This window comes from Sciurus vulgaris (genome assembly GCF_902686455.1).
Source record: "Sciurus vulgaris genome assembly, chromosome: X".
Classification (NCBI taxonomy): Eukaryota; Metazoa; Chordata; class Mammalia; order Rodentia; family Sciuridae; genus Sciurus; species Sciurus vulgaris.
The window spans coordinates 52,549,029-52,693,207 of record NC_136471.1 but is presented as its reverse complement, the minus strand read 5'-3'; positions in this window follow the sequence as shown (position 1 = coordinate 52,693,207).

The following is a 144,179-nucleotide window of genomic DNA, read 5'->3' as shown; positions in this document are numbered from 1 at the left end:
GGGACGCCTCCCCAATGGGAGAGACTCACCCGGCTGCTTTGAGTTGGTCCCAAGTCTCTCAATTTCTCCTCTTTTGAATCCTAGTCAGCTCTACTGAGCCCTCTCTCTACTTTTCAAAAAGTAAATGATAAGCAGGAATTCATGTTCATGTTTGATGGCTGTGCTAAGTTCTGAGTTTAATCCTTTGTTTTTGGAAACAAAAGCTCACACTGGATGCCCACAGAAAATAACAGACACACTCTTTTTCTGATGTACTGTTCTCCAGCTTAATAGTGGGCTGGAACATTTGTAACATGTGAGAAACTATAGATATACAATAGCCTTCTACAGCAAAATAGTCATTCAGGTGTTATAAATGAGCTTTTCAAAGATGTATTCTTAATACCCTGATTTTCCTTTTCAGACAACTGAATTTTTAATACATTAAAAATTTTCAAACTAAAATAAAAACTTCCAGCATATATTGGAAATCTTTTAACCACTTGATAAGTTATAGGACTGTGAATTGTAGTTATCCTGCATTTCTGTCTACTCACTACTTCCCATGTACTTTAATAGGAAAATAGCCATCAAGTAATAACTTGTGGTCCTAATTTCATGTGCAGGTTCCTGCTGTTGTTCTGATATTATAATTTTACAGATACATAAAGACTACATCTTCATATTTGTTCTCTAATTTCATTACAAGATATAGGAAAGTCATTAGTCATATGAAGATTTACAACTTGAAAATATAGTTTCCAGCTAAGGTAATTTATCACCCACAAGAATTCTAGGGAAGAATACAAACTATTTTCATCTGTGTTAATTACTGTGCTCTCGTACTTTCATTTCCATTTACGTGCTTGAAAGATTTGCTTGTCCACAATCTCATTCTATTTTCTGTACCTATAAATAATATATCTCAGGAATATCCAAGATCTACATTCCTCAAGTGAGAAACTCAAAGATAAAAAAAAAGTCCTTGGTTAAAAAGAAAATATCTAAAACATATTTTGGTGGTAGGGGAGATAGAATTAAATCATGGATCTTAGATTTAGAATACCCTAAATCTATCCTAAGTTATAAGCCAGATAAACTTTTAAACTTAAGTTTATTTTAAGGAGAGATGGAGAGAGAGAGAGAGAGAGTTAATTCAAGAGCAAGAGAGGTTTTTGTATAAGTGCTAAAACCATAGAAGTCTCTTGGAATTTTTTTCTAAAATAGATTGTGAGAGGAAATCATACTTACTTGAACCTACAGTCAGTAATTGTGTGTGTGTGTGTGTGTGAACATGAGTGCATGCACACATATAGGCATATATCAAATCTAGACCAACAGGGTATTTGAACCATTTCTCTCATTAGCGCTGTCAGTGCTGTCTGCAACACTCATACAGAGCTTTACAAATGAAAGAGAAAGAAATAATGTTCCTGTTTTTGAGAGAGTCAAAACCACCTTCCCAGTGCTACATTAACAAGCTTTTGTTTACAGTTCAAGGCATGGGAGTGGTGGCAGTGGTGACAGGGGAAAACAAGTTCCTGATCCCAGTAGCCACTACCAAAAGAAATAAAATTATTTTTAACAATTGTCCAGATACAGTGACAGCATCTTTTAAAATTTGTTCTTAATGCTCAGTTTCACACTGACTTGACGCCATTGTTAGAACTCCCTAAGATGTTTTCCCACTATTTGCTTTGTTCAGACATTAGCAGTAGAGACAGTTTTCTTGGGGTTCAGTGGGACTCTATCCTCCAACTGTGATATTGTTGGATTTGTGCTACTAGTCCCATGGACTGACCTCTCCTCCCAATACATACACTCCAGGAATCAGAGAAGGAAACTTCATATTTAAGGACAGCATAGTTTACTACCAAGCTTCTCTAACTTTATAGAAACAGTTACTGGGATTGGGGTTGTAGCTCAGTGGCAGAGCGCTTGACTAGCACATGTGAAGCACTGGGTTTAATCCTCAGCACCACATAAAATAAAGGTATAAAAAAATAGAAACAGTTACTTCGTAAGCAGCTGCTATATGATTTGAGTCCCAGAGATCTACCTGGAGGGCTACTTATTGGTTGCCTTCATACTAATTAAAAATTCTGCTAATTCTTAAGGGAACAGTTACAGAGACTTGACAAGAACTGTCACAACTCCATTAATACATTATTGATGGTTACCGAATCCCTAAACTCCATGTTTATGGGAGATGTCCCAAAAATATTAGTCACCCAGGAAGTCACCAATTATTGAATATTATCCTAATGCTCTAGTCTACACTCATCATGTTGGGCATAAGCTAAGTGCTATAGTGTGATTATGGTTTGTGTGTGTGTGTGTGTGTGTGTGTGTGTATTTGTGGTGCTGGGGATTGAACCCAAGGTCTTGCACATGCTAGACAAGTGCTCTACCACTGAGCTACATCCCCAACCTCACAAATATTTCTCTTTTTCCCCACCCATGCACACATAAAAGACTTAGGTCTTACTTGCATTGCAGGGTATAAGAGGAAACAGACATCTATTTGTTCCTTAGTTGAAAAGAATGAGTTCCTTTGCTTGAAGTCCAAAATATTTAGCTATGATGAAGTTTTACTTAATAAAATGTTGATTCATGCCACTTTAATGATTGTCTTCAGCTGAATAGCCTTCTGATATGTACCATTCATAGATTGGCTGGCATTTAAAATAGATGGAGAAGAACAATAAATAGACTTTAATATTATTTCTTCAAGGGTGTGGATAGAACTAAATATTTGGCAGGCATTTATGCACATGCAATTTAGTGGTTCTTATAGCATTATTAGCATATAAAGCTCTTGGTGCCTGTTCATGCTCTCAAATGTGTGCTACATTTCACCACAGGCACTGAAAAATCTGCTACATTTTATAGACCATGCAGACATTGAAACTAATAGCCGTAGATTTTTTTTTTTTTTTTTTTTTTTTTTTGCTATTTGGGTTCCACTATGTGTGTCACTCATCTATAATAAGAATTTACCCATTAATATCTGTTCCCATTGTCTAGAGATGTCTTTCTTGGTCTGTTCATCAAAGTGGTTAATGGTTTTTATACTGCAACAATGCTGGATTAAAAAAAAAAGCGTAACTTAGTGACTGAATGTGAAAAGAAAATTCACTCCTCACCCTCTCTTTTAAAGAGAATTCAACTCTTGATTTTAAGACATCTGAGTTATTCATTTTATATACTTTTCACCCAGACATCCCTTTCCTGGGAATTCATCCTGAGACAATAATCATGACTGTGTAATATATATATCCACAAAGTGTTCATGTCAGCATCATTTTTAATATCACAATATTCAAAATAACCTAATGCTCTACAAGGCATTGAGATTAAAGAAAGGATGTAAATGAATGGCAGAATGCTATTATGACAATAGTACAAATGAAACCAGATACATACATTTTCAGACCAGGAAAGAATCAGTACATATACCCCCCAACATATAAATGTGTGTGTATACATATTTACACACATACATGCAATTTATGTAAATTCACCATTGGCTTCCTCTGACAGATTCTGAATGATGAGTGATTTCTGTTTTCCTTTTACAAAAAACTATTAATTAGCTAAAAAATGGGTAGATTAACATTTTGGATGATGTTCAGTAGATGCTGCCGACCTTGGTCAGACTCAGTAGATTTTTGTAGTGGGTCTTGCTTGTGTCTGTGATTGGCTACTAGGATGGCTGGTGGTTGAATGGCTATTTGGTTCCTGGTTAGTTATATGATGGCTGATTAGCTGTCTGTTGAGATGTGGTCTGATATCCTCCGATAGACCAACCCCAGGCTCATTCATATCTTGTCAGCAAGCCAGGCCCAGCAAGTTAGTAAGCTCCAATGCATAAGTGCTTTTCAAGCCACTATTGCTGCTTCTAAATTCTTTAAACTTTTACTTGTGATTTAAAAATGCACAAAATAAAATTCACTCTCTTAACCATTTTTAAGTATGTGATTTAGTACTGTCAACTATATTCACATTGTTATGTAACAAATCTCTAGAACTTTTTCGTCTCCCCAAACTGAAACTCTATTCCAATGGAATGACATTTCTCCTTTCCCTCTCCCAAATCCCTGGCAACTACCTTCTATAAGTTTGACTAATTTAGATACTGTATAGAAGTGGAATTATACAGTATTTGTCCTTTTGTTTCTGGTTTATTTCACTTAGTTTAATGTCCTCAAAGTTCATCCATGTTGTGGCATGGGACAGGATTTCTTTTTTTGTAAGACCAAATGATATTCCATTTCATGTATATACTACATTTTCTTCTTTCCATTCATTCATTGATGGACATTCAGGTTGCTTTTACTTCTTGACTATTGTGAATAAGGTTGTAATGAACACAGGGGTACAATTATCTTTTAGAGATCCTGCTTTCAAGTTTTTGGATATACACCCTAAGACAGGATTACTTAATCATATGGTAATTCCACTTTTAAATTTTTGAGGAAGATTTGTACTGTTTTCCACATTGGCTGTGCCATTTTGCATTCCCTCCAACAGTGCCCAAGGGTTTTCTTTGCTCCACATCTCTGCCAATGCTTGTTATTTCCTGCATTTGTTTTTGTTTCCACAGTGCTGGGGATGGAACCCAGGGCCTTACACACGCTAGACGAGTGTTCCACAATTGACCTACATCCCCAGTCCCTATTTTCGGTTTTTCAGGTCAGAAATTTGTGATCCTTTAGTGGCCATCTAACAGGTATAAGGTAACATCTCTTTATAGTTTTGATTTGCATTGTCTCCCTTTCTCCTCCTCCTTCTACTCCCAGAATTACATTCTCAGACCACTTTCTTTCTTTCTTTTTTATTTTTAATTTGAGATAGGTCTAAGTCACTCAGGCTGGTCTGGAACTTGCAATCCTCCTACTAGGCTCCCAAGTAGCTGAAATTACAGGCATGAACCATGATGCCTGACTGGTTTGCATTTTTCTAATAATTAGTGATGTTGAGTATTTTTGGGGTGCTTCTTGGCCATTTTGTGTATTTTCTATGGAGAAATGTCTACTCAAGTCTTTGTCTTTATTGTCTTTTTTGTGTGTATTTCTTCTGCATAGTTTATATTATGCAATGAGCACTGACTACTTTTGTACTGAAGAAGTTATTAGGAATAATAGTAATTGCAAACCAATGCATCAACTACATTGTTACAATAGAAAAATAGGCCAATCTCGAGTGTCTAGTTGGGGTAATTTATGGGTGGGGCTACTGTCCTTATTTTGTATTAAAGAATTCAGGAATAATTAAAGCAACATATAAAGAGGGAACTTCATTCCAAAGCCAAGGTCTCTCTACCTTTGTGGATCAATTAGTGTGGGTGATGTAAAGCAGGGCAGGCAGAGGGTTAAGTAACTGAGGCAGGACTAGAGATGCAGCCATGAAGCAGTAGCATTCTGTGCCTTAAACCTATGTGGGATACTTGGTGATCTTGCACACAAAATCTTGGTCTGGATACTGCAAATGATTGTTCTCTTAGGGACTTTGATATTTAGAAGGAAACTTTATTACATAATTAAGCTTTATGGCTTTTATCTGGCCAATTCAGAAGAGGTAACTAGCTAAATAACCAATAATTTTGTGGTGTGGCTTTCAAGAAATGCTCTGTAAGCATTTTGGGTGCAACTTTGTGTAAAATAAAGATAAGCAAAGAAAAGCTCATAGCAAGGTTTTAACTTTAAAAAAAATCCTGTCAAAAAAATTTAAAAAGCTCCAGAGTTAAACGGTTGACGCCCATGAAGCAGGTTTTTCAAAGGTCTGGACTGACAAGAGCACAAACAAAGTTGCTGAGCAGAATCACTGCACTGAGGAAATAATGGGGAATAATGGCATTTGAACCTCTAACTGGGGATGCAGGCTCTGGGCTGGTGTCTACATTCATTCTACAGAGGTGAATGCAAACTGGACGTGAGGATAATCATGAGGAAGAGATACTGGGTTCAATGAGCAAAGCATATACCAATATTGTTCTGTTCCTGCTTTAGAACTCTTCCTTTATTGAAATCCTAGATAGCATGCATGTCAAAGTTCCAGTTTTGATCTTATTGTGCTACAAATCTCTTCCTGTAAGGTCCTGCCCCTTACCTTAGTAACATCTCATTTTCTATACCTCTTTCTTTTGTGTTATGTTCCCATTTCTCTCTTCCTTCATATTCCAATACTGGACCCAAACTGCATTCCGGATCATATTATGTTCTCACTGTTCACCTTCTTTGTATTTTACTGTTTCTTTCTTTCTTTATTCAACCCGAGAAGTTACACTTTATGACTAGCTTATTATCTTACTGCTGTAAATTTTCTCTCTCGTTTTCAATCATTCCCTGCAGTTTTGATTACATCAGGTCTCAGCTCCTGTGTTTTGGTTCGGTAACACTGGCTTGATATTATAGTGTCCATCTACCTACAACATTAATATTACCCACCTTTTCTTCCTCTTGATTTATTTCCTCTGGGACAAGTCCATCTAATTATCTGGTCTCATCTCTTGCTTTTGGTACCACAATGCTCTCTGCCTCCTAAGATCAGTGTCCTATTTCCTTTCTTGAAAGACTCACTATTTTTTTCACTACCCACAAAGCCTTGAATTACATTATTACATAGTTCATCCTCATCTTCACTCAGCCTCCCACTTCTAGTCCCTGGATATGGATCACAGTATTCTATTAGCTTCTGATGATTTTTTAACCTTTTCCTCTCCCCCCTACCCCTTCAGCTCATACAAAGCAATATACTCCTTAGGGATATTTTCCTTCTATTTTTCCAAAATAAGAATGACAAACATTAAACAATCTATCATTCTATGACCGTTCTCCACCCGCCACCAATTCAGGTCTCTCCTTTTTTTCTCTCAGAAGTTCAATCTGTCATGTGTTTACTTAGCACATTTCTACATTGGAACCATTTAAGAAGCTAATTAATCCTTGGAGTACCCTTCTGGGATGCACAGAGGCTATAGAGGCAGTTGACATTAAGGCTGGGAGCAAAGCCCAAGCATTTCTGTTTTCAAATCACTGTTCAGACATTTTCTTTCATTCTGTCTCTCCACAATTGAAATAGATACCATCATGAATAAATTACTTGGATTTAGTTTACAAGGAAACTGCCATAAAATGTGTGACCTTCCTAATACCCCAGATTTCTCTATTAGACCCACGCTAGTCCTTCGTGAGCGGCTCTGGGGAAGCTGGGAGTTAAACCACAGAATAAGAGTAATGCATATCATATGTTTTTCTTTCTCTTTTACTCAGAAAGACAGAATTATTTACCTAAATCTGTCATTGCAGCAAGTCATTTCTAAGACTATAGTAAGAAAATCACCAATGTTGGTCTGTGTATAAGTATGAAGATGAGGGGGAAAGGAACAGAGTTTTTTGTTGATCTGTAGGACTGCAGTATTACAAAGACACAGGAACCAGAGAAAGAGCTCTTATTCTCAATTCTAGCAAGATCCCTTTGTGTTTTTTTTCTTAAAAAAATATTGAAAATATGTTCTTTGCAGCCCTATGGCTTCTATGCTATATGAGGCCATTTGGGATTTATAGTTTGGCTATTAAGAAGGGAAACGAGTTATTGAGTGCCAAATCACTGTTTTATCTGGCTGTTATTATTATGTTACTGAGCAGTAAGGAAGGGCTTTTGTATAATGAGGAAAAATTACTAGCAATTAAATGACTTTCCTTCTTCTTTTTTCAGTTCAAATGCAATAGGTAATTGTTTAACTATTACATCCAAATTATGGAGGCTATTGGTGATCATTAATAAATAAAACTGCAAGTGCAACTGCACATTGAAAAAGCCAGCTCAGTCAACACTTTCTTGATCAAATAGAAATGATGAAAAAAGGCATTTAAACACATTGGACTCTTTTTAGTTCCTATCACCTTGCTTTGCTGTGAATATTGCTATTCAACCTTAGAATATAGTCATATATCAAAGGAAACTTTGAAACATTTCCTGTTCACAAACACTATTCATAGAAGACTAGACCATTTCCTTTTGAGAGGTAAAGGACTTATTGTGGTCTTTATTGAAAGATGCAGGAAATTTGCCACAAATCTTTTGGTACAATTGTTTTAAATTAACTTAAGTCAAGTGGTCATCTTAATATGTAAAAAAATATTGATTTTCCTTTCTGTTAGCAAACAAGTATTGCATTTAGCAAATATCCCAAATCTTATGCTATCATTTTGGGGACTTAACTTCACGTCATAAGAGCAACAATAATTGCAATCAACATTTATGTACTTAAATGCCAGGCATCACGCTATGTTATACTTGATGTGTGCTAATCTCATTTAGTGCTCATTTATGTCGGTTTTCAGATGAGGCAACTAAAGTTGAGGGATTATGTGGCTTGACAAAAAGTATATAGCTATGAAATGGCAGACTTGGAAAGTAAGTTTAAATAGCTTATTCTTGACTACTATGTTATATCACCTTATCCAAAGCTCAAGTATGGGATGAGGTCCAGAGTTGTGTTTTAAAGCCTTACTTGCATACAATTTAATAGTTTTCCTTTTAGAACAAATTTTAAAAGTTCCCAAATGAAACAAACACAAAACAACAGAAATATAACATACAGCACCACCCTTGAAGATCGCCATGAATCCTCATCTATCCATCTCTTTCACAAGGTTCAGATCTTCACACTTACCCGGCAATGATGATTGGAAAATATATGCAGTCAGAAATGCTGCTACATTAAGGTATGAATCAATTAGCAAAATGCTATTTGTAAACTCAAGATAATAATAGTTCACTATCTTCCTGGATGGAATGTATTCTTCAGACCTAAGCTATAGAAATCTCACCTTCTCTAACAATAGCATGCAAAACCCAAACTAATACAAATGAATGCACTGCAATGATAAAGACATAATGACAACTGTCATTGAATTCTGCACCCTTAGCGCATATTTACATGATTATTCTCTCATTTCCTTTACCTACTTTCTTTTCCCCAACACTGGAATTTCTTAATTTCTGATTTTGCTCAACAATGTTATTTGTGTATGTGTGTGTGTGTGTGTACTTAATGTATAAGTGAGTTGTCAAGAAAGTAAGAAGGAAGTAAAAACAAAATCCAAGCAGAAACCGAGAGAAGTAAACTAATTTTTGCCTTGAGGACATTTGCCAAATAATGAACTTGAACTTTCAGTTTTGTGTAGACCTTGTAAGTATGGGGAACAGATAAAGACTAGGGCCAACAAAATGGTAATCTACTATAAGACCCCCACTCTCATATAAAACTAGGACCCCAAAAATCTATGTCTTTAGGGCAAAGGTGAACTGGAAATAAAGACACTCCTCCTTCACACACTTAGGGTTTCTAAAGAAAATTGCCTATCTTGAAACATTATTGTGTGGAGAGGCAAAAATCTCCCCTGAAAATTAAATTTAAAGTAGTTGGAAGGACCCTACGTGGGTTTCAGTGAGTCAGTTGATTATCCATATAGGAAATAATAAATTTGAATCCCGTGGTCAGTTAAAAATGGCCTCAAATTCTTTGAAACGTGCCTTTTGAGAGGTATAATCTGTTTGTTTTACCATTGAAAGTGGGTGGGTTATGTGATTTTTCTGAACAATAGATATGGAAGAACAACAATTTCTGGCTTAGGCCTTTAAAACCCAACAGCTTCCACTTTTGATTTCTTGGAAAGTTTGCCCTGGGGTAAGGAAGCAATCATGTAAGTTTAACTACTATGAGACTACCATTCTGTGACTAAATCCAAGCCAGTTACATGGAAAGAGCATGTGGAAAGAGGGATGTGAGACTAGCCCTGGCATTAGATACATGAATGAAGGAGCCTTCAGATAACTCCAGACTCATTTATGATTTGATGGTAACTGTGAGGGACCCCAAATGAGAACATACCAGGTGAGTCTGTCAAGTCCCAAGCTCATGGGAGGTAATAAGTTTTTTGTTTTAATTCACTAAGTTTTGGGGTTGCTAATTAGCTTTCTATACTATCTCTTATGCTATCTATCTCTTATACTCAAAATTCTTCTCAGTGGACTGAGCACTTAAATGTAAAAGGGAAAAAAACTATTTTCAAAGGCACTTGTAGGAGAATATTTTTATTACTCCAGGGTAGGAAGATATAGCAAGCACAAACTATAGAGAAAAAAATTTGAAATTCAACTCCATTTGCTATGGTTTGAATGTGTTCCCCAAAGTTCACATATTGGAAACTTAATCCTCAATGCAACAATGTTGAAAGGTGGGGCCTTTAGAAGGTGAGTAGGTCAGGAGAGCAGCCTCATGAATGTATGAATACCATTATTATGGGAGTGTATTCATTATTGCAAAAATGGGGTCTTTATGAAGGATGGAGCTCAGTGGTCGAGTGCTTGCCTCGCACGGGCAAGGCCTGGATTCAATCCCCAGCATTGAACAAAAAATATAGGAGTATGTCTGAATGTGTCTGTTAAGAGATAGAACAATAAGCATTTAGAAAAAACACTTGTAAAAACAAAAGGTTTTGCAAATATTGGAATGCAGATTAAGGCAAAAATAAAGGATGAATTTTCCCTGCTCCCCTACCCATGTGATGCCTTCTTCCATGCTGTGAGGCACAAAGAAGGCCCTCACTGGATGCAGCTCTTTGTTCTGAGGTTATCCAGCTTCCAAAACTATAAGCCAAATAATTTTCTGCTAGGTATAAATTACCCTGTCTGTGATATTCTGTCACAGAAACATTAGATGAACTAGGAAGCCACTAAAATAAAGCAAAAACTTCTGTTCATCAAATTCACTATAAAGAAAGTAAAATGAAAAACTATAATTTGGGAGAAAATATTTATAACATATACGATGAACAAAGGATTTGTATCCAGATTTTATATGCACATATACTTATAAAAATGATAGCAAAATGGGTAAAGAAACACACACAGTTAGAGACATGGACAAGAATGTTTATAGTACTGCTATACTTATTACCCCCAAACTGGACTAAACCAAAGGCCCATCAACAGTGAAATGGAGCAACAAATTATTTTATGTCCTTAAAACTAGATTGCAATGAAAATTAGGAAAGTTTCACATAGCCACATAGATAATTCTTAGAATATTGCATGAAAGAGCATATATTCTCTATTTCTTAAAATTAAATTCAAAATCATAAAACTACATAAAATGTTAATATATATAAATACATATGATAATCTATAAAGAAATGCAAGGGAATGATAAACACATGTTTCAAGGTAGTGATTACCTTTGAGGGAGACAAACAGAATTGGAGAAGAGCATTCAGGAAATGTTGAAGTTAATGGTAATGTTTTATATTTTAAATAGGGCAGTAGTAGAAGCACATGCTCATTGTATTGTTATTCTTTATAGTTTATTAATATTTTATAAATACTATGTCATTCCTCAATGTTTGATATGTACAACCATATGTACATACATGTATATACATATGTTTTTCACAAGATGTGGGAGTGACATTGGTTAAAGTAGGAAGACCCAACAAAAACTGAACCAAATTATTTTGAAAAGGAATTTGTGGTGCTGATCTACGCCCTCATTTGAGTGCTTCCTTATCCTGCAATGCAGTCATCCAGCCATAAATATTCAAGTGTGGTGAACACATTCCCCTCCATTGTATCTTTTACCCAATGGGAAAAGCAGAAAGCTGAGTTAGGATTAGTGTCCAAACCAGAGCCTTAGAAATGCATGCACAGATTGAAGAATAAAAATATATTCTGAAAGCCCAAATATTAAATTTGGTTCTACTCAGACTTAGGAGTTCCCATTGTGAGCCTTCTAATTACATTTCCAGACTGAATTAACAGCACGTATTCCATCACTTATTCTACCCCAACATTTTAGGCCCCACTATTTCATGAAGGTACCCTTTTATTTACCAGTAGTTCTCAACAAATTGATGGGGAATAGACATCAAACCAACAAACAGGAACCAATCTCAACAGTTAATGATAAATTGAGCAAGAAGGCATAAAAAAATCTAAAGAATAATTTCTGAATTGCAAATTTGCCATGAAACCTGAAAAAAATGATTGGCTTCCTCTGATACACTTGCTTTGCCAGAAATGATAAATGAAACACAGATTCCATTATTCATTACTTTAAGTAAATTTGTCTGTACTACTACTACTTAGCATTTCTTTAACCCCCTTTAAAAAGCACTAATTTAATAGCCTTCACAACACATTAGTAAAGAGGGAGATCACTGTTGTCTAACTCATAAGTGGAACAACTTAGACTTACTGATAGACTTCCTCATTATCACACTGTGGAAACATGATCTTGCTGGATGGGTGGGGACGTCTCTTTGTATCTATGCTTGTGCTTCACCATTTTCCTAAGACAAACTTTTATCTTCTTGTCCCCAACTTTCCTTATTCGAGTCGACATGATACAAGTTGTCAGGCAAACGTAAAATCATCCACACATCTCATAGTTATGTGGTCCATCACAGAAAAGAGGAATTAAAAAAGAAGAATGAATTTTTTAATACTCTGATTGCTAATTTTTAAAAAATCCCAAAAGTCACGGCCAGGTATATGGATTCCATATTTGAAGGAATCGGGGGTAGCAATGGAAGGGAGGGTGGGAAAGCAGACTGCAATGAGGAGCTTTTAGCAGGGCAAAACCTGGACAGCTGGTGCCTTGTAGTGCAGTTAGTGGTTCACAAATTTTCTTTTTCCATTTGCGGCATCGAAGATAGAGGATGTTGCTGTCTAGTCACACATCTTTTAGTATGCCTGGAGTTATGTGCAATACTGTTTCCTGTATGTAATTCTTTCTCTTTCTCTGTCACACAAGACAGCATTAATGTAATGCAGGTAAATGAAAGGGATGTCCTTAGAAGAATAACTTTTATTTCATTCTCTTTAACAATTGAATCCTACCCAAATATCAACACTTGACTATTTCCATCAAATCCCTTGTGACATCCCTAATAACATATAGATGTATACACTAGTTGAAGCAGCTTCTAGTTTTATTCTTTCTCGTTGGAAGAATTGTACTTGTTAATTTGTATGGATAGAGTCTAAGAACTGATCTCATTCTTTCAATTCTTCATATGTACCTTTATTTGATCCTATAGGTAATGCTATAATAAATATTTCTAAAAAGAGAGAGATTGGTGATAGTTGAGACAGTGTTCTCAGATTAAGATGCTTTGGAGGAATAAAAATACTCCTTTTTGAAAGGTTTTCCATTCTGTAAGAGACCAAAAAGAATGTGTTTTGTTGGTTGACTGTAGATGTAATTTTAGCCACTTTGTAATTTTGTTCTATAAAACAGTTGCTCTGTGTTTTTCTAGCCTTTCTTTGGGCAATTGTGATCTATGGGTATGTCTTTAAAACCATTGAAATGCCTTTAGCCTGGGAACTTCTTACGTGTGTACAATATGTCGTGGCATATGGAGAGTCTAGGTGGCAGGCAATTTGGATAGTGGCCACACTCACTAATCAGAGGACAGACTTCATATGTGCTTAGTTTGGAAGGTACTATTGATCCCACGGTGACCTTTTCATTTACACTCACACACAGTTCATGATGGGTTTTCAAGTAGTGTCAATGCATAAAAAGGTTAACTGAGGTTTAAATGCTATGCTGTGGCTAAAGGCCAATGACTGAGGAACCTCATTGGCTGAGCTTGCTGCAACTCACAACCTATAGGACTATGGGTCCTTTTGAAAGTTTAGTTTTATTCTCTTGCTGCTTAATTTCAGCAGACATTATCACTAATATTAATAACAGCTATAATGATGATAATATTTGCCAGCTACTTTGCTAAACACTTACTCTTTTTTATTCTTTTTTTGAGTACTGGGGATTGAATTTAGGGGCACTCAACCACAAAGCCACAACCCCAGCCCTATTTTGCATTTTATTTAGAGACAGGGTCTCACTGCGTTGTTTAGCACCTTGCTTTTGCTGAGGCTGGCTTTGAACTTGCGATCCTCTTGCCTCAGCCTCCTGAGCTGCTGGGATTATGGGCGTGTGCCACCAGGACCAGCTAAACCATTACTCTTTGAAGTAAGGAATGTATTCTCCATTTTAAAAGTGAGGAAACTGAATTAAGGAATGTTTACATTAAAAATGAAAAAACTGGGTTTGAACCATGTTGTCTTCTGCTCTTCACAAATACAGCTTTTCCAGGCCCAAATTAAAGATTTGGGGCTTCAATTACAAAGCAATCAACTGGGTCACATGATCCACTTTACCAAAAATACCACTAATACTAAATGTATTATAAATGCTATTTGGTTGCTTTTAGTTGTTTTAAACATAACCTAGTTATTTCGAGTTGCAACTGGGTTGATCAGATCTATAAAAACAAAGAAAAGCTTTCAGTGTGAATTTAATACTATTTTCTTTTCCAGTGCTGGGGCTTGAACCCAAGGCCACTGCACCACTGAGCTACATCCTTTTTATTTTATATTTTGTTACAGGGTCTTGCTGAGTTGATGAGTCTGCTCTTGAATTTGTGATCCTCCTGTTCGGCCTCCTGGGTAGCTGGGGTTATAGGTGTACGCCATTCCACCTGGTTTCATTTGAATACTTTTAAGATCATTGCCTATAACTTGAAATAACTGGAATAAAATCAAAGCTGAAATACCTGACCAGTGTCTTCACTGAGCTCATTCAGTGCTTGAAAATATTTCAGGTAGTTTTATATTATCCTGAATACCACTCGGCATGTGGACAGGACTAGTTAACTCATTTGCAGAATTAGTCACTACTCTGTAAATGGGTTAGTTTCAGTTTATGGATAGCTACATAGTACTCCACACTTACAGGGAAACCTCAGTGACACAGGTCAAATAAGGGCAAGCTTCTTAATTTGTGAAGGGTCTAAGTTTTATATTTTAAAAATTAGATATATTATTTGCAATAATACATAGTAACTAACTGGTAAGAAAATGCTTCCAAATGAAGTCCTGCTAGAAGATTTTTAATGACTAGATAAGACTTATTTGTAATGAACAGCCCTCATTTGCATTCAAATAATTAATGTGTCAAAGCCTTTAAAAAGAGATCGATCCCTCCTCAGTTAAACATGCTCCTTTGCAATCTTGTTTACACTATTACTTTGCTTAGCTAACCATTCATTCAGAGATAGTGCAATGGTAATTTGAACAGGAACTGGGCAGAAATTTAATCACAAATTCTGAATTACTGGGGCCCAAAATAATGAGGCTTTACTGTATAGTCATTTCTTGATTATCCACATCAATGAATGTGACACTGATAATTTTTAAATCATGTCTATTTTACCTTGTATATTATTTGGGGAAAGTTACCTTCTCAATTATATTTTGCTTGGGCTCCTGTTAAACTTAAATTTGCATTCCCTCAGCACACATAGATGGGCAGTCAAAGATACAGCCAAAAAGCATAAAATAGAGAGTTGTGCTAAGCCTGTCTGGGGTGAATCATTAAGCATAGCTAATCCACAAATTGAGAATCATCTTTATTGGAGATTTCTTCCCTTCTAAAGATGCGTTCAACAAACCTTAAACAGATGAGAATTCTCTGTTCCTAATAAAGAATTTCTAAAGAAAAGACTGTCTTTCATTCTAGGGCAATCCAGTGACTCCAGAACTGGGTGTTGGACCCTGAGCACATAGTTTAGGTATATGTTGAGGCTTCAAATTTCTATGAGACTCCTCATGGGCAACCAGGGCACCTGGAATAGAAATAGAATAGATAGGTAGGTAGGTGTGTGTCTTGTGGAGTATCCTAAATCACAAGTTATCTTTATTTAAAAACATTAGCAACTCAACTAGTATGCTTAAATGAAAGTTGCAACTTCATTGAAAAAAATTACATTCTTAGCTTACCAGATTAAAGATAAGACAGGGCCCATGCCCATAGTGTACCACATAAAATGAGCAAATGAAAACAAGTAGGCGGAAATCATTCAGGAGAGAAACACTGATGTTATATGTGGCCTTTCCCCTCCTCTTGAATCATTCTGGGTACATTTCCTTTTTGTTTAGGTTGTAAGAAACATTTTGGATAGATTGAAACACAGAGAAACAGAATTATCCATACATGATATGGGAGGAAAAATTAAAAAGCTTGACTTAGTGTATTAGTCAGGGTTCTCCAAAGGAACAGAATCAACAAGAAGTATGATTATAAAAAGGGGATTTATTAGATTGGCTTACATGACCAGAAGGTGGATAGTCCACAATGGTTGTCTGCAATTGGAGAGCTAGAAGAACCAGCAGCTGCGCAGTCCAAGATGCAGAAGCCCCAGAACAAAAAAGATCAACAGTGCTACCCCAGTCAGAGCAAGGCTTCTGGAAACTACCTGGAGAAGCACTGGCAGAGTCCGCTTTGGAAGAGTGAAGAAGCGAGGGTCTGATATCCTCAGACAATTGAAGCATCGATCAAGAACCTGTTCAAGAAGAGCAGTTCAAGAAGAGCCGAGCTTGCATCTGCATCTGCTCCCCTGTTCTTCCAGCTTTTATTCCATCCTATTGGGTGGTGCTGCCCATGCTTAGGGAGGGGCTCCACTTCTGTTCACTATCCCACGTTCCAATCATTCCTAGACACACCCTCATGGACACACCCAGAAGCCTCTTAATCATTAGCATCTCTTAATCCAATCAAGTTGACAATTCAAATTAACCATTATACTCAGTTATTTTTTCTTCATCTACAACACCATACTTAGGACAGGGATAGTCAGTTGACCCTCAGTGCCTATTCTCTTCATTTGTAATAGAATCTTGAGTTTTATCAAAACACATGCTCAACACTACATTTCCCAACCTCCCTTGGGCCTCAGTAGAGTCACTTGTCTAAGTCCCACCACTGTTGTGTAAGTGAAAGTTTCCCATATGACATCTGCAGTGTCCTTAAAGGAAAATGATGCCCAGAGCTGACGCAATCATCTTGACCCATAAGCATGAGACACATCCAAGGGATGATGGAGCCAATGACCCTGGCAAATATAAGAAACTGGATTGTCAACCTCTAGATTTCTCATGTAACAGGATTACACTTTATGAGTTTAAGCTACTGTTAATTTGGATTTTCTGTCATTCTCAGCTGTACCTAATCCTATCTAATATAGCATTTAATCATATTCTTCCTTATAGAGGGAATCTATCTACCACATGAGCAAAGAAAGCTTTTTTTTTTTTTTTTTTTTTTTTTTTTTGACTGGAGATTGAACTCAGAGCCTCACATATGCTAGGCAAGTGCTTTACCACTGAGCCACATCCCCAGCCCCACAAGGGAAGCTTTTTAAAGGGGGTTAATTTGTTGGTGATTTTGTTGCTACTAGGTCAAAGGGCTTTGGAAATAATGTAGCTTCTTTGTGTCAGTATCTTCACAGTGATAATATTTTGCCTTTGTGTGTACCTCTTGCTGGTTTCCAAGAACAGATACCACCATTAGTTCTTCTCTACCTGTATACTAACAGTCTGAATGCTAACTTAATACAAATGTGATTATTCTCCAACGACTGCAGTTAAGATGGGATGAGGAGGGAAGAGCGGATTCTTGGTGACACTGTCTATACCTATGCCAAAGATCCTATGATTGCCTATTTAGTAGCACACGTTGGAAATAGCTTGTAAGAGAAAGGTAGACCTACTTTGCTTGCAAATTGCTAAAAGTCCCTCCTCATGTTACCATTCTGGAAATGTCGAATTATATCCAAATCCAGACTGTACACTATGGGTTAATAGGGTTGACAATTGACTGTGCTTAAATGGTATTAAGGTAATGCATTTAAACATCAAAAGTTTACAACCCAAAATTGATCACCTTGGCCAATTTACACAAGAAGAATCAATATAATCAGCTCCCCCTCTTTAAATGTTAACAAATGCTTTAACACAACACACCTGACCATGGGATGCAGATTAAAATTAGATACGGAATTAAGTTCCTTCTACACAGTGAAAGAGTCAATTTGAAAATCCTGATAATCAGCCAGAGCTGCCCACAAGGCTTGGCTTTATAGCATTTAACAAGAAAGGAAGCTTGCTCCCCACAAACCTAATGATTTTTGTTTAATTCAGCAATGGGAAAGACAGGAACAATAATAGGGTTGGGGATTTTTCCAGTATTGGTCACCATTCTGTCTAGGGAAGGACAGTTCTGAGCTTTGTGTGGTGGATTCCTGCCACTACTCTTGATAAATGCCCACAAAGGAGAGTATCCAGCTTCCCACTCACAGTTGGGCTGCACTACTGTCAAGAGCCAGGTAGATCAGCTTTATCTAGGAAGGTCCCTTCTCTATCTGCACATACAGCAAAAATTACAATCATGCTTGATAGTGTGCCTGCCTGTGAGGCATGACTCAAAGTCATGTGCAACTTCTGATGAAATGAAACCATATACCCAAGAGCTTCAATCTGAGCCTATCTACTACTTATAGGTAAAACAGAATTGTGAGAAAATGTTAAAGTAATGTCCTCTCCTCCTCCTTTTTAAACCACTACCAGAGGCCAGGACTTCCATGATCCCATTGTGTTAGCTAGTTTTTTGTCACTGTGACCAAACACCTGACAAGAACAACTTAGAGGAAGAAAAAATTTATTTTGAGCTCACGGTTTCAGAGATATAGTCCATGACCAACTGACTCCATTTCTCTAGGTCCTTGGGGGTCCAGACAGGATATCATGGTGGAAGGGTGTGGCTGTAGGGAAGATGCACCCTTCCAGGGCACACCCCCAGTGATCCACCTCTTCCAGCCATGCCCCACCTACCTACAGTTACCACTTAGTCCATTCAAACTAGGATGGACTGATTAGGTTACAGCTCTTATAGTCTAATCATTCACCTCTGAATGTTCCTGCATTAATACAGGAGCTTTTGGGGGACACCTCATATTCAAACCATAATACCATCATTTTTCTCTATTCCAGTCATGCCTTTCATGAACTGTGATATTGGATAGCTGGTTACAAATGAGCTAATACTCATTAAGTTCACTTAATGTATTCTCTTTTCTAGAAATATTTTTATTTTAAAAAGGGCCAAAGCCCAAAACCAATGAATCTTTGATGGTGGTACTTCATTTCAGTGGTTCTCAAGTTTAGGCAGCTTTATGATCTCTAGGGAAGCTTGCTGTTATTGCAGATTCCTGGGCCTCATCAACAAAGACTCTGAGTCAACAGATCAAGAGGAAGCCCAGAAATCAATCAATCCTTCTTTTTCTTTCTTTCTTTCTCTCTCCTTCCTTCCTTCCTTCCTTCCTTCCTTCCTTCCTTCCTTCCTCTTTCTCTTTCTTTCTTTCTTTCTTTCTTTCTTTCTTTCTTTCTTTCTTTCTTTCTTTCTTTCTTTCTTTCTTTCTTTCTTTCTTTCTTTCTTTCTTTCTTTCTTTCTTTCTTTCTTTCTTTCTTTCTTTCTTTCTTTCTTTCTTTCTTTCTTTCTTTCTTTCTCTTGCTCTGTTGCCCAGGTTGGCCTTGAAATCCTGGGCTCAAGAGATGTTCCTCCCTCAGTTTCCTAACTAGCTAGAAAAACAAGTGTGCACTACTGTGCCAGGCTCAGATATCTACTTTTTAAATGGACCACTCTATAAGGTGATCCTAATGCAACTGATCCACAGACTACTTTGGTTTAAGTGGTTGCCTATGCCTTTGGTCCATTCTGAAAAAATATTAACTTTATTTTAAAGAAAATCCTCAAAGTGAATATTGATTTTAAGTTTGTTAAGCTTTCTTTGTTTAGAACAGTCCTGATCCATCTGATTAGTGTTCCTTTCTATAAATAGTTATGAGGTTGGCTATAATAACTGTGCTATCAGACAGGCTGCTATTGTCCAAAAGTTCACTTCTTAAAATGTTGGTTGCCAGCCTATGATTGTTTTACTCAGCTTTTCCACTGCTGTGACTAAAAGACTTGGAAAGAACAACTGTAGAGGAGGAAAGTTTTATTTGGGGGCTCACCATTTCAGAGGTCTCCATCCATAGAAGGCCGACTCCATTCCTCAGGGCTCAAGGTGAGGCTGGACATTATGGTGGAAAAGTGTGGCAGAGGGAAGCAGCTCACATGATGATCAGCAAGCAGAGAAAGCCTCCGCTTGCCAGATACAAATATATACCTCAAAGATATGCTCACAGGGACCTACCTCTTCCAGCCACACCCTACCTGCCTACCACTCAGTTAATCTCATCAGGGATTAATTCACTGATTGGATTAAGACTCTCACAACCCATAATTTCTCCTCTGAACCTTCTTGCATTGTCTCACACATAAACCTTTGGAGTCACCTCATATCCAAATCATAGCAGTGACTCTCTTGGGAGGTGGCAGAACCTTTAAGACTAGGGCCTACTGGGAAGAAGTTAAATCACTGGAGGTGTGCCCTTATATTGGGACCCTGGCTCCCTTTCTCTTTCTTTGTATTCTGGCCACTTCCAACCGATGGATAGATCAGATTTCCTAAAGAGGTTGTGGAGTCAAAGAGGGTATGACTGACAACTCTAAGCTAGGCAAGTAGCCAGAGCCCCAGAGTGGTGCTAGAAAAGATATGCCATATGCTAGAGGCTTCAAAGATGTAGGTCCACACACTTTTACTGTAAAGGGCCAGATGATAAATACTTTAGGTTTAGTAGACCAGATAGTCTGTGTAGGCAACAACTTAACTCTGTAGTACAAAAACAGCCAGACAATAAGTAAAAAAATGGGTGTGGTATTGTTCTGACACAACACAAAATTATCAAATCAGTACAAAAATATAAAAACAAACAGAAAGCTGGATTTGGCCTGAGGGTTGGAGTTTGCAGAACTGTGTTCTAGGACAAAGGTCTAATCAGGAAGTAAAGACACTCGTATATACTTCATCAACCTGGCTTCTTTTTCTCCAGATTGATGATATTATCTTGTTTTCACTGATTTCTTCTTCTTTTTAAATTAACAACAAATTGCAATACCTAGTTGGTATGATGTGGAACATCCTGATGAACAGGGAAAGCAAATAATTTACTACATTACAAAAAAGGAGCTTCAAGAACCAAGTTATACTTATTTGAGCAGAATAAATGAGAATGAGCAATTATTCTACATATTGCTAGGGTGGTATAATTATCCAAGCTTTAAAGGACCATTTCCATAGAAACAAATCATGTGCACCCCTTCCTACCTCCATACCAACAACACTCCACCAGTATCTTAAGTGGCACTGATTTTCATGGGGGTTATGTTTTCTCTCGCTTATTTCACAGGATAACTCCTTCTAAAGTCTCTTAATAGAGTATAAGAAATGAAATAAGGGGACAAAAAGGAATGGGGACTGGAACCAATGTGTGTCACCATTGACTGCACAGATGGTTTTTCAAGTAGAAAGGCAGAGAGTTTTAAATGTAGTTTATTTTAAAGAGTTGGTGTTTGTAGATGCAGCCCATGTGGCTGGGGCTAAGCTTGTAATAACTTCGCAAGTGCTGTGAAGAAGCCCCAATTTCTTTCTGAAAGTGGTTTTGTCATACTGTAATATAAAAGGATAAGGGAGTAATCTTACCGCGTGTTGCTGGGTGGATGCTGTTGCCTGCAGTTTATTATATTTAGGTAATGCTTAACTGCACACTTGATAGACATTACTTTTATGTTGTGGCTTCTAGACTGTTTTATGCTCTCTGGTCATTATGCTAAGGAATGAGGTTCTCATATCTTTCAGACTTGAAGTTCCCTGTTTTTACCCCATGTCCTAATAAAAGATTCTAAGCTCTCCTTTTCTCAATTAAGAAGAGAATGAGTCTACTCTGAAAGGCTTGGGGCCCTTAAAATGAATGGTTTTGCCAGTAAAATAGCAAGGTATCAACACATTAATTAAATGCTATTAGAGAGAGCTGTCCTCAAAGTATGGAGCAATTGCCCAGCCACTGGGAGGAGGAGAAGGTAATTAAGGTAACTGTGGTAACCACTAGTTTCTAATCATCTCCCTCTTCCAGGCCAAGGTTGAAGGATTGTACTGCCCCCTGTCATGCAGTTCCTTCCTTAGGTGACATTTTATGCTTCCCTGACATCTTCCTTCTCCCCCACCCCTTTGGTAATAAGCGATGCCATGGGTAACATTCTCAGAAAAGAGAGCTCATTAGGGAAAATGATAGAAACAGTCTTTTCAAATCACAGCCAAAACAGTCACTGCAATCTGAGTCTTATAAGTCAGGTGTTGCAAAATGACATTTCCTGCACTTGAAGAATAACACCTTTAGTAAATTGGTTTTAGGTTTCTTGCTCCTTTGTTTTTAAGAATTTCAAATGTATAAAAAAGTTGAAAGCACTGTGAAAATAATATTGTTCTCCTGGACCATTTAAAGGTAAGTTGAAGCCCTATTGCCCCATAACACTAGTGTAGTGCATATTTCCTACAAGCAAGGAGGCTGTCCTACATAGACACAGTACATCTGCCCAAATCAGAACATTTTTAGTATAATCCAATCCTAAAATTCCATCCAGGTTTTACCAGTTGTCCCTATAATAAAATAATCTACTTCAGAAAGAATCAGATGTTGACCTTAGTTGTCATGACTCTACCTTCCTGTAATCTCAGACGTTTTCTTAGTTTTACTTTTGAGTTTCTTGACTTTGACACTTGCAAATATTGTGGGCCAGTTATTTTGTAGATTGTCCCTCACTTTGGATTGTCTGGTGCTTCATCCAGACAGGTTCATGTAATAGACTTTGGGCAGGAATATTCCAGAAGAAATGCATCCTTTTCACTGTATCCTGTCACATGATATGTAATTTCTATTTACTCCATTATTGTTGATGTTCACTTTCACAATGTGATAAAGATAATGGCTGCCAGGTATCTCTGCCATGAATTTGATCCTTTCCCCTTTGTTATGTTTTGCAATTGCATAATTGTAAAATAATTTAGACTTACACTAAGTACATACTGCAGCAAGTCTTATGTAACCATCACCTACTTTTCCCTAATGCAAATATCTCTGATGACCATAATAATATTTTGGGGGCAGGAATGTTGCAGCCATAAAGAAGCCAGTTCTTCATTGCTTTGTCACTAGTTTTGCTTAAAAAAAATTATGTCACCATGGACTCATGCTTTTCTACTTTCTCCAGAGAATAATTATTCATTACTATCAATAACTATTTTTATTGAAGTAAAAGGCACATAGCTTAAAATTTACCATTTGAAAGCGAAACAATTCAGTTATTTTAATACAGTCCCTATTTCTATCTAGTACTGAAACATTTCTTTTGTCCCACACATTTTTATTATTTATTTATTTATTTATGTAAGTTTTTAAATTTGTTCTAATTGGTTATACATGACAGTAGAATGCATTTTGACACATTGTGCACAAATGGAGTATAAACTTCTCATTCCTCTGGCTGTACATGGTGCTGAGTCACACCGGTAGTGTAACCATACATGTATAGGGGTTAATAATTTCTGTTTCATTCCACCATCCTTCCCATCCCCACCACCCCACCCCTCCCCTCACTCCCCTCTGCATAATCCACATTTCCTTCATTCTTCCCGACCCTCCCTCATCCCCCCCCCCCACTATAGATCACATCCGCTTATCAGAGAAAACATTGAGCCTTTGGTTTTTTGGGATTGGTTTATTTCACCAAATATCATGTTCTCTAGTTCCATCCATTTACCTGCAAATGCCATAATTTCGTTCTTCTTTAAGGTTGAGTAATATTCCATAGTGTATATGTACCACATTTTCCTTATCTATTCATCTGTTGAAGGGCATCTAGGTTGGTTCCATAGTTTGGCTATTGTGAATTGAGCTGCTATAAACATAGATGTGACTGTGTCACTACAGTATACTGATTTTAAGTCTTTGGGTATAAACTGAGGAGTGGGATACCTGGGTCAAAGGGTGGTTCCATTCCAAGTTTCCTGAGAAATCTTCATACTGTTTTCCAGAGTGGTTACATCAATCTGCAGTCCCACCAACAATGTATGACTGTACCTTTTTGGGTACATCCTTGCAACACATATTATTGTTTGTATTCTTGATAATTGCCATTTTGACTGGAGTGAGATGAAATCTTAGAGTAGTTTTGATTCGCATTTCTCTAATTGCTAGAGATAATGAACATTTTTTCATGTTTGTTGATCCATTGTATTTCTTCTTCTGTGAAGTGTCTGTTTAGTTCCTTAGCCCATTTATTGATTGGGTTATTTGTTTTGGTTATTTGTTTTTTGTGCATATTAAGTTTTTTGAGTTCTTTATATATCCTGGAGATTAGTGCTCTATCTGAGGTGTGTGTGGTGAAGACTTTTTTTTCCCATTCTGTAGGCTCTCTCTTCACGTTATTGATTGTTCACTTTGCTGAGAAGAAACTTTTTAGTTTGAATCCATCCCATTTATTGATTCTTAATTTTACTTCTTGTGCTTTAGGAATCTTGTTAAGGAAGTCAGGTCCTAAGCCGACACGATGAAGATTTGGGCCTACTTTTTATTCTACTAGGCATAGGGTCTCTGTTCTAATGCCTAAGCCTTTGATCCACTTTGAGCTGATTTCCAGGATGAGAGAGAGAGGTTTAATTTCATTTTGTTACATGTGGATTTCCAGTTTTCCCAGTACCAGTTATTGAAAAGGCTATCTTTTCTCCATCGTATGTTTTTGGTACCTTTGTCTAGTATGAGATAACCATATTTATGTGGGTTTGTCTCTGTGTCCTCTATTCTGTGCCATTGCTCTACATGTCTATTTTTGTGCCAATAGCATGCTATTTTTGTTACTATTGCTCTGTAGTATAGCTTAAGGTTTGCTATTGTGATGCCTCCTGCTTCACTCTTCTTGCTAAGGATTGCTTTGGGTATTCTGGGTCTCTTATTTTTCCAAATGAATTTCATGATTGCTTTTTCTAATTCCATGAAGAATGTCATTGGTCTTTTAATAGGAATTGCATTGAATCTGTATAACACTTTTTTACCAAAACATTTCTATGACCTTGAATAAATCCCTGTACTTATTAAGCAGTTATTTTATATACCTCCTTTCCCAGCCCCTGACTACCACTAAGCTGAGTTCTGTCCCTATAAATTTATCTCTTTAGGATATTTCACATAAATGCAGTCATACATGTAATCTCCCGTGTCTGACTTCTTTCACTTAATGTAATGTCTTCAAGGTTCATTCATGTTGTTTCATGCATCTGTATTTAACTCCCTTTATGACTGAATAATATTCCAGTATATGGAATTGCTTATCCATTTATCAACTGATAGCCATTTAGATTGTTTCTATCTTTTGGCTATTGATAACAGCACTCCTATGAACATTTGTATGCATTTGTTGGAACACCTATTTTCAATTCTTTTGTTATGTACCTAAGAGTAGAATTGCTGGGCCATATAGTAGTTATACTTTTAAATTTTGGAGCTACAAATTGTTCTCCTCAGTAGATGCACCATTTTACAGCCCCACCAGAAAAGTATGAGAGTCTCAATTTTTCCACATCTTTATCAACACTTTTCATTTTCTATTTTTAAAAATTCTATTGAGTATGAAGTAGTATTTCATTGGGGTTTTGTATGTATTTCCCTAATGAGTAATGATGTTGAATATCTTTTCATGCATTTGCTAGTTATTTGGATAGTCTAGAAAAATGTTTTTTCAAATCCTTTGCCCATTTTTAAATTGGATTTTTGTGGTTTTTTTTTGGTGTTGAGTTTTTTAATATTTGTATATCTATACACACATTTCTTAAAGAGAACTCTAATATTTGTATATTGTGGGTAATGGAAAGATATATGATTTATAAATATTTTCTCCCTTTCTGTAGTTATATTTTCATCTTTTTCTCTCCAGTGCTGGGGATTAAATTCAGGGGAACTACCACCAAGCTATAGCCTTATCCCTTTTTAAACTTTTTGAGACAGGGTCTCATTAACTTGTCTAGGCTTGCCTCAGTCTTAAAATCTTTTGCCTCAGTCTTTCAAATCACTGGTGTTACAGGTGTGCACCACCATGCCTGTCTACCTTCTTGATAATATTCTTTGGTACACAAACATTTTTAATTTTGATGAAGTCTAATTTATCTATTTTTTCTTTTGTTTTTCGTGCTTTTGGTTTTATATATAAGAACCCACTATCAAAAACAAGATAATGACAACTTACCCCTGTGCACTCTCTTAAGATTTTATATGTTTAAGATTTTGGTTTTTATTTAAGTTGTTGATTCACTTGGATTAGTTTTGTATATGGTATGAGATAAGGATCCAACTGCATTCTTTTGTATATAGTTGTCCCATTGTCCCATCAACATTTATTGAAGAGATTATTCTTTCTCCATTGAATGATCTTAGCATCCTTGCTGAAAATCAATTGCCCATAGATTAAATGTATGGTTTCATTGCTATCAATTCTATTCTATTTTTATGTTTATCTATCTTTTAATGCCAGCACCAGTATTTTGATTATTGTAGGTCTATTGTAAGTTTTGAAATTAGAAGTCTTCCCACTTTGTTCCCATTTGAAAAATCTTTTTAGTTTTGTCCCCCTCTCCTGCCCCAATCTGGGGTCCTTTGCAATTCCATATGAATTTTAGGAAAAGTTTTCAACTTCTATTAAAAATGTATTTGGAAAATTGACAGGAAATGAACTAAACCTATAGGTTACTATTGCCATCTCAGAAGTATTCATTTTTTCAATCGATGAACATGGGATGTCTTTTCATTTATGTATGTCTTTAATTTCTTTCAACAATATGTAGTTTCTAGTGTGTAAGACTTGTGCCTCCTTGGTTAAAATCATTCTTGTGTATTTTATTCTTTTGGATAATATTAAAATGGAATTGTTTTTCTTAAATTCTTTGGTAGATTTTCATTGCTCTTATATAGAAACACAATTGTTTTTTGTGTTTTGATCTTATATACTGCAACATTTATGAATTATTTTACTAGCCCTAGTAGTTTTTCAGTGGACTTATTGGTATATTCTACAAATAAGATCATGTCATCTGAAAATTCAATATTTTTTGATACTTAAATTGTCCCAGGTTTGACTAGTGAGAGACCTATTTGAACTGCCCCCCTGTGTACTGTAGACATGCTTCAGCATTTTGAGCACCTCATTGCTTTCTATAAGATATTTCACGCTTACTTTGTATTTTCCCTGCCCTCCATGCAGAATCCTCAATTTCTTCAGATGACATGGGGTGTTTTTAAGTGGAGAAGTGTAATGAGGAACTAAAATCTGAGAGCCAAATATGTTCAATGCTATTAAAGGGTTACTGTTGCCATGTCCCATGAACAGAGCTAGGGAATATATGTACATATATACATAATATATGCTCACAAATGAACATCTGTATTTGTTTTTGTCTATCATGACTTCACATCCATAACTCTTATTCCATTCCAACTATACACAGTTCCTTCTATAATTTTCCTTTGTCATATTTTGACTTTTCTCAGATATTGAGAAATCTTGCTCCTATAAGTCTTAATGTATTTATTTGATAAATTTTCCTGTTTGTTCTAATTTCCCATTGTTGTTATAAACTCTTTCCCTGAACATACATCCATCTTGCTCCACTTGGACTATGAACTCCATGTCAGGTTGCTTTCTTTGTCCCCCCATAGAGATTCTTTCTAATCCTGCTATGTTCCCATGGACATTATCAACATTTCCCACTGTGTGACTTAGATTCTGGCACTTACTTCTTGCTGGGCTGCCCCTCCACAGATCACACTCTTTTCCCTATTTTTGCTCTGGTACCCCTCACAGGGCCATTTATATATGAGAATGCCCTCCTCCGCTGTTTTGATTTTAGAATTTTTCTTTAGAATAGCAAAGGAGCCACACTATATAAATTTTTAACAGGCAAATTTAACTATAAACAGATCAAAAAGGAGAAGAAAAGAGGGAGAAGAAAGAATGGACCAAAGAGGGATGAGAACAGGATAGGGATAAGAAGAACGAGAGAAGAAGGAGGAGGAAGAGGAGGAGTAAAGGGCTGGGGGCAGAAAGGATAGGCATAGGACCACAGGAAGTTAGAGAAATTACTACTGTAACAGCATAGTAATTTTACTCGCCTTTACGCTCAATGGATATATGTTGTGGACTGAACATTTAATTATACCTTTCCTATTAGGTAGTTAATATTTCTCCACTTTATATATAAGCAGATTGAAACTTAAGGAGTTTGAATGTTACACTAGGTCACATAGCTAGTGTGTGCTTATTTTCTAACTTTTCTGCCTAACTCAAGAGGTATGCATTTCTTCATCTAGGGATGTGAAATGCACTTCCTGCAGTGGCAGACCATCCCAGCCTTGGATTACCTTGACTGTTAGAATGTTTTATCCTTTACAGAATTGGAAATCTGTCTCCCTGAAGTTTTTCCACTCATTGGTCTTGGTTTCACCCCTTGGGGATGTATAAAACAATTCTAATTGCTCTTCCACATGACAGCCCTTAAAATATTGGTGGACAGCTATCATAGCCCCTGAGTTTTCTCTTCTTTAGGCTAGACATTTCTGGTTTCTAAAACCATTCCTCTTATGAATGGGAAAATGGCTTTCTCAGAGCTTGTTACAATGTACTAACCTTCTAAGGTAAGAAGTGTTCAGCTCATATCCCAAACATACTCCATTGTATCCAGTGCAAAAGGAGGGTTTAACATTTGGTTGAACTGAAATGGCAAGCATGGAAATCAATCTGTCTTCCACTGTGGATGTTTATATGTCTATGAAACATAAGTGCTACAGTCTCATTTTTACATAGGCCTTTCTGCACATAAGGACAAGTCATTGGTCTAGACTCCATTCTATTGAGTAAAGTCCAGAAGTTTCCAGGTAATATCACTATCACTTTGTCATTAAGAATATGTAATATTATAAATAACTTAATACTTTCAAAATTACCTGGAGTTCATATGTCTGATAAGAGTTTAATATCAAGGCTATATAAAGAACTCCTATAATTTGACAACAAAAAGACAAAAAGCTCATTAAGAAATGGACAAAGACCTTGAATAGACATTTTTAAAGCATATATAGAAATGGGAAATGAGCACATGAAAAAATTCTACACATCGCTAAACATTAAGAAAACACAAAATCAATAGCACAATGAAATACTACTTCACACCCATTAGGATGGTTAGAATTTAAAATATATATATATATATATATATATATATATATATATAAAAGGAGAAGTGCTGGTGAGGATGTGGAGAAATTATGTCATATTGTGTCACACATTGCTGGAGGAAATATAAAATGGTGCAGCTTGTGTGGAAAACAGTTCAACTGTTACTTTAAAGTAAGACATGGAATTACCATATGACCCAGAAATTCTATTCCTGGGTATAGACCCAAAAGAAGTAAAAACAAGTATTCAAACAAATACTTGTATAGAAATGCTCACAGAAGTACTGTTTATAATAATCAAGGGGTTGAAACAACACAAATTTCTATCATCAGAGGAATGAATAGACACATTATGGTGTATAAAAATGATGGAATATTATTTGGCCATAAAAAAGGAATAAGTACTATTAAATGTGGATGATGCTGACTTAGTGAAAGAAACCATACAAAACATTATACTAAGTGAAAGAAGCCAGGCAAAAAAGACCACACCTTGCATGGTTCCATTTACATGAAATATTCAGAATAGATAAACTTACAGAGACAGAAAGCAGATTATCCAAATTGCTGTGGGCTGGAGGGAGGGAGGAATGAAAAATAACTACTTAATGGATATGGGGTCTCTTTTGTGGGTGATGAAATTATTTTAAAACTAGATAGAAGTGATGGCTACATAGCGTTATACTAAGTGCAACTTAATTTTATGTTTTGAAATTTATGTTATGTACATTTTACCTCAATAAATACAATTACCTGAAGCTCTCTGGCAGGTAAGAGGCTAGCAAAGAGGGAAAACACAGTGGTTTTCCTTATTTCTGTTACTCAAGGCTGAGTTACTTGTTTTAAAAGATGTTCTAAAGAATGAAATGAAGTCGAAGTTGAGAAAAATCATGTTAATTTAGGAGTATGGTAACTGCATATTATTTGAGCCAAGGCACATGTTTTTTAGCCAGATTGTTCTGAAAATCATGCTAATTAAGTAAAATAATGGCAACTATAATGAAATGTCAACCAACATTAGGCTTCACAGATGAGTATATTTATCACTTAAATATATGGTCGTTAAATCAGGGCCTTTTCTCCATTATGTACTATTTTGGATGGAACCGATTCTTATTTTCTGGAAGAAATCAATTTTAACTAGAACCGTTGCATTTTAAATTTCCATGCAATGCAGGACTAACTTAGTATTCATTAATATTTGCCATATGTACTTTCACTCACAAGGTGTTTTCTTCCTGGATTCAACAGTCTATCAGAAAGCTGTGAAAAAGGATCATCAAATAGACAAAATTCCAGCTGCCTTCCGAACAGCCAAATTTTATTTCTGCTCCACGGCCCTTGAGTGAACCTCACATATCTTTCATTGTTAATGAGCCAAATTCTCCAAGGGCTTCCACCTCTTCCTGGGGGAAAGTTAGACACTTGGCGAAGCTGTATCAATGTACAGATCGGGAGTGTGCCATTGGGTAAATTACAGCTTACATGTTCTGGGACCCTACAGGAAATTTATACCAATTCCCCAGCTGTCAAAGTTGTTCTCATAGGTAGTTGGGAAAATTAATTAAAATACTGAGTAAAATTTGCATGCACTCTTTAGATATGCTGAGTCAAAAAGCTAAAACTAGATTGCCATCTTCAAAATTAGTGGGTGAAATAAATTCCTCTGAGTTTGGAAATAACGGTAGGTGACTGTGTTTTCATTTCTAAAGAATCAGTAAGAAATATTTTTGTTTTCCTGAAGTTGGAAGATTGCATGAAGATTCTTATTATATGTATTGCTCAAAATCACCCACAGCATAGACAGCTTTCATTCACAGATCCCATTGAGGATGTTTCTCCAGGCCACACCTTCCTCTGTTTGTTTATAGCACATCATACTGGTATCCTAGAAGGATGGATAGCAATTTACTGCATGGGTAATTTGCTATCTAAGTCAATCATTTTGTATGGGGCATATGAGTATCAGAAGAACTTACAGTAACTATTAAGTCAGTCAGTAAATTAGCAGGATAAGCCATTATATCTAAATTGATTTTTCTCTTCTTCCTTTTCCTTCCCTTCAATTGTCTCTAAGCATATTTTTTGTGATTATACATCACTACAGACTGACAATCATTGAGTAACCAAAACAATTTCACCACCAAATCCATCATCAGGCTCATTATCACCCACATTTCACAATATGGGAGCAATGGATAAACAAAGCACTAAATAAAATGGTGTTGATCTAAAGAATTTTTTTTTTTTAAGAAAAGCAAGGCTAGATTTACTTTTAAGAGAGAACATACAGCTAAGAATAAGAATGTGTTTTCTTAGCCTCTTTGTTTTGAAGTTTTGATCCTCAAATGTTTTTTTGTTTGCCTGTTCATTCCTCAATAACCCTGGTATTGCTTGTAGAATGGCACCGAGAAAAGTCTGCTACTGCAGATGTTGGGGTTATTTTTCCTATTCTAGTTACCATTGCTAAGGAACAAGTCATTCCAAAATGTAAAGGCTGAAAACAGCAGCAATCATTGTCTCACCTCTAAGGGTTTCTGTGGATTAGGAGGAGTTCTGGCTCAGAAGGCCCTTGTACGGTCAGCCAAAAAGTGCCCAAAACTGGACAGTGGTGGGCTGGATCCAAGTGGTTGGCCAGACTCTTTTATGTTCTTTTGGGATTTCTCCATGTGGTTTCTTTGCATAGGCTAGTTTGGAATTTTGCTGAGGAGGGCAGCTTTGGGGCTATCTGAAAACTTCAAGTGTGATCATTCCAGCAAACAGGGCAGAAGTGGTATCACTTTTTAAAACCTAGCCTCAGAAGTCCGTCTGCATTGTTTCTATCTCATTCTTGACTGCACGCGAGGCAAAAACCCAGCTACATCTAAGGGGAGTAGAGAAGAGGGACTCTGTTGTTCATCTTTTTTTCCCCATATTTTTACTGGTGCATTATAGTTCTACTTAATGGTGGGATTTGCTGTTACATATTCATACATGTGCACAATATTAAAATATAATTTGGACAATATCATTTTCAGTATTTCCCCATCCCTTCCCCTCCTCCCTTTTCCTGATCCATTTTGATGTGAGAGCGAAAACTTTATAGAGGTCATGTTGGTGGGAGATGTCATTACTGCCACCGTTGGAAAATATAATCTGCCCCACTTCCTTTGATCTCAACTTTTCTGCTACTTTGTTTCTCTCTAAATTCCTAGTCAATATAAGCTTTTTTTCTGGTAATCAAATGCAATAATGATAAAGGTTTTAGCATATTCTGTCATGTATATATGGCACTGTTCTAGACACTTTAGACTTGAAACAAAGAAATAGGGTTCTTTGCCTCTTAAAGATTATCTTCAAATGAAAAGAGTGTAAACAGATCAGTAATATTGGTTTTATTCTTCTCTTTCTGGTCAAATAAAGAAAGTGGGAAAAAGCAATAAAATAAACTTATTGCATTCTTTAAATCATACTCTAAAAGACCCTTCCTTTAGGAAGAGTCTATGTGTTTTATATTCTAAGATATGTCACTTAGGAATCCTTCATTTGAAAGTAATGGGATACTAACTGAATGTACCATAAGAAGTGGGGGCTTTATAAAACAAGGATAGAGGAACTTCTCAGAGAGCTCAAGGAAAGAAATATCACTGGGCGTCAAGAGCAAACTGGAATGAGAATTCAGATGTTGTCTGAGATTTCTTCATTGTTCAGCTTTTGCAAATTATTTTATATACATCGTAAAAAACCTGGCTAACTTCATGCTTAGGATTCCATACTCTTGTGCAGCCACACAGAGAGAAACTGGTTTCTTTGTCGTCTCTGTGTCCAAATTGGTTCACCTCACCCAGGATCAACAAGAAGTGTGGCGTGGAGTTGGAGTCAGTGTGTAACAATAACAGCTTCAGCTGTGATCATGTAGATCAGGGAGGGATCAAACCTTGGAAAAAGGTGTACAGAAAATTAATCGTATAGATGTTCACTAGTCCAATATTGGGAGATACATGAAGGCTTGATCCCATGCATAGGTAGAATAACTACATGACTATCTGGTACTATTTAAAAGCTACTAAAAGGCCCTTGTCAAGTCTGAGCATCTTACCCAATAATCTATCAAAATTTTACTCTCATGCTCCCAAATTTATTTTAGAAGACAAAAGGAAGTCATCTCAACAAATATTTGATCCTCAACAAACTGGTTGTCATATTGTTTGTTTCTTTAGAACATCTTTTGAAACAAGTAAGTCTCTGCCAGATAGTTTCAGGTAATTATATTTATTTATATTAAATAAAATATATTTATTGAGGTGAAATTCACATGACATAAATTGACTATTCCAAATCATAAAATTAATTTGCATTTAGTGTATTCATAATATTATGTAATACAAGATAGCGCTATAATATCTCCAACAATACTTCTTTGCCCTTAGATATACTTTCTTGGGTCGACTAGAATTATAGACTGTGAACAAGGAAATACACAAATCCTGGTATGTTATGGGAGCTGTGTCACATGTGAATATCATCAGGCACATGCATTGTAATGGAAATAAGACCAAAAACCCTTGTAATAAGAACTCTAAAGAATTTAGAGAAGTTGGGCGTGGGGATGCACACCTGTAATCCCAGCAACTTTATAGGCTGAGGCAGCAGGATCAGAAGTTTGGAAGCAGCTTGGACAACGTAGCGAGACCCTATCTCAAAATAAAAAACAAAAAAGAAAAAATGAAGTGTTGGGAATGTAACTCAATGGTAAATCAACCTCCAGTGCATAAAACAAAGCAAACAAACCAAAGTGTGAGGAAAGATATAAGACACATCAATTTCAATTTGATTATGGAACTTAGGGAAATGTGGTGTGAGAAGCCTTGGGTAGGGTCTAGGGGAAATGTGGGTGAGAAGCTACATCTGGGACAGAGAGGAGAGAAATAGAACATGACCCAGGAGGGAATGTTGCTGGAGGAGGTCTGAGGGAAAGGGAAAGAAGGCAAAGCCTAGAAGAGGAGCTTTACATATCTCAGAATTTTGCCCAAGAGGAGCCCTGAATGTGCAACTTCATTATCATATACTTAAAATGTTTTCATCAGGACAAATTTTTATTTATATAATGAGATTCTGCCTGTCTTGTTGACAAGTTTAATCAAACCATCCGTAAGCCATACGTATAAACCCAAAAAACAAATCTCCAATGCTTGGTAATCTCTACAGCACTTGAAAACAAAAATGGTTCAATTCGTGTGCCAAGGCCAAATTATCTTGAATTAGCTACCAAAAGATAAATGCAACTGTAAAATGGCAGAAACATATCATGATATTTTTATAGAGAGGTGGCATAATAAATGTCCAAAAATGAACTCTAAGTAGCTGGACAAGTATTGTGATATTTTCCGTCCTTTGTATTTTGACTTTGCATTTTTGACCTTTGGGGCAATACTCACAATGTAACAATGAAAAAGAAAAAATATTGCAAATTCTCAAATTAGGTATGCTGTCACCAGGTGGGTGTATGACACATTCATATAGTCCAAGCAATAAGGTACACACTATAAACATGGGTCTCATGGAAAATATTAGCACAGCATTCCCATCCTCTATTTAAAAAAATTATTACAACAAAAAACTTTGGCCAAATCTACAATAAGATACTTTGTTTGTAGTTTTTAAGATTTTATTTAGTAGTGTTGCAGTTTTGTCTTTTTAAAGAAAGAAATGTATGCTATGTACAATTTGGTATCAGTTTTACTCATCTTTAATTTTGTGATACCACTTTGAATTATAGCTTGTAGTCAAAAGCCATCCTATAGGTTTGGCCTTAACATCCTGGTGCTTATTATACTGGAGGTCAGAATGGCCAGGGTACTTATCTCTCAGCAAGGGCCTACTCTTTGTCTTTTTGCAGGGATTCAATTCACCTTGCTACTGTAAGATAAATTCTTTTAGACCCTCCAGTTTATAGAAGCCCTGATTCTTTCCTCTAAAGATAACCAAAAAATAAGTTGAGAAAAACACCTCACTATTTAGATCAATAGCTTGTGTTCTCCACAGTGTTATTTGCCATGTTTCCTTAATAACATTCATTGAAGGAAACATCACAGATTATTTCTTGAGCAACTAGTACTCACCAGACTCTGTGCTAGGTGTGTCTACTGTTATATGACAGTTCAACCAAGAACAGTGATTTAGACAGCTCTTTTACTGCTGTGGCTAAAAGATTTGACCAGAACAATTTTTTTTCTTTCCTGAAGCACTTTCTTCATTTTTTAAATTTGTTCTAATTGGTTATACATGATAGTAGAATGCATTTTGACACATTGTGCACAAATGGAGTATAAACTTCTCATTCCTCTGGCTGTACATGGTGCTGAGTCACACCGGTAGTGTAACCATACATGTATAGGGGTTAATAATTTCTGTTTCATTCCACCATCCTTCCCATCCCCACCACCCCACCCCTCCCCTCACTCCCCTCTGCATAATCCACATTTCCTTCATTCTTCCCGACCCTCCCTCATCCCCCCCCCCCCACTATAGATCACATCCGCTTATCAGAGAAAACATTGAGCCTTTGGTTTTTTGGGATTGGTTTATTTCACCAAATATCATGTTCTCTAGTTCCATCCATTTACCTGCAAATGCCATAATTTCGTTCTTCTTTAAGGTTGAGTAATATTCCATAGTGTATATGTACCACATTTTCCTTATCTATTCATCTGTTGAAGGGCATCTAGGTTGGTTCTATAGTTTAGCTATTGTGAATTGAGCTGCTATAAACATAGATGTGACTGTGTCACTACAGTATACTGATTTTAAGTCTTTGGGTATAAACTGAGGAGTGGGATACCTGGGTCAAAGGGTGGTTCTATTCCAAGTTTCCTGAGGAATCTTCATACTGCTTTCCAGAGTGGTTACATCAATCTGCAGTCCCACCAACAATGTATGACTGTACCTTTTTGGGTATATCCTTGCAACACATATTATTGTTTGTATTCTTGATAATTGCCATTTTGACTGGAGTGAGATGAAATCTTAGAGTAGTTTTGATTCGCATTTCTCTAATTGCTAGAGATAATGAACATTTTTTCATGTTTGTTGATCCATTGTATTTCTTCTGTGAAGTGTCTGTTCAGTTCCTTAGCCCATTTATTGACTGGGTTATCTTTTTTTTTTTTTTGCTGTTGTTTTTTGAGTTCTTTATATATCCTGGAGATTAGTGCTCTATCTGAGGTGTGTGTGGTGAAGACTTTTTTTTCCCATTCTGTAGGCTCTCTCTTCACGTTATTGATTGTTCACTTTGCTGAGAAGAAACTTTTTAGTTTGAATCCATCCCATTTATTGATTCTTAATTTTACTTCTTGTGCTTTAGGAATCTTGTTAAGGAAGTCAGGTCCTAAGCCGACATGATGAAGATTTGGACCTACTTTTTATTCTACTAGGTGCAGGGCCTCTGATCTAGTGTCTAAGCCTTTGATCCACTTTGAGCTGATTTGCAGGGTGAGAGATAGATGTTTAATTTCACTTTGTTATATGTGGATTTCCAGTTTTCCCAGCACTATTTGTTGAAGAGGCTATTTTTTCTCCAATGTATGTTTTTGGCACCTTTTTCTAGTATGAGATAACTATATTTATGTGGGTTTGTCTCTGTGTCTTCTATTCTGTACCATTGGTCTACCTGTCTGTTTTTGTGCCAATAGCATGCCATTTTTGTTATTATTGCTTGTAGTATAGCTTAAGGTCTGATATTGTGATGCCTCCTGCTTCACTCTTCTTGCTAAGGATTGCTTTGGGTATTCTGGGTCTCTTATTTTTCCAAATGAATTTCATGATTGCTTTTTCCAGTTCCATGAAGAATGTCATTGGTCTTTTAATAGGAATTGCATTAAATCTGTATAATGCTTTTGGTGTTATGGCCATTTTGGCAATATTAATTCTGTTTATCCAAGAGCATGGGAGATCTTTCCAGCTTCTAAGGTCTTCTTCAATTTCTTTCTTTAGTGTTACATAGTTTTCATTGTGGAGGTCTTTCACCTCTTTTGTTAGATGATTCCCAAGTATTTTTTTTTTTTTGAGGTTATTGTGAATGGGGTAGTTTTCCTAATTTCTCTTACAGTGGATTCATTGCTTATGTATAGAAATGCATTTGATTTATGGGTATTGATTTTACATCCTGCTTCTTTGCTGAATTCATTTATTAGCTCTAGAAGTTTTCTGGTGGAATTTTTTGGATCTTCTAAATATAGAGTCATGTAGTTGGCAAATACTGATAGTTTGAATTCTTTTTCTATTCATACCCCTTTAATTTCTTTCATCCGTCTGATTGCTCTGGCTAGAGTTTCAAGGACAATGTTGAATAGAGGCAGTAAAAGAGGGCATCACTGTCTTGTTCCAGTTTTTAGAGGGAATGCTTTCAATTTTTCTTCATTTAAAATCATGTTGGCCTTGCTATTAGCACAGATAACTTTTAAAATGTTGAGGTATGTTCCTACTATCCCTAGTTTTTCTAGTGTTTTGAACATGCAGAGGTGATGTATTTTGTGAAATGCTTTTTCTGCATCTATTGAGCTAAATCATATGATTCTTATCCTTAAGTCTATTGATGTGATGTAGTATGTTTATTAATTTCCATATGTTGAACCATACTTGCATCCCTAGGATGAACCCCACTTGATTGTGGTGCACTATATTTTTAGTATGTTTTTGTATGTGATTTGCCAGAATTTTATTGAGAATTTTTGCATCTATGTTCATTAGGGATATTGATCTGAAGTTTTCTTTCCTTGATGTGTCTTTGTCTGGTTTTGGTGTCAGGGTGATACTAGCCTCATAGAATGAGTTTGGAAGGGTCCCTCCTTTTCTATTTCATGGTGACTAGGACAATTTTAAAGGAAGAAAAGTATATGTGAGGGCTCACTGTTTCAGAGGTCTTAGTCCATAGAAGGCCAGCTCCATACCTTGGGGCTCAAGATGAAGCAGAACATCATGGCAGAAGAGTGTGGCAGAGAGAAGCAGCTCACATGGTGATCAGGAAGCAGAAACAGAGAGACTCCACTGGCTAGGTACAAATATATACTCCCAAGCCATGCCCCAATTCCCCAATTCCAGGCATACCCTACCACTTCAGTTACCACTCAGTTAATCCCTATCAGGGGATTAAGTCACTGATTGGGTTAAGACTCTTACAACTCAATCACTTCTTCTCTGAACCTTCTTGCATTGTCTTACATGTGAGTTTTTGGGAACACAACATCTAAACCATAACAGATAGCCTATCACTTATTGATAATTCCCTCTCAGGACCAACGTTTGTCATGCTGCAAACCACATGCTCTACAGTTTCCCAGAAGAGAATCGGAAGATTCATGGCTTTTCATGTAATATATAGTACACAATCAGGACTCCATATTTGGTCATGGGATGCAAATATTCCCATTTTGGTGAGAAGCAACTATTTCCGGAGCCTTGGTTTATCTGTACTCTTACCTTGCCATTTTATGAGTATAACAGAGAGGCAATTTATGTAAAGCCACCCACTTTCCTGATGTGTTATTTATGACAAAAGCCATCCTTCACTGTTCCATAGCAAAGTGATTAGTATGGTGGTGTGATGTTTCAGTATTGATCTGACCACCATGGACCCACCACAGTTTATCCCAAAGCAATGGCTTTTAACGATAGACATTTATCTGCTACTGAATGGTGGTTTTCCAAGTGATGATATTACGGAGTTTTTTTTTTTTTTTTTTTTTTAAGTATATCCATGAATTTCAAAGTGAATCATTTAGCAGGATGATGAGTGTTATCTGGAGCTTGTTACTGGAGATTTCTGTCTTTAAGGTTCTGATAGGCCAATGGAAAATATAACTGGTGAAGGCAAACTGCTGTGGAATTTCCTGCCTGAGCTACAATTTCTCAGTAATCAATTTTAGAAATGTTAGTCCTTTGTTTTTTAAATCAAAAGTCATTATTATGTTGTGTGTTATATTCAGTTTCAGAAAAATGATTTTTTTAAGTATCACACATAGAACATATTCCTATCTTCCCAATCTCATTAGTTGCAATCTGTGAAGGGAACTTAGGCTATTGCCACAAAGAAGGTAAAAAATAGAATTCAAAGGCATAGTCAGAATTCATCCCAGCAAATGCATCTCCACCCCATTCCCTACCACTACCAACCTCCTTCTTCCAAGTCTTGATGTAACTACCTACAGGTGGGTATAAAACTGACATATGTTTAAACTACTGAAAAATCTTTCCTACATATCAGTTCACTTACAGGAACCAATCACTTTCAGTAGATTCATGAACTTAATGCTCAAGTCACACCTATTGTTGACTCTAATATGGATACCTACATATAATAGCCAGTACGGTACCAAAGTGCATAATGAATTGTGTTGGAAATATTATTGTTTTGAATTTTCTGAGTATTATATAGAGTAGCATCTCTCTTGAAAGAGGTGTGGTAATATACCCCCTGGAGTTAGGATAGCATTCATGATTTCTTTCAAAACAGACCAGTATTGGGCTAAAGAATGAAACAGAGACTTCTCAAAAAATATACACAAAAGGCCAATGAATAGACGAAAAGTACTCATTAATATTAATCATCAGAAAAATGCAAATCCAAACCACAATGAGATGTCATCTCACCCCAGTTAGAATGGCTAGCCTCACAAATAAAATAAAATAACAAATACTAGTGAGATTGTGGAGAAGAAGAAACCTTTATACACTGCTGGTATAAATATAAATCAATGCAAACACTATGGAAAACAGTGTAGAGATTTCTCAGGAAAAAGAAAAACTATAGTATGATTTAGCAATTCCACCATTGGAGTATATACCCAAAAGAAAAGAAATATTTATACCACAAAAATACTTGTACTCTCAGCAGTATTCACACTAACAAAGATGTGTAACTCAACACAGATGCCCTTCAGTGGATGAATGGGTACATAAAATGTGTTATATTTATATAATGGAATACTATTCAGTCATGAAAAAAATGAAAGCCTGTCATGTGCAGTAATGTGGATGGAACTAGAGACCATTGTGTTGAGTGAAATAAAGTCATATACAGAAAGACAAATACCACATGCTCTCACTCATTTATGGAAGACTGTAAGTCAACCTTGTAGAAGTAGGGAATGAAATAGTGGTCACTGGATATGTAAAAGGTAGGGGAGGGTACAAAAAGAAATTCAGAGAGTCTTCTAGGTACTGATAAGGGTGTTGGGGGAGGAGTAAGAGGGGTATCAAGGGTGGAAGAAGGGTTGATGGACATGACGAATGCAAATTATATACATGTATGGAAATATCACAGAGAGTCCCACTCATTTGCATAATTAATATGTGTTAATAACTATAAGAAAACATGAAGTAGGCCATTTTTTAACCTCAGATGATTTTTAGATATTCAATGAAAAACAATTCAGTTCTCTCTGAGCTTAAAGCTTTATCTTGTTGGTCAGGTAGCATGTTGGACATCACTTGGTTTATTAATGGAGTTCTTGCTCAGTACCACTCTCCCAGAAAAATATAATGTGTATAATTTTAGATAATAGTGGTTGCATGTAAGAAGAAAGGGCTTGGGTTGGTGGTTAATTTTGTTCTTTACAAGTCTAATCAACCTAATGTCCACCATATCAAGGTACAGTGGCAAATAATAAATTTCCCTCTATAATCTACCTTGGAGATCTAGCAAGTAGAGTTGATGGGTAAACTCTAGAGAAAATGGAAATTATTTTGGTTATTGAAAAATATCAACACTAGAGAATATGAAAATTAAAATTCTATAATTCTAGGAACTAAAATGTTTGGAATCATAGATGATAAATGGAAGAAGATACAAAGATGTACTGGGTTCTTAACAGATATACTCATTCTACAATCTGAAGTAGGCAAGCAAAAGAAAAAATGATATCTACTTATATAATACCTAAATGCTAGTTCAATATTTGAGAGTTATGAAGGTGGAGATTATTGGTGATTTTTGAAAATTATTTAAGGTACAAATATATAAAAGAGCTTACTTCAAAAGAATGCAATTAGGGCAACTTTAGCCTTTGCCATTGCTTTCCCTAAAATGTTCTTTTCATATAGAGAAAAACTCAATGCAAAAAATAGAACCATTTAATTCCCTATAATATCATTTTTTATACAGATATACTAAGCTCCTTCCAAATCCTTTAGGAGACATCAGAGGCTAATATTACTCAGGAATTATATACTGACTATACACCATCACTATAAGGATGGGATGGTAGGTGTTGCCACTTCAGGTTGGGTTTCACAGAATATTTTCACAAAAGAGAAAAATGGGCTGGAAATTCAGAAAAGGATGGGTTTTATACACTATTTTCACTAGAAAAAACAATAATATTTCCCAAAGAATGACAATTAGGATTTCCAACTAAAGATGGTAGATTAAAGAAAAGTAGTAGCCTCTGATTTCTCCTAAAGTCCTAAAAAATTAAAGGGATATTTTTAAAAGCATAAGTCTATAATGAAAAGTACACATGAGAGGCAACCAGAGTAAAAAATTTGGAAACAGAAAAGCTTATCAGCAAATAATACCTGATTAAAAATCCCAAGAAAACCCAATCCTGAACTGGCAATGGGGAAAGAGAAACAACTAAATTTCTGTTGTCAAACTTTACCTTAAGAAACAATTAGATGTTAACAAATTCCCTTCTCCTCTCAGTGTATTAGAGAACCAGCCTTCCCACACATTGAATTGACTGAGAATGTATTCTCTGTACGGAGGAAAATAGAGGTTTCAGGCAGAAACACCAGTCACAGTTGAGAGTTGGGCACTATACTTAAAACAGAGGTATTATTTAAAAATTTAAACAGGCTAATGTAAAGAAAACAGGAGTATTAATTGAACATTAAGATTCCCAGCCTTCTTTCCTAACTCATCTCTCAGAACACCACCATCTAGGCAGAAATCCAAGAATTTTCATTAGTAAATCTAACTGTAAAAGGAAAGACCTAAAAATAATGAAATTAGAAGTTTCCCAAAGAAATGACTCAACCAAAATGCCCTACAATGAAACATACAAGCCCAGAGTTTATAAGTAGTTTTTCAGCTTCTTGCTCTTTAATAGGCATAGATAACCAAGAATGAGAAGACAATTACGGATAGTCTCTAATGTGAATGATGGAGCCTAAAACAACAAACAGGTACATAGGCAAAAATCAAGCAAAAGCAACTGGAGAGAGAAGCAACTGGACTCAGAGGGACATAAAAATGTTTAACTTGGAATATTAGGAGTTGGAAGGCAATGGGAAAAAACCTCCAAAATGTTAAGAAAAAATTATTTTCCACTTAGAATACTATTCTCAGCCAAACAAATAATTTTGAAGGTAGCCCTTGCAGACTTGAAAAATCCCAAAATATATCCTCCTCTCCCAAGCACCCTTTTCCAGAAAATAACTAGGGCACATCTTTCACCAAAATGGAGACGTATTCAAGAGAATCGCTCACAATAAATATTACATAGGATCCAGCAAAAAAGAGAGGTGAAGAAAAGTCCCAGAATGATGATAAAATAAACCCTTGACACATTCTACTTTAAAGATTTTGGAAGTTTTTTCTATTCTTTCTTTCTTTTTTTTTTTTTTTTTTTGTTGTTGCCAAGAAGATGGAATTTATAGAATACATGATATATTTGAGTGTATTAAGAGATTTTTACATGTGAAAGAATAACTACATACAAAGCTAAGGGGAAAAACAAACACAACTTTTAACTATGTTGGTTTAACCAAAATGATAACAGGGAAGGATGGGTAGATAGCAATAGAATATGTGTTTCTATCTGTGTAAGTTTGGGAACAGTAAAAGAAAGTTATGTCTTACTTTCAACACAGGATGTGGAGTGATTTTATCTAAAACTAAAAAAGTGACAATTCAATTATCTTTTTCAGAACTGCATCATACAATACAATAGTCGCTGCTACATGGAGCTATGGAGCAATTGAAATGTAGTGAGTGCAATTAAGAAACTGAAATTTTAAATTTATTTAATTTGAACCAATTAAAATGATAATCATCAAATTATGTCATTTTAATTTCATGCCTTATTCATGCTTATATACTATTGTTATAAATATTAACACATATTATACAAATTCATGGGTTTTACTGTGATATTTACACACATGCATATATTTCACATTGACCACGTCCATCTACCCTTCTGCTCTCTCTTCTCCTTGTCCCAGCCTCCTTCCCAGTTCCTAATAATTCCTCTCCTATTTTCAAATTGTTTGTTTCCACATATGAAAAAAAAAAAAAAAAAACAGGCAATACTTGTTTTTGTCTTTCTGGCTTATTTTACTTAATATGATATCCTCTAGTTTCATTGAATTTCCTTCAGATAACAGGTTTTTATCTTTTCTTTATGACTAATACTCTATTATGTAGGTATACCATATTTTTTTTACCCACTCATTTGTTGATTGGTACGTGAGCTGATTCTATATCTTGGATACTGTGAATTGTGCCACAAAAACCTAAGTCTGTAGTTATCACTATAGTATGCTGACTTCATTTCCTTTGTGTATATAACTGGGAGTGGGAGAACTGGGTCCTTTGGTAGTTCTATTTGTTGTTATCGTAGGAACCTCCATAATATTTTTCATAGTGTCTATATTAATTTATGTTCCTACCAACAGTGTATAGCATTTCTTTTTCTCCACATCCACACCAGCATTTCTTATTTTTTGTTTTTCCATGACAGCCATTCTAACTGGGATTAAGATGGAATCACACACTAGTTTTGATTTGCATTTCCCTGATGGTTAAAGATATTGAGCATTTTTAGTATATTTATTGGTCATTTATACTTCTGCTTTTGAGAAGTGTCAGTTCAGCTCATTCGTCCATTTGTTGATAGGATTACATAGGGTTTTGTTGTTGTTTGAGTTCTTTATATATTCTAGATATTAATCATCTGTTAGACACATAGCTGGGAAAAATTTCTCCTGATCTGTTGGTTGGCTCTTCACTCTATTGATTGTTTCCTTTGCTGTGCATAGTCTTTCAATTTGACATAATACCATTTGTTAATTGTTGGGTTTGTTTCCTATGCTTTTGGAGTCCTACCCAGGAAATTGTTGCTTGTACTAATATTTTGTTTCCTCTATGTTTTCCTCTAGTAATTTTAATTTTTCAGGTCTTACATTAAGATCTTTGATCCATTTTGAATTGATTTTGGTACAGGTTGGGAGATAGGGGTCTAATTTCAGTCTTCTACATGTGGGCATTCAGTTTTCCTAGTACCATTTCTTGATGAGGCTGTCCTTTTTCCAATGTATGCTTTGGACAATTTTGTTGAGAATCTGCTGACTGAAGATCCATGGATCTATTTCTGGGTCCCTTATTTTGTTCCATTGGTCTACGTGTCTGTTTTTATATTAATGCCAGGCTGTTTTTATTACAATGGCTCTATTGTATATCTTGACATTAAGTATCATGATGCCCCCAGTTTTGCTCTATTTGCTTAGGATTGCTTTGGCTATTCAGTCTTTTGTGCTTCCATATGCATTTTAGGGTTTTTTTTTCTCATTCTGTGAAAAATTTTGGGGGGATTTTGATGAGGATTGCATTGAATCTGCAGTTTGCCTTTGGAAGTATGGACATTTTAACAATACCAGTGATTCCAATCTATGAATATGAGAGATATTTCCACCTTCTAACTTATTCAATTTCTTTCTTCAGTGTTTTGTAATTTTCATTGTAGCTTTCTTTCACATCCTTAGTTAGGTTTATTCCTGGGTATTTTATTTTTCTGTAGCTATTGTAAATGGGATAACTTTCCTCATTTATCAGCAAGTTCATTATTGGGGTATAGAAAAGTTACAGATTTTTGTATGTTGATTTTGTATCTTGCAACTTCACTGAACTCATTTATTGGTTCTAATAGTCTTTTGGTGGAATCTTTTAGGATTTTATAGAATCATATCTGCAAACAGGACAATTTGACTTCCTCCTTTCTTTTTGGTATGCCTTTTATTTCTTTCTCTAGCCTAATATCTCTAGCTAAAATTTTTTTATTTTTATTTTTACAGAGTGCATTTTGATTCATTGTACACAAATGGGGCACAACTTTTCATTTCTCTGGTTGTACACAATGTAGAGTCACACCATTCGTGTAATCATACATGTACATAGGGTAATGACGTCTGTCTCATTCCACCATTTTTCATACCCCTGCCCCCTCCCCTCTCCTCATTTCCTTCTACACAATCCAACATTCCTCCATTCTTCCCTTATCCCTCAACTCCCCTTATGTATCAGCATCCACTTATCAGAGAAAACATTCAGTCTTTGTTTGTTTGGGATGGCTTATTTCACTTGGCATGATATTCTTCAGCTTCCATTCATTTTCCGGCTAAAATTCTGAGTACTACATTAAGTGGTGAGAGTGAATACTTTTGTCTTGTTCTTAACCTCGGAGGAAATACTTTCAGTTTTTCCTCATTCAGTATAATGTTGACTATGGGTTTGTCATATATAATCTTTATTATGTTGAGGTAAGATACTTTAATCCGTAGTTCCTTTAGGCATTTTGTCAAGAAGGGGTGCTTAATTTTGTTGAAGGTTTTTTATCCATCTATTAAGATGGTCATGTGATTTTTATCCTTCAGTCTATTTATGTGTTGTATTATATTTCCTGGTTTGCACATGTTGAAGCACCCTTGCATCCCTGGAATAAAACTGCCTTGATCATGGTGTATGATTTTTTTTTTTTTTTTTTTTGTGGTGCTGGGGATCGAGGTGTATGATCTTTTTAATGTGCTGTTGAATTTGATTTACAAGTGATTTGTTGAAGACTTTTGCATCTATGTTCATCAGGAATATGGGTCTATAGTATTCTCTTTTTGTTGGATCCTCGTCAAGTTTTGGTAGCAGGGTATTGTTGGTTTTGTAGAATTAATTTGGAAGGGTTCCTTCACTTTCTATTTTAAAGAATGGTTTCAGGAGCAGTGGTGTTAGTTCCTCTTTAAAAGTTTGGTAAAGTTGGACATAGTGGCACATGTTTGTAATCCCAGAGCCTTTGGAGGTTGAGTCAGGAAGACGGAAAATTTTAAACCAGCCTTAGCAATTTAGACTCTCAGGAACTTAACAACACTGTCTCAGAATTAAAAAAAAAAAAGGATGGAGATGTAGCTCAGTGGTACAGTGCCCCTGGGCTTACTTTCCAGTATGTCCCCCAGCTACCCCTCCAAAAAAATTCTTGCTGAACTTCATTAGTGGAGCCATCTGGACCTGAACTTTTTACTTTGTTTGGAAACATTTTATTACTGATTCAATATCATTAGTTATTACTGGTCTATATAACTTTTTAATATCTTCTTGGTTCAATTTTAGTAGGTCAGATGTGTCTAGAAATTTGTCCATTCCTTCTGTATTTTCCAATTATAGGCATATATTGTTCCAAAGTATTCCACAATGATACTTTGAGTTTCTTTGGTATCAGTTGTAATGTCTCCTTTATCATCTCTAATTTTATTTGGGTTTCCTCTTTCTTTTAGTTAGTTTACCTAAAGGTGTGTCAATTTCATTTATCTTTTCAGAGAACCAACTCTTCATATCACCATCCTTTTTACTATTCTTTGAGAACAGTTTTATTTATTTATACTTTCATCTTTATTATTTCTTCTGCCAATTTTGGATTTGCTTTGTTCTTTTTTTTTTTTAAGACCCTGAGATGGATACATCATTATGTCATTTGAGTTCTCTCTCTTTCTCTCTCTCTCTCTCTCTCTCTCTCTCTCTCTCTCTCTCAGCTGATTTAGTCAACTTTTTCATTGTTGTGACCAAAAGGCCCTGACAAGAACAATTTTAAGGAGGAAAGGTTTATTTGAGAGCTCAAGGTTTCAGAGGTCTTAGTCCACAGATAACCAACTCCATTGTTCAGGGCCTGAGATGAGGTAGAACATCATGGTGGAAATGTGTGGTGGAAGACAGTGACTTAGGACATGATGACCAGGAAGCAGAGAGAGAGAGAGACACTCCACTCACTATGGACAAAATATATACCCCAAAGGCACACTCCCAGGGACCCACCTCCTCCAGTCATACAGTACCTGCCACAGTTACAATCCAGTTAATCCCTATCAGGGATTAATGCACTGATTAAGTTAAGGGTCTCATAGCCCAATCATTGCACCTCTGAACCTTCTTGCATCGTCTCACACATGAGCTTTTGGGGGACACCTCACATCTAAACCACAGCATAGGCACACATTTCTATAAACTTTCTTATTAAACTTTCTTCTTATACTGCTTTTGCTGTAATTCACAGGTTTTGTTTGACTTGAGGAATTGTTAAATTTCTCTTCTGACTTCAGAGGTCTTTTTGTTCAAAAGAGTGTTATTCAGTCTCCATGTGTTCATATAATTTCTCTTGCTGTTGATATCTAGTTTCATTCCATTGTGGTTAGAGAGGTTGCAGGACATTATTTCATTTAAAAATGTGTTAAGACTTACTTTCTGGCCTAATATATCATCTGATTAAAATTTGAAGATCTTTTGCTCAATTCAGTTATTGGGAAGCTTTTAAGCGCATTTGGAAAAAATGGGGTATGTGAATTTCCTTTTTCAAATTTAGGCAATCTAAACAGATCAAACATTTCTATTGAAAACACGACATTCAAATTGAGATGCTCTGTAGGTGCGAACTACATACCAGATTTTTAAAAAACTTAATATGAAAAAAGAATGCAAAATATCTCATTAAATTTTTACATTGAGTACATCTTGAAATGATAATATTTTGACAAATTGGGTTAAATAAAATTTGTTTCCCTTTTTCTTTTTTTTTTCTTTTTTTTTTTGAGAGGGTATGTGGAGGATTGAACCCAGAGGTGCTTAACCACTGAGCTATATGCCTATCCCTTTCTAATATTTTATTTAGAGACAGGGTCTCACTAAATTGTTTGGGGCCTTGCTGAGTTGCTGAGGCTGGCTTTGAACTCGTGATCCTCCTGCCTCAGCCTCCCAAACTGCTGGGATTACAGGTGTGCACCACTGTGTCCAGTTTTTTTTTCCAATGTTGTTACTAGAATATTTATAATTCACATATACACTTCTCATATTTCTACTATACAATGCTGAATTAGACTAGTGGCATAACATGAATTAACAAAAGAACCACTAAAATTGATGGAAGTTACTTCCAGGAACAAGTTACATGGTATAGAAGATGTCAAGGGACCAGTGTTTTAAACATTATTATGGAATCATTTTGTATTATACAGTAGAATTTTTATTATAAAACTATGTTGTATTATTTAACTCTAATCTCAATTAATTTGTATAATTTAACAAAGAAACAAGAGTGGAAAAGCAATTTCTTAATATTTTTGCAGCTTCAGAGAACTTTTTACTTGATGTTCCTTTTTGGAGAAAGAATAACATCAGAAGTAATGTTTTTGGAAGAACTAAGATGCCTAGAATCTACCCAGTACCGATAAACCATATGTCCACTCTGCCATCTCAGTGTGTGCATTTGCTAGAAAATTGTGCTTTGTGCAATATTTTTTTTCCCATAGGAAGGGGTTGAGGTTTACGAACTAGAGGTATAAAACACTAAAATTTTAATTTTCTAAAACATTCAAGCTGTGTAAATAAAGCAAACCCCATAATGGGTTAGCATTAAGGTATGTAACTTCCTTTATTATCTCCTCCAATTCTACAATCCTGTTCAGAGAAACCATAACATATTTTTTAAAATCAACTATTGCTGCTAATCAAGAAAGCAGATAGAAACTCTGAGACTCTGCCACTCCAGTGATTAGAAGGGTTGGATTTGTGAAGTTTCTGGTCAGCTTCTGTACTGTAGTAATTAGAAATGATTTTCTTGATTTTTCTTCAGTCTTTCTAGGCAGGAATACTCTCTCTCTCGAGAGAGAGGTGACAATTTGTAGTTCAGCTAACAGGCACGACAATGCATTTAAAATAGCAGTCTCCTAGAGGATTGTAAGCCATTGACTGTAAAGGGAGCTGAAAAAATTTATGTGGGAAAATGGAGAAAAACATTTAAAAACAAAACAAACCAGGATTCTACTCTCCTCTTCACTTTCCCCTTCTTGCCAAATCTAGTTTTCCATTCAAAAGTGCTATTATGATAAAGAGAGAAAACTCATCCTTATCATTTTTGTGTGTATTTGCATTTGAAATAGATTTTATCTAAATCTCATTTACATTTTTGTAATCATTTTAATATTTGACCTCTATACTTTCAGAGTAATTTTAATATGAGGAAAACTTAGAGGTCCCAAAGGAGGAACAGAGAGATGACTAAAAAGTCAAAATAGCAAAGCCTATTCAGTCTAGTTACAAAGATGACAGAGGGCAAGTGAACACTGACCTTCAAAGAAACCTTCAACTTGGGAATAGTATAAATGAGGGGCAGAGCATCTATCAAAGGGAGATTTCTGATCAGAGGAAGTCATTAGTGCTTGGAATACTTTACTACAGAGGTTGTGAAATTTCCTTCTTTGATAACCTTCAGCAACAGGATAAATGTGTATTTCGTAGAGAATTTAATATGAATTTGAAAAAGAGAGAAATTAATCATATGACCTTTCCTAAGGCCTTTTTTAGCCATAGAAATCCTTGGTTGTTTACCCATTTGAAATTACTTATTTAATACTTACTATAGATCGAACAGTATACTAGACTCTGAAGAGACAAGAGTGAATAAGGATGACCATCTCATACCCCTGAATCTTATTAAATGGTTCCTCGAGCATTTAATATCAAATTTAAAGCACAGCTTTATAAATGTGTTGGACTAAGTAATCTCTAATAATCTTTTGGTTTGAAAATTCAAGATATATTGGCAAGGGCATTTTTCATCAAAGATAAAGGGAGAAGCGTAACCCAGAAAAAGCCAGTTCTGAGGTTAATCAACAGACTAAATTTTATTAATTGTAATTTTTTAATTTCTTATCTTCTTTGTCCAAAAAAGTCAAAGCTTAGATATGTGGCCATTTTAAAATCTGTTCAGGTGTGACATTTAGAAATCCATAAAGACCTTATTCTTTCAAAATACTTAATAATAATTGTGATTTTCATCCCACAAACCTGGAACTATGTGGCCTTTGAAGTTTCTGACACATTTTTCTGAAAACCACCTGGTCAGTGCTGAAACACCTGCCTAAAGCAGACTTCTTATGGTTAAAACATATGCAAATTTCATGATAGGTTCCACTTTGCTCTTGAACCTCTTGCTTCTATTTTGAAAAAGAAGAGAAAAATTCTGCTTAAAACAGTTCTTCAGGAAGGATAAAGACAGCCCTAGTTGGTAACAATTAACTCAAGTAACTCTGAACAAGCAAGGCAGATGTGACCTACTGAGAAGTCAGATGTCCAGGATATCAGTCCAAAGCAGTTTTCTGAGGTTCAGATAGCCTTTATCCTCTGCTCTGATAAAATTGGTCCTCACCTTTATCCTTCGTCCTCACTGAGAACAGGAAGTGAGAACAGTATCAAATGTACCTACCAACTGGGAAGTCTTTAGGGGACAGGCATTGAGGACCTGAGAGAAGCCAAAGTTTCCTGGGGTTTTATTCTTCATAGAATTTGTTGCATCCCAGATGAAGGAATTATGATATAAGAAAGATGGGGCAATTCCTCAGGGATATCCTCTTCTGGGAATGCTCACTCAATATAAACTGTTCTTTGGCTAAACAAATGGTATCCTGACCTCATCCTTGTATTCAAAACAATAAGATCCAGTTCATAATAACTTCCATAGGTCTGTCTCTATCCCACATTAAATGGGAAACTGTGCAGAGAAATCAGTCTACTAAGAGGCTTTCAATGATGGATGGGGAATTCCCACCTTCCCATCATAAAATTTACCTAGTGTAGTGGGTGAAAGTATGCTAGCTCAGGAGTCAAATTTCTTGGCTTCAAATCTCAGCTCTGCTATTACTAGTACCCAGGGAAAGATACCTCATATGCATATGAATCAGTTTCCTCATTTCTAAAGCCAACGTCACAATAATATGTTATATGCTGAATTGTGTTCACCCAAAATTCATATGTTGAAGTCTCAATTCCTTGTACCTCAGAATGTAAACTTATTTAGTGATAAAGTCTTTAAGGAGGAGATTAGGTTAAAAAGGAGGCCTTTAAGGTAGGGCCCTAATCCAATATGCCTGATAAGAAGAGGAAGACAAACCGGGCTGTGAGTACACAGTGGAAAAGACAAATGAAGAGGTGGAAAGAAGGCAGCTATCTATAAACCAAGGAGAGCGGCCCCAGAGGAAACCAACCCTGCTGGCCCCTTGGACTTTCAGTCTCCAGAACTGAGAAAATACACTTCTGTGTTTAAGCCATCCAGCCTGTGGTATTTTGTAATGGCAGCCCAAGCAACTACTAGAGTAAGATTGGCTATAAGAATTGAATTAGCTGATCTATGTATAATGGCTGGCCCATAGTTTAAACTGTATGTTAGTTATTCTTAAGTGGAATAACAAAAAGGGTTAATTTGAGATTCATAACTTCTTTGATCCATGACCTTTGGGTGTAGAAGCCAGGACCTCTTCAATTCTTGCTAAAGACCTGGATCAAAGTAGAACCTAGATTCTTCCCTGTAGCAGATTCCAGATGCTTACTTTTCCTATAAGAATGTTGTGACTGGCTCTTTGGTGGGCACAAGAATACATGTTTAGCTTTCCCCTCTAAACCAGATTATTTCTTTAAGAAATTTGATTTTTATTTTTTTGCCCTGGGGTTGTGAATGGAACCTATGAACATTAGTTTAACTTTATTATGCACCATCACAACCTATCAGTTTGTAATAACACAAGTTTTATAGATTCTATATATCAGACACTGTTGAATATAAAACTGTAATGGTTTTAGCACATGTGAATTAATTTTTTTCTAACTTGATTAGATCAAAAATGCAGTGGGCCAAGCAAAAAATAGGTTAGGGCTTCACTGTAGAGTACTCTTTTTAATGAAGGAGTGTTGTTTTTTTATTCAGGAGCCAGTGATGGTACATACTTTCTACCAACCTAATAAAGTTGCTTTATGTCTATTACATTTAATATTACTAATCCCCTATAATGATGCTTTCTTTCTGGAGATGATTAAAATGATTTGTTCATATTCCTCTGGAATTCTGAGAATGATATGACATGCCTATTCTGATTCGAAGAGTATAAAATGGATGCATCTCCCCAAATCTGCCTAGTCCTTAACCTGCCAAAGTGTATCAAGGGCAGCATTGCTAGTAGAACCTGCTATTTAACTACGAATACATCATCTGGATGAGGTATCATCATGAGTGATTCAATATCACCTCACCTTTTCCTTAACAAAAAAAATGGCCCAATAATCCCTTCCTTGAACAGTTTAATGACTTATTTATAAGGACAAAGTAAAATCATGGATAACCACACACTATTGTTTGTTGAGCACTTACTTTAATGTATTGCCTCATTTAAATTCTTAAATGACATCATGAAGTAGATAGCATTAATACAGTATTGCATATAACCCATGTTTTACAGAGGAATAAACTAGCATTTAAAGAAGTTAACTAACTGGCCCAAAGTTCAAACAACTAACAAATGGCACAGCTTGAAGACTAGAATTTAGTTCTCAGCTCAAAGGCCATCTCCTCAGAGAGACTTTTCCTAATTCCCATCATCTGAAGCAGTGAGCACTCCACATGTCTCATTCTATGTCGTATCACCCATTATTTTATTTTATTTTCTTCATAGCACTTAGCACATCTAAAATTCACATTTATTTATTTTTTTCTCATCTCATTTTCCCTAATAGAATAGAAGCTCCAGGAACTTGCCTTTGTTGTCTACCACTGTGTCTCCAGTCTCTAGAAAATGCCTGGCACATAGTGGAATGGAATAATTGTGGAATGAATTGATACTTGTCTGAACATAAAACTGCTTGGTAAATTGGGAAAAATCTAGATAACTCCAAGGTCTGGCCATCATTATCTGAGCTTGGTCAATTAATCATAGTAGCTAGGCCCAGGAAAACCCAGGCAATGTTCTAACCAGGGAAAGTGGTTGGACACAAATTCTCAGTGAGTAACCCAAGTAGGATTTTTCAGTCAGGGGTAAGAGGGCTGGAATGTATTTTTTTTTTTTTTGGTAGGGGGCAGCAAAACTATTCTATATAATACATATGATATGGATAAGTATTGTTCTACATTTGTCCAACCCCACAGAATGTACACTGTTCTGGTATGGAATGGGGATGTTGAAGAGGCTGCACACAGCGGGTATATAGGAACTCTCTCTACTTTCCCCTTTGATTCTTCTGTGAACCTAAAACAGCCTTACAAACTGGTATCATCTTAAAAAATTGACATGATTTATCATTAATGAAGGAAACTAAGTCACAGAGGGATTGTGACTTTCTTAGAGAAATGAGGCCAGTTCATTGTAGAAACTCTTGGTTGCATTGCCGACTACTCTATGAGTACAAGAGGAAAAAGGGGAATATAGACCAGTCTGGAAAGTTCATTTTGAAATACATCATGACAAGTTCTCTGATCCCAGGACAACTCTTTCCAAGTGGCATTCCTGTATTTTTTCTTGTGAATCAAAGATAAATATCAATCTTAATTCCTGCATCCACCTATGGCTGTCAGTGGTTATTTGGGCAAGTGGGCCACACCCATTTCTCCAAGTAAGAATATCTGTGTGTGTGTGGAGGTGAATTAAATTGGAGAAACCCATCCTACCTGAGCTGCAGCCTTCTCTTTCTCCCTGTTTGGGGTGGTGGATACCTTGGCTGCAGCCAGGTAATTTATTTTGACCAATCCTGCAGGCCCCTCAGTGCTTTGGGTGCTGCTGCCCTTTGGGTTCTGCCTGCCACCCTAGGATGCAAAGGGAGATGAAATTTCATTGAAATAGAGGAAAGATCAGTCCAGCAGACAAAGGGGATGAATGGGGTTGGTAGAAGGGGTGAGAAATGGAAAGAGCAGTGGAATGAATCTGACCAAACTTTCATATGCGCATACCTGAATATACTACAGTGGATCTCAACATCAAGTATATCCACAAGATACTACTAAAAACTATAAATAAACTGCGGAAAGATCAGTAGGGTAGGGGAAGGGGGGAAGGGGAAGGGAGGAAGTGCTGGGGACTGAATTAGAGCAAATTATAATCCATGCTTTTGTGATTATGTCAAAATGTATCCTAATGTTATATATAACTAAAAAGAATCAATAAAAGGAAAAAAAAAAAAAAAAAAAAAACACCAAGGGAGACAAAGTATGTAAAGAGAACAAACACTAACCCACTTTATTTAATTCAAAACTAATGAAAGAGACTTACTTTTTTTTGGCAAGTATTCTACTATGATTTTCCCTGTGATAGGTGCAAAACACTCTCAGAGGGCCATTTATTTTGGTGAGAAACAGGATTATGGAACAAATCATAACCTCTTTGAACCTCAGAAGTGGTTTAATTGGGAGAAAATATCTGCCCTGTAGAAGTTCACAGAATCAACAGGAAGATCAAATGAAATAATGCATATGAAAGTGCTTCTCAAGATTTAAAGTCCTGTGATATAAGTATAAGGTGGGATTATTATGTTAATTTGATCTACTTAAGTTTCCATTTCAAACGGCTAACATACAATTTATTTCCTGGAAAGTCTTTCCATAATCATATGATTATGGAAACTCTCCAAATGGTATTGGCTTATTGAATCAAACTCAGAGCTAGAAATATCAGTCTTTGCAAAGGAGCAAGTAACAAGAAGACTTAACTGCAGTGGCCTCTGTATAAGGGAACCTGAGAAGATGGAGTGGTGATGGATAATCTAGAATAACAGGCAGATTTAATTTTCATTGTGCAATCGTGTAGTTTTTTTTGTATTGTTAGAAATTTTAAAAAACCATTTACACAATATCTCTAAGGAAGCATGAGAAAACAAGAAGCAATAAGATGACACATAAGTGTGATCTTGATCATAATTACCTAAGGCAAGAAGCTTTCAAATCAAAGGTGGTACCAACTCTTGCTCTCTGTCTTATTCTGATTGGCATTCTTGATATCATCCAGTGTGCTTCATGCTCATTTTTGTTTTAGTACTTATAATAGACACTTTGTAGTGCAGCTGTCACTTGTAATTTTCTTTTCTCTGAAAATGACTCTGGATATAAAGTAATTATTCTTATTTTCTGCTCACAGCCAATTGGCTTATGGGTAGATTGGTTTATGGATAGATGTTAAAATTGGGAAGCACTACTCTAGAAAGAAGACTTGTGAAATGCATGTGAAATTTTTCTACAGATACATTGGTTCTGGCCTCCTTAAATTGGTTCCTCAATAATTCCAAAAAACATTCTAGTGACATTTCAATAAGCACCTTCCCTCCATTACCCACTATTAAACATAGCTCCAGATCAGTGAGATTGAATTGTACTTTTTAAAAAAAAAATCCTCCAACTGGTGGTAATGGACAGAGAATATTAGGTTGAGAACAGTTGCCTTTCTCCAATGTTACATGAATTGTTATATACATACGGCTCATATAAAGATCTTGCTAAATGAAGATTATGATTCAGTAGATAAGTGGTTGTGCCCAAGTGGTTTAATTTCCAACCACTTCCTGGAAAATGGTGATCTCACTAATCTATGGATCACATTTGAGTAGCAAAGCTCTGGTTTGGCTTTGTTGCTTAAAACAAAAAGAAATGTATACATTATCTTTTCCCCAAATGAAACCCCATCTTGTAAGGCTCTATCCACTTTTCCGCCTAGTCAGATCCTACTCATCCTTCAAGAATTGATTATAATCTTATTTCCCATTATGAAAACATCCTTAAATCATTACAACCCCCTCTCTCTTTGTTGATGGCCTATGACACACATTGACTCCATTAAGTAAGATATCATTTAACTGTGTTAGATGTAGTCTGCTTAAAAATATTGGCCCATATTAAATGGGAAAATTACAGATAAAAAATTCATAAGTTTTAAATAACATTATAGTGTATTATAATTATTGTATTTTATTTCTTGTTAATCTCCTACTGACCTAATTTATAAACTAAACTTTGTATAGTTTAGGTATATATAATATACCTAATGTATAATATATAATATATACCTAATATATAATATACCTAATGTATAATAGGTATATATAGGATAAAACATAGTATATATAGGACTGAGTACCATTCACAGTTTCAGTCACCCACTGGAGAGCTTGGACTGTATCTCCTGCTTGAAGATATATATCTGCAACTTATCACAACCTCTAGCACAGTAGTGGGAACATGGCAGACAATTAATACTTGTTGAATTGAAGGCATATGGAAAATGTGACTACAACCATTACCCAGAACATGTAAAGCTAAAAATAAAAAGTAGAAGAGATCACAAAGCAGATTGGAAGAATGACCTGACAAGGCTTACATTCATGGCTCCCAGAGAATAGATATATTTGCATAGAGTTTTGGCAAGGATAGCAGGTCATTGCCCAGGAAGAAAAGATGGATCTGGACATGCATATGCTCAGGTCATATGTGCAGAGCCCTACTACCTCAGATTGCTCATATGCCTTTTGGCAGAGATATTATCAGACATTCCCCTGGGCTTAGGGGTTTGCTTCAAATCAAAGAAAGAAGGAAAGCAAATAAAATGCCACAACTGAAAGCTGTCTTAGAGATCATCTTTTATCCAACCTTCTCATTTTTAAGGATGAGGAATATGAAACTGAGAAGGAATTGGGCTAGAGGTGGACAAATCTGGGCCTCCAATTGCAAGATGACACTGCTCTATGGCTGTCACCAACTTTATGAGAATTCTTAATCCAAATAGAACCCCTCCCCCCTTTCTCATAATATCCTTTGTTGCCTTTGTTAGAGCTGGAGGATTCTGGCATCTTAGTGAAAGAGTCATGAAGTGGCAGAGGTAATCAGGCCCTGTGATGCGTAGGACAGAGGTTGAAGTACAAATGAATGTAGCCTACTGCATACTGACCTCGCTTCTCCTGACTCCGTTCTCCCTTTGGTCTCAGTGGTGCCCCATTACATAACATGCATTTAATTCTACACAACTTTCTTGTTGTGCTCGATTTTGGAATGAGTCAATTACAGAGTTTTTTCAGTGATGAAAGATTTGGATGAATATAAAAGAAATTGAGCAAATTCCTCTTGAATAGTGAGGTTCACCTTACAGAGAGCACTTAATACTTCATATGCTTTGCTCTTCCCTATGCAGTGCTGAGTGGGTTGGCCAATTAAAATGGGGACTAAATTTTCTATGCTACTCCATGACTCAAAGCAGTGTCAGAGCAAGTGGGTCTACTCTCTTGTGAAGCAGGTATATGAAGCCCTTCCAGAAAGTCTGTCTGTTATAAAAAGAAAAGGAAAAATGAAAACAATAACAAACCCCCAAACCAAACCAGTTTCTAGCTGTGGATTCATTTCCACATGTGGGATAGAAATAATACCTGAAAATTAAGAGATGACCATTTTGCTTTAGAGAGATTTGGGAATCTTTTCTTTGATGCTGTACTGTATTCTGCTTAGTGGGAAAATGAAAAGAAAGAGAAATTGAGGAGAAGGATCCAAAGAGAAATATAATTTTGAATTTTTTCAAATAAGCATGAATCAAATGATAAAAGGACATCACAGTTTCTTATGCTTTAATTTGTCTTACTCTCATTTCAATAGATGTATTGGTTTATTCTAGCTTAATTTCATAATAAATAACACTAATATTTCTTAACAAATCAAAGAGTTTTGGAAAAACAAGAGTCATCAGGGTGAGCTAGCTTGATAAGGGTGATTACTTATTAAATTTACTTAAAAACTTGATTCAGTCTCTGTTTAAAAAAGACAAAGGGAAGATTCTGAGTGAGTTATTGTGAACAATTTTGCTATAATGTACCATTAGTTCAAAAAGATGGCAACTTCAGGTTTACAACTCAGATAAATCTCATCCTCTGTCTTTATAAAATGAAACCAAATGAAAACAAACCAAAACAATTGATGTCCTCTAGAATGGTTATTTATGTGGTAAGCACACCTTTGCCATAGTGAGGCGCATTAGAGAATAAACTCACTGGGTCATCTCCATTTTGAAGCCACCTTGATTTAATGCTGCACAGGGAAGTAATTAGATGAGTTTGAAACCATAGTCTTAGGGGAGAAAAATAGGGTAGAATATTTTCCAAGAAGGAATTGCAGGCAGCTTCAGCTACCACTATTATACAGAAAAGAGTCTAAAAATAAAAGTGGAGAGAGAACAGGCTGTGGAGTACTTTGTTCTCAGTAGCATGCAGTCTGGCTTTTTGGTGTCTAGTGTCTCTACTTGCAAATTCTGGGAACTCTCCACCTTCAGAATCAGGAAGTACTTTGTAAAGAAACAAATTCTGTTTCCACAGTGGAGAGATTATAAACTTGGATTTATAGGGGCATGGGCTCTAATCCATTTTTTTATTGCCTTTCCTTTCAATTTTCCCTATGCCCACATTCCTGGCTCAAGTTTGGAATGTGTAAATAGAAGGACAAAATAATTCCCACATTCCACAAATAACAAAATCCTGTGTGGAAATAGTAATGGTACAGCAGTTAAGGGTTCAAGTCCTCAAATCAAGTAGACCTGAGTTTGTATACCCAATCTGCTGTGGATCAGTTGGATTTAGCTTGCAGTTCTATTCACCTTTTAGGTCATGCTTAATACTGATGGAAAGCAGGGACTGGGTTATAAGTAATTAACTGAAACCACCTTTTTACCTCAAACTCAACATATTTTCATAGAATCTGAAGCTCTTACCTCAGCAGGTTGGTGTAAGAAGCACAGATATAGGTTATTGCCGTAAAGTGGCCTCATCTGTGTTTGCAGTTCCCAAGGCTTGGGAAAATTTGAATTTGGGAAGCATTAGTTTATGGTTCTCTCTCCTTTCTGGGGGTGGGGCTATGTCTAGTTACCTTTTGAAGTGGTACAGGGCCTGGAATTTAACAAGTATGTTAGTCAGTTTTTCATCGCTGTGACCAAAATACCTCACAAAAACAACTTAGAGTAGGAAACGTTTATTTGGGCTCATGCTTACAGAGATTCAGTCCATGGTCAGCCAATTCCATAGCTCTGGGCCTGAGGTGAGGTAGAACATCATGATGGAAGGGCATGGCAGAGGAAAGCTGCTCAGCTTATGGTGGCAGGAAAGCAGAGAGAAAGGGGAAGGGCTCAGGACAAGATAGAATCCTCAAGGGCATGTCCCCAGTAACCTACTTCTTTCGGCCGTGCCCCACCTACCTAGAGTTACCACCCATTAATCCCTTTAAATTATTAATCCATTAAATATGTTAATCTACCAAATTACAGTTTTCAAAATCTAATCGTTTTACTTCTGTGCATTCCTATATTGTCTCACATATGGGCTTTTGGGGGCCATCTCATATCCAGACCTTAGTGAGTGAATGATTTGAGTACTGCCTATGAAGCAGAGAGCTAGGATCTTCCAGGAGGATTGGTCAATGTTCCCTGTATTTTCCAAGACAAGAACTAAGGAGTGTGGGACAGAGTGATGCTGGGGAAATATTACAGTGGGTCAAAACAGGTTCAATCTGGAGATAAAAACACAGTTACGTGATGCCACTGCCTTCATTAAATCCACTTTCTTTAGTCATGAACACGTATAGTCATGTGCTTATATATGCTCATGACTAAAGAAACTGGATTTAATGTTCATTGGACAAAATTCAATGTGTTATATGGAAAATGAGAAAGAGTCAAGGGTCTTGGTGGTGAGTCACTATCACCTTGGGTTCTTTTGAACATTCTTTTCCCATTTGACCCACTTATCCCTCCGGGTGCAATTTCTTCAAGCCTCTGGAAGGCACTTCTATTTGTACTGCTTTCTTGGTTATGGGGAGAATAGCTTGGTGACCTGTGGATATCTTGCTGACCCAGAGTCTCTGGACTCCTCTGAGGAGGATGATTGTGTTTCAAAGGGCAGGCGCTGAAACAATCTTGGCATGCTAGTATAGAATCAGCAAGAACAGTCATCAAGAACGGGACTATGCAGGAAAAGCAGGATTTTTTTAATGGTTTTGTGCACCTGCTAGCAGCCACTTTTTCACCTGCTCATTGGTGTGTTGGCTGGATTTTTTTTAATGAGACTTTCCCTAGGTGCATTTGGCAAATGATGTGTAGAAGCTATTTATTCTCTGCCTCCCATGGACCCTCAGGCTCCCCTCAAATCACCCAGGCCTTTACTGTTTCCTTCCTTATTTCTTGCCACCTGGTGTCCTGTCAGGCCAATTTTTGGCTGTAATGGTTTTTATCTGCTGAGTTGTGCTTGGCAGAATTACCTCTCCCAGAACAGCTCTGCTCTGGAGATAGCAACATAGCCATTTGAGCAATGGACTATAGGGCCACAGCCCTGGGACTGAGTGTGATGCACAGTGAGAACACACAATTCAAGTGCTACAAAACATGCCTGGGACAGCCTTCAGTATTAGCAGTCCTGCAAAAGTGACCCCCGAAATGCTTTGTTACACACATTACATACAGACAGTATAGTACAGGGTTAGTTACACAGGCTTTGGTGTGAGATTGTTCAAATACAAATTCTAGTTCCAGCTCTTACTACTTCTGTGACCTTGAGCAGGTCACTTACCTTTCTTCAACCCGAGTGTCTTTGTTGATACTATGGGAGGAAGAAATATCTACCTCCTAGACTGTTGTGGGGATTATATTAGATAATCCACGTAAAGCACTTGGCACAGTGGCTGGCAAATAAGGATTGCTCTACAAATGTTAACTCTTATTTTAAAATTCATGGAAATGTTTTTAGACTCTTGGGATTTCATCTCTTCTATAAGATTGCACTTCCCCATTTGGTTGTTTTGGAATAGGTCCCTGGGGGAATGGGGCATTTCAGGCAGAGGTTTGAGAGAAGTAAGACAAAGCTCCTGGAACCTACTTTGAGATCTGAAATAACCTCCCCCACAAGCTGGAGGCATAACACTGGAGGATTAGGCTGCTTACAAGGTAGGAAATGATGGTCTCTGGGCTCTGCCAGCATCTCCTGTAGGCTGAGTACTCTGTTCTGCCTAAGGCCTCCCCTGGCTGTTAAAGCATCTGCTTAGACTGTATTTGTTTGTCTAACTGCCAGATCCCGGGGCACTCAGATGCTTATGTTCTTCTTGAAGCTGTTTTAGTATTTACCAGCTTAAAAAAAAAAAATCCTTGGAATTTAAATATGAAAACCAACAGTAAAACAAGGGTAATGATCCAAAATCAGACATGCAAAATCAGGAAGCATCAAACTTATAACTGTGTACCAAAACAAACATTTGCAAGTTAAGGTAGCAATAAAAAATGTAATGGAATGAGTCAATTAACATTGTCACAGGCAGGAAATTATTGGCCTGTCTCTAGTATAGCTTTATCAGCAATATCAATATAGGTTGAACTTTTCTAATCCAAAACCCTGAAATCTGAAATGCTCCAAAATCTGAAACTTTGATCAATGACATGACTCCACAAGTAAAAAAATTCACACCTGACTCTATGTGATGGGCACCAGTCGAAACACACATGCACAAAAAATATTTTATAAAATTACCTCCAAGTTATGCATATAAGATAGATAAGAAACATAAATGAATTTTGTGTTTATATTTGTGTTCCATCCCCAAGATATTTCATTATACATATGCAAATAATCCAAACTCTGAAATGCTTTTGGTCCCAAGCATTTTGGATGAGGGATACTCAACTTTATTATGCCTTTAAATGGCAAATTTCATGTATAATTGGTTAATGTATCACTACTTTCTTTCTTGAGGTGAATCAAAAGCTTTCTCACTTTGGATATTATTTCTGAAAAAACTTATTAAGAATGGACGTTATTAAGAACAGATGCCAGACAAGCAATATAAATAGATGACTACCTTAGCTATATAAAGCTTTACTTTCAATAGTCAATAATCTGTATGTTTTCCAGATTCAAAGTTATTTTTCTGGATGTCTTTAAGATATCTAAGAGGCCCTAGAGAATGTTTTGCAGTTCACCGAAGAATATAAAGAAAAGAGCTAATCTTTCTGGCACCTGCTTCAATGGCATAGGTGAGTGACAGGTGAATCCCCAAGCTGCATTGCCTTTGAGATGGAGGCAAGTTCTAAGGCAAAATGGCCTGAACAGCGAGGAGAGAGTTGGTATGCCAAATCTAAAGCCCTTTTAAGAAGTCCTCTGTAGGTCCCTAGTCCCTATGGAGTCATGTTACTTTCAGAACCTCTGACTATATAGTTACTATCATTGGGATGAGATGTTCAAGAATGGTAGACATCTAGAGATAAGCAGAATTCATTGAAATGGGTTTACATATTAAACAGCATGAGCCTAGATGGCTTTTATCAGAGAGGGTTGTTCTAAGAGGCCCTGGACCCAGAATTTATCCAACTTGTCCTCAGGAAGTAGGCTAAGCCTCCAGGGAGTATGACCCTCTACTATCAGCCTGATAATGTCTATGCTGATCTCCAGTGGTTTCTACATAGCCTTTAGCAAGATACTTTCAGGGTCATGTTACTATAGCCCCATTTACAAGCAAGTGATCTCAGCATTTATTATCCCTTTAACTCTAAATCTTAACCTTCAGGCCACCCAGAAGCTTCAGAGAAGCCATGTGTTTTAAACATCACCCAGTCCAAACCTCTTTATTTTATAGATGAGAAAATGCACCAAAGAGAAGGGGAGTGATTTGCTTAAGGTCACATAACTAGAGCACAGAAGATCCTGGGCTAGAATCCAGGTGCCCTAACTCCCCATTCAATAAGCTCTGGAGTCCCTCCAAAAGTGAAGTTTGTAGCCTCACTGGCCCAGACTCTTGCTTAGATCATATGCAAACAAAGCTTGTTTTAATTATTTTGAGGAGCTATAGAGAGTACTAAACATTGCAGTGTGAAAATGAAGTCTAGAGTATTTTGATAAAGTTGCCACTTTTGTTTTTCCACTAAGGACTTGCCTCTGGAACTCTCTCAAGGAGTTAAAATTCTCTACAGTTGTCAGTAATTGTGTGTATGCATAAATAGGCAGTGCAATTCAATAGAGGAGTTAAATATGTGATTAAGAGATATCTTGCAATCAATGGGAAATTGTCTTAGCTTAGCATAAAGAAGGGTGTTTTTTGTTGTCAGAAAGTCTTGTTTCCCTTTAGTCTTTTGATGCTTATTAATTGTGATAAGGATGTTTAAAAGTGATATTTTCTCAGAGGAATAGAATAGTCTTAGAAATTTTCAGATTGCTCAACACTCAGTGAGTTTAAGAATATTGCATTCAGTATTGAGATCCATATTTTCTTCTCATCATAACCTTGAAGTGAACTCTGGATTCAGTAATTTCTATTTCACTGTGATGTTACATGAGTTTGACCCTAGAAAAATCTCTAAAACAATATGCCTGGTGAAAAACAGGAAAGCTAATAGAAAGTAGGCCCTTAGGAATTAAAGCATTTATTAAGCTAGGCATGGTAGAATGCTGGTTCTCAAACTTTAGCCCAGGGCTTGTTAAAACACAGATCATGGGATCCTCCCCCAGAGTTTCTGATTTAACAAGTTCCCAGGTGACACTGATGCTACTAGCCCAAGGAGCACATTTTGAGAACCCATAATGTAGATCATCTTTTAAAAATTTAAAAAGTACTTAAACTTTTGCAGAGTGCCTAGTGAATGACATTGTGCTAAGAGAGCTGATGGATGTATATAGGACAGAGATAAAGTGGGTGTCAATGTACAGTTAAACCAGGCCCATGGCCTAGACCACAAACTCAAGCAGTGTGTTACAAGCAGAATCACATTTTGACAACCACTGGTAAAGCAACTACAGAGGCAAAGAATTCTTTAGGGAATTCCTTGCCTAGTAAAGGACACAAGTAAGGGACCAGTATTGACAATACTGTACGATAATAAGGTGATGCTTTGAATATACATTTTTCATATAGACTACATTATAAATATAGCATGAAAAAATAATAGCTAATGTTTTGAGTGTCTTCTTTACATCACACTATAGATCCTTGACACTGTGCTAAGTACATATTTTACATGGATAATCCCACTCAGTCCTCATAAAACCCTTAGATAGGCACAATTGTTATCATTTTACAGATGAAGAGACTGAAGACCAGAGAGGTTAAGTAACTTTTTCAAAAGGTAAGTTTAGAATTTAAACTTAGTTGTAGGCTTTTAGCCACTACAGTACATTTTCAGAAGAAGAATGCAATTAACTCTCTTGACTGGAGAGAAAGAGAAAGACATGAGCAGGGGAGGGTTTCTAAAGATAACATTTGAGGTAGATATTAATGTAAAATAGAAATAAAGAAACATTTGTGCTAGACAGGAGACAAGGGCATTCCAAATATAAGCTAGACACATGATCTCTGCTTGGGGTTAGCAGGTGAAAAAGGTAAGGATGGAGATACTGGAGAAGAAAAGAAAGAAAAAATTTAAAGTCTAGTATAGGCTGGCAAGGAGAGTAGTTCCTGGGTACAGAGAGAATAGCACAAAGGTACCTGGGGCAAGGTCAAGGCACTACTGGGATGGAAGGCAGTAATAGATTTGAGCAGTCACCTGCATAATCTCTGTAGTCAGACAGACTGAGTTAATTTGCATCTCTGCCACTTATAAGCCACAGGGCCTTGGCCAATTTCCCCAGCTCCTTTTGGTGTTAATTTCTTCATCTGTGATAAGGTACTGACTATAGGACCTTTTTCAGAGAATTGCTGTGATGCTTGTGTGAGACAATGCACATAAAATCTGAACAGTGCCGGGCCTACAGTTAATGGTTGTTTGTAGTTGTTATAATTTTACAAAATAGTAATTCCTAATTTACTGTATGACAAACAGCATACAGTAAGTTAGGAATTAACCTATCGGTTTGCAAAATGTGGTCCCCAGCAAAGACAGCATCATCTGGGAACTCGTTAAAAGTGCACCTTCTATAGATATCCTCCAGACCTACTGAATCAGAAACTCTGGGGGTGGGGCCCAGAGCTTATTTCAGAGAGCCCCTCCCGGTTTTTCTGATGCATGATAAAGTTTGAGAGTCACTGTTCTAAGCATTTTATATGAAAGAACTCCATTTATTCCTCATAACAAGTCTATGAGGTAGGTACTATAATAACTTCTATTTTATAGATGAAGAAACTGAGGCACAGAAAGGTAAAGTCTAAGGGCACACACCAGCACATAGTGGAAACAGTATTTGTACACTGCTATGGTTTAGATTACAGTTTCAGTGTGTCCCCCCAAGTTTCATGTTTTGGAAGCTTGACCCTCAGTGTGGTGGTATAAGAGACGATGGAATTTTAAAGAGATGAAGCCTAGAAGGAGGTGCTTAGGTTATTGGGGGAGTGGCTCTTGAAAGGGATTAACATAGCTCTCATGGAACTACTGAACTCTCACAAGAATGAGATAGTGTAAGAGAAAACTTGACCCTGTATCACTTTCAGGCTTCCTGTTTAGTGATGTGATCTCCTTCCCTGTATTGCCATCCCATGAGGTGATGAAGTCAAGAAGGGCCATCACCAGAGCCTGTGAAATGCTATTTAGATTTTTAGTCTCCATAACTATGAGCTAAATACCCTTCTTTGTAAAGGCAGTCTACCTCAGGTGTTTTGGTATAGTAATGAAAAGCAGACTAATGCATAATCCATTTCAAATTTCTCAAAATTTCAAAACTCTCTTAGTACTAGTCCTTTTAGGTTTCTTTTCACTTCTTTCCATTTTCCAATTATATCATAGCCTGTTCCCATCTCTCCTGAGATCTTCACTATACTGAACCAGAAAGAAATCACCCCTTACTGCCTTATCTATAGTTTTGTGGACCCGTTGGTCTGTAACACACATTCTGCTTTGCATGGGGCTTATAATGAATGAAAGGGCAGGGATTGTACAGACCACCCCACTCCAATAACTCTGTGTATTGCCTGTTGAGATAGAGAAGTCTGATATGGAAAACACCATTGTCAGCAGCGTCAATTTGGATTAGAAAGGACAGTGACTGGGGAACCATTAGACACATTATTCTGACCTGCTTTAACAATTTAAATATTATTCATTTCATTTTTCAAATAAAAAAAATTTGAATTTCATGACTTGACCACACCATCAGAGTGTCTCTGGACAGAAAATGCAATCCCAAGTGACCTTAAGTGGTCAGATTTTATCAATATGCTCTTAATCAGCAGGCATATTAAGGTCTGAATAGCATGAACTCTCTGCAGCCTGAAATGGTAATGGTGCCTGTATGCCTTTCTTTAGCAGGCATATCTAACCTTCTTTTTTAGCTTTCTTTGATGACTGATTTTCAGGGCTGGCCAATATGTCATTAAAAACACAGAATAAGCACATTGGGCCAGATCTGAGAGATTCTGACCGTTCTGATTCCCACTAAAAGCTAGTTCCTCCTGAAAAATTATAACAAATTGCTAAATTTGGTCCTTAGATATTCAGATTGCAATCACGCCTGATATCTATACTAAAGGACAAGTTTCTCATGGCCATGGAAGACCTAATGACCTTCAGGGAATGGGGATTTGTTAAAAATTTCTTGCTGATAATGACCTCTGTGGAGAGAAATTTAAAAGATAAAAATGTGCAGGAAGGTATCTGATGTTATAATATCAGGCAAAAAATAAATAAATAAATAAATAATAAAAAAACTACAAAGAAAGATGGAGATTATGGTTATAAGAAAACAGTTGTCAGGGCTGGGGTTGTAGCTCAGTGGTAGAGTGCTTGCCTGGTATGTGTGACGCACTGGGTTCTATTCTCAGCACCACATATAAATAAGTAAAATAAAGGCCCATTGACAACTAAATTATTTTAAAAAAAAGAGGACAGTTGTCAAAAAGTCACTTTACCTTCTAAAATATATTTTTGTCTTAAATAAATATTTTAGATAATCTTACATGCTCCCTCATTAAGCAGTTATTCACCCATTCCTCCTCCCTTTGAGCACCCAGAAACACCAATCAGCTATCTCTTATGAATTTACTTATTCTGGGTATTTTACATAAATGGAGTAATACATTACCTGGCCTTTTGTGCCTGGCTTTTTAGAAAGTTTTCAAGGTCCATCTACATCATAGCATTCTTTTTATGATAAAATAATAATCCATTGTATACATATATCAGATTTTTAGACTTCATTCTCTTTATGGCCAAACGATATTCCTTTGTATGTTTATCTCAGATTTTATTTTCTTTGGGGCTATAAACCTAAGAGTAGAGTTGCTGGGTTATGTGATAATTCTCTTTAACTTATTGAGGTACCTCAGTAGTTCAACAATTTTTCTTTTGGGCTACAATACATGAGGGTTCTAATTTCTCTACATTCTTACCACTACATGCTATTGCCATTTTTGTTTTATTTTTTATTAAATTAAATTGAGTAATTTGTTTGTTTTGCTTTCCTGGGGATCCAACCCAGGGCTTTGCACATGCTAGGCAAATGCTCTATCACTAAGCCACATTCCCAGACTTGTTTTTAAATCTTATCCATCCTAGTGGGTGTGAAGTGGTATGTCATTATATATATATATTTTTTTTTTTTTATTTTTATTTTTTTTGTGGTGCTGGGGATTGAACCCAGGGCCTCGTGCTTGCAAGGCAAATCCACAGCCCTGTCATTATGCTTTTGATTGGCATTTCCCTAATGACTAATGATGTTGAGCATCTTTTCAAGTGTTTGTTGGTCTTTTGTAAAATGTCTATTTATATCTGTTGCCCATTTTTTAATTGGGGTTGTTTGTTTTCTTTGTTGAGTTTTTAAGAGATCTTTATATGTCTCATTTACTAGACCCTTATGAGATATATTATTTACAAATATTTTCTCTAATTATATAGGTTGGGTTTTTTTTTTTTCATAAGTAATTTGATTCTCCTCTTTTCAATTAAATTCTAGGACCACACTTCATCATCCCTTGCATGGCTTCTAGGTGGAAGTCATAAGAGTTAGTGTGCTATTTAACTAAGACCATATGAATTCCCCAACAAAAGGAATGCTCTAGATCATGGTTGCTCCACCAGCTTGCATCCTGGAATGAAACTGACATGTAGCAAAATCTACCAGTTGACCCAAGCTGAACATCTATCATAAGCAGAAAATAAACTCTTGTTGTTTTAAGCCATTCAAAGTTAGAGGTTGGTTGTAACTGCAACATAATTTAAACTGACTGATTCAAAGGGTCAAGTCAATTACTAACAGAATGATCATAGATAGTAGTTGTTGCACTGTACCATGCTCCCTACGAATGAAATCATGGGAGGAGATTTGTGGATTGTGTATTTGGGCACCCTGCCTTTGTTCTGAGCCTTCTCATAACAGGTGATAAACAATACAAAGTATAAATCTGATCATGCTAACATCTTGTTCAAAATTTTTTTTGTGATTTCTCCTTGTTGTTATTAACATGGTTCAAAATATTTAGCACAAGCAACCAAGTTCTTAATGACATCATCACTGCCTACCTCTTAACCATAAACTCATGTCATACATGCTTTCTATTTCTTGAATTACTTTTGGTTTGTACACATCTTCCTCAAAAATCATTCCACCTAAAATTCCAATTTTTCTCCAACTATATCCACCTCAAGATCTTTGTATTTATTCCCATCCCTTGGGATGTTCACTGCCACCTGCACAGTTTTTTACTTCCTTCACTGTAGGGTCAATTTCACTCAAGTATTAGAGTAATCTCTCATGGAGATCTTGCTCGAGTCCTCATTCTGGGTTAAATATTCTTCATCTGTACTGCCATAGTACCAGAACTTTGCCTGTCCTATCAGATATTAGATGATCATTTTAATTGCCATGCATCTGATTATTCATATACCTTACCTCAATAGGATATAAATTTCCTGAAAGCAGAGACCTTGTTTGCATAACTCAATGTACTTTTAGTGCCTTGAAGAATGTCTGGTATACAGTAGAAAAAGAGAGTGATTGAATTTATTTTTTAACCCTCTATCTTTTGCAAATGAATCTGGAACCAAGTCTAAGCTAATGCTCAATATTTAATCATATAGTTGACGTTATGCTAACTTTACTACCATTCATGAACTAATCTTGGAGTCTGGAATCACAATTCACCTTTGGTTCTAAGTATTTTTGAATTTACAAAAAGGCTGCATCTTTCTTGTATTGACGGGCTCTGACTTTTTAAAGAGTGCCATTTGCAAGAAATAGAGTTCAGAGTTGCCTCATCAATCTAGGGCAGCTGAAGCATGCTTAGGTCCCTGAGCCTTTTATGAATATGGTTATGATTACAGATCCAGGATAGTGTCTGTCTTAATAGTCCTTATGTGTGCTTTTAACAACAAATATGCCATTCTAGTTTCACTTATTTTGGGTTTATTGCATTTTTACTTACTCTTTTTATATGAGATAACACAAAAAAATTAAAGGAAGTAGAAAATGTTCTGATTTTCCCCTCCTTAAAACAAAAAATTAAGCAAAAAATTCAATCATGCTGGATTGCCCAGCCAGTTAGCATAATGTCAACTATATGATTGCATACTTAGCTATATTATTGCCTTTATTCTATATTCATAAGCATTTATTAAGCAGCCTAGCACTTAGTCCTCTTTTAGGTAGAACTTATAAAGTAATATAAGGTATGGTTTCTTTCTTCAGCAAGTTCACCATTTGGAAATAAGAATCAGGTGCACCTTCCTAAGTAAATTCTTTCAGACCTTCCTTACATCCACATAAGACCCTTAGCCATTGGTACAGATTTATAAACCTGCTATTGTTTTAGCATTGTCCAGTAATATGATTGATGGCTACACATGTATAGTAGTCGAAGGATATAGTTGAAGGATGTTAACTTTGTTTAATGACAACAAATAGAGAAATCTATCTATTCACATAAAGCAGAAGATAAAGTGGCATGAACCTGAATGGATGTATCGATTCCCCAGATCTCCCAAAAGTTTTCCACAGTGATTTACAGCTGTTGATAAAAACATGGTAAGAGAATCTGTGAAGCATTAGCCTTTCATTTTTGTCAATTTCATGGGCATTTCTGTGCATTCTTGTACTGTTCATCACCACCGCCCCCCAACTTGGTATAGGGTCTATGCATATTTGTCTCCCTGTTCACCAAACACAAGTAACTAGAGCAAACACTAGCATTGCATTTCTAAGATTTACAGTGAAGTATGTAATCCCAAGTCAATTTCCCAAGTGTAAGGACTCTCAGTAAAACAAGGCCTAAAGATGGTCTGTGTGCTGTACAATTCAGAGGATGGCACATTTTTCTATAAAGGGACACAATACATATTTTCATGTTTGTAGGGCATATATAAGTGAATGTGCATGGTTGTTCACTAATTAAACTCTTTTAACAAAAGGAGATATTGGGCTAGATTTTTTTGGTCCTTTAGCTATAGTTTGCTGACACTTAGCTCCAGTCAGTGGGGCATCTTTCAATTGCAGTACCCAGCCTGTGAGATCATATAGAACAGTCATGTCTCAAGTCTGAGATCATTGAGTTCTTCACCCCATCCCCTCAATTGCATTTAATGTACAAAATCTATAGAGATCCCAGTATTTCTCATGCGGTTTGCATGTATCAGCAAATTATGTTTAAGATGAGAGGTGAAAGGTAAGCAAAGGTGAGGAAAGAGGGAGGAAACAGTGGTCCAAGCAGAGGAAAGAATTTGGATTTGAACCAGGCTTAGCAGCACATGCCTGTAATCCCAGATGCTCGGGAGGCTGAGGCAGGAGGATCGTAGGTTCAAAGCCAGCCTCAGCAACTTAGCAAGGTCCTCAGCAACTTAGTGAGACTCTGTCGCAAAATAAAAAATAAAATGAACTTGGGATGTGGCTCAGTGGTTAAGTGCCCCTGGGTTCAATCCCCAGTACCAAAAAAAAAAAAAAAAAAAAAAGGAAAGAAAATGATTTTTGACAAAGATTACGATTTGAGAAAGGAGGTATTATGTATGACAGACACTGTAGATTGGTTTCCCAGCATTCATTTACCCTTTTGTTAGTCTTCATGGGGTTTCAGTTTTATTCAGATATCCAATTCTATCTTTGGACATTAAAAGGAATCCTAATAGTCTAAGTTAATCAATATGTACATTTCCTTGAAAACTGTTATGTGTTCCACATTGGTAGCTGACCTAGGTTAGCCCAATAAAACTAAAAAGAAAGTACAGATAGTCCCAACTTACGATTTTTAAACTTTACAATGGTGCAAAAGTGATATACATTCAATATATATCATCCTTCAAGTTTTGAACTTTAATCTTTTTTTCCAACAGCAATGCTGGGCAGCAGCAGAGGTGCAAATCCCAGACAGTGGTGCAATCATGAGGAGAAACAACTAATACTCTAAAGTGTACTATACTGCTAGCATTTTTGGATACAGGTATTCAGTAAATTGTGTGAGGTATTCAACACTGTACTATAAAATAGGCTTTGTGTTAGTTGATTTTGCCCAAGTATAAGCAATTGTAAGTTTCCAAACATGTTTAAGGAAGGCTTGGCCTAGCCATGGTGTTAGGTAAGTTAAGTGTACTTAATGCACTTTTGACCTATGATATTTCAACTTACAATATGTTTATTGGGATATAACCTCATCATAAGCCTAGGAGTGTATGTACCCAATCCATGAAGAGTGATTTTCATCTCTCTTCCTGACCATGACTGAATAAAGTTTTGGGACTTCATTTTTTTCCGGCAGTTATCTTACTACACAGAGGACAACCAGCTTTAACATGAAGCTAAATTGTAGGGAACTTTGCACAAAGCTGGAGTAAATTCAGATGTTTCATAATATTTGGGTAGATACTGCTGTCATCTGGACCTCCAGTTTAGAGGTAGTAAATTCTCTCAATATTTGAGCTAGCTTGAGCCAGGATTTTTTTGTTACTGAGAGTCAAAAGGATCTTAACTGAACATTTGAGGAGATGATAGAAATCCAGTATGAAATGGATCATGGTGAGGCTGGAGAAGCAGGCAAAGGCCAGTTCCTGTGGGTCTTGTTTCTCCTGGTATCACATGCTAAGACCAGGGTATCTGTACAGAAAAAGTCCTCCCAAACAGACAGATGACGGAGATGAAAGAAAAGGTGTGCAATGATGCTTAGAACTTCATTCTCATAAACACCATAGCTCAGTCATTTAGGTTCTGTATAGTTGTCAGTGCTTATTTTTGTGGTTTAACTAGTTCCATTTTATCCATATGCATTCCCCCTCACAGTTAAGTTAATCTTTTTGAGGGCCAAGTCCATGTTTTTCAGTACAGTAAAAGACATGAAAAATAATATCAGAGCCACTTATGCTGGTCTTTGAAATTATAAAGGTTTTTAAAATTATTCCAGAATGGAAAAAATGTAATGAAATGTGGAGAACAGATCAAGGAGATCAAAATTTTCCAATCACATGAATAGATCAAGTAAAAGCAAAAACCAAAGTTTAGAAGAAAACTCTGATCTGAAAAAGTCAATATAATGCAAAATAAATGAAGCAGGTAAGACCAGATATTTCCTGGCAAACTTTTAAAAATTCAAACTTTAAAAACAAGTTCTAAGAACTTCTAGATATATCAAACATTCCTCTACTGTGCTAGGGATAGTGTAGGGGGAACAAGAGAAGCCAAGAATTATTGTTTCATACTTGACATTGATAAGAGAAATACAGGCATAAGTATTTTAACCCAAAGATAAATTAAAAACATGGTTAATATTTCCAAATAGCTAAACAAAATAGTCCAGGAAAATATAGTGCATAAAATAAAACAATGCAAACAAGAAAATAAGAAAATATTGAAGCTGAAAAAACTTACAGGAGATGAAACAAATGTAAATAATTTACAACCCTAATAAGACAGTTTCAGGCTGAACTGACAAAATAAAAACACAATTACTTGCAATTTATGAAGATATGTCTATAACAAAATGACTTGGGCTGGGATTGTGGCTCAGTGGTAGAGCATTTGTCTAGCATGTGTGAAGCACTGGGTTTGATTCTCAGCACCGCATATAAATAAGTAAAATAAAGGTCCATTGACAACTAAAAAAAATATTTTAAAAAATAAAATGATTTAATAGTTAGAAAATGTTCAAATATGAATAATTATTGAATAATAGTTGAATTTGATAAATATGGTGTTATCATTTTATGTTGATAAAATAATATATGACCAATAAAAATAAGAAGCATAGATGTTTGTACAATAATAGAACAATTTGGCCAGGTATTCTGCTGCCATTTTCATATACATTCACTAATTTAATGCTTAGATTAACACATAATAGTAGACATGGTTATTATTCTCATTTTACAGATAAATAGCTGAACAGAGAAAGACAAAATAACATATTCAAGCTTCTTACTGTTGAGGGCACAACTGGGATTTGCATCCAGGTTTTCCTGACTTGAGAACCTCTGTGACATTAGAGTATGAAAGGTTAGTCTTGAATATCAGAATTACCAGGGGTGCTGACTAAAAAGGTAAACTTTTGGCATCATCTTAGATATACTGCAGAGATCTGAAATTTGCATTTTAACAAATATTCCTGTTGATTCTTGTGCATACTAAAATTTGATAACCAATGCATGTTCTGCCTCCAAGAAAATGAGAGAAACAAACTGAAGTGGAAATCTTTAATCCATCTTTTCTATCTTACACAGATTAAGTAGAAAAACAGCAAATGATTTAAATATTAATCAGCCCGATACAACAAACTTAAAACACTACAGAGACTTTATATTACCTTCAAATAACCATTTTACATTTTCAAAATTGATCATATATTTGTTCTTAAAAAAAAATAAATTCCAGAACAAGTTATAAAGATCATATCATTTAATCACAGTGTGCTACAACTAAAATTTAACAGCAACTTAAGGAAAAGGACACAACCAATTATAACTTCAAAACCACATAACTTAAAGAATTATTTAATCAAGTAAGAAAACTTATTGCTGTAACTATAGAATTACACCAAGTACAGTATATATAAAAATATATAAGTCCACCCACCAGAGTGTTTAAAATGTGAAAGTTTGAAAACAAGTAGTGATAAGGAGGTAGAGAAAATGGAACTCCCATCCATTACTGGTGGGAGTGTAATGGGCATAATCACCTTCAAAGTGGTTTGGCAGTATCTGATTCAGCTACTCATGTGCCTATCTTTTGATATACATTCACCAGCCCCCAAATGGAGACTTCCTAAATACTTAATATAGAATGGAAATAATTTGTGAAATACTCATGAAATTGAATACTATAATGGTCCCTCATTTATGAAGGATAAGACCCTGAGTGGATGCCTAAAACCCTATATATACAAACTGTGGCACCAAATCCTATATATACTATGTTTATTTTCTCATGCACAGATGGCTATGATAAAATTTAATTTACAATTTGGGCATAGTAAGAGATTACCAACAATAACAATAAAATAGAACAATTATGAGAATACACTACAATAAAAGTTATGTGAATATGGTTTCTCTCTCTTGAGAATAAAGACAAATAATACTCATGGACTGTGGTTTACCATTGATAACTGAAACCATGGAAAGGGGAATGATGAATAAGGAAGGACTACCGTATATAGTGGGGGAAAGAATAATCTACAACTACATGAAATGATATGGTTGACTCTCATAAATGTAATGTTGCATGAAAGAAACTGGACACAAATGCCTACATTCTTTATAATTTTATTTATACAAAGTACAAACAGTCAGAACTATTCTATACAGTTAGAAATCAGAACAGTGATTACCTTGGAAGTAGTGACTAGAAAGTATCAAGAGGGGCTTTTGGAGTTCTGATAATGTTCCATTTCTTGATCTGAATCTGATTATATAAGTGTGCTGTCTGTGAGAATCCATCAAGCTGTACACTTACAGTGTCTGTACTCTTCTGCATGTATATTTGTTGTGGTTTGGATATAAGGTGTCCCCCAAAAAACTCTTCTGTGAATGCAGGAATATTCACAGGCAAAATGATTAGATTATTAGGACTGCATAACCTAATCATTCCACCCTAGTTTGAATAGACTGAGTGGTAACTGGTCAATGACTGAAGAAGGGTGGGCCACCGGGGGCCTGCCTTGGAAGGATTCATCTCTCCTGTTGTCCCTTCCCCCATCTCCCTCTCTCTGCTTTCTGGCTTCCACAAATGGAGCAGAGCTTCTCCACCACACTCTTCCAACAGGTGTTCTGACTCACATTGGGCCAGAGCAATGGACTCAAGCCAACCACTGACTAAACCTCTGAAACCATTAACCAAAATAAACTTTTCCTTCTCTAAGTTGTTCTTGTCAGGTATTTTGGTCACAGCAATGAAAAGCTGACTAACACAAGATTGTATGTGATACAAAGTTTAATCACGCTACTCATAACTTATGCATAGATTAGCTGTATTTCCACATTTATCTAAGATTGATTTCAGAAGGAAATAAATATAAGTTATGCAAATGAAAAATTAAATACCTGAATTTAGGAACTTGATGAACAGATTAGCTAAAACTATACATAATGCTTCATGGAAAGATGAAACATTAGGGGAGGATAAAAAACAGAAGGCAGACAAAAACTCCATCATCTTTAATTGAAATCCCAGAAGACTTGGTAGAAAGAAGAGGGTATAGGAAATAGCAGAAGAGATCTTGATTCAGAAGATTTTGAGAACTAATCAATTGATTCATATGTTCAAGAATCCAAACAAATTCAAAGTAGCATAAATAAAAATAAATTCATGATTAGACACATAATAATAAAATCTTATAATACCAAAATTAGTAATTAATCAGAGAAAAGATAGACTACTTTCAAGGAACAACTGATAAGTTTATGTAAGATTTTTCAAAGGCAATAATGGAAATCAGAAGACTATGTAATGAAATCTTTCATGTGATGAAAGACCTGTTGATTATAGAATTCTACATCTGGTTAAAAAGAGATATTTGTTAACAATAATGTCAATATACAAAACATATTCAGACAAATGAAAATCTGAGAGGGTTTATGACAAAGAGACCTGCAATAAAGGTAATAAAAAAGGGTGGACTTCAATACAGACGGAAGCTGATCCTAGATGGAAAATCAGAGTTGAAAGAAGGATTGAAGAGTAGAGACATTAACACATGCCCAGATAAATATAAATAAACATTGGTCCTATAAAATAAATAATAATTATTATATAATAACATCATGAGATTTATTAATATATAGAATTAAAATATATAACAAAATAGTATATTAGGGAAGATGTTTGTGGAGTTAAATGGTTTTAAGGTCATTTTATTATCTGGGGAAGGGTAGCATAATAGATTAATATCAAAATTTTATAAATGTTTCAATGTCTGATCATTAAAACATGTCTTACATAACTTCCAAACTATCAAGAGGAAAGAAATAATAAAAAAAAGATGAAAAATATTACAAAGGATGGAAAGAAGAGCATAAAATATGTTTGAAAAAATAGGAAGCACAAAATATGGTGCTAGATGTAAACTCATATATCAGTAAATACAATAAATACAAATGTGCTTAATGATCCAATTAAAAAATGAAGAGTGCTAAATTAGAAAAACAAAGTCCAACCATACACAGACATAAGAGATATATTTAAAACACAAATATATAGAAAGTTTGAGAATACAATGGTGGACAAGCTTATTCCACTTAATTAATCAAGAAGAAGGGCTTTAAGGCATAAACAACAACTTCAACAACAAAACCCAACCCAAAACACCAAATTGCTTAAGATTAAACAGGAGCATTTCATAATGATAAATGACAAATTTTACTTTGTTCTGAGTCCATGTTACTAGGCCATGTACTTTTAAAATCATTATGTTTTTATGGAAGATTAAGTCATTTACTATTATGAAGTGACATATTGCCAGATAAAATATGCTAAGTGCAATGACAGGGATATGCACAGGATATTATGGAGCTTAGAGAGGTACAGTACATGGGAGATGGATGAAGAACCATTGCTAGTGGTCTCAGTCTTTCTGAAAGAGTTTGTATCTGAGCTAAATCTCAAAGAATTATAAAGGAGTTAGGCAAAGTAATGCCAAGAAAAGATGATAGCAATAGCAAAGGCATAAATTCAAGAAACTGTAAGTGTAGTAGGAGTATGAATTATGAGGCAGAAAGTAAGAGTAGGAGATGAAACAAACAAATAGTAAAAAACAAATCATAAAAAGTGTCAATCTGAGACCTTTGGAGTTAACCTTGAAGTAAATAGAAAACTCTGAAATAGTTAACATGGTGGGGACAGAATGGGACAGAGTATAGAATTATACTGTATATTTCAGAAGGATCTTTCTTTTTTTTTAAATGGGTATCTTTGAGGTGATTATTCAATGTATCACATCAGCAGACAAAGTAAACTTGAGAATGTAACCTCTGCTGGGAGGGATCCCCTGTACCCTGAAAGACAACAACTCCTCCTCCTCCTCCTCTCTCCCTTATTATTCTTTTTGGAACTGAGGGTTGAACCCAGCTTTCCCATTGAGCTACATCTCTATAATTTCCATTTTGTATTTTGAGACATGTACTTGCTACAGAAGGATCTTTCTAATAGCTATTTGGAGAACAGAATAGAATGAGGCAAAACCAGACACAAAAATTTTGTTATGAAGACATTGTGATGATTCTGACCAGAAATAATATTGCCATGAACTTAGGCAGGATTAGTGAGGATGAAAAGAAGAGAGCATACTCCAGTAAAATTGTCAGATATTTACCAAATATTTATTGAAAGAACAAATGTGTTATCTTAAGACATTTCATCAAATAATTCTACTTCTAAGAATTTATCTTAATGTTAATTAGAATTATCCATGAAGACTTATGTGGGGGATTTCATAAACAGTGCTGAAATTTAAGTTTTAAGAAATGATGAAAATAACCTACAGGTCCTACAGAAGGAAAATGGTTAAATAAATTACAGTAGAGCCCTACAGTTAAATATTATGTAGCGCTTTAAAAAATCACATTTTCCAAAACCACTTAATGACATGGAGAAATTCTCATAATATAAGTAGGAGAAAAGCAAGATACAAAATTGTTAATCATTTGGTCCTGATTTTAGAAAGATGGACTTTTGCATAAAAAACATTTGTGTGGTTGGAAGGAAAAAAGTCCCTTCTCCAAAAGGTATCCATTCCCTGGTTCCCAAAGCCAAAAATATTACCTCACCCAGCAAATGATACTTTGCAGATGTGATTATGTTTAAGGACCTTGAGGCGAAGAGATATTCCTGAATTATCTGATTGGGCTTGATCTAATAACATGGGTCCTTAAAAGTGGAGCTCGTTACCTTGCTGTGGTCAGAGGCAGATGGTTTCTACTGAAGAAAGGCACAGGGAAGTACAACCCCCATGGCTTTGAAGTACAGAGTCAAGAAAACAGAAGCAAAACTGAAATGTAAGTTGAATACCATATTTTCATGTAGCCTTATAGCACATATAGTCGGGACCACTTCATCTTAGAGCATGCTTAGGGGTGCTTCTTAAGCCACTTAAAAGTTCTCTTGTGACTCCAGTTTATCACTACTTACTTTCTCATTATTCTATTGAATATCAGAAAGGCCAATGGTTTCTTCAAGATTTCATACAGACTTTCTAGAACATTCAGAAGTGCTCTTTTAAAGAGATTTTGCTTCGAAATACAAACTCTTTTCTAGCCTTTTATTCTTTCCTGCTTCACACCTTTCACTCCCTGAAATTCTCTCAACAACAGGTTGCAAAGCAAGTCTGTAAGTTCCTGGATTTTTAACAAGTCTACTTTTTGAGGATTTGCATCTTCTCCCTGCTTATAGGGAGGAGATCATTCTTCACCTGATTTCAATCAAGACTCTCCAGCTGATAAAGAACTTTAAAGTAGAGGTTTTTCAAGATGGCGGCCTAGAGGGTGGCTGCATTACGTGTTGCTCCAGAACTCAGGATTCAAGAGAGGAGATATTGAGACGCTTGGGACCAACTCAAAGTAGCCGGGTGACTCTCACCCCCTGGGGGGGCATCCCGGATGGGACGGGGGTCCCGGAACGCAGGAAACTTTGTGAAGTAGAACTGCCGGCGAGACGCCCCTCCCCCCGCTGGAGCGCCATAGAGGAGGCCGGTCGGCACAGCGCTGGGACTCGGAGCAGCCACTGGGGCTCCGGCGGCTGCCCGGGGGAGGAGAGGCGGGGAGAACTGTGTGGACTCAGGACACCAGGGCCTGCCCTGAGGAGGAGGAGAGGAGCGTGGCCACTTGGATTCAGAGAGACTGCGCCAGAGCTGCAGGCGGTTGCCAGAGGAGAAGCCGCGCGGCGAGCTGTTTGGAATCAGAACAACGCTTCTGAACCCCGGGGCCTGCCCTGAGGACGAGGAGGAAGAGGAGCAGCCGCTTGGATTCGGGCGACTATACGGGAACTACAGGCGGTTGCCAGAGAAGGGGCTGCGTGGCGAGCTGTTTGGACCCTGACCACTTCTGAACCCCGGGGCCTGCCCGGAGGAGTAGGAGAAGGAGGAGAAGGAGCGCGGCGGGTCCTTTGGACTCACAGTGACTGCATTAGCGCTCCAGGCGGCTGCTCAGAGGAGAAGGCGAGTGGTGAGTTATTTGGTCTTAAAGTGACAGCTCCTGAACACAGGGGGGCTGCCTGGAGGAGAAGCGTGGTGGGACGCTTGGTCTTGAGGGACCACACCAGAGCTCCGGGCGGTGGCCCAGAGGACCCGTGCAGCGGGTCACGTGGATTCAGAGCCACTCAGAGGGACTGCTCCTGAACACCCGGGGGGTTATCTGGAGAAGGAGGAGGAACGGGCAGGGTCACTTCGACTCGGAGTGATTGATTGCCCCGGGCTACGGGTGGTTGGTGGGAGGAGGAGGCACGAAGTGAGTTTCTTGGACTCCTAGTGACCGCACCGGCATACTGGGCAGCTGTCTGGAGGAAGAGGCCTGTGGCGGGTCTCTGGGACTCAGAGCGATTGTTCGGGGCCACAGGTGGCTGCTCAGAGGAGGGGCCACGCAGCCAGGCGATTAGGTGCAGAACAGGGTCCCAGGATCTAGGAGGCTTCTGGGTGGAAGAGCCGCACAGAGACAGGCTTAGGGCGGAGCGAAGGTTCCAGGCCTATGGGCAAATTCTCTGAGGAGGGGCAGCCTAAGGAGATTCATCTGCGAAGGGTGAGGCTCCCAGGCCCAGGAGGTAGGGCCAGGCCCCTGGAAACTTTGCAGAGGAAGGCAGCCCAGCCCAGGCAGTAGATGTAAATTGAGGGGAACCTCTAGGAGGAAACTGACCAGCGAGACCTCCCCACCGGGTGAGTCTTCCCTGCTGGGTGAGGTTTCCCACAAGGACAGTAAAACCAGAGGCTCAGGCCCAAACAGGCCTTGCCTCAGCCCACAGCCTAGGTCCCCTTTGGATGACCATTGGTCAACAAGTGGAGGCACCTCTGCCCACTAGCAGGGAATATACCCCACCTGAAGGCCACTACTCCTAGAGAGGCAGCTTCCTTGTGGAGCACCGCATTATCAACCTCCTCCAAGACTTCAGCCTACTGAAGGCTAAGAGGGGATATATATAGAAATCTTCAGGGTCATTGTAAATCAACAGAGGAAATCTGCAATATCTCAGCGGTCCACTGATATCTGAACAACATGAGAAAACAAGGAAAGAAAATGCTGCAAACAAATCTAGATGTTACATCAATAAAACCCAATGACAGCATGGCAGAAGAAATGACAGAAAAGGAGTTCAGAATGTACATAATTAAAATGATCAGAGAAGCAAACGAGGAGATGAAAGAGCAAATGCAAGCATTGAATGATGAGATGAAAGAGCAAATGCAAGCATTGATTGATCGCACCAATCGACAGTTAAAAGAGCAAATACAGGAAGCAAAAGATCATTTCAATAAAGAGTTAGAGATATTGAAAAAAAACCAAACAGAAATCCTTGACATGAAGGAAACAATAAACCAAATTAAGAACTCCATAGAAAGCATATCCAATAGGATAGAACACCTGGAAGACAGAACCTCAGACATTGAAGACAAAATATTTAACCTTGAAAACAAAGCTGAACAAACAGAGAAGATGGTAAGAAATCATGAACAGAATCTACAAGAACTATGGGATATCATGAAAAGGCCAAATTTAAGAATTATTGGGATTGAGGAAGGCCTAGAGAAACAAGCCAAAGGAATGAACAACCTATTCAATGAAATAATATCAGAAAATTTCCCAAATCTGAAGAATGAAATGGAAAATCAAGTTCAAGAGGCTTACAGGACTCCAAATACACAAAATTACAACAGACCCACACCAAGGCACATTATAATGAAAATACCTAACATACAAAATAAAGACAGAATTTTAAAGGCTGTGAGAGAAAAGAACCAAATTACATTCAGGGGGAAACCAATACGCATATCAGCAGATTTTTCAATCCAGACCCTAAAAGCTAGAAGGTCCTGGAACAACATTTTTCAAGCCCTGAAAGAAAATGGATGCCAACCAAGAATCTTATACCCAGCAAAACTTACCTTCAAATTTGACGATGAAATAAAATCCTTCCATGATAAACAAAAGCTAAAAGAATTTACAAAAAGAAAGCCAGCATTACAGAACATTCTCAACAAAATATTCCATGAGGAAGAGATGAAAAACAAAGAAGCAAATCAGCAAAGGGAGGAATTATCCTAAAGGAATTGTCAAATAAAGGAGGAAACAAGTTGTGTCAAACAAATAAATAAACAAAATTTTAAAAATGAACCAAATGACCGGGAAACCAAATCATTTCTCTATAATAACCCTGAACGTTAATGGCCTGAATTCATCAATCAAAAGACATAGACTGGCAGACTGGATTAAAAAGAAAGATCCAACAATATGTTGCCTGCAAGAGACTCACCTCATAGAAAAAGATACCCATAGATTAAAGGTGAAAGGATGGGGAAAAACATACCATGCACATGGACTCAGCAAAAAAGCTGGAGTATCCATCCTCATTTCCAATAATGTGGACTTCAAGCCAAAGTTAGTCAGAAGGGATAAAGAAGGTTATTTCATACTGCTTAAGGGAAGCATAAATCAGCAAGATATAACAATCATAAACATCTATGCCCCAAACAGTGGCTCATCTATGTATGTCAAACAAATCCTTCTCAATTTCAGAAACCAAATAGACCACAACACAATAATACTAGGTGATTTTAACACGCCGCTCTCACCACTGGACAGATCTTCCAGACAAAAATTGAGCAAAGAAACCATAGATCTCAACAACACAATCAATAATTTAGACTTAACGGACATTTATAGAATATTCCATCCAACCAAGAGTGAATACACTTTCTTCTCAGCAGCACATGGATCCTTCTCTAAAATAGACCATATATTATGCCACAAAGCTAATGTTAGCAAATACAAGAAGATAGAGACACTAGCATGTATTCTATCAGATCATAATGGATTGAAGTTAGAAATAAATGAAAGAGTAAAACACAGAAACTATTCCAACATCTGGAGGTTAAACAATATGCTATTATATGATGAATGGATAACAGAAGATATTAAGAAGGAAATTAAAAAATTCTTAGAGGTAAATGAGAACAAAGAAACATCATATCAAAACCTCTGGGACACTATGAAAGCAGTACTTAGAGGGAAATTTATTTCATGGAGCGCATTTAATAAAAGAAGTAAAACTCAACAAATAAACAACCTAACACTACAGCTCAAAGCCTTAGAAAAAGAAGAACAGAACAGCACCAAAAGTAGTAGAAGACAGGAAATTGTTAAACTCAGAGCTGAAATCAATGAAATTGAAACAAAAGAAACAATACAAAAAATTGACAAAATAAATAGTTGGTTCTTCGAAAAAATAAACAAAATTGATAAACCTTTAGCCACACTAACAAAGAGAAGACGAGAGAAAACCCAAATCACTAAAATTCGGAATGAACAAGGAAATATCACTACAGACAGGATGGAAATACAAAACATAATTAGAAGCTATTTTGAAAATCTATACTCCAACAAAATAGAAAATTTCGAAGACATCAACAGGTTTCTAGAGACATATGAATTGCCTAAACTGAATGAGGAGGACATAAACAATTTAAATAGACCAATTTCAAGGACTGAAATAGAAGAAGTCATCAAAAGCCTACCAACAAAGAAAAGTCCGGGTCCAGATGGGTTCTCAGCCGAGTTCTACAAAACCTTTAAGGAAGAGCTCATTCCAATACTTCTCAAAGTATTCCATAAAATAGAAGAGGAGGGAACCCTCCCAAACTCATTCTATGAAGCCAATATCACACTGATACCTAAACCAGACAGAGACTCATCAAGGAAAGAAAATTTCAGACCAATATCCTTAATGAACATCGACGCAAAAATTCTCAACAAAATTTTAGCAAATCGCATACAAAAACATATTAAAAAGATAGTGCACCATGATCAAGTGGGTTTCATCCCAGGGATGCAAGGTTGGTTCAACATCAGGAAATCAATAAACGTAATTCACCATATTAATAGACTTAAAGTCAAGAATCACATGATTATTTCAATAGACGCAGAAAAAGCATTTGATAAAATTCAGCACCCCTTCATGCTCAAAACACTAGAACAAATAGGGATAGTGGGAACATTCCTTAATATTGTAAAGGCCATTTATGCTAAGCCCATGGCTAATATCATTCTAAATGGTGAAAAGCTGAAAGCATTCCCCCTAAAAACTGGAACAAGGCAGGGATGCCCTCTTTCACCACTTCTATTCAACATCGTTCTTGAGACTCTGGCCAGAGCAATTAGACAAACCAAAGAAATTAAAGGGATACGAATTGGAAAAGAAGAACTCAAACTATCCCTGTTCGCTGATGACATGATTATATATTTAGAGGAACCTGGAAATTCCACCAGAAAACTCTTAGAACTCATAAGTGATTTCAGTAAAGTAGCAGGTTACAAGATCAATGCCCATAAATCCAACGCATTTTTATACATAAGTGATGAATCTTCAGAAAGAGAAATTAGGAAAACTACCCCATTCACAATAGCCTCGAAAAAAATAAAATACTTGGGAATCAATCTCACAAAAGAGGTGAAAGACCTCTACAATGAGAACTATACAACACTAAAGAAAGAAATTAAAGAACACCTTAGAAGATGGAAAGATCTTCCATGTTCTTGGATAGGAAGAATTAATATTGTCAAAATGGCCATACTACCTAAAGTGCTATACAAATTCAATGCAATTCCAATTAAAATCCCAATGACGTACCTTACAGAAATAGAGCAGGCAATTATGAAATTCATCTGGAAGAATAAGAAACCCAGAATAGCTAAAGCAATCCTTAGCAGGAAGAGTGAAACAGGGGGTATTGCAATACCAGATCTTCAACTCTACTACAAAGCAATAGTAACAAAAACGGCATGGTATTGGTACCAAAATAGAAAGGTAGATCAATGGTACAGAATAGAGGACACGGACACAAACCCAAATAAATACAATTTTCTCATACTAGACAAAGGGGCCAAAAATATGCAATGGAGAAAAGATAGCCTCTTCAACAAATGGTGCTGGGAGAATTGGAAATCCATATGCAACAGAATGAAACTAAACCCATATCTCTCACCATGCACGAAACTAAACTCAAAATGGATTAAGGACCTCGGAATCAGACCAGAGACCCTGCAGATTATAGAAGAAAAAGTAGGTCCAAATCTTCATCTTGTTGGTCTAGGACCAGACTTCCTTAACAGGACTCCCATAGCACAAGAAATAAAAGCTAGAATCAACCACTGGGATAGATTCAAACTAAAAAGCTTTCTCTCAGCAAAGGAAACCATCAGCAATGCGAAGAAAGAGCCTACAGAGTGGGAGAATATCTTTGCCAATCATACTTCAGATAGAGCACTAATCTCCAGAATCTATAAAGAACTCAAAAAACTCTACTCCAAGAATTCAAACAGTCCAGTCAACAAATGGGCTAAGGAAATGAATAGACACTTCACAGAAGAAGATCTACAAGCAATCAACAAACATATGGAAAAATGTTCAACATCTCTAGTAATAAGAGAAATGCAAATCAAAACCACCCTAAGGTTCCATCTCACCCCAATTAGAATGGCGATTATCAAGAATACGAGCAACAACAGGTGTTGGCGAGGATGTGGGGAGAAAGGTACACTCATACACTGCTGGTGGGGCTGCAAATTAGTGCAGCCGCTATGGAAAGCAGTGTGGAGATTCCTTAGAAAGCTTGGAATGGAACCACCATTTGACCCAGCTATCCCACTCCTTGGCCTATACCCAAATGACTTAAAATCTGCATACTACAGAAATACAGCCACATCAATGTTCATAGCTGCTCAATTCACAATAGCCAGACTGTGGAACCAACCTAGATGCCCTTCAATTGATGAGTGGATAAAGAAACTGTGGTATATATATACTATGGAATATTACTCAGCCATAAAGAATGATAAAATTATGACATTTGCAGGCAAATGGATGAAATTGGAGAATATCATGCTAAGTGAGATAAGCCAATCTCAAAAAGCCAAAGGACGAATGATATCGCTAATAAGTGGAGGTTGACACATAATGGGGGGGAGGGAAGGGTTAGAGTTAGGGTTAGGGAGGGGGGCAAGTATAGAGGAAGGAACTACTGTATAGAGGGTAAAGAGGGGTGGGAGGGGTGGGGGGAAGGGAAAAAAATAACAGAATGAATCAAACAACATTCCTCTATGTAAATTTATGATTACACAAATGGTATGCCTTTACGCCATGTACAAACAGAGAAACAACATGTATCCCATTTGTTTACAATAAAAAAAAAAAAAAAAAGCAGAAAAAAAAAAATAAAAAAAAAAATAAATAAACCAAAAAAAAAAAAAAAAAGAAAATAAAACTAATGTAAAAGTTACAAGTGATATCACTACCTAAAAAAAAAAAAAAAAAAAAAAAGAACTTTAAAGTATGTATTGAAGGGGCAGGTAAACATGTTGAAGTAGAAACAAAATCTATGTGATAATTTAGCACTGCATTACTGAAGACTATCATAAAATGAACTAAATTTCTCATAGGAACTGTGATAGGCTGACAGAACTGGCTCCATGAGAATGTTATAGGCCAGACTCTAAGGGAAATGACTAAACAGACTCCATTTTGCTCTGAGACTCCATGTTATGTAGGAAATAAGCTTCTCCCATGGGAACACCCCGCCTCTGTGCCCATCATCAGTTACTTGGTGTGACATGTTTAATAATACACAGTGGCAACTCCTATGTAGTAAAGAATTGCTCTCTTTTGATTCCTATTACTCCTGAACAATGTACCATGTGAACAGTGATTGTGTAAACATTAGCAACCATTCTTTAGTTTGTACCTAGGTAAGGGTCATTTTGACCCACTTCCCTCTCTGTCGATGATCTCATGATGTTAATGTGTAATTTTGAATCATAGCAAGAGACACTTATGATTAATGTGATTTTTGGTATAAGAACCCCTACAACCCAGTGGTCCGGGCTGTTCTCCCAATAGCCATTTTTTGGGGCATTGTGTGAGACAGTCAGCCGGCAGGCTTAATAAAGACTCTCAAATTTGGACTTCTCAGTGGTGATCAGTCTGTTCTTAAGTTGTGCCCCATAACAGGAACTACTAAATTTCTCACGGGGATCAGCAAATTCACTAAGGATCCAATAGCCAAAAAAAAAAAAAAAAAAAAAAAAATTTAAAGGGGAACTTTAAGCAATGGTATATAGTAAATATTTATGTTTTCAAAATACATTCTAAAACATGTATTTAACATGTGAAAATATAGCTATAACTATCTTGTTTTAATCAAAAGTGTGAAAAATATATACTCCACATTTAATTAGTAATATTTTCTTGTCTTAGAAGTTAGAAAACACACGAGGGAATGATTTAGATAGCCCTGTTGTCTTTAAAAAACCTGTCCAGGTAATTTCCAACTGATGTCTTCTTTTTCTCTTGATAAATATCCCAGCACTAAGAGTGACATTTAAAATCATTCCTCTGACCTTAGAACTACTCTGAAAATACTATGTACTTGAAAAATATTTGTTGTTGATGATGATGATTATATTTATCAGACCAAAAAACATTTTCAAATGTGAAGGCTTACCCACCATTTCTTCCCATCATGCTTTCCTATCTCCTCTGTTTATTCAAAGCTACAAATAAAGCTAGTCAACCTTGGAGGGAGGTAATGACACCAGGATAAGCAAAGTGCTGTTAGGTCATTTTTTAAATCATCCTTCTCCTCTCCAGTGGTAGAATGCCAGTTCTATTCTATGTGCTTCATTCAGTTTGACTTCCCTACCTTGTAAGATTTGAGCAGTTTGCCCCATATTCTCTGCTTTTGAGTCTCTTTCAATCTCAAGCTAGAAGAAATCACATTCCCTAAACAACAAATAAACGAACCAAAAAAATAAAAAAAATAAAAACTAGGTAGACTAGATTTTAGCAAACTGAAAAACAGGAAATGTTTCCCACACAATCACTGTGTTGATTGATACAGTACAATGCCAAATGATTTCCCTACCCACTTAGACAACCTTGTATGAAAGATGAAGAAACTTCTTCAAATTATTTTTGAAATGTATCCTGAGAAATTCACAATGTGTTAAGAATTATTTAAAAAACAAAACAAAACAAAACAAACCTTCTAGGTCAGGAGTTTCATTTTTAAAAAGGAGCACTTAACATTTTCTCACTTGCCAAAACAGGCATAAAACAGTCTCTGATTGTGCTGGAGACTATGGAAAAGACTGAATAAGTGGATAAATTTGAGCGGAAATGACATCTGAGACTTTAAAAGCAACTTCTCAGCAGATGCCTTGATTCCTTGTGTTTTATTAAATAAAAATAAGCTCTCACTCTTTTCTTAAATCTCTCCATGACACCCATTTGATTGTCCTTCTTACCTACTTCAAGGCAAGAAAGAAGCCCTTATCATTCAGGACTTTTTCCAGGACTACCAAAAATTGTCCACTTCTATTTCACTCCCATATTTCTTACATCTTCAATCTTTCCCCTCCACTTGCTTATTCTGTTTATAGTTTAAGCATGATTCAGTCTTTGCTGACCCTAAAAATCATGAAACACCCTTTTTCAACCCTGTGACTTACTTTAAAGTACATATTTTTAAAGCTAGCATTTACTGAGCTCTTACTATGTTCCAAGCAAGTGTTTCAAACTCCAACTTTTTACATGAATTATTTCATTTGATTCTCATCATCCTCCTTCTGAGGAGATAAATTATTATTAATATTTGACAAAATAAAAGGAGGTCCTTGAATTTAAACTTGTCCCAAATCATTCAAGAATTCAATAATGGAGATGAGATTTGAATCCATAACCATGTTACTCCAAAGTCTAAGCTGTTAGTTAACCAACACCAATGTACTGAGCAATTTCTCTCTATCTCTGTCTCCTCCCTTCCCTCTTCTTTCTCATTGCCTTTATCTCCCTCCTTAACTTTCATTATCTCTTCCTCAAAACAGTAAAATTTTCTGGCAATGATTGTTGCTTCCATAACTGGCTACTCTATCAAATAATCTTCTGATCATTAAACTTGACCTTTACTTTTTACCTGAGTTTTTCAGACTTCAGCTTCTTCTACCTTTCTTTTCTTTAAAAAATTTAAATTGATGCATAAAGATTATACATATTTGTGGGGTACCATGTGTTGTTTAGATACAGGTATTGCACCTTTGTACAACATGCAGAACAGAGGAACATATCAGTGTTTTTATGTATTCTTTTTTCTTTTGACCTTTGTAACTCTGCAGTTCTAGCCCTAATTAGACCGCTCCAAAAATTTTTTGTTTACTTATTTATTCATCTGTTCATTTCATAAATGTTTATTGAAAAATTATCACATGTTGGATCTTGTTCTATGTGCTGGGAAATTACCATGAATTAAACAGATTCCTCCTTCAGAGAGCTTATATTTTAGTGGAGAATGAGAGGCAAGAAATCAAGTCTTTTGAAAGAGTAAAACATATAATGCATTATATATTTAAAATATGATGACTCTAGGAAAAGAGTACTCAGGCAGATGAACAGCATACCCAAGGTCTTGAGGTAGAAGCAGAATGGAAGCCATTGCAGTTGAAGCACAGTGAGTGGGAGAGAGGTAGGTGAATGGAGAGATGAACAGAGATCAGATCATGGGGAGGGTGCTATAGAATAGGTAAGGACTTTGGCTTTTGCTTGTGGTGAGAGAAAATCATTGGAAGATTTGAGCAAAGTAGTAACCTGATAGATCTTTGTTTTCAGTAATCACTTTATTTCCTGTGTTGCCAGTACACTGAGAGAAATAGAAACAGGAGGATCGATTAAATGTTTATTGCAGCTAGGTGTGGTGGTGCACACCTGTAATCCCAGAGGCTTGAGAGGCTGAAACAGGAGGATCACAGCTTTGAGGCCAGCCTCACCAACTTAGCAAGGCCCTGGGCAACTTAGTAAGATACTGTCTCAAAATTAAAAAAAAAAAGGGGGGGGGGGGCTGGGAATATAACTCAGTGGTAAAGCACTCATGGGTTAAACCCCCAGTACTAAATTAAAAAAAAAAGATTATTGCAATAATGTCAGTGAAAATTATAATTTGAAGGAGCATGGTAACAGTGGAAGTTGTAACTTGTGAATGAATTAGATACACATTTTAAAGGTAGATTTAATATGATGTACTAACAGACCAACTGTGGAGAGTGAGACAATGAGAGATATAAAGTTTTGGTTTTAGTTAGCAGAGATCCAGGTGTTATGGGAACCGAAAATTTTACAGGGTATGAATACAAAACTGCAAATGAAAATTAGGTATGAAAGGAAATATTTATTTTGAATGTATGGTGGCCTGCCTCCAAGATGTTCCCTAATGATCCTGACTGTGTATTCTATAGTATCTTGACTGCAAAGGGTCATGAGGGATCCTGAGCCAAAACCACTTGCTTAAGCCATTTGTTGAGTTCTGACTCATAGAAACCATGTGAAATAATAAATATATTTTAAGACACTAACGTTGGGAGTAATTTTTATGCAGGAGGAGATTGAATATAGATTTTGGTGTCAGGAATGGAGTCTGCCATGATAAAAACTTAAACTATACAGAAGCCTTAGAACTAGGCAGTGAGCAGAAGCCAGGATGATTTTGAGGAGATATTAGTGAAAACCTAAAGAATATGGAAGACACTGTTAGCAGGATCCTGATGGACTTTAATGAACCTTCAGAGGAGGACTTAAAGCAAAATGGGAAGATGTTATTGGAAACTGCAGGAAAAGGGTTCCTTGTTATATAGAATTTGAAAGTTTATAGTACTGTCACTTGTGGTAAAGTGGAAATTAAAAAATATACTGAGGGGAATTGAGTGATCTAGTGATAGAGGATGACCAAGGGGTATTGAGGGTTTTCTGGGTTTCTTCTTGCTGTTTATAGTACAAAGTGAGAAGTATGTGGTAAGCCAAAGAAAATATTTTAAACCCAAAGAAGCCAGGCTTGCTGATTTTGAAAATCTCCAACATCTCCAGATGGCAGACATTGTTAAAATTAAGGGATTGCTTTGGGGCAAGGATCAAACCATGTCACTGTCAGAAAAACAGGATACAAAAAGAAGCTGAACATGGCTATAAAATCCTTTATAAAAACCTCAGAAAAATGCAAAACAGTGCTAAAGATGTCCATTTAGTTAAATGATAAGGATTCTAAAAAGCTTCAGATTGTTGTCCCTCAGTAATCTCCGTAGACGCTCAAGGGAGAGAAAGGTTTCTCTAGAGGAGTATTAGTAGCAGTTTTAGGCCTACCCAAGGAACTTCCAAATTCACCCAGATAAATATCAGAGTTTCTTTGGATCACTGTGCCTCCTGTCCTGCCCCTGGCCTTCACAGGAATGGTCTGTAGTGGTTGTCATAGCTATACTTCTCCTTCTGTTTTGTTTTGGGTATATAGAGAGCAGGTAGGTGATAGGTCTGTGGACCAAGAGGAAGTATTCAAATGAGCTAGCTATGAGAGGAGCCTCATCTGTACTAGGACATGATTTAGACAAGGAGATTCTCTGAGTTAATGTTGAAATGGTGTTAAGCTTTTGAAGACCTGGGGGAGAGTGAATATATTTTTCATATGGGAGGGACATAAATCTTTGGTGGCCAGAGGTAGGACTGTGGTGGCAGCTTTCCAAAATGAGCTTTAGTGAATTTTTTCTTTCCTCATACTTAGGCTCTTATGTAGTTCCTTCACATGCTAAATAGGGCTAACCCATGTAACCAGTACAATAGTGCAGAAATGACAATGTGTGACTTCCGAGGTTAAATTATAAAAGACGTGATGACTTTTATCTTTACTCTTTTGGGATCAGTCACTTAGGGAAAATCAGCTATTAATGCTATAAGTGAACCTACTGAGAGCTCCACATGTGGAAAAATGGAGGCTTCCCATCAATAGCCAGCATAATTTGCTGGTCATGTGAATGAGCCATTGTGAAATTGGATCCTCCATGTTCAGTTAAATCTTCATGTTTGCAGTCCCATCCAACATTTTAACTGCAGCCTTATGAAAGACTACCAACCAAAGGTACTTCTGAATTCTTCACCCACAGACACCATAAAATAACACAGGTTTTATGCTTGTTGAAGGCACTAAATGTTGGGATAATTTGTTATGCAGCAATAGACAACTGTTACAGAATGACTATCTCCATAAATCAATTTTTTTAAACTGACAACTACCACAAACATGACACAAATTCAGGAAAATGACATAATACTTTTATTAATTAACTGCCTGGTAAACCGTTATATTATCTTTGTTCCTACAGCATTTGTGTGAATACTCTTTAAGAAGAAGTCAATCCTCTCTCTAGTATGCTTGATCAATGTTTTATTCCTGATAGTTTTTACATATTTCTTTCAGCCTCATGTTATTGGTAATGTCATGTACAATTTCATAATTTTAGTCAAATTTGGGGAAACTTCTATCAAATTTACTTAATTTGTGAGCTGTGGGAATTTAGAGCATATTTTCTTGTGTGGTGGCTTTAATATTAAATACTATTTGAATTAATGATACTCATTAACCAGTTTTGAGTCAATGTGTTTTTTGTAGTGGCATTATTCTGAGTTTTATGTTATCCTTAATCAATGACTGTATTTTTTGTCGAAATCTGCCGGAAATTTAAATCTTTTTCTGATTATTCATGTGATTCACTTCACTATTTGGAGTCTTAAAATCCTACAGCCTATTTATTACTTCTATTCAAAATTTATCTCTTTATCTTAATGAATGACTGCTTTTGGCATAGTCTGGAAAAACTTTCACTTCTCAATGTCAAAATAATTTTTATTGATTTCATCACTCATCTTTATCGCTTTTGCTTCTTGTTTCATTAATTTTTTATCTGAATTTTCTCTGTTCTTAAATAAGTAAATTTATTCAGCCAACTCAGGAATCTGTAAATTTTTACTTATTTTACTGAAATTTTCTGTGATGGTTAATTTTACATGTCAACTTGATTGGGCTAGGGGATGCCCAGGTAGTTGTTAAAACAGTATTTCTAATATGTCTGTGAGGGTGTTTCTGGAAGAACTTAACATTTGAAACTGTCGACTGAACAAAGAAGACATCATCCAATCCATTCAGGGTCCAAATAGAACAAAATGGCAGAGAAAGGGTGAATTCTATTGTTCTCTTCTTAAACTGAGATATTCGTCTTTTTCTGCCTTTGAATATCATATCTCTTGGTTCTCAGACCTTTGGATTATCAGACCTACACCAGTGCCACACCTCCTCCTCACTCCAGAGGAGGAATTCCCTAGTTCTCTGGTCTTTGGACTCAGACTGAATAACATGCTCCTGCTTTCCTGGTACTCCAACTTGCAGACATTTTGGGACTTCTTGACCTCCACAAATGCATGAGCAAAGTCCCATAATTATCTATCTGTCTATCTAATCTATCTATCTATCGGTTCTGTTTTTTCTTAAGAACCCTGACTAAAACACTTCCCAAAGCATATTTCCAAGTCTGTTTCTCAATGTCAGAATACTTTGTATCTTAGTACATTTTCTAAAACTGTTTGTCTAAATGAATAGATTAATAAGACCCACATTTGAAGTCCTAAAAGAACTCATAAATGTAAGGAGTCATTAAGACTTTCTTAGCTACACACTAAGTCCTCCTATGGTTGTGAGCAATTATGTGAATGGCGATGTCCTTTATAAAGATGGAAAAGAGCACCAAAATCTTGGGGAAGAACACTAGGAATTCATTTTTTACATGTAAAATATGAAATGTCTACTGGTAGGGTGACCATATAATTTCTTGTACAAACTGTTATACTTTCAAGTGTGAAAGAGTGCACTATTTATAAACAAAATTGGGACTCCAGAAAAAGTGAGATATATCATTTTCCTATCTATCAAATATTCAAATAGAGATATTGAAGTAGGTGATTGCTTATGGAAGATGGATTTTAGAGAGAGTTCTGACCAGCAGATATAAATTTGAGACAGAGTATTAATATTTAAATGTCATTTCATGTCTTGGAATAAAATGAAATCACTCAGAGAAGGAATGTAGATAAAATAGATAAGAACACTGAGAGCTAAACCTGAGAAAACATTATTTTAGAGTTTAGCAAGATGAGGATTAACTAGGTAAGAAGAGCCAATGAAATAAAAGGAGAACCAAGAACACAGTATTCATGAAGTCATGTCCAGAAAAGCTTTCAGGAGTATCTGCCCAATTGAGCTAAATGGTGCTTTGTCTAGAAAAATCAGAAGTCAGAAAGGACCTTTGGACCGAACCATCTACATAATTTTCTAAGTCCAGTGAAAAAATGAAAACCTGGGGATCTTTTTAAAGAGTTATTGAGAATTTCAGGGTGGCAATAGCAAAGCATTAACCAAGTATGGGCTTTTCTAAGCATAGGACCCTCTGCAATTGTATAGGTTGCACAAATACTATGAACCTGATATGATTTGTTTGTTTTTATACAAAATTTTTTTTTTTGTACTAAGGATCAAACCCAAGGGTGCTTTATCACTGAGCTACATCCCCAGCACACTCCCTACCCACATTTTTTTTTTGACACAGGGTCTTACTAAGTTGCTTAAGGTCTCACTAATTTTCTGAGGCTGGCCTCAACCTTGCCATCCTCTTACTTTAGACTCTAGAGTCACTGGGATTACAGGCATGTGCCAACTGCACCCAGTTACATTTTAAAACCTTTTAGTAAAAAAAATTAGACGATGGCTGTAGTTTAATACTTTAAGTTTAATTGAATGTTTATTTAGGATGAGAGAATAACAGAATATTTGTACACTAATTAGAATAATCCATTAGATGAGGGAAAGTTTGATGCTTCAGAGTAGTAAGAGAGTTAAAGAATGATGTTCTTGAGGAGCTAATGGGATAGGATTCAGAAAACACATAAAGGCGTGAACAGGTCTTCCACTTTAACAGAAAGAAAGGAAGATTGTATGGTAGAAGAAGCAGGATGGTTAATAGATTTGGAGGTGAAATCATGATGAGGTTCTCTTTGTATAACTTTTGTTTTCTCAGGGAAATAACAAGGAAGAGGAAGATCACCAACTGAGAGCAAGGAGTGAGTGAGGTTGCATAGGAGATTTGTGGAATGAGGAGAAAGTTATCTTTTGTTTACTGTTGTATGATATACATTAGCATGGAATCTGGTACATATTAGGCACAATCACACATGAAATTCATCAAATTCTTTTCTTCATACTCAGGATGTTTTTGGAGTCTATTTCTTTTTTTTTTTTCTTACATTCTCACACTAACCACCCTGTTTTAGGCCTGCAGCTTTCCTTATTGAACTGGTCTCCGATCTTTAGTATTTCCTTCCTTCAAACTCTCTCCCACCCTGTGATATTATTATGTCTGCATTCCTTAATAAAAGAATGCAGAATGAGTAAATTAATGAACAAGTTGATGGTTATGTATGTATCAATATTTGACAATTATAAACCCAATGGATTTCTTTACAGAGGAAAGCTAAATATAATGTGAAACAGGCATCTCAAGCTTGGGTTTAGAGAACTCTCAAGTATAAATGTCATGTACCTTGACAGAGAGAGAGAGAAACAGAGAAAGTGTAAAAAGTGAAATTCTGTCACTCTTGGCCTTATGTCAGAGTAGTATTTGTTTTGTCTCCAGAAAGATAAAAATAAATCATAAAAATAAGTCAATACATGTTACTTGTCTGAAAATAAGCAGAAAATTTTAACCTTAAGACTTTATCAAAAGTGTTATTATTTTCTAACAGCAAAACAAATACTTTTATTCTAGGATATTTGAGGCATGCAGAAAAGCATAAAATAGAAAATAATACTACCACGAAGAGATACCCATTGTTAATATCAAAGTTTTTTTTCTTGTAGTCATCTATCTTAAATTGAGTTCATACTCTTCTTATAGTGCATTCTGCTATTTTTATACATTTGTATTATAATATGTTGTTAAATATCCTTCAAAAATGTTTATTATAATGGTTGGAATGTGTTCTATCATTTGATAGTGTATTCTGTCACATATATATATATGCACCATAATATACCGTATATATTACCATATATACCATAATTCAAGCATCTCTTGATTACTGGTCATTTATTTTAAGATTTTCTGTTTGGGTGAGCTAAAACTATCATGAGGCAAAAGTACAGTCATGATTTTTTTCCATTGTGTGATGATTTAATAAGTTCAGAGGAGTGGAATCCAGTAGGCAGTTAACAGTTTTTTCCCATCCCCCCCACCTTGATCTTGGTCACATCATCTTCTGTCCTCTATCCAAAATAAAGTTTATACCCTTCCTTGTGAAGAATAATTCCAGGGAAGCAGTCTACATGTTTTAACACATCTGAGCTCTGGAGCAGACACATTTTACCTCCCCCCCCCCTTTTTTTTATTCTTTAAGATAACACAGCAGGGACAAAATACTTGAAAGAAAAATACTGCTATAAAATCTACACAATCTTTTTTAGATAACGCTGCTAGACCTCTTTTGAAATTGGACTCTACTTGTACTTTACATTTTGTTATAGTGGAAATTATTAAGATCCCATGAAGACAGAAAGAGGGTAGGGAGGTGAGAGTAGATACCTTCTACTTTCCTTGTCTCTAGTCCATTTGCAGGTGACTTGGAAATCCCCAAATTACAGAAAATAAAAACTTTATATTATGAAGTTTGTGAATTCCCAGAGCACCTGTTTTATAAAGCCATACTGCTCTGATGATGAATCACCCAAGCATTATAAAATGATTCATCATTAATCATCACAAAAAATAAGCTTAACAATTCATAAGCTCAAAATAATACTATTTATTAGGTCTATATTTATTAAAACTATATTACTTTGACTAAATTTGGAAACAAAGAAAATCCAAAAAGTTCACTTCTAAAAATGATAGACCTTTTCCATTCCTTCAATGCTTTATTTAACCATATCTATCAAGGTGACATTTTTTTTAGCAGAGGAAAATTTTGATAAATTACTTTTTTTTCCTAAAGGGGAATATCATTTCTAGGTCTTTGGTCCATGTTTCTACATAGAGTATTATATAAAGAAAAACATTTTTTTCTTTCTGTACTCTCAACACAGAATGCTTACTAAAGATGTGATTTTTTTCCTCTCCGGCAATCAATTCTCTGACACTAGCTAGGTGTCCTACAATTCAATTCCCTTCTGACACTAACCACGTTAGTGCAGATCCCATAGGTTAAGTGTACAGTTCCATAATGTTCCCCTCCCTACTTCAGAAGCCAATCACAAGTAGTAGGTTTCCTAGGTTACCTCAAGGTTCAGTCTGACTTGGCAAAATGACAGGTTCCCACAACCCTCTTTTCAGGTTTAATTTGCAAGAACAGTTCACAGAACCCAGGAAAGCAAATAAATTATTATTGCTAATTCATCACAAAGAATATATTATAGAATATGAATAAATAGCCAGAAGAAGAAATTCACAGGGTAAGGTTTGTTTCTCAGTGTGGGAAGTTTTGACTCTGTAGAGCCAGGGTGCAGCCAACTTCCTGGCATATGGATTTGTTCTCATTCACCAACCTGGAAGCTGCCATGAATCCCATACCTCTGGGACTTTCATGGAGACTACATCATGCTGGCATGAACAATTACTAACTCCATTTTTAGCTCCTTTTCCCTCTCTGAAGAATGAGTGATGGGGCTGAAAGTTCCAAGCTTCTAAACATGGTTTAAGCTTTCTAGTAACTAGATCCCATCCAGGAGCCCACCAAAGTGCCTCATTAGAGTGAAAGAAATTACAAGGGTTTTAGGAGCTCTGTGCCTGGAATCAGGGACAAAGTCTGATATATTATTTCATAAGCACATACTTAACTCCTTATAGAACAATGTGCTATACATGAAGTATGGGATTCCAGGTTCTTGAAATTTCATGTCACCTAGGTGTTTTCCAAGTATTCTAAGTCTTCATGCCTAAGTCACACATGAGAAAACCAAGGCTAGCACAATTGGTTAAAAAGATCAAGTCACATCGGTGCTCAAGGAAATCTTTCAGGAGAACTAACAGCCCCTGGGTTTCCAATCTGTTGCTGAGCCAATGTCAGATCAAAACTTTTAATTCTGATGACCACCAGTTGGCATATATCTTTCCTTGTGTGCCTTTTAATATACAGGGGAAAATGTATACTGAGAGTGAGTGAATGGGACTCCAGGTGCTTTGGAACCATTTTGAAGTAGCTCTACCACTTAGTGGGACAAATCACTTAACCTCTTTGAACTTTAGTTGCCACATATTTAAAAAGGAGATGACTTAATTCCTATGTCTGATGATTTTGTAATGTTTAACTACAAATTAAATTCACTTAGCACCATGCCTAGCACAGAATAAGCAGTCTATAATTGCTATAAAAATATGAATACTACTGTTCTGGCAAAGCATTAGATTATGGATCCATTTCTTTTGTTGTTCTGTGAAAAGTGCTCTGGTGTTTTCTCTCATATGAATGGACAAAGCACTTAGTTCCAGGTTTAACATGGTAGGAATAAGATTCCTATATGGAGTTATCTGTCAAGAAGTCTTGATAACATCTGAATTTTCAAAAACTATTTCAACATAACCCCAGAAAAAAATAATAATGGGTAGTTCTGCTTTCTCAAGCTTCCATTTCATTAATCATGAAACTAGAAATAAAAGGTGTTCTAAGAGAAATTACCCACTCGTTTTATTGAACCTCTTTCCCCAGCATGGCATGTAATTGTTTCTAGAAGAGTTCCAGTGAGTTGCTTTTTAAAATGTGACTTTATATTTCTAAAAGCATTTTCCATAACTGTGACTGGGAAGGATATGAGGTTACACCAAATTTATGCTTGCTCTTTGGCTTAAAACATGTGCTTTGTACATAACAGACTAACATACATTGAAACAAATAACAAGTCCCAGATCAGAGAGATATCAACTACTTTATCACTACACCTTGTTGTTAGTTGCCTTGGACCCTGGGTAATTTCTCTTAAGGGAGAAAATGTTGGCGCTGTAAGACATTGGATTAATTACTTTAACCTACTTCTATTTACGAATGTACAATTCCTGCAGATCAGTCTCAACCCCACTGCTTCTGAATAACAAAACAGCATAATTTAGGCTCACCCACTAAGGTCCTGTCCTCATTACTGCAAACTAGGCCTGGAACAGTCCCTTTCTTGATGATGAACTTTTCCCAGCCATTTTGGTACTCAAGGCCATATTAAGATAGTTTTTCACTAGTTAACCAAGAGGTTCTTTATTATTATTTCAAAATTAGATCAATAAGAACATATCAAACCCTTCAGAGAAGATATAAATTATTATGTAAAGGTAACAAGGAAAATCATTCCTCAGTGAAGAAAAAAAAAATCGGTTTGTTCTCATCTTTCATGATGCTTAGTTTGAATCTTGAATGTTCCTCAAAGGCCCATGTGCTGAAGGCTTGGTCTCCAGGGCAGAGCTATTGGAATGTGATGGAACCTTTAAGATGCAGGACCTAAATAGGAAGATTTTAGATCTTTGGAGCCATGCCCTTGAAAGAAATTGTGGGACTCTGGGCCCCATTCCATGCTCTCTTTTGCTTCCTGGACTTGATGCAAAACGTTTCACTCCACTATTTATTCATACAATGATGTGTGCTTCCTTACTTGAGGCTCCAAAGCAACAGGGTCAATAAGTCATGGACTGGAAAATCCAAATCTGTGAGCCAAAATAGAACTTTTCTTTTCATAATTTGATTATTTTAGGTATCTTGTTACATTGATGGAAAGCTGAATAACACACAAGGGATATATTTTTATTCCCTTTTGTCTGGGAAACAACTAGGATCAACAGAATCCAGATTTTTTGTGACTATTGGAAATACTTATCTCCCTGAAAAATATGGGAGAGATGTGTAAGGAAATGAAATACAACAAAAGATACAGAGAAAGAGTAGGATGTATAGACTTAAAGCCTCAAGGCTTTACCAACATGAAGAAGCCTACTCACAGTGAAGTTTCCTGCTTTCTATCCAATAGTCACCCCTTATCCTCAGGGGCTATATTTCAAGACTCTCAGTGGATGTTTGAAACTGAATATTACTAAACCCTTTACATACTATTTTTTCCTATACCTCCATACTTATGATAAAGTTTAATTTAAAAGTGAGGCACAATAAGACATTAACAACAATAACTAAAACATGGTAATTATTACAATTTGCTATTATAAAGTTATGTAAATATAATTTCTCTCAAAATACTTTACTTACTATTCTTACCTTTCTTTCTGTGATAGTATGAGATAATAAAATGGAAGGAGATGAAGTGAGGTGATTGGCATGGGCATTATGACATAGCATTAGGCTACTACACAAAGGTTACTTGAACACAAGCACTGTGATACCATGGCAGTCCATCTGATGATTACCAAGGGACTAATGGGCAGGTAATATATATAGTGTGAATGCACTAGACATAGAGATAATTGATGCTTTGCAAGTGATGGCATGAGATTTCATCATGCAATTTAAAACTTATGATTTTTTTTTTATTTCTAGAATTTTCCATTCAAAGTTTTCAGACATGAGTTGACCACTGGTAAATGACACTACAGAAGGCAAAACTACAGATAAGAAGGGACGATTGTACCAACTTCTTAGGACTTTTTGTTGAAGTCTCAGTTCCATCAGGCATAATGAATTCCTTTTGATTGGGAGATTGTTCCTTATATAAATGGAAATCCCCTGGGGAACTAAGCAAATTAGCTTACTAGGCACCTCACAGAAAAGTGGTTGGTGGAGTGTAGAAAGAAGATGGAGAGACATCATTACTACTCTGATGGATGAAATGTCTTTTGGAGGGTACTGAAAACAAACAGAAACAGAATGATGTGAAATTATTCTTCTTGCAGGCAGTAGGAGACCATGAAGAAAAGGTCTAACTTCATAGCAGAAACCAAATATTCCAAGAATACAAGTTTACTCTGCTGTGTGGGGGAGGATAGGGGTGGAGAGGGAATTGTGGGAGGAGTTGGGGACATAAGGGGGGGACACAGACAATGTGGCCTTTGGGAACTGGATTAGACAAGAACAGATAGTGTGCATATGTGTGGGGCAAGGATAGGGTGTGGTCTGGGTTCCATAAAGAGTGGTAGGAGCGCTAACTTTCCTTTTCCATTTCTGGAGATGTGCATAGTTAGAAGCCTGAATCCTTTCTGAGGCTACTGTATCACAATGTTGAGTTGTAGCTCTCCATGTCTTGTGCTTTGCATGCTAGTATGGGGAAACGTGTTTCCAGCTGTAACCCAAATGTTCATTGACTTGCTAACTTCCAACTGCGCAAAAGCAGGGCCTTAACCTCACAACCTGCAAATGTTCCCCAGTTATTTTGGAGAGCTTCCAGAAGAGTGCTACATATTCTAAAATCAGCCTATCAGCCCATGAGTGAAATCTTCTATAGTCTTCCTGTCCTACTCACATTTGTCTCTATCCCCTACCCTTAAAATATCCTGGAGGGATCTCATTGCTGTTTTAGACCATAATGATCAAACCATTGTCCATGTCGAGAACGTTGTCTGTGGGTACCAAGGCTAATTTTGTTTTCAGCTTCCACATTTAAGCTTCTCTTTTTATACTAATATCAAAACCAGACAATAGGTCTTAGTGTAAATGGAGTTCATTCTATCCCTTTGGGACTTACATTCCAGTCCTTCTCAGGCTCCCTTTCCCAACAAGAACTTCTTCTTTACTCACCTAATTGAAGAACTAAATCTCCTGCTCATGGCACTGGAAACCACTCCCTGTATTTTGATCAAAAGTGAACCAATGTGTATATGTATATGAATGGATAGGTATGGATGAAGTTGTGATGGGGTATGAAGGAGAGGTGAAGATGGTAGTGTCATAGTCCATTTTCTGTTGCTATGAGAGAATACCTGACACTAGGTAATTCATAAAGAAAAGAGGTTTATTGTGGCTCAAAGTTCGGGAGGCCCAAATGTATGCTGCCAGGGTATGCCTGGTTTCTTGTGAGGGCCTCAGAGTGGAAGGACAAGTTGGCACATGAGGAAGAGAAGCAAGAGAGAGCCAAGGAAGGTAAATTTGCTCACAACCCACTCTCCTGGTAACTAGTTCACTCTTGCAAGAATTGCATTAATCTCTTTATGAGGATGGAGATCCCATAACCTAAATACCTCTTAAAGGTCTTGCTAGGCAGGGTGGTACACGCCTGTAATCCCAGCAACTCAGGAGGCTGAGGCAGGAGGATCAAAAATTCAAAGCCAACCTCAGCAGCTTAGAGAAGCCCTAAGCAACTTAGTGAGACACTGTCTCGAAATAAAAAAATAAAAGGAACTGAGGATATGACTTAGGGGTTAAGCACCCCTGGTTTAATTCTTGGTGTAAAATAAAAACAACCCCCCCAAAAAACAAAACAAAACTCTTAAAGTTCTTACCACCTGTTGTCAACACTGTTGCATTGGGAACCAAGCTTCAACATGAATTTAGGGGGCAAACCATGTTTAAACCATACCAGCCAATTAATAAGACATCACATTTCTTTGACTGCCTGGGTCATTCCAAATGACTGCACTGGGATGGATAATTCATGAATCTTGTACTGAATAGGGGAATGGCATCCACATAATTGTTTATATTTGAATAACAGTTTAACCAGGGAGAAGTTTGGTCAGGAAACACCAGCAGTATCACCTTCCTTCAGTTTGTCACCTAATGTAACTCATGGATCTTTTGTGGCTTTCTATGCCTCCCTCCTTAAAAATTGGAAATCATTTTTGTTGAATTGAAACACATAGGCAGCCTAGCCCGGGAACCCTGCCTGGATCCTGGGTGGCTGGATTCTGCCACCTGCCTGCATAAGAAATAGACAAAAAATGGAAAAAGGGAAAAGGAACTTTTGACAGTTTGATGAAGCTGGGGAGAAGCAGCTATACTGCTTCTTCCACTGGCTCCACAATAGAAACAAAACCTAGGTGATACACAGATGTGTTAGACAGGATGGGAGCAGGGAACAGATTTCTGTTCATCACTCTCCTGCTTCTTTGGTGCTCTGCACGTGGGTGGGGAGGGGACGGTGGTGTCTGAGCCCTTTAGTTTCCTTCTCTCAGCACGAGGAAGTTTGTTCCCAATTCAGAGTGGGGCCCCGAATTCAGGCTGCTTCAGACACATAGTAGGCACTCAATAAATATGAGCCAAATTGAATGGGGTGCTTGACATTTGATCTCTATGTTGCTTTTACTCTAATAGGTGAATCAAACAATTCATGAGCTTAGGGTATGAGCAGTAGGAATGCATTTAGTCCACTTATTTCCACTTAACAATTGAAAATGTTAATGCTACAGACTTGCCCAAGACAATATTGCAAAAATGTTACTGGAATACAGAAGACTATATTGTGTTCTCCAAGTATAATTTAGTGGTTTGGGAAGTGGTCCTTCACTAAAGGCTGAAAGTAGGGGTATTCTTTGTAATGCCCCTTTCAACCCTATCAGCAAAGGACATGGATGCTTCATATTACTGTGACAATCTCCACTTACAAATAATTTCAAATCTGACTGATGTTCTAAATTGCTTTTAATGTACAGAAGAGAAACTGCAGACTGGTGATCCCTTTCTACTGTGTAAAATAAAGAAACAAAATAAAATCTCTTCAAATAAGAAAAACTTTTAAAGAGTTCCCAACCACCACCATTAGTGAGCGCGGGCACACGCGCGCGCGCGCACACACACACACACACACAAATCAGAAGTTCTGCTTATGTATAAGCAAGTTCACATAATCAAAGCAGTTGAGTAGGAAGAATAAGCAAGGATGTTTGTAGTGATACTTAGAGGTTAACTAAAAATTAACAGAGCCAGACCCCAAATGAAATGTTGATGGGCCAAGAATAACATGTTGTGTGGGAGTGGAAGAAAGACATTAAAATGCTGAAGCCTCCATAAAAGTTCAGGACAAGAACAGAAGATCGAATCCAAAGTATTAACACCCACTAAAAAAGAAAATAAAGTCATGTGCACTAAGCTGGAAACACTTGAAAATCAAGATTTCATTGAAACTGTTCCCTGAATGGGAGGAACCAGCGTTCAGACTTTTAGAAAACAAAGACAAATCTTAAAAAGAAAAAATGGGTACCCCATGGCAGAGCCATGTCATGATGGGACTACTTAATTAGGAGAAGCATCCACTACAAAGTGTACATTAAAGGGAACAGCTAAGAAGTGATTGCTATTGATTTACTTCTCATAACTAATCCTACTGTTGATAAGGAGACAATCTCTAAAGAAACAAAATCGTGTGGGAGAAAATGTTGTAAGGGCTGACTGGGAGAAATGAACAGGATTGTCTTAGGGGGAGAAAACAATCTGACAAAAGCAACATGAAAGACAAAGAATATTGTGAACGAATATTTTCCATGAATAAACATAACAAAAGGAAAAAAAAAAACATTGGGTCACTATTTGAATATAAGCCAAAATTTAGTACTGATATGAAGGAAAAAAAGGATAATCTGGGCTCTAAGAAGTCGGATGAGGGTTTGGGTGGCTGGCTAGGGCTTTGGAAGGTGAAATGCAAATTATATTAATTGAGCTGTGGAGCAATGTCCCAGCTCCTTTACCTATAGTAGCTCATTTTACTTTTGACATACCCTCAATGAGGTGGTGGTGAAGTGACCTGTCCAAGGTCACACAGAAAGTAAGCGGCAGAGCTATAACTCAACTCAAGTCTGTCTGATATAAAGCCTGCATTCTCTTCATTAAACTATGGTATATCTGGAAAGCAATGGCAACCCTTTCAATATATCCAGTGGAGTGGAGTCACCAGAAGGTGACTCTGGTCACCTTTCATTTCTCAGCTCCACAATCCCAATGTCATTAAGAACAAGGGGAGGGTTAGGAGTGCTTCCAATCTGTAAACAAAACATTTAAGAGTAGTTAATAAATTCCTGTATACATAGAAGGAGAGACAGATCTGGGGATGAGCAGAGATGAGGCATAATAGCCCATCCCCATATACATGGTAGTTTAATAGATGATTTGATTATATTAGTCAGCTTTGTCGTCACTGTGATCAAAATACCTGGCAAGAATCACTTAGAGGATAAAACATTCATTTTGACTTACAGTTCCAAAGATCGCCTGAGTCCATTGCTCTGGACCCAAGGTGAGGCACAACATCTTGGCAGAAGAGTGTGGTGGAGGAGCACTGCTCCATTCATGGCAACCAGGAAGCAGAGAGAGGGAGACCAAGAAGGCGCTGCATGGAAGACGCCTTCCCAGGGCATGCCCCCAGAGACCCACCTCCTCCAGCCATGCTCCATCTGCCTACACTTACCACCCAGTCAGTTCATTCAAACTAGGATTAACTGATCAGATCACAGCTCTCACAATCCAACCATTTCACCTCTGAATATTCCTACATTAACACAAGAGATTTGGGGGAACATCTGATATCTGAACCCTAACAATAGGGATGGAATGTTTTTAATTATTAGAAGAGAAGGAAAAAATTGGATTTCAATATAGAACACTACAAAGAATCTCATTATAAAGAAGTAGTCCACATAACAAAATGGTTTCTATTTTTTATCGGGTAGTTCACACGAATTTGATATTATGAGAAATCATTGATAATTTGAGACAACAAATTTTTTTTCCTACTCTTTGGATTTATATTAATTATCTTTGGTAAAGAGGTTATTTTATGAGTTTTTATATTGTCTCCTGGGAGACTTTGTTGAGCTGACATATAACAAACACCCTTTCATTTACTCTCACATTTCCAGTAGCATAACTGGTTTCCTTGACTCCAGTCCAGACTGTCTTGGTTATACTCTTCATACTGCTGCCAGAGTAAACTTTGTAAAACGCAAATCTGACAATGTCAGTTCTTTGCTTAGAACTTGTCAATGACACCCCATTGCTGGGCCTGCCTTTCCAGACTCATCTCTAGTTGTTCCCTCAAGCACTCTTCACTTTAACTGTACCAAATTACTCACTGTTCCCAAAGGGAGGAAACTGTACTGCCTTTGTGCCTGCTATACTCCATGTCCAAGATGTCTTTTCCTGACTTTTTTTTTTAACCTGACACTGCCATCTTTCCATTAGCTCAAATGACATGCCCTTAGTGAAATATTTCAGAGCCCATCAACCAGAATCAGCAGGATTTTTTTTTTTGTTCATGTTTCAGGGTAATATTTCTGAAATCTGGATACACCTTATCATATTTTATATATATATATATATGTACACACACACACACACACATATATATATATATATATATATTATGATGGTGATTCCCCCACCCCACTGAAAAATCTCTAATTACATAATACATTTAAAATTAAGAAACTATTAGTTTTTTCTCATCTCTGTTACCATAGCATTGGTATTTGTTCATTTAGTAACTCTTTAAGTAACTATGAAATAACAGATATTATACCAGTGTTGGGAATAGTGAAACACAGGACACGGTTGTTTGTTTCAGTATATTCATGTTGGAGAGAAAAAACAAAAAACCAATCAACTTGGGCTGTAGTTCTAGCTTTGTGGTGGAGCGCTGGCAAGTGTGAGGCACTGGGTTCGATTCTCAGCACCACATAAAAATAAAGAAATAAAATATAGGTATTGAGTCCATCTACAACTAAAAATATTTTTAAAAAACAACCAAAGAAACAAAATAAAGCAAAATAAAAACAACGACAAATAAACCTCATCTTAGCCAGCAAATAAAGTAATGACATTTTGCAGTAAGTATTATATAGCAAACAAGCAAGGTATTGCAATAATACATCAGTTTTGGAATGTTTATTTTTTTTAGCATGGTTGTGTTGAGTGCAAACCCATTGTTTTTCCTTTCTTGGGTATATCATTAAACTCTGTTTTTAGACGTCTGTAGTTAGGTGAGGCCAGGTGATTTGCTCTTGCTAATGGGATATGAGTGACAGAAGCAAGTTGTGTCATGACTTGGCTGAATTGGTTAAGAGCAGACAAACCTTATATTGTTCTCTTTCTTCCGTTGTTAGCCAGAAGCAGAGGATCCAGTGAAAGTCTATGAAACACTAGGGTAGCAGATCACATCACAGGTGGAGTCTGAATTCCTGAATGACTTTGCATAAGGCTTCTCACTGATCATCTAATTGGACTTTGGTGAATATTATTCTGTTTAGGCATTGATATATTAGAGTTTTTTGCTGTAACAGACCACCTTGCTATACAGTGATCATAGCTTTCCATGATCAGAATTAACATAAAGATTTGAGACAGACCTATGGGTATCTCCAAAAAGTGTTTTTCCCCTCTTACAGACTGTCACAAAGAACCTTCATCTCCATGTTCAATATATAGATTATCCAACTCTCCTTATCACATGCCCATGGCTCATGCTGTTAATTTGACAGGAGTGATATTAACATCCTGCCAAAGGAAAAGAATCCTGACCTATTTCAGAATAGGCTTTGTGATTAGGTCAACAAACTTTCTAAGTGTATCAGTCAATCTGATGTATAGTTAGCTAATTATTGCCTATAGACACTTTTTATAGGGCTTTAATCATTTCCATAATCACTGCATGGTATCATATGTCAATTGGAATCTTGAAGCAAAACACAATGAAAGATTTGACCTCTGTCTTGTTGTAATGACCCATTTGCTTCAACAGGAACTAGTACGTATAGAAAGATGTATCCTATATGTCAATTAATTAAGCCCATGCTTTTTCGGTAGTCTTGGTTCATGACGTACAGGGAAATTTGGTCAAGCATTACCAATTATAAAGAAACATTTTCTGAGACTGGGGCAGAAATTATGTTGCTTTCAAGTTAAGCCACACATATTCTCAAAATAAAGAACCCAGAATATTGCCTCTAACACACAGTACTTAAGCTGGGTCATTTCTCCTGTATGAGAAATAAAGGATAGTAATTTCATGAAGTACCCACCTACCTACTGGGACATGTTTAAAAAAACGAGTTTAAAAAAATGAGTTTAATACATTCAATGAATAGTGTTCAGTTTGGCATTTGGAATTATGGATGGGTATGAAGTGGGCCATTCAGACTATTTCTGTGAAAGAGCCCTGAACAATATTAAGGCTTTCAAATCATTAGTGCAATTAAGACTACAATATTTAGAAATTTCATTAAAAATTTGGAAAATTGACATCTATAGGTAAGGATGATGAAACACTGACATAGACATATAATAGATTTTTTACTCATCATTTTCCTTGGGAATAATGTGCTACTTGAAATTCTCTAAGAATATTCCAGAACAAAACCAAACAATGTGATCTGACCACAGCTGACAGGAAAAGGACACTACTTGGCAATCAAACTTGACAGGATGTTCAAGGTTCTAAGCTGCAGGAAGGAGTGACAGATTCTTCCTGTTTCTTGGCTATAGACATTTAGCCAAATTTCTACTAGACTCAGTATGCAAATATTTATAGGTCATACTCTGGTCATTTCCAGCATCTGAATCAAAAGTGGCAAACTGGTCATAACAGACTCAATACTGGAGTAAAACACACTTACTTGAATCCTAGCTATCTATATCAATTAGTGTCGTGTGACCATGACAAACTAATCAACATCTCTGAGTTTCAATTTCCTTATCTGTGAAACGGGGTTAAAAAGTCCTATTTGATAAGTGTTATGGTTTGGATTTGAGATGTCCCTCGATGTCCCTCAAAGGCTCATGTGTGAGACAATGCAAGAATTTTCAGAAGTGAAATGATTAGATTATGAGACCTGTGACCTAATCAGTGGATTAATCCCCTGATATGGATTAACTGGGTAGTAACTACAGGCAGGTAAGGTGTGGGTGGAGGAAGAGTGCCTTTGGGGTTTATAGTTTGTCCCTGGTGAACAGAAATTGCTCTCTTTCTCTCTACTTCCTGATTGCTATGTCCTTAGCTGATTTCTGCCGTTCCCTTCTGCCATGATGTTCTGCCTTGATGTTCTGCCTCACCTTAGACCCAGAGCTATGGAGTTGGCCATTTTGGACAAAGCCCTCTGAAACCAGGAGTCCCAAGTAAGCTTTTTGTCCTCTACATTGTTCTTGTTAGATCTTTTGGTCATGGTGATGAAAAAGCTGACTAAAACAGTATTTTTAATTTTTTAAATTAATGCATACTAATAATGTAGAACAATAGATTTTTGTGGATTATCCATATATGTATATAACATACTTTAAAATGACAATTGAAAAGCATTTGTCTTGCACCATGACTAGAACATTTTGAGAGTTCAATAAATGGTGGATATTAACAATGTGCCCTTCAAAAATGAACTTCTTCCACTTGCCCTTTCTACCCTCCCGCTATTCTCAATATCTATGGATAAGTGCTTGGCTAGTTTTAGCCAATGGGCTAAGCAGGAGTATTGTGAAGTATACCTACAAAGTTAAGTCATAGCAATATCATTATTTTAAAATATTACAAATCAATGCCAGAAAGGGAAATAGACATGTTAGTAATTATGATACATTAAGATTTTGTTGATAAGTAAATTGTCTTCTTTCACGAAAGGTAAACTTGTCATCTTTGATCTTGAACAAAATCACAGATGTGATTAAAAAGCTCAGCGAATAAGCGAAATTATTTAAATTAGATTCCATAACTCTATATTTCATAATTATGTGGAGCTGCTTATTTAAAATTATGTGTAATGGCATGATTGTGGAATTTCCTTGCTAATAAGGATAAAACACTAATAAAAAATCAATTTTTCATCAGTTCCATGGTGCTTATCATGTAACCAATCTCAGTGGCATTATTTCATTAATACCAATTGAAAGGGGAACAAACTTTTACAGTTCAGGTTTAAATTATGTGGGAAAGTTAAAAAAAATGTAGCTGTAAAAAAACAAACCGTTCTTCTGTTTGTCACTACTTCACGAAATAGTTTAATAATTTCTCATCGGCAGGCCCTACATAAGGTATGCCAGACATTGCTCGTGTACCATGTGAAATCTTCTGGTTTTATCTCCCACCCAGTCAAATCTGGGTGACCAAGTAGGCTTTGACCAGCTTTAATGCAGCAGTCATCCAGTAATGCCTTGTCTTTGGTTAGCTGCAAATGCCATCTGCTTCTGGTCCTGGGTTTTCTCTGATTCTTGGTCAGGGATACTCCAAGAAGGCATTTGGCATTCAAGCAGGAGCCACATGGAAGCAGGGTAGAGAAAGTTAATATCCTGTAGGGCAATCTTTAGCCAATGGGGAACAGAGCTGATGGTTAAAGCCTCTTCCCTTTGTTTTAGGCGAAGGAATGGTCTTGGGTTAAATTTCATGAAGTAAATGAGATGCAGTCAGCTACATGACTATGCATCTTCAAACTGGTTCTCTGTCCTTCCTTGTTTCATGCACCTTGTCCCTCATTCTTACCTCTTGCATCACATTCCCAACTAAACTACTCACATATACTTTCACTTCATGTTCTGTTTGGAGTTAACCTAGGCTGAGGAGGTATAAGCATATTAGAATATCTTTCATTGCATAAAAACAACTTGGTGTCAATAAACGGAAGGCCTTAATACAAATGTATGTTCGTCTCTATGTTTCACATTACTCAAAAATAAAGTGACTATGGAAAAATGTTCAACATCTCTAGTAATAAGAGAAATGCAAATCAAAACCACCCTAAGATTCCATCTCACCCCAATTAGAATGGCGATTATCAAGAATACGAGCAACAACAGGTGTTGGCGAGGATGTGGGGAGAAAGGTACACTCATACATTGCTGGTGGGGCTGCAAATTAGTGCAGCCACTCTGGAAAGCAGTGTGGAGATTCCTTAGAAAACTTGGAATGGACCCGCCATTTGACCCAGCTATCCCACTCCTTGGCCTATACCCAAAGGACTTAAAATCAGCATACTACAGAGACACAGCCACATCAATGTTCATAGTTGCTCAATTCACAATAGCCAGACTGTGGAACCAACCTAGATGCCCTTCAATTGATGAGTGGATAAAGAAACTGTGGTATATATATACAATGGAATATTACTCAGCCATAAAGAATGATAAAATTATGGCATTTGCAGGCAAATGGATGAAATTGGAGAATATCATGCTAAGTGAGATAAGCCAATCTCAAAAAGCCAAAGGACGAATGATATCGCTAATAAGTGGAGGATGACACATAATGGGGGGGAGGGAAGTGTTAGTGTTAGGGTTAGAGTTAGGGTTAGGGAGGGGGGCAAGTATGGAGGAAGGAAGTACTGTATAGAGGGTAAAGAGGGGTGGGAGGGGTGGGGGGAAGGGAAAAAATAACAGAATGAATCAAACAACATTACTCTATGTAAATTTATGATTACACAAATGGTATGCCTTTACGCCATGTAGAAACAGAGAAACAACATGTATCCCATTTGTTTACAATAAAAAAAAAAGTAAAAAAAAAATAAAAACATTTTTACTTGTAAAAAAAAAAAAAAAGTGAAATTGTTGTGATTTGTTTAGTTTTATCTATATTTTACATTTGAAGTTTGCTTTATGGTACAGGGATCCAGAATAAGGTAGAGACAGATTACAAGGTGCTGATACCACAAAAAACTCTACATTCTAAACTCAGTGTTGCTCATCTTGCATGGCTCATCTTGTATGGCAAGACACTATGGTATGTTACCCCAATCATGAATGACTGAAGCAGGTTAGTCTTCTGGCATTGATACCCTCATACATAAATTGGTGGTATTTTGACCTCATATGATAATGACTGTGATTCTTGAGTTACCTTATTTGAATCTGGGCAACTTGGACATAAAGCAGTCAGAAGAACATACAAAAATCACTATTTAGGAAAGATTCAGCTCAAAGTGAAGGCAAAAACGTGTTTTCTGGGGAAAGTATCATCGGAACTATTTCTAATCACCCAGATTACCTATCTTATTGAGAACTACTTGACTCTGGAAAAAGAAACTGCATTCAACTGTAATAAAATTGCATTTCGAATATAGACACTGAAGTCATGTCACGCATTTAATGTCTTTGGGACACTGATACCAACTCTGAGTGTTTGGTAGTAGGCTCTTGTTGAAAGGAGCAAGACTGTAGCCATTTCTCTCCTGATTCTGCCCTCTCCCCAAACACTATTTTTCAATCTAGATGGTGAACTTTCCTGTTAGTCTTCGTCCAATTAGCCCGTGGGCTTCCACTACTTAAGGATAGTTCCCCGGCTATTAGCACTTTTTCTTTCTCTCACCCTTAAAAGCAGGCACTCTGTTCTTCTGCTTATTAAAATCTCTTGTGTGAGTTCCTGCATCCAGAGTGGTTTTCTGGGTGCGTTCACTTGTGGCACCATGTTTTAAGTTTGTGGGACTCAATGAGAAAGAATCCCCATTAGATTAATCCATTGAGAATTTTCCATCCCTGAGATTTTCAGATTGTCACACGAGGCATTTCATCCTCACTGAAATCCATCCAATTCATGAAAACTTTAATGTTTGCTATCTCGTAAACTCTGGCAGGTTCATCATCACAAAAATCCAAGTAGGACGTGTTTTCTGAAAAAGGTCTCTTGCCCAAATTGGGGTCATTTTCAGGGAGCATGACTTCCAATCTTATTCTCCATTCTGTAGTTTCTTCCAAGTTTTAGTCTAGAAAACCCCGGAAGAGCTACAGAGATACTAACTGAACTTTAAAGTCCTGTGTGTATAAGATGATTTTTATAAGCTTTTGGGCTGATTATATTATTAATCTGATTTACTCATTGGAACAATTGAAAATTTATACAAACTACTTTATATTTGATATCTTATAACACACAAACGCACCTTAAAGTTCAGTGGCAATCATAAAATTCAATCAAACTTTAGTTATATCTAATTACAGTGTCTCTGTCCATCCCTACCTAGATTAAACAGAATAAAAGTGCTATAACATAGAGGATATAGTGCTATAAATTTATTTTAGATACTCCCCCAAATTATCTTCATTTAAATTTAAAATATTGGAAAAATATGCAGTTCAAATGATCTAATAATCCTTGTGTGAACACTTTTTTTCCTTTTAAGAAGAGTTGGGAAAGGTCAATCTGCATGTTTTCTCATATTTTAAAATTTTGTTAATGATTTTAGCACAAGTTCCTTGTGGGGAGGCAGAGGTCTTTCTCTGCAAGAGACATGAGATGTTTATTGCCTTTTTTGTTTGTTTCTTTCTGATAGACATGTCTACACTGCAAGAGACATAAGATCCTGGGTATTTGAAAATTAAACAACAGCAGCAAAGGGCCAGATGCTGTAGTTATAAAAGTTGCAAAAGAATCATAAACACCAGGTGTGCCATATAAATGCACAGGTTTTTTTTACCCTGCCACACTATTATCATATGGTTTCAACATCTGTTCATTCCTGTCCGGGCTTCCCACAGACAGTATTTATTAAAATCAAATATGCACTGGCTCTCACTTATGTGCCTTGAGCAGGAAGTGCCACAGTGGCCTTATTATGGAGTATAAGTGAGCCGATAAAAATTGATTTTTATCAGTAAACGTACAATTATTCTTACAAGCCAATATAGTATCGTCTGGCTTTGGTGTGCCTTCCACTTGCTAATTACTCTGTGGTTTCCATTAGCGTAGGGCCAATACAAAAATTTTTTCACTAATTCCAGATAATTGGAGAATGAAAGGAGAGGCCAGTTGAGCTTTGGAGAGAGCCTGTATTAGAGACCATTATCTAATTTTCTTATTTTCAACTGGAGGACAAATTAGAAAGTATAAATAAATATAAGCAAGCATTTATTTAAATATTTGAAATAAATATTTTGTTGTAATGAAATATTTTAATGAAAGGCCTATATTATTTTAGTGAACTATTTTTAACGGAAGGTCTATAGTATAAAATGAAATATTAGAAGCAAACAACCTAGTATAGAGGCAATAACACTGGTTTGGAAATTCAGAACCTTATCCTCTGGTTCTTAATTTATCCTTGCCACTCTTTAGGCCTTAGTTTTCTCATCTGGGAAATGAACAGACTGGAAAATATATACTATGTTTCCTTCCATTTTGAAGATTTATGACTCTAATGATAAAAACTTCAATGGCAGAGAATTTTTTCTCTAGTCTTTGGTTTGATAAATCCTTCTGTTTTTATTGTTTTTCCTTTAATTTAATAGGAAACATCCACATTGTATCCAAGGTGAGGTACCACAAACACCAAACAAGTAGATTTCAAGTTAATGAATACTTTGCTGGGTTTTGTTTATTTTTGAAATATTTAAAAAGAGAAATGATTAACAAACTACCATGTCACTGTTGACTATCCACTTGAATAAGAAAATCAGAACCTCTATCTTACATCATGCATCAAAACAAATTCCAAATGAATGTAAATTTATGAATATAAGAAAAAAAATATATATATCATGCAGACAGGGCTATTTGAATAGAAAAATCAGAAGTTCTATTTCAGATCAAACATAAAAGCAAATTCCAAATGGATGCAAGATTCTGAATGTAAGGAGAAAAAATCCAGATAGAGTATATATGTGGTAGACTCTGTGAAGTACTTCTCCAGTTGCTAAGAGTGCTGTCCATAGATAGTTTTCAAATGCTTGTCCATTCAGCGATTGCCTTAGCTGGAAAGAGTAGCTCATATTCAATGACAGATCAGTTGCAGGAATATATAGGCATGCCATCTCAGCCCAACTCAAGAAATGTTTGAAAGGTCATTCTGGACCCAAGGCTGCCCACAGAATCAGCTAAGGTAGTCACTGACCCAGCAAAGCAGCTTAATCTCTTCCTCTGACCCCTTATGTTTCCTTTCCCCCCATTTGACAGGTGCAGATGGCAAGAACCCACCTTCATAAACATGCAGAAGGCCAGGCTCATTCTCAGATTCTGTATAATGGGGAACACAATCTACTACAACATAACATAAGAATAAAATGTAAAATAATATGTATTTTAAAAATTGTCGCTGGCTCTTTGCGGTTCCAAAATCCATGGATATTTGTCACCGCCTGCAGCAACAACTTGCACGGGTCTTATGGGTGGTGGAGTGGAAACTGAGGCACTTCTATCTTTCTCTTTAGTGCACTGCTTTCTTGCATGTTTGTTTATAGAGGATAGAGGAAATGAGGTTTACTTGCTTTGAGAGGAGAGAGACTTTGCTTAAGAGAGACTTTGAGAGAAGGACAGGCTTTGCTTAGAGCTTAGAGGAAGAGTCTTGCTACGCCTTAAAGTCCTGCATCCTGTGAACTAAGGGTACGTCCACCCAAGGTGCCCTAGTGATGCGTCTCAGTTCTCCGTTCCGCGATCTGCCTTCCGCCGCTGCCTGCTAGCTGCTGTGCCGCTTTTCCCTACTAGCTGCCCTCGCGCGTTTCCTAGCTGCCTTCGTGTTTGAGTCTTCTTCTACTGCTTTTCTGCTAATGGCTGCTGTCTCTGTCTCACTCCGCCTACGCTTATATCACCTCCAGGATGCGGAGAGCAGGGCCATGCCTCTTACGCAAAGATTAGGCGAGAGGCTCTGAGGAGGCAATTAGTGCTCGAGAATCAAGAACACATGCGCATACGTTGGGTGCGTGGAGGAGAAAATCACCTGAGTGTGCTTATGTCAATTAACCTCCTCGCTGCCGATGTGATCAGGCGCCATCCCGGCGCCGCCAACATAACACAACCCCCAACAAAAAATAATTTCGAATGTGGGAAAGTTGTTTTTAGAATGTAAAAGTCAGAAGCAATAAAAGAAAAAGTGAAAAGATACAACTAAATGAAAATTAAAAACTTGTTTCAGTATTATGAAAGACATCCCAAGATAAATTAAAAGACAAGATTTTTTGGTGGTATATGTATACAATGAAATAATATGCAGCTATAAGAAGGGTGAAATCCTGTCATTTGTGACAACATAGATGGAATTGGAGATCATTATTTTAAGTGAACTAAATCAGGCATAGAAAGACAAGTTCTGCATAATGTCACTCATATGTGGAATATAAAAAATTTGATCTCATAGAATTGAGAGTAGCATGGTGGTTACCAGAGTTTGGAGAGAGTAGGGGCAAGGGAACCATGAGGAAAAGTTGAACAATGGGTGCTAAGTTGCTGTTAGGTAGGACTAAGAAGTTCTAGTGTGCTATCCCACAGTAGGGTGACACTAATTAACAGTAATGCACTATTCAGTTCAGAAGCTAGAGAAGGTACACTGAAAGCGTTCACTATAAAGAAATGATAAATTTTGAGGAGGTGGATATGTTTAACCTGATTTAAACATTATACAATGTACACGTATATTGAAGCATCACCACATTAATATGTATAATTTTTATGTGCCAATCAAAAATAAAATGTTAAGAAAGGCAATTTTAGAGACATTTTTAAAACATAAGAAAGAGCAATTAGTGTTCAGAATATATAAAAAGCACCTTCAAATCAATAAGAAAAAGGCAATTACCCCCCAAAAGATTAATGTCCATGAACAAAAATTTCAAGAAAAATAAATGTTGCCAATAAAATGTTGTCAAACTTACTTGACATCCAAGAAATGCAAGCATAAAGCATATGCTAACTTATAAAAGAGTGGTAATATACCCAACTGGCAAGAGGGTAGGGGAGATGGCACTCACTATATATGTGAAAATGTAAATTTTATGGAGGGCATTTGGGTAGTAATTTCTTACAATTTTATATGTGCATAACCTTTCATCTAGCGTTTCTTATTTTTGGAATATATACTGTATACATATATTAATACATACATACAGAAAGGTGTACAAGGAAGTTTATGGAAGAATTATTTTTAATAGGAAGAAATACAAAGCAAACATCCAAAAACAGGGAGCCTATATTAAAAAGCATTGTTTCTCCATTCTGTGAAATACTATACAGATGTTAAAAAGAGTAAGGTTTATCCACATTTTTTTTGGCCTGGAAAGATATTTGTGTTGTGATACATTGGTTGCAGAAAGGCAAGTGACAGAAAAATTCATAACACACACACACACACACACACACACACACACACACACACACATATGTTTTATAAATGCATAGGAAAAGTTCTAGAAAGAGAAAAGCACCAGGAGAGGAAAGCTGGGTGTGGTGCTGTGGGAAGAGGACATTTATTTTTATTTTAGATCCCTCTGAATTATTCAACACTTTTATATGGACCTTGCATTACTTTGATAATGAAAGCAATTTAAAAGATAAGGAATAAAGTATACCAGATGAACAAGGTTTGATGCTTTTCATTTATTTGTATGGCCTTTGTTATTACTATTCTTATTATTTTACTACTGTTACTACTACTAGAAACAGTCACTTGGAATTTCCTTTAGTTTGAATGCCCTCTTATGTGTTCCATAGAATTCCATTTTTCTGAAAATGATCTAATTTACATTATCTAATTGCACTCCACTCTAATACTCTCTCACACAAATGTCTTGAAAACCAAGTAAGTGAAATGGGTTACTGAATCTTACAGATAATAATTCATATTTTAAAATTTCTAGATTCACGTTCACAAGATTCATTTTATTTCCCCCACAGGCTACGGTCATCTAAAAGTGAATGAAATATTTAAAAGATGGGAATGAGCTCTGAAAAGTGGAGAGTTAGTGTTTCAGAATATGAGAACATCCCTGAAGCGATTTCTTCACCGAATAGAGTAGAAACTTGGAAATGCCGGTGGTGAACTGGGGATGTTCAGACAACTTTGTTCTGTATAAACCAGTTTAAAATAAGTCAGTGTTGGGAGGCGAAGTTTACACCTTCATTCTGTGCTCTCTGAAGCTGAGTTAAATCCTTCAGCCTCCAGCAAAAACCCCTGCTCTTTTGAAGTTCTTGCCCTTTAGCTATGCCACAAACAGTTCCTCCTCCGGTGTGTTACTGCTGACTTTCTGGGGCTACCTCAAGTTCAGTGAAGACTGCCTTCTATTCTTCCCCAACTCTGCTGTCATCTGGAGACTTCCGCCTTGATTTAGATAATCCTCCCAACTTTAGTGCAATGATTCCCAAATTAGCATGTGCATTGGAAACATCAGTGAAAGTTCTCAAAAGTGCGCAATCCCTGACTTCTACCTATTGCATCAGACTCTGTCAGTGGAGACCCCAGCTTTTGTAACTTCGAAAACCAACAGAGATGATTCTGATAACAGGACTGTGAATATCTGGTTGCCTGCCTCTCCATCTGCATTCAACCTCCATGGCTGTTGACATGGCAGACATTTTCATTACTCACCACGTACGAAATCTTAAACTCCAAGAATCCATTCATGGATATGGGCTCCACGCTTTTCAACTCACTCTTCTCAATTCCACTCCATCTAGTCTTTGCTGTAATGAGATGATCATTACCTTGACAGCATCAATTTCTTCCGTCTTTTTGCCTGTCACTAGCTTCTCAGAGGTCATGTAACCTTTCCCTTCTGCTGTACCAGTCCAGCAAAACTCCAGCCCTCAAATATACAAAACTATCTCCACTCTGTTACAGGACTCTGGGGCCTTCCACGAAACAGAGGCAAAGTGATCCCAGCGCTCAGGAGGCCAAGGCAGGAGGATCACAAGTTCAAAGCCAGCCTCAGCAATTTAGTGAGGCCCTAAGCAATTTAGCAAGACCCTGTCTCAAAATAAAAAATAAAAAGGACTGAGGATGTGACTCAGTGGGCAAGCATTCCTGGGTTCAATCTCGTGGTACAAAAATAACCCAAAAAACAAAAACTGAGGCAGTGCCAACACCCCTTCTTCAAATCCCGATTCTTATGATCATACCAGAAAGATTTCAGACTGTCAGTGGAGTAACAGGCATGAGTTTATTAGAAGGGATAGGAAAAGTGAAAGGAGGACACTCTCAAGAAAGTTTAACCATGTTAAAGAGGAGAAGGACAGGCAGCCTCTCCTGCACTCTGGGTTTATTGGGGATCCCAGGGAAGTTTCCAGAGAGTCCTACCCTGGTCAACCTCTTGACTTTTGACTGACAGCAGTAGGACATCAGGCTTTGAAGTCCCCACTGTGCATCACAACTCTAGGTCACTTTCACCCAAGCTGAATGGTTCTAATTGGAACCTGTTCTATATTTTATGATTCAGGGTAATTATCCTCCTCTCACTGAGCTCTGGGACCTGGTCTATGTAAGGGTCACAGAAGTCCCCCTTCAGGGTAACTTGAGTTCTCCTTATTTTAGGGATTTCAGGGTCTGTTTCCCTCCTGAAGATAACAGGTAGTTTGCTGAGGAATGAGACACATCCTGTTGACATAAGCCAGGCAGGACTGCAGGTAAATCGCTTCTTGGTAAAGAAAGCAAATGGGGGTCAGTACAGCGGGCCCAGTTTATAGAAATCGTGTTCCCCCCTCTCTCCTCTGTCTGTTCCCCATCAACTCCCTGTCCTTTCCTAAGCCTTTCATTCTCCACACTGTAGCCAGAGCAGCTTTTTCAAATGCAAATTACAGAACATGACCACCTCCCCCACCAAATGGCTTTCAGGATAAAGACCAAACTCCATAACCCACCATACAAGAGTAGCTAGAACTTGGGCCTTGTGAAGATTTCTGCTCCCATCTCCTACCTCTCCCTATTTGGAACTCCATGCTTCATCCACACTGAGATGATTATACTTTTCCTCACATTCCTTCTAAGTTTCTTATTCCTGAACATGTGCTCACTACCTGGAATGCCCTCAACTCCCTTTGCAAACTTGGCTTCTATTTATCCTTTAAAAATTTATCTGAGGAGGCACCTCTTCCTGATGAAGTCTCAAAGGTGACAGTTTTTAAAACTCAAGTTCTCTATTTACTTTATAATAAATGTGGTACCTCAACCCTGGGTGATATTAAAATATTGAGAAATAAGATACTAGGGCATGCTGGTTATATATCAATCCTGTTCAGACCATAAAATATCTTCATATTTAAAAAGATTTTCTCCTCTCCTGTCTCTTCCTCCTTATTGGTTCCACTTATCAGTAAAACTCTGAACAGCTGAGCTGGGGTGAATCAGTAGTTGAAATCCTCACTGTGCAATAGAAACTTTGAGGCTTAACTTTTGCTATCCTCACCCAACATTGCCAACAGCTTCCGTATTCTTGCCTGTTCTATACTGGTGATCGGTGCCCTTCTTACAAAGGTAGGCCCTGGTTTAGCAATAAATTCTTTACACATGAATAAATCAAACCACAAAGTCAGTATGATGCAAAGGAGACAGGTTGTGTTGAAATTAAAATCTCAAGTTAGGTTTCCCTTTCTCTAGCTTTTGATACAACTAGTTATATATATATATGCCTGCCATATCTATGAAGGATGTAACCATATGCTGTATTTCTCTCTCTAGTCATGGTGTTTGTGGTATTGTAAGGCCCCCAAAAAGGAAACCCCAACTCTGTCCCATGGATGGACGGCAACCCCAATCAACCGCAGGAGGCGTCACTTGATGCAAACCGCAAGAGGTGTTTATTCCAGCGCGCTGGGACCCAACTCGTGACTCACGCAGGAGTCGAGGAGTCGAGTCCCGAGCTGAAAATCTTGTAGGTTTATAAAGGCAGAGACCACACATTGGGAGGGGTCACACATGAAAGGGAAAAGGGGAACAAAGCTGCCAGGAAATTTCAAAGGGGGTCTGGGTTTGCTGACAACATGTTTCACAATGTTTTACAACAGGGCGTAGATTCTGGTCAATAGTTTCTGGTAATCCTACTGTTTGAGCACTATCTGGCTATCTGGCTCAATTTACCCTTTTTCTCTCTGTTTGGGGCTGATTCCTGGAACAGCTTTAAGGGCTTTGTTCCCGTCACTGGGAGGGAGACCTTAGGGAGTTGAGATAAAACAGACAGCTTAAAAAAAATGTCCATTCTTTCAGTATCACTAGATTACATAGTATTTGCTCAATAAATGTTTGTGACTGACAGAATGAATGAAAAGAAGGATAGAACATTCTTTTAGTTTTAAAACTGGGGATTGAACCCAAAGGCACTTTACCACTGACCTATACCCTTAGCCCTTTCTTAGTTTTTATTTTGAAACAGAGTCTCACTAAGTTTGAGGCTGACTTTGAATTTGTGCTCTTCCTGCCTTAACCTCTTGAGTTTCTAGTATTACAGGAGTGTGCCACCACACCTGTCTGATAGACCATTCTCTTTTTTTTCCCCAATACCTTTATTTATTTACCTTTTTATGTGGTGCTGAGGATTGAACCCAGGGCCTCACAACCGCTAGGCAGATGCTCTACCACTGAGCCAGAATCTCAACCTGCTAGACCATTCGTTAGTTGAGATGAGCAATTATTATTTGGTGGAGGAATACACAAACTAAGGAGAGTGTTATAGTAAGAAAACTACAACAGTTGGAGGGAGCAATTTAAAGTTGAGTTGAAATTCTTTAGTATTGTTATCTCAAGTATCACAATAAGGAATTCATTCTTTTGTACTGTGAAAACTCACTTGTGTGATACCTAGCATGTAATCCCAAACCGTTTGCATGCTGTTCAAAGAATTGTTCTGCATATAGATTGGTTTGTGTGCCCATATGTTTCAAAATTCAATTTAAAGGAACAGCTGAATTAGTCAATGAGATTGAAGCTTCTCTTCTACATTCAGTTTAGGTGAAGGGGAAGCAGCCGGTATTCATTTGTATGTTTAAGGAGGGAAGCTGGGGGGATATTTGATGCATGTCATACAAAGGAAAAACTGAATATTTGCATTTTCCCTGTTTATCGTTCTTTTCTCCCTTGCTTGCTTTCTGTAGTGCAGACGTTGTGGCTATTTCTTGATGATTTTCAGGCTGCAGTTCATTAAGATTATGGCAATTGGTGTCTCTGTTGAGGGTTTTACTACTATCTTTCACTAGCAGGCACATACAAGGTGAATATGCTTCTAAATCATAGTTATGCTCACTTCAAAATTCTAACAGCTGGATTATCTGACTCTGTACTGTCTCTCCTGTGAAATAAATAAATTAACCCCTAAATCTCTACTGGCACAAATCCCAAATCAGTGTTTTAAACAACTTTCCCAAGCTAAAACAGAAGTTTTCTCGGGTATTGTTTTAAGCAAAATAAAAATTCTGAATTTAAAATATTGAACAAATATTAGACAGACTGGGCCATGAAATAAAACTGTTTTATAGTTCCCCGTCGCTGTCTTTTCACATGCAGGGTAGGTCTCTTCATTGATCCACTTTCTTTTATTACATGGTGTTCTGGGAGAAACAAAGCAATCTTGAGCACCATAAGGGTCAAAGGAACCATGAACTTGTGGATTAAACTTGCAAAAATGTTGCATTGATGAGGACTTTTTGTCTTTCTTGGCTTCTGGTAAATCTCAATTTGCAAATTAAAGCTGAACCTTTAAGGCCTTTCTGATACCAGCTTGAATGCAAAATGGGTTACAATCTCCAGATTCCTTTAGCTGATATTCTAACTCATTGTGCTCAGGTTCAAAGCTGCCAGAATATGTTTTTCATTCTGTATGTGTCAATGAGCCCTTAATCCTCTTCAAATTGGTTAAATAAGTCAGTTTGGGAAGTAGTGTCATGCGAAAGAGTACCATGGACTTGGAACTAAACAGATTTAGGGGGAATTAGTTAGGTTCTCCTGAGAGGGTAGGTTTGCTTACTCTAACCAGTCACTCCTTGGGCATGACCGGTAGAGAATGAGAAGAAAATGCCTCTGAACTTCTCAATCTAGATTTCTGTATGCAACTTAACTCAGCCTTAGTGCTTGTGCCTGCCCAAAGAACCAAAGATGAATTTTCAATGTATGAATTCTCTTCCAGGATCAGATTGAGAAAGATAAGCAGATGATTGCTTTACTAGAAGACAGAAGAGGGAAGGAGAAATGGGAATAAAGGACACACTTGCACAAATGTGCCTTTCTTACCTTCAACATTTTGTCAACACATGTTAGGATCTTGTACTTGTTGGTTTGTTTTGGACAAGGAAGACCCATATTAGTTCTTGCATTGAAAACAAGGCAAATCAATGTGAATGGGAGCAATGTTATTGGGAAAAAGTGCAAGAGGAAATCTGAGCTACGTGTGATACAGAATCTTTAACCTCAAGGTTCAGTAAATTGTGGTCTGCCTGTTTAGTAAACAAAGTTTTATTGAAACACAGACATGTGGGGAGAAAGACACTCTCATATATTGCTGGTAGGACTGCAAATTGGTGCAATCACTCTGGAAAGCAGGATGGAGATTCCTCAGAAAACTTGGAATGAAACCACCATTTGACCCAGATATCCCACTCCTTGTTCTATACCCAAAGGACTTAAAAACAGCATACTAAAGTGACACAGTCACATCAATGTTTATAGCAGCTCAATCCATAATAGCTAAACTATGGAAACAACCTAGATGACCTTCAACAATTGAACAAATAAAGAAAATGTGGTACATATACACAATGGAATATTACTCAGCCATAAAGAAGATTGAAATGATGGCATTTGCTGGTAAATGGATAGAACTGGAGAATATCATGCTAAGTGAAATAAGCCAATCCCAAAAAAACAAAGGTAGAATGTTCTCCCTGATTTATGGATGCTAACCCAAAACAAGGGCGGGTGGAATGGAGAATAATAGAAATCCACTAGATTAGACAAAGGGAAGGGAGGGGGAGGGCAATAGGAAAGACAGTGGAATTAATTGGACATAACTTTCCTAGCCTTGTATTTGTATACATAACCAGGGTAGCTCCACATCATGTATGACCACAAGAGTGGGAACATAAATAGAGTAAGTTATACTTTATATATGTATACTCTGCCAAAATACATTCTACTGTCATGTATAACTAAAAATAAAAAGTAAAAATATTTTAAAAAAAGAAACAGACACGCTTATTTGGTAGCTGATTTATAGTTTGTCTTTTTTTATTTTTATTTGTTCTTCCAGTGAAACTCATTTATTTTTTAAAATTTTTATTTGTTCTTTTTAGGTATACATGATAATAGAGTATATTTTAACATATTCTACATACATGAAGTATAACTTATTTTTATTAGGATCCCATTCTTGTGGTTGTACATGATGTGGAGATTCACCGTGATGTATTACATATGAATATGTTATGTCTGATTCATTCCACTGTCTTCTCTATTTCCATCCCCCTTCCCTTCATTCCCATGAACATCTATCCATCTCCACCTTGTTGTGTGTTAGCATCCACACATCAGAGAGAACATTCAACCTTTGGTTTTGGAGGATTGGCTTATTTCACTTAGCATGATAGTCTCCAGATCCATCCATTTACCAGCAAAAGTCAAACAGTCATTTTTTTTTTTTTTTTTTTGGTACCAGGACTTGAACCCAGGGGCACTCAATTACTCAGCCATATCCCAGCCCTTATTTTTAATTTTTTATATTGATACAGGGTCTTGCTAAGTTGCTTAGGACCTCACTAAGTTGCTGAAGCTGGCTTTGAACGTGTGATCCTCCTGCCACAGCCTCCTGAGTGCCTGGGATTACAGGCATGTGCTGCTATGCCCAGCAGGTCATTCTTTTTTTTTTTTATGGCTGAGTAATATTCCTTTGCATATATTTACCACATGATTTACATATTGCTTATATCTGCTTCCAGGTAGTTGGGAGAGACACTATATGACCCACAACGCTAAAATATTTACTCTCTGGCCCTTAACAGATAGTCTGCCAACCCAACAGAGATCCGAAATGCATGCAGTGCTCCTGTGAAGTGATCAATGGATTTGGTCACATTGAGGAAACATTTATAGTTTATAATGTAAGGTTTAAACTAAAAACATTAGTTGCAGGGCTGGGGAGATAGCTCACTTGGTAGAGTGCTTGCCTCGCAAGCACAAGACCCTGGGCTCAATCCTCAGCACCCCCCCCAAAAAAAAATTTAGTTGCAGTGTATTATTTAGAAATTACAGCAGTACATCAGTTGTTAATTGATTTGGTAACTTTATGTCATATATACTTTTTATCAATATAAATAACTTACATTATTGATTTATTTTGTTGTGTCGCACAGATTTTGTAGTCACTGTTAAGGTATAGAAACAAAGTCACTATCTAAAATGCTAATAATAGTGTCAATAATCAGCATTCATCAGACATCCACTTGGTATAGAACTCTGTTCCAGGTCCAGTGGGAAGAGGGAAGAGCCCCAAAGAAGCAGATGCTATTATAACTAAGGATCTTACCAAATAGTCTAGTTAGAAAGCTGTTATATATTCCTGCACTGATTTCAGAAAACTCATGAAGTTACCCATGAAAACAAATGAAAAGAGTTCAGAATCTAGAACTGAAGGATAAGGGATGATTTGTCTGTGTGTCAGTCACCTGGATGCTTTTTCGGGCCTTGGGCCTGTGCATTGCCCTGATTCTCTTGTTTTAGGAACTGGTCTAAACATAGAATTTATACTCTGACTTTTGAACTTCATCTTGCTGACTCCTGCTCATCACTAAACGTGTTGAGATTATTTTGGTATCTGTACTTAAAGTTTAACATAGCAATGTTTCATTCTGACATTTTATTTCCTGAAAAAAATGTTATATGAGCTAGGTGCAATTCATATACTCCTGTAATCCCAGAGGCTTGGGAGGCTGAGGCAGGAAGATCACAAGTTCAAAGCCAGCCTCAGCAATTTAGCAAGGCCCTCAGCAACTTAGTGAGACCCTGTCTCAAAATAAAAAACCAAAATGACTGGGGATGTGGCTCGGTGGTTAAGTGCCCCTGGGTTCCATCCTGGGTACTCCTCCCCCACAAAAAAATTAAAGGAATGACCATATATCTTCATTCAAGTGATAGGTCACAGTCTGAAAGGTAGCTGTGACTTTAGAGGCTATCTAGAGTAAAGACTTCTCAAACATTGATTTTCATGTGAATAACTGGGGGATCTTCTTAAAATGCAGAATCTGATTGAGTTGGTCTGGAGTGGGTCCTGAGAAGTCTGCAGATGAGACTTTGAAGAGCAAAGTGCTCCAGGATCAGCTGGTGAGAATTTGCTCTGCATTATCTTTGCAGGTTTTCCTCCAACTTCCAGGTGAACATCAACTCCTAATTTACACTAAGAGCTCACCATCTTCAAGGCAACTGACTCTGTTGTTTAGAACTTCAATGGTTGAGAAACCTTTATATTGTCAGTGTTATAGCTTGTGAAGTTTTTCTGATGAATTCAACTTCTTGTGAATTCAATAGTGGTTTGTATTGAATTGCTGCTTTTGAGTCATCAGCCAATTCTTTTTTTTTTTTTCTCTCTCGGCCAAAATTAAGCCAAGCAGGAGACTTGGTGTCACAAATTGTTGTGAAAGTTTTTGTCTGAGGAAGTGAGTGGTGATGGGAGGTTGGATTTGAAGCTTCACTTGGCTGCTGACTCACTACCGCTCTTTCCTCCAAATGCTGTTTCTTTTGCCTTCTTCCTTCTCTCTTGAATGGAACACATACCACATGCATGCTTTATTATATGTGCACATTAATACTATTAGAAGAATTCAAGCCCTTTCATGGTTTGGATCTTGAATGGTCCCCAAGGCCCATGTGTTAAGGCTTGGTTTTCAGTGTATGGTAATGCGGGAAGGTAGTAGAACTTTTAGGATATGGGGCCTGGTGGAAGGAAGTTAGATTATTGGGGGTGTGTCCTAGAAGGGGATATTGGGATCTCAGTCCTTTTCTTTGTGTTTTGCTTCCCAGCTGTCACAAGGCGAACAGACCTTCTGTGTCAAGAGCTCCTTATCATCATGTGCTGTCTCATCACAGGCCCAAGGACAACAAGGCCGGGTATGCTGGTAAATATTGAACAACAGGCTCTGGAAGTGAAGGTACAAAGTAGTTTACCAATAGTGTAAACACTCCCATCATGGCCTATTTTAAAATTGGTAATCATTTAATTAGCTTTCAAAGTTCCTTAAAATTTAATAGCCAGTAGGACTCTAACACAGTTCCATCTGATTCCATTATAGCAAATAGTGATTAACATTTATAGAACATTTCCCATGTAAGAGGCACAATGTTGCAAGTCTTACATACAGGCCTCTAGCAAAATTGAAAGGGGACCCATTCATTCATCCAACAAATTACTGAATTTCTTTCATGGTAGTTGCCAGCAAAATAAAGATGGATGGGAAACAACCTCTGCCCTCAAGCGATTCATAGACTCTAGAAGGGGAGACAGATACATAAATAGATAAATTATATTGTAACATAATAAATAATAGAACAGATGTTTGTGGTAACTGCTTTAGGACCCATTCTGGTCCCTGCTGGGTGTAGAGGAAGCTAAAGGGAGGCCATTTTCTTTACTTTCTCGTAAAATCCAAGCTAACCATCCAAAAACTTATGTGGATGTATTTTATTTTGATATCCTTTATATTCAATAGGATTGAAGAGTATACCAGTTCCTTTAGAAAGAAAATTGTTGACATGTATGTTACATCTTAGAATTGGGTCTAAATTATCTGTCATATAAACTTCAAAAAGAGAATATGGAATACAGACAAGGAACCTTTCGAGAACAGACAATTTGCAGACCTCAAGAGTACTATCCTATTCAAATTCAATTTCATTTTAGAAAGCTTGAAGGCATCAGACTGTTAGAGATTTTTTAAAAAATGCAAGTATTAACCTTTTCAGTTAGTATCTCATTCAAGCTGTTGAACCTGAGAAGAGTTTGCAGGATTCTAAATCTCTCTTAAAACTAAAGACCAAACAAAAGATGTAAAAAACAAGCAAACAGAAAAAGCAAAATAAAAGAAACCCAAACAAACCAGGGGCGGCAGAATAGCTGTTCCTACCTTGATTTTTGCTGAATACCAGTCTAATTCGTTATAACCACTGCTTACTTATTTTATTGCATCAAGTCCATTCTGTAAGTAGGATAGATAGAAATAATGAAATAGCATTTTATTTTTCTTTCAGTCTTCTTTGCCTCAGTATTCCATTTATCCATCACTTTTATATTGACTTACGCAGGCCGGAATTATATTTTAGCATTGTAGTCAGGGTGTGAAAATAGGGTATGGGTTGCATCAAAAACCAATCTTGATGTGACAGAACATTGTGTGAGAAAACAAAGTTGTTATGCTTCTTTCTCTGCTGTCTGCCCTATGTGGACCTAGAATGAGTGAGGTGATGATTTAGTGCAGAATTCTTGATATTTCACAAGGAACCCTACTGAGCAAGCTTGCTTTGGTTTCTCATAGGATTATAGAAGACAGAATGAAGGATGACGCTTTGAAAGGAGAACAGTCAGGGTCCTAGCAACCAGTCACAACCTCCTAATTTCTTTCAAGGCTTTGGGGCACTCTGCTGAGAGATTTTTAGGTATAAAAGGACAGTAAGGCTTTACATTTTATACAGAATTAGGACAAATGGAGAAAATAAAAGTAAATGGGAAGAACTCAATGATTATTTGATGATCAACTCTCCTAAGTAGATATAGTCTTATGTTACGAATGATTTAGCTTTATGTTGACTTCAGTTTTCCATTCTATTTTACTTTTTTTATGCTTTTTGTGTATGAACAAGCCTCTGGGAGATCAAGAGTAATTAGAGACTATCTCCTCCCAAAATTGGACATTTGATCATCCTGACTGGATCATGTAATAACAGTTATTTTGTTACCACTTGCATCTCATTGAAATATCTGAAAAACGTGTGAAGCCATGTAATTAAAAGAATTGTGTGTATTCATATCATGCAAATTTGAATGGGGCCCAGTAGTAGTGATTTGCTCCCTTACGACTGAAATAAGAGAGTAAGAAGAAGCCTTTCAAAGTTAAATGATCCTTTGCCCAGGTCATTACTTCCCCTCCAGCTCTCTGGAGCTTATGTACCTACAATCCACAGGGCTCAGAAACCTTCTCCTACTCTATTCTTATTATAGCTGCCTGAGCCCAGGCTTTTTTCATATTTCACTTGGGGTAGAGCGAAAACCTTTTAACTGATCCCTCTGCTTTCAGCCTTTCTACATCTCAAATCCTTTCTTTATACAACAGCCAGACTGGTTTATCTAAAATGTAAAGCTGGCCATATCATTCTCTCTTTCAAAATTGTTGAATAGCTCCCATTTTCTAACAGTACAAGGTCAAAACCACTGCTCAGGGCCTGCGAGGCCCTCCACAAATTTATCTCTATATATACTTCTTCAGCATCACTCCTTAGAAGTTATATATTGTTTCTATGTCTCCATACACCCCGTAGTGTCTTTTACTTTACTTGAACTTATCTTCACTTGTAGAAAACAATGCAAAGGATTTTTTCCCACAGGAGAAAGAATGAAGTTTGACTCTATGGATATTTGAATCCATCACTTTTTAATTTATATACAACAAATCCATGTTGTTGCATGTATTGGTAGTTTATTCTTTCTTATTATTGAGTAATGTTTCATTGTATGGGTGTACTACACTCTTTATCTATTCCCCTGGTAAAGGGCATTGGGTTGTTTCCAGTTGTGGGTAATTATGAATGAAACTGCAATGAACATCCTCAAGTAAGCTTTTGTGTGAAAATAGATTTTCATTCCATTGGATAGAAGCCCAGGTGTGGGGTTTCTTGATTGCATTGTAAGTGTAGATTAATAAGAAGACTCTCAAACTGTTTTCCAAAGTGGCTGTATGGTTTTGCATTCCTACCAGCAATGAATGAAGGTTTCAGTTCCTCCACATCCTCAACAGCACTTGGTATGATCAGTAGTTTTAACATAAGCCATTCTCTGAGGTGTATAGAGGAATGTTATTATGGTTTTAATTTGCATTTTCATAACAACTAAGTATGTAGAGCATCTTTACACATGGTTTAATGCTATCCATATATCTTCTTTGGTAAAGTATTTGTTCAAATCTTTGGTCAATGTCTTTATTGGGGTTTTATTTTTCTTATTATTAAGTTCTGAGAATTCTCCATATACTCTTAATATATTTTCCTTGGTCAGACATACAATTTGCAAGTGTTTTTCTCCCCTTCTAGGGTTTATTTTCTATTGTCTTTATTGTGTCTTTTGCAGATCATATAGATAAAGATAGATTATGTATATATGTATGTATGTATCTATCAATCTAAAATTGGCTCATGCAATTATGGAGCTGAAGTTCTACAATCTGCAATCTGCGAACTATAGACCCAAAAAGGCCAATGGTGAAGTTAGTCCAAGTTTGAAGGTCTGAGAAGAAGGGGAGCTGATGATGGGTCAGTCTGAGGGCAGAAGATTGATGTTCTAGCTCCAGTTAGGCAGAAGAGTCAAATTCTTCCTTTCTCTGCCTTTTGTTCTGTTTCCAACATATCGGATGATGTCCTCTCCTATTGAGGATGGCAATCTGCTTTTCTGAAAACATCAGTTTAAAAGTTTATCTTATCCAGAAACACTTTCACAGACCTACACATAAATAATATGTAGCCAAATATCTGAGTACTGGGATCCAGTAAAGTCAACACATACATTAGCATCTCAGTCCCAATTTCTTCTTCGTATAAAGATGCCAGTCTTATTGGATCAGGGTTCATGCATATGACTTCATTTTATCTTAATTAGCTCTTCAAAGACACTGTCTCCACCAATGAAGTTATACTCTGAGGTACTGAGGGTTAAGAATTCAACATATGAATTTGGGGGTGGGTGTGGGGTGCACAATTTGACCTTGATGATTTTTTTCCTGTTTTCTGCTAAACGAACACAATTTGAATAGAGATGATTGTAAAGTTACTTGGTAAGAACAGAGACTATTTGCTCCATGCTGTACTGCCAATACTAGTACAATGCTTACCATATAAAAATGTTTACCAAAGACGTGTTGAATGAATGAATGAATGAATGAATGCAAATGAATCACATTCTTTATTTCCATGTCCTCTCAACTCTGAATCTCAGAGATTGCTTGTAGCTGTCTTGCTGAAGGAACTTTATATTTATCACTCCAAATTATTACATAAAATCTATCAAGTCAGGAGTGGTGGTGCACGCCTGTAATTCCAGTGGCTTGGGAGGGTGAGGCAGGAGTATCGCAAGTTCAAAGGCAACCTCAGCAACTTAGTGAGGCCCTAAGAAACGTAGAAAGACCCTGTCTCAAAATAAAATACAGAAAAGGCTGGGGATGTGGCTCAGTCATTAAGCACCTCTGGGTTCATTTCCTGGTACAAAAACAAAAACCTATCAAAACTCAAAAACCACTCAAAAGTTGTCCCATAAAACAAAATTTATTGAAAACAAACATGAGCCTCCTCTAAGATCATTAATTTCGTTCCCAGGAATATAACCCATAGATTAGTACATATGTTCACCAAGAGACACATCTGAGAGAGTCTATAGGAAATCTATTAAAAAAGGGCAAAACTGGATGCATCCAAAATATTCATCAACAAAAAAATTAATACATTCTGACATATTCCCCAAAGGGAATACTATACAGCAATGACAACAAATGTATTACTTATACGTGCAACAGCATAAATGCTTCTCAAAGACAATGAATAAAAAATAGATGAAAAAGAATACAAATATATGACTTCATTTATATGAAGGTCAAAAGCAGGCAACACTTGTGCATTATGATAAAACTAATAACTTGTGACTTTTATGGGAAAAGGAACTGGGAAGGAACATTGGGGCTTCTGTGGTGGTGGTATGTTCTATTTATTTATATAGATTGTGGGTATGGAGGTGTGTTTGCTTTGTAAAATGTTGAACTGTGCTTTATTTTTTTGTGTTTTCTTCAAATAATTACTCTATATGGACATGTCCTTTTTATTTCTATACAAACAGAGGGAAAAACATGGGAAAGCATTTTATTGAACTTTATCAAAAAACAAAGCCAATAGGGGCCGGGTACGGTGGCTCAGGCCTGCAATCCCAGTGCTCAAGAGGCTGAGGCAGGAGGATTGTGAGTTCAAAGCCAGCTTCAGCAATCGAGCGAGGTCCTAAGCAACTCAGTAAGACCCTGTCTCAAGATACAAAAAAGGGCTGGGGATATGGTTCAGTGGTTAAGTGCCCCTAAGTTCAATCCCTGGTACCAAAAATAAAAAAACAAAAACCATGAAAATAAAGCCAATAGACTAAGTTATTTTCCTATTTTAAAATATTATGTTTTGGGGCTGGGGATATAGCTTAGTTGGTAGAGTGCTTGCCTTACATGCCCAAGGCCCTAGGTTCAATCCCCAGCACCACACATACACACACACAAAGAATTATTTTTTCCCCTTCTCTCTAACTTTTGCTTACATGACTTCATTATCACAATCTCTTGGCTGTGTGGATTCGAAAACTGAAAAAGGAGAGAAAGCAACACAATAGGGGAAAGTTTTCTTGGAGAAGTTGTTAGGAAACACTACAATCAGGTCAAGCTTATATGTCTTATCTTTCGACTGCCCATAATCTAGTCATAAATGGCAATTCATGTCATCACACAAAATTGGATTTATCAGCTGCCTTTCTTTCTACTAGTCAAGCCATTGAACTATGTGAGTTTTCACTGTTGATCTATTTGTAATTTGCACTTAAATTTCACTAGTGGGGAGACTTTCTTTGTAAAGAGGTACTCAACGTTATGTTTCTGAAATGTTAAAGAACATTGTTCAAATTGCTATCCACCTCAAGAGGTGGCGCATGCTTATTGAAGGTTGCCTATTGTAAAACCATTATTTCTTGGTACTCTCAAGACACAAGTGGAATCAATGACTTTTGAGAAGCAGGGTTGTTGAACATCAAGAGATGCCCTGTGGTGTGATTGTATGTGTGTGTTTCGAAAGACATGAGCATTAAAATTAATGTTTGTTCTAAGATTTTCTCACTTTGATAGATATGCCTGGAATAGTTAAAGGGATTTATTCTCCTAAATCAAAATTCTCAGCCAATCAGCTTTCTAAATTAATCCCAATGTTTACAAGAAATAATTAAAAACATAAAATGGCACTCTCAATTTTTTATTTTGATACTGGGGATGGAACCTAGGGACAATTTACCACATTCTTAGATCTTTTTATTTATTTTTTTTTATTTTGAGACAGGGTTTTGCTAAATTCCCCAGTCTGACCTCCAACTTGTGATTCTCCTACCTCAGCGTCCTGAGTTGCTGGGATTACAGGTGTGCATTGCTATACCCAGCTCAACTTCTAAGAGAATCATCCTTCAGTTCAGTTTCGTGAAGTAGAACATCATAATGGCATGCAAACGTCTCCATGTATAGATAAAAAATTGGTAGAATTTCTTTGTAATTTTACCAAATAATTCAGTTATTAATATTTTTTAAATGGGCTAATAAGCTGCTGAACTATATAATTGTTTCTTTGTATACATAGGGTACTTTACCAAATTGTATATTAGTAGAAAATGTCAAATCAATCTTTTATCACAATATAGAGGATTTCTACCTTTTTAATACCCATATGAGATTTTTCCCAGGATAATTTAACCAATGGTTTAGTGATTGGTTGTTTTCATGGTTGTGGGGGGAAAATTAAAGATGAACTTGACATTCTTTCCATGTGATGCCTATTAAATGAACATAAATTCCAACTATCAATTTGCTATCAAACTTTTTGATGACTACTTTGAACCCACAAACTTCTTTTAGACTCTTCAAAATATAGATGCTCCTAAACTTATGAAGGGATTACTCCCTGATAAGCCTGTTGTAAATTGAACATATCCTAAGTGTTTAATAAACCTACTGAACATCACCACTTAGAAATAGTACAGTGTAGGTTATTGGTTATTTACTCTCATGATCCTGAACCAACTAGGAGCTGCAGATTGCTGCTATTACCCAACATCTCCACAGAGTATCCTATTCCATATAGGCAGCCCAGGAAAACATTCAAAATCAAAAGTGATGTACAGCTTGTATGGAATGTGTATTGCTTTTGCACCACTGTAAAGCTGAAAACTTATAACTCAAAAGGTAACTTGGGACTCATCTGTACTAAACTTTCAGTAATAACAGCAAAGTGAAGTGCTTGTGGGAAACCTTGTTTAGTTAGTAATTATAAAATCTGGAATAATTATCTGTACACGTAATATATTTTAAATATGTATAATTATATATCATATTATATATTTTATAATAAATGTTAAAGTACCAAAAATGTGTCTGTGAGCAGATAAAACAGAAGAAGGAGGCAAGCTTACTCTTGAAAGACTGTATTTACAGGGGGAAGATTTGCAAGTTCATGGCTTTCATTCCCTACCTCCATGGGTACAACAGGAAAAAACAGTGACAGCACTATAAGAGCAGGGAGGAGTCTGAAGCAGTATAAGCAGGTGTAAACTTAAGGGGAGAAATTTTGGAAGCAAGACAATTGTAAAGGAGTGAGATAAAAAAAAAATCTAAGAATTAACTCTAATGCTGATTTGAGTGCTAAACTATGCATGTGTGAAAGAAATACCAGGGTACCTGGTGAGAAAAACAGGCAGGGCACAGAGAAGAATATATCCATGAAAAATAGTTGCATTAGATGAGATTTGTGAGTTTGCTGCTTTTGAAAACAATTTGAGTGTGTTCTCCAACCTGCTCAGGTGGCAGAAAACTGAAGTTTTACTGGCTTGATGCATCAGAGGACAGTGGAGAAATTTAGGGGGAAAATCCCATAAGCAAGAAAAGTACAGAGAGGGTAAGCCCCAATATCTGAGTATAAGCTGTGCCCAAATCCTTGGCTGATCACCCAGATATTCAGGTGCAGGTGAAACTTCCAGCAAGCCAGGATAAAAATAGCAGCATCAAGAAGCTTTAATAACTGAGCAAATACATCAGCTGCTACACACCACAGGGGAGACAGAATTTGCAGTTTGAATTCATGCAAGTGAATGGCCCATTTAGGGCCAAAAAAAAAAATCCTGAGAACACAACATGATTCAGAATCACCAGAATGTATATCTATAATGTCCAGTTCTAACACAAAATTACAGATATGTAAAGAAATAGGAAAGTTTATCCCATATTCAGGGAAAAAAGCAGTTGATAGAACATGTATAAGAATGGGTCGTAATGTGGGGTACAAATGGCAAAGCTTCAAAAGTGCTACTATAAATACGCTCAAAGAATTAAAAGCGAAATGCAGTTAATGAGTGAGCAGAGAAAGAACACCAGTGGAAAAATGAAAACTATTTTAAAAATGGAAAATCAGGAAATCTAAAATAAAAGAATAGAAATGAAAATTAATTAGATGAACTCCAAAACAGGTTGGAGATGGCGAAAAAAAAAAAAAAAAGTGAAATTTACAACAGATCCATTGAAATTATTGAACTGAAAGAAGAGAAAGAAAAAATTGAAAAAAAAAAAAAATACAGACTCAGAGGCTTTTGAGACAAAACCAGTAAGAAGAGAGGGAGAGAAAGGGGAAAAACTTTATAAGAAATGATTGCCAAACCCTTCCCAAATTTAGTGAAAAATATTAAGTTTCATTTTGGAAAACCTGAATGATACCAAGAAAAACTCAAAGAAACTACTTTCAGGCACATAAATACTGAAATTGTTTAAAGTCAAAGATAATGTGGAAAACTTGGTAATAGAGAAAATGAATATATTATACTTAGGAGAACAAAAACATGATTAATGTCCGATTTCTCCACAGAAACCATGGAGAACAAAAGACATTGGTTCAATATATTCAAAGTGCTAGAAGCAAAACCCAAACAGGGTACAGTAAATGAATAAGTACAAAAACCTGTTGAACATGAATTGTATATTTGACAAAATATCTGTCAAAAATTCAGGTAAAGTGAATACACTTTCATACAAATAAAAAAATGAAAGAATTTGTCACCAGCAGCTTGCACTGCAAGGAATGCTAAAGGAAATTCCTTGAAGAGAAATTCTATGAGAGGGCAGCTACAATCCAAGATTTAGATCCCAAACTATGTATATACATTTTCTTTTCTTCTGTTAATACATTGCAAAAAAAAAATGACCATTTAAAGTAAAAATTATATAAATGTATTGTTGGGTTTATGATGTTTAGAGATATATATGACAACTCTAACACTAAGAACATGGGTTGATTATTAGAAATGTACTTTTGAAAGTTTCTTTTTGATAATGGGGATTGAACCCAGGGGTGTTTTACCACTAAACTACATCCCTAGTCCTTTTATTTTTTGAGGTCTCACTAAATTGCTTAGGGCCTTGTTAGTCGCTAAGGCTGGCCTCAAACTTGCAATTTTTTTTTTTCCTCAGTCTCTTGCAATTACAGGTGTATCCTACCATGCTTGGCTTATTGGTGGACAATTCTTATGTTTTACCTAAAGTAATTTAATGTACATTCTGAGGAGCATGTGATAGGTTAAGATGAATAATGTAATGTATTCTTCAGAACAATTGATAAAAAATAGTGCAAAGACATATGTTTTATAAGGCAATAGAAGAATTAAAACAAGAGAAAAATTATTAAGAAACAAAGAAAGGAAGAAGCTGGGCATGGTGCCTCAGCACCATGTTACTTGGGAGGCTGAGGCAGGAGGATTGCAAATTTGAGGCCAGGCTGGGCAACTTGGCATGGTCTTATCACAAAAATAAATAAATAAAAGACAAAATAAAAATAAAAATTAAGAGGGCAGGGGACGTAGCTCAATGGTAAAGCCCCTCTGTGTTTAATCCCTAGTATCACAAAACAAACAAACAAAAAACAAGGCCAGAAAGGAAGAACAAAAAGTAAAATGACTGAAAACAAATGGAGAACTGGCAGACACGAATACACCTATATCAATAATCATTTTAAATGTAAATGGATTAAATTTAAGACATATTGTGAGACTGAATTCAAGAAAGAACTGTGCACTGTTTATAACAAATACACGTTAAATATGAGGATGTCAACAGGTTGAAAATTAAAGAATGGAAAATGATGTACAAAAAAAGTAGGAGCAAGAAAATTGATACGCTTAATTTAGTATTAGACCAAGTAAATTTATTTTTTTCTTTTTTTTTTTTTCCTTTTTGTGTGGTGCTGGGGATTGAACCCAGGGCCTTGTGCTTGACAGGCAAGCACTCTACCAACTAAGCTATATCCTCAGCGCCTGGACCAAGTAAATTTCTGAATATTATATATTAACAGCTTAAAAATAAGAAACTCTACAATTATAAAATATTAACATACCAGGAAGATATATCGCTTATACATATATAGGTACATTATATTAATAGTTCTAAACATAGAAAATGACAATGGTAGAACAAAGAAGAAAAGCAAACAAACATAACTGGAAATTTATACAAATCTCTTTCAATAATTTATTAAAACAACCAGACAGTAAATAAATGAATATAAAAGTATCTAAACATTGCTTTCAAATACCTATATCTAATGAGGACTTATAGACCACTAATTCCACAGCACAGTAGAATGTTTTTCAAGCACATATGGAATATTGATAAAGCTAAGCCATATACTATGGCATACACTAGTCATAATAAATTTTTAAAAATGAAATCATATAAAGTATTTTCTTCACCACAACAAAATTAGAAATAAATAGCAGAATGACATCTTGAAAATTCCCAAATATTTGAACACTAAAAAACAGACTTCTACGGCTGGGCACAGTAGTGCAAGCCTGTAATCTCAGCAACTTGAAAGGCTGAGGCAAGGGATGGCAAGTTCGTGGCCAGCCTTAAAGAAGGCCCTAGGCAACTCTGCAAGACTCTGTCTCAAAATAAAAAATAAAGGACTGGGGATGTGGTCCATTGGTTAAGTGCCCCTGGGTTTAACCCCCAGTACAAAAAACAACAACCACAAAAAGGATGATTGACTTCTATATAACTTAAAGATCTATGGAAAATTAAAAAACATTTTAAACTGAATGATTAGGAAAACAGAACATGTCAAAATTTATGACATGATAAGGCTAAAGCAGTACTCAGAGGAAAGCTTAAAATGCTAAAGTAGTACTCAGAGGAAAGCTTAAAATGCTTGTGTTAAAAAATGAGGAAAGTCTGATATAAACATAATTTATTACAATTTATGAAGCTATAAAATGGAAATCAAATTAAACCCCAAATAAATAAATAAAATTAAAGATGAGAATTATATTAATAAAATGGAAAATTGGTTATGCAAAAGAAAAAAATTAATGAAACCAATATCAAGTTTGTTGATGCATGTCTATCTAATGTGATTAAGGAAGGATAGTAGAGTGAAACAGACATTATTACCTCATGTACACATATGACTGCATGACCAATGTGATCCTACAATACATATAAACAGAAAAATGAGAAATTACACTCCATTTATGTATTATTTATCAGAATGTATAAATGCATTCTACTGCCATGTACAGCTAATTAGAACAAATTAAAAAAAGAATAAAAGAGAAGATATACATTGTCAATAACAACTAAAAAGAGCATCACTACAGATCTTTCAGTTTCAACTAATAATATGAAAATATTATAATAAATTTATTCCAGTAAAATTGACAACTAAGAGGTTTTGGACAAATTTTGTAAAAGATACAAATGATCAAAGCTGTTATAAGAAGAAATATAAAAATCCAAGTATCCTTATATTTACTCAAGAAATTTAAATTTAATCTGTGAACAAAAATCTTCCCAAAAAGATTCCAAATCCTGATGGTTGCTTGGGTGAATTCTCTCAAAAATGAAAGGAATAAATAACATCAACCTTTGAAGATAAGTCAATGGAGATTATCTAGTCTGAAGAGCAAAATGAAAAACAAGTGAAGAAAAATTAAAACAGAATCCAGGAGGCCTCAAGAAATGTAACATATGTATAATGAGAGTCCAAGAGAGGAGAGAAAGAAAGGTGAAGAAAGAAAGTGTAATAAAATCACAAGCACAAGGCCCTGGGTTCAATCCCCAGCACCGCAAAAAAAAAAAAAAAAGAAAGTGTAATAAATAATGGCTAAAACCATTATGGAAATATTTGATAAAAACTTAATCTGCATATCCAAGAGGTTAAAAGAATTCCAATTAGAATAAAAAGAAAGCATTCCATATCTAAATACATGTAACCATACTGTTAAAAACAAAGGAGAGAATCAGAAAAACAGCAGGAGAGAAAGTATCCAAAGAAAGATGGTATCCATAGAAAGACAAAGACAAACAGAATTATGAAAGCAGCAAGAGAGAAGGCAACTCAACAAGATATCCTCAAGAATATTAATTAACAGCTAATTTCTCATTATAAACAATGAAGGCCAAAAGACAGTGGGATGAAATATTTAACAAACGAAACATTCTATTTCCAGAAAAACTAACTTTCAAAACTGAAAGAGAAAGTAAGACAGTCTTATAAAGACAAAAACCGAGACAAGTCATTACTGGTAAACCTGCCCCACAAGACTTATTAAAGGGAGCTATGTGTGGTGACATGCTTATAATCCCAACTTCTCAGGAGGCTGAGGTAGGAGGAGTACATTTTCTAGGTTAAACTTCGCAATCTAGCAAGACCTTGTCTCAAAATAAAAAATATGGGGTATGTAGCTCAGTGGTAGTATGCTCCTTGGTTCAATCCTTAGAACTGCAGAACAAACAAGCAAAAAAGGGAATTACTAAAGGGAGTTCTTTGGGTTGAAATAAAATAAAGCCCAGAGCAATTTAAATTAAGATATAAATATTAAAAATGTAAAATGTACAAATATAAATTTTGCTTGGAACTTTTTCCTTTCTATTCAATTAAATATATATATAATGAATGGGGCTGGGGTTGTGGCTCAGTGGTAGAGCACTTGCCTAGCACATGTGAGGCACTGAATTCAATCCTCAGCACCATATGTAAATAAGTGAATTTAAAAAAAAAAAAAAGGCCTATCAACATCTAAAAAATATTTATATATATATATATATATATATATATAATGAAGAAGTTCTAAATCTTTGTTAATGGGCACACAAACAATAAAAGTGTAATTTCTATGACAATAGCAATACAAATGATGTTAGAGTAATAGGAACTATTTAAAAGCATTTTTTTGTATGTTGTTGGAATTAAGTTGGTATAATCTGGACTGGGAATGTAACCCAGTAGTAGATCACTTGCTTGGCATGAATGAGGCCCTGGGTTCAATCCCTAACACTGAAAAGAAATTGATAGTAATCTAATTAGATTTTCGTTTGTTAAGGTATTCATTGTAATACCTGGGATAACCACAGAGAAAATGACTAAAGAACATAAAATAGTTCAATAAAAATTTAAAATGATGCACAATATAATGTTTGTTTAACACAAAATAGCTAAAAATGAAGAAATTAAGGAAAAATAACAGGACATATAAAAAAAGCAAAATGGTAGACGTAAGTACTACCTTATTAGTAACTATTAAATATAAATGGCTTAATGACTCTTAATAAAGTAAAGTTAGGTAGAAGAGATAATAAGTATTCCAACTATATCCTATCTTTGAGGAATACTTTACATATTGAGCTATGTAGACTGAATATAAAAGGATGGAAAAAGACATACCATGCAAACAATAACTAAAAATGAGCTTAAGCAGTTTTAGTAATATCAAGAGAAAATAATTTTTAAAACAAAATTCTTCTTAGAAACAATAAAAGATAACTTCCTAATTACTAAAATATCAATCAGTCAAGAATATAATATATTCATATATATGTACCTAACAACAGAACCCCCAAAGTACAGAAGTTCAAAAACAGTTCTGGGGTTTAGATCAGCAGAAAAACATTTGTCTAGTATGCATGAAGTCCTGGGTTCAATATCCAGAACTGCAAAACAAAACAAATAAAAACCAGTCAAACAAAAACAGAATTGAAGGGAAATATAGGCAATTCAAAAGTAATCATAAATAACTTCAGTGCCTCACTGTCAATAATTATTAGGACAATTAGAGAAATGATCAAGAAGAACATAGAGGCTTAAACACTAGAAACCAATTAGATCTAACAGAACTCAATGAAACACAAAATATATCTTCTTTTCTAGTGCACAGAGAACATTCTTAAGATAGGTCATATACTAAGTTATAAAACATATTTGCTATGGTTTGGATATGAGGTGCCCCCCAAAAGCTCCTGTGTTAATGCAGGAATATTCAGAAATAAAATGATTAGTTATGAGAACTGTAACCTAAATAGTCCATGCTTGTTTGATGGACTAACTGAATAGTAACTGTAGGCAGGTAGGGCAGGGCTGGAGGACATGGGTCACTGGGGACATGTACTAGGAGGGTACATTTTCCTGATGGCCCCTATCCCCTTTCTGCTGTCTTTGCTTCCATGAAGAGAACAGCTTCCCTCCATCATGCCTTTCCCCCATGAGGTTCTGCCTCACCTTGGGCCCAGGGCAATGGAGTTGGCCACTATGGACTGCAACCTCTGATACCCTAAGCCAAAATAAACTTTTCCTTCTCTACATTGTTTTTATCAGCTATTTTGGTCAGTGATGCAAAATCTAACTAAAACAGAAATTGGTACCAAGAAGTGGGGTCATTGCTGTGACTAACCTAACCATGTGGTTCAGAAGCCTTTGCTCCTGGTTTGGGAAAGAAATTCTTACATGTGTAGATGCATGCTGCATAAGTGTTAGAATGTCATAAGCAGAACTTAATGGGTGATTCTGGTAGAAGCTCAGACCAGAATGCTGATCAGGATGTGAACTGTGCTCATGAGGTTTCACAGGGAAATGAGGAGCCTATTGGGCTTACAAATGGATTAGAGGCCACTTGCAATATATTATAGCAAAGAACTTGGTTACATTTTTCCAATGTCTTAAGAATTTGTGTGAGGCTGAATTTAAAAGTGATAGACTGGCAAAGGGAATTTCAAGGCAGTGCAACATTCAGTCAGTGGCATGGAAATTGCTGGCAGCTTTTAGCCAGGTTACTGTGATAATCAGGAGCAGAAAGCAGAGTAAAAAGATTTTAAAACTTGCAATTTGGCCAGAAAAATGTGTATAAAATGGGGGTCAAGGATGGTGTGGTTGTTGAAGAGATTATAGCCACAAAGAGATGCCAAGTATTTTACAGAAAGACAATAGGAAAGAGCACTTGAGGGTATGTAAGGAATTGACAAGACCACACCCATCTTAGGCTCAAGGTTGTAAAAGTAAAAATTCCTTTGAAAAGGGAATGTGGGGGCATTCTGCTTGCACAGGGGGTGCTGAGGAAGTTGTTTCACTGTGCTCAGCCACCCAAAAACTCAGAGGCTGCTTCAGCTGTGGTCCCAGGAAGCTTGTTTGCTGCTCAAGATGAGGGCAGACCTTGGTGTCAACCACATGGTGCTAGTTCTTCAGGAGTACAGGATGCTGGAGTTAGGTGGTTATGGAGGCTTCCACTGAGATTTTAAAAGAAAGCCTGGGAGGCCAGGCAAAGTATATCGGGGTTGGAGTCCCTGTGGGTTGCCCCAAGAGGGTAATGCCTGAAGCTGTGAAGGTGAAGCTGAAACTGGAATGGAGACCCCAGGAATTAAGAGATTCCAGTTACGTGGAGTGTCTGCCAAGAAAAGATGCTGACTCTGGAGAGAGCAAAGCTAAAAGAGAGCCTATGTGCACTGCAAACAGCAAGGTCAAAGGGGCAGCGCTGCCTGAGTCTTTTGGAGAACACATCTTACAGCCATGTGACCTAGATATTTTACACAGAGTTACCAGACCTGTTTGCCCAGCTGGGTTTCTGTCTTGTTTTGACCCCATCGCTTTTTTCTGTACCTTCAATTTTTCTTCCTTTTGGAATGGGAATCTTTACTCTATGCTACTGAATATTGTATACATGTAAATTTATTTTGATTTTTAAAGGGGCTCATATCAAAGAGTTTGCCTTGAGTCTCAAATGAGATTTGCACTAGCCTTTTTGGGCAGTGCTGGAACTACTAAGATTATGGGACTTTTGGAGATTAATTAAATGCATTTTTCATTGTGAGATGAACCTGAGCTTTTGGGGGACAGGTTGAATATTGTGATTTGGATGTGAGGTATTCCCCAAAAGTTCCTGTTAATGTGAGAATATTCAGGGGTTAAATGATTGAATTGTGAGTGCTGTAACCTAACCAGTCCGTGCAAAATAGATAAAACTATAAAGGAAATCAACAAATCAAAAGTTTTCTTTGAAATTATCAACAAAATTAACAAGCCTTTATCTGTTGAAAAGGAACAGAAGATCCAACTTCTTAAAATCAAGGCTGAAAGAGAGACTTGCTGACTTTACAAAAATTAAAAAATAAAGGAATACCATGAATTATTGCTTGCCAACAAATTAGAGAATGTGAATGAACTAGACAAATTCCTAGATAGATAGATGCTACCAAAATGAACTCAAGAAGAAAGAAAATTTTCAAACTCATAAAAGGTAAAGAGATTAAAATAGTAAATCACAAATCTTCCCAAACTGAAAAGCGAAGAACCGGATAGGTTCACAGATGAATTCTACCAAGTACCTAAGAATAATTAATACCAACATCTTTAGTGGTAGAGCACTTGCCTACCATTCATATAGGCCCTGGGTTTGGTTCCTAGCACCACAAGAAAAAAAATCCAATACTTCACAAACTCTTAAAAATAGAGGAGGAAAGATCACTTCCTGACTCTATGAGGCAAGTATTACCTTGATTCCAAAGTCAGACAAAGCCATCAGGAGAAATTAGATTATAGATTAATAGATTTTAAACACAAAAATCCTTAATGAAGTACTGGCAAACAGTATCCAACATTATACACCATGACCAAGTGCGATAGTTGCACGGGTTGCAAAGGTTGTTAAATGTACAAAAATAAACTATATATCTATGTAATATAATACATTAATACAGTAAAAGATAAACTAAAAACACTTGAGCATCTCATTAGATGCCTAAATGGAATTGAATCAATCCAACAAGATTTCTTAATAAATACTGGTTATCATGTGGAAATAGAAGGGACCTTCCTCCACCTAAAAAGGAGTATCTAAGAAATCGACATAGATTGATGGAAAAAAAATTGAGAGTTCAGAGAAAACACTCTCATATGTGGGCAAATAATTTTCAACTAATGTACTCAGAAAATTTAGTGGATAAGTGTTTTCAAGAATTGGTGCTGGTTCAGTTAGATAGCCATAAGCAAAAGAGTGAAACTGCATTCCCACCTAACATTATATACAGAAACTGACTCAAAATGGATCAACATCCAAGTGTAAGAGCTAAAACTGTAAACTTGTCTGAAGAAATTCTAAATATAAGTCCTCATGCATGGCCTTGGTTTAAGCAATGTATATATGACAAAAGAAAAATAGACTAATTGGTCTTAATATTAAAAAAATTTGTACAGAAAGGCAACTACCAAGAATGTGAAAATAGTGTCCACATCATGCATGATGTATCTGCAAATCATATATCTGATGAGAATCTAATATCTGGAATTAGAGAAAATTCTATAATGCAACAGTAAAAAAGTCAATAACCCAACTAAAATGTAGACCTCTCTCTAAAGAAAATATACTAGTAACCAATATATCCCATGAATAGATGTTCACCATCATTAGTCATTACAGAAATGCAAGTCAAGGGCTGGGGATATAGCTTAGTTGGTAGAGTGCTTGCCTCGCAAGCACAAGGCCCTGGGTTCAATCCCCAGCACCACCAAAAAAAAAAAAAAAAAAAAAAAAAAAAAAAATGCAAGTCAAAATAGCAATAAGGCACTACCAATTCATATGGCATAGGGTAATTACAGTAAAAATGATGTATTAAAAGAAGTGTGGCTAAGTTATAGAGAAACTGGTACCCTCAAACGTTGATGATGGGAATATGAAACTATGTATCTGCTTTGGAAAACAGATTGGAAGTTCCTAA